Genomic DNA, 144179 nt, shown 5'->3' with positions numbered 1-144179 from the left:
ATACATGGAGGCGTCAATATGGCCTTATGTGAATATCTCTTCTATTCGAATTAATACTTTAAGCAGAAGGAAGTCTATTCTTTTACAGACTACTGTGCCTTTGACCTCATCCAAAGAAACGTATGATCTGCAAGTTGCAAGGACAGGGGCAGAGATACATACTCTTTTATCAACAAATTGCCCCGTGCATTTCGTAGAAATGTTAAGTCAAATTTTAAACATGTCTTATACCAGTGGCATCGTACATGTATTTAAGAAAAAAATTTCGGGACTGTTAACACCATTTGAAACAGTTCTGGGCATCTTCCCGAACTTTGTCCATTCTGTCTTTGGCGGCCTACCTTTAATTTTGGGACTCGTAGCAGGAATTTTATTTTTGTTCCTTCTGCTCCGATATGGCAAGCCAAGCCACAGACAAGACTCCAGCAACGATGGAAGAGACGATCCTAGCAATACGCTACCGAGACAAAATCACTAAGGTCCTCGGATTAGCCCGGCTAAGAGATCTGAGTACAACTTGGTTTCTTTCATTCAGACCAATCTGGCAGGATTGCATCTTACCTGTGCTTCGATGTCTGCTATGCGGAGAAGAATGCGTGTTGGATGTCTGTCTTACACTACCATCAGCAGTACCAATGGATATCAATACTTTGCTTTGTCCAGTAACGACTCATGCAACGTGTTGTCCCCAGCGGCTACCTATTCTGATGACGGCATTTGTTGAGACTTCACCATTACGAGTAGGTGGCGGTGAAGTACGAGAGGAAAGCAGCACCAAACAGGTACAACCTTCTGTGAGCATTGCTGATCCAAACATCGATGATAGCAATCACACTCACAACTGCACAGTTACAGCATTTTCAAACTTGGTCGAACTTTCACCTGATGTTGTAAACCAATTTTTTGCAAGCCTGTCTGATATGATGTTCTCCCCTGAACAACAAGAATAATTATAAAAAAAAAAAACAACGAGCACACAGCGTTCCCTGAACTCTGAATTCAGCCTTCAGTTCTGTTAAACAAAGCAACTGAAAACATTTGGAACTATTTCTTCCCCTGAAAGTGAAATTATTTTTCTTTCACATCAAAAATATTTACCATTTTTTCCGGCACATGGTACTCTGCTTAAAGTAGAACTATTCTTAGAGAACAGAGCTTCAATTTTTAGAGACAATAGAGACAATATTTTACCTCAGCCTCTAGCACATGTACAGTATCGTATAAATATGTGATGAAATGGTCTCGACCTTCTTTTCTGTATACAGAGCCATTTCATGTGTAATTTTCGCAATTCATTCAGCTGATATATATATGCATTTAACTGAATGATAACCCTGCTTGAAAAACGTACAGTACCAATACTAATTTTCGTGTATAAACCATACACCATTTCAAAAGCAATTTATGTATTTTGGGGTGGGTTGGAAAACACACATGCATCATATGTTTAATATTGCTTATTATTTGTTAGTAATGATGGACATTAATACGTGGAGTGGGTGTTGTATTTCTAGCTAGGACCCTAATTCGATATTCCCGATTCATGCCCTTATGTGGTTATAACAAATAATATCCTTATAAAGGCATAGGAATCATATCTATATTTGGTAATAGCCCATGCAGTCCAAAACACGGCAAGGCTACTACCATAGACTCCTAGAAAGCACAACGCGTTCTTTAAACAAACCAAGCCTCCAGTAGCCCGGGAGTTCCCCCTGCTTTTGTTTTGATTTGCACAAGAACTCCTGGAGTCCAGAAAGAACTGTTAGTTCTTAGTGACGTCTTATGTCCAACCTTACGTCAAACTCAGCACTTTTCAGGTATAAATATACCAACGTTGCCTTAAGCAAACACACGGGGGTTGGGAGCAGAGTGACGTTCTATTTGCCCGGGAGCCCAGCTGTTGCTAGAGCCAAAGGAAAATGCCCCTCCCTTCAACGCACTGAGAGAGACGCTGTCTTTTTCTCCATCCGAGAAAATCCAGCTCTGGTGTCCCCAAGTCACCCTCGCGGGTTGCTGGGAGATAGAGTCCTGAGAAGCGAGATACAATACCTCCTTCATTCTATAACCAAGGTACGGAGCTGATTAAAACCTTAGAGAGAATTCTTGATTCCGATTCCTGGCAAAAACCTACCTTAACTTAAAACTGCAACTTACTTACTCCTTCCCAGGTATTAGGCTTAGGTCAGGTACACCGGGGTAGGCGTATCTTAGAAGCACCAGTTGAGTTCGTTAGTCAATGTTTTTATGTATGTATATATTTTATCCATTTTAAAGTATCATATGGCTAAGAAACCATATCAATGCTTTTACAGTATTATTTCATAATACTACTTTTACTGTACGCACTTTACTTTATAATAAGTATTGCAATTGTGGCAATTCATTTCTCTTGCATGAGAAAGAAGACTGCTCAATAAAATAACACCTTTTATTGAAAACGCCCGTCTCTCTATTTCTTTGCACTCTGGTGAAATTAAGCATGCACGATTGACTGAGTGAAACAGTTGTCTATTGTTTTCACACGACTCTAGAGATATACTCTTTATTCTGAGGGAGCAAACTTGTCATGTTTATGCGGTTGTCAGAAACGAATCCCTTCTTGTCTAAATCGGGACAGTTAACCCTTTCCTGAACATTCGAGAAAGTTTCTAGTGACCTCTGAGCTAGCTGGCAAACACTAATTAAGTCTAACATAGTCAGTAGAGACCTAGATCACCTCAGTCCTACGTCTACACTGCTGTTTATGTTATGATAGAGAAGCATTTACCTGCACCAAGGCCGTACTAGGGGCCACGAATGCCGCCACCGCCCAAGAGTCATTCCCTGCTTTGCATCACGCCGCCGCCCCGGGACCACAACTCCCGGAAGCCTCAGCGGCGGCGCGCACCTCTGACCTCGTGCCAGCGCCCGGAGGCGCTTTAAATCGGCGCGAAGGTCGGCGGAGCTTGGGGGAGATAGAGAAGCATTTACCTGCACCAAGGCCATACTAGGGGCCACGAACGCCGCCAACGCCCAAGAGTCATTCCCTGCTTTGCATCGCGCAGCCGCCCCGGGATCACAACTTCCGAAACCCTCAGCGGCGGCGAGTACCTCTGACGTCGTGCCAGCGCCCAGAGGCTCTTTAAATCGGCGCTGAGGTCGGCGGAGCTTGGGGGAGCTGGAGAAGCATTTACCTGCACCAAGGCCATACTAGTGGCCACGAACGCCGCCACTGCCCAAGAGTCATTCCCTGCTTTGCATCGCGCCGCTGCCCGGGACCACAACTCCAGGAAGCCTCAGCGGCGGCGCGCACCTCTGACCTCGCGCCAGTGCCCGGAGGCGCTTTAAATCAGCGCTGAGGTCGGCAGAGCTTGGGGGAGATAGAGAAGCATTTACCTGCACCAAGGCCATACTAGGGGCCACGAACACCACCACCGCCCAAGAGTCATTCCCTGCTTTGCATCGCGCCGCCGCCCCGGGACCACAACTCCCGGAAGCCTCAGCGGCGGCGCGCACCTCTGACCTCGCGCCAGTGCCCGGAGGCGCTTTCAATGAGCGCTGAGATCCGCTCTGCGGGACCCGAGCGGGACGCTGGGAGAAGTCTGGGCCAAGGGTGGGCCCATTTAAGCCCGTTAAAGAAGGGAAAAGGACGGTACGGGCCACCCCTCTAACGCCTGCTCTAGGACAGTAAGGTCAGTGTCACTGGAAAAATCGTCTGTGATTAAATATATATATTGTTTGATCGAGTACCATCCAGTCCATAGCGGGGATGCCTACCTCCCCGGATCCAGGCCATAGTACCAGTAAACCAACGGGAGGGTCATTAATGGGTACCCTAGACAATTTCCTCATCAGGGTTTCATCTGCCCTTGCTAAGGATATAGAACTTACCGAGAAAAGGTTACCCTTGGACATAGACTTTAATAAAAGATCTTCCCTGGGACTTCTGGCAGGAGCCAGATCTCCGGTACATTTACAAACTGATTTACAGGGTACGCTTCCTCCGTCTGGAGTGGAGGCTCTTACCCTGTCGCCTCGGGCAGTAACCATCTTGAATATAAGTGACAATTCTTCTTCAAGAGAGATGGCTCCTGCAATTGAAACGGGTAGAGCCCCTTCACCTAATATTAAAACTCGATCAGCTGGCCAAGTAAAAGCAGGACCGGCCCAGCAGAAAGGAAGGGAACAAGCAAAAAGGAAGCGCCCTGGGCCCCAAACATCTGTAGGGGGCAAGAAAGCTAAGTCGGATGTTAACTCTGTTCCTACCAATGACCCAGAGTAAGGCCACCAATTAGCCCTATACAATCTCGATTGGTGGATAAAAACAGACATGGCAATCACCAGGACATTATAGGGGAGGAACTGCATCGGGACTTGGGCCCTTCTTTTTGGCAAAAATTGGAAGGCACTATCAATAAGATATGTCACCCATTACATGAGCGTTTGGAATCAATTGAAAATAGATTGGCATGTCTTGAACTTTCATTGGCAGCAGCACAGAAGCAAGCAGCAGCAAGGCACAGTGCCAACAGGGCAAAATCACCTGTAGCCCTAGGTCCAATTGGTCCCAGTAGTGATGCCGGGACAGGGCAGGGCAGTAGGCCTATTTTGACAACTGATAAGGCTCTTACTGCTAACTCACAATCTTCTGCTCTGATAGGGGTAGGAAATTCAGCACAGGCTAATGGGGTTCCCCAATCTACTCTGGTCCCGATAACTGCACCCTTGGTTCACAATCAACCAGGAGTTGGAGTGACATCTTTGAGCAAAGGGAGAAATCAGGGAGGTGGCACTAAGAGGGATGCCAGGCAGCAAAATGTAACTGCTTTACCCAGTGCTCATAGCGAGGTTCCCTTCTTTATATCGATCTTCCTCCCCAATCAGCCCCATTTGTGGTAGTCTTGGTAGGGGTTCCATCAGTTGTCCAGGGGAAAAGAGAATCATCATTAGACCTCAAGCATAAGTGTATTTTCTGGCTCAACAAGTATCGCCCATTACCAATATATATCCAAGCTGAAATCATGGGGGTTAGGAGAGTAAACTGGATAGACAGGGGATGTAAGACGGTGTCAGGAGACTGTATCATCATTAACATTAGAGACCAGAGATGCGTTAATTTCATTTGCAACTGGCCTCAAAACGATCAGTCGGATGGGATACAAGTGCTACCTTTAGCCTACTTTTATGGTCCCCCAATTTCGGTCTCCTTTGAGAGGGACATGTTTTCACAGGGGATTGTACCAAACTAATGCCCATTGGGGAACATAAGGTTATTCAACAGATTCCAGGCCCTGTCGGGGCTGGGGGATTGTGAATGTCAGTGCGAACCCCAAAGTACCATTCCGTGTAGTAGAGGGAGAGAGGCTCAATGGAAGAGGCAGTGATTCGGATTGGGCAAGAGATCACCCAGAGTAGAGGGAAAGTAGGGAAGGATGATGTGGGTCAGTGTAACACGAGTGATGGTAACACCGAGGTGCCCAAGGTAGATGGGTTATTGAAAAGACAGAATCACGTACATCAAGGTTTGGGGGTCTCCCTCAAAGGAGTGAACTGGCTGTACCATCTGACGGACCCTCATGTCGGACATCCCTGGTCTCATGGAATGTGGCGGGCTTGGGGTCAAGACTAAAATCACAGCCATGGATAGAATTCATTGACCGCTTTGACATTTGTTTGTTTCAAGAGGTTTGGGCGGTTGAACCAATGTTTAGAGTGGGTTTATTTGAATTACTTTGTTCCAGCTGTTAAAAAAGGTCTGGGCGTCCTATGGGGGGACTAGTGATATGGGTTAGGCAGTCCCTGAAATGTTATACACAGTTGCTCCCAGTTGTAAATAATGAGATTCTTGGAGTTAGGTTTAGATTCCATGCTAATTTAGAAATTGATATCTACAATGTCTATGCTAGGGGCCTTCAAGGTGGCAAGAAATCTGATGTTGTATCTGAGCTGGATATATTAGTTCAGGCTACCCCTCCTAACACCCTGACAATGATCGGTGGGGATTTTAATACCACTTTTGAACCCTTTGGGTTGGATGATGCGCACTTAACAGAGGATGAGGACGCTAGGTGGGGAATTCCTCAGCTTGGTACTAAACCCATAAGGAAGTGGACCGAGGCCGCAATTCAGTTAAAGTGCCTCTGTTTGGGAAACCAGCTGAGGGCGGCCAATGGGCGCACATTGTCTGACAAAATGGGAAAGGAAACTTTTGATAATGGTGTTAGGGCAAGCAACATTGACTATTTATTGGTCCCCCTTGGCTTGTGGTCAACCCTTCAGGATATGGAGGTGGTGACTCATATTGAAAGTGACCACAATCCCTTGACTGCATTGTTTAACCTGGGTTTACAGGAAGGGGTTGAGGCTTATAGGGGTCTCTCTACTCGAGCTTTAGTTTTGGCAAATGATGAGCGCCACCTTAAGTGGTGTCAAGTTGTTGAACATCAGGAAATTATTTGCAAAATTGAGGGAGATTTGGAAGGGGCACTAGAGGCTCTGGAGGAAGCTACCCGGAAGGGGGTCCCCTTCAATCTACTCTTAGAAGCTCATATCGGGTTTTTTACCAAACTTAAAACCTATTTTTGTAAACCGAGCTCAGGTAAAAGAAGAATTTTGACAAAGGAAGTGGAGAGCTGGTATGATGGTTTGTGCCGCCAAGCTAGGGGAGAGTTGGGACAAGCCCTAAAAACTAAAGACATCGGCACAATAAGGTTGGCCCGTGCGAATTATAGGCTCAAGCAACACATAGCCAAAAGGGACTGGGAAGAGGCCAAGTGGCAGGATCTCAAAGTGGCATGTAGTGCAAAGAACCCCAAACTCATTTGGGAAATGTTTAAATGGGACAGAGGAGGGAATCGTGAGAGCCCCCAAAACAATGTTGACCAAAACGCCTGGACTGCTTTTTTTAGGCCCCAATACGCTAGTCGGGCGACAGGGAACAATGTGGGAGCATTTGATCATACATTCTATAAGGAGGCTGTCTTCACTGTGGGTGATGTGGATAGGGCATTCGACCTTGTCACAGAGGGACGGGCTACCGGCATGGATTGTGTCCCCGCAGATCTATTTTTAAATAATAGAGGACGATGGCGGACCTATATTTTATATGTGACGAACGCCATAGCCCAAGGGATGGAAGTCCCTAAATCATGGAAAGGGGCTGAAATAGTGCTGGTCTATAAAAAAGGGGATAAGTCACTTGCAAGTAACTACAGGCCAATTAGTTTGATTGACTGTATGCAAAAAATCATGGGGCGGCTGGTTTTGGGCCGAATCCAGAACTGAATGGATAATGATAACATATTAAGTCACCTCCAGGCTGGTTTTCGCCCAAAAACAAGTACCATAGACCAGGTTTTACGCTTCATTATTTTATATTGGAGCACCGTGGTCTTGGGAAATGGCTCCCTGTACGCAGTCTTTGTAGATTTAAGGGCGGCTTTTGACTTGGTGCCACGCCACACATTGCGGGAAGTCCTAGCGGAGCAGGGGATGGCGCCAGAATTGCTGAGTTTGGTCGTCCGTCTGCATGAGGGTACGTTTGCTAGGGTCCGGTGGGGTTGCCGGGTAGAGGTTACAGAGCCATTCCCGGTGGAGCGGGGAGTGGGGCAAAGCTGCGTTATGGCGCCGACCTTGTTCTTGCTCTTTGTGAACGGGGTGGCGGATTACCTCTCCCTGGTCCCGACCGATGCCCCTGCAATGTCTGGTGAAACGGTCCCGATTCTCATGTTTGCAGACGACGCCCTCATCATTTCCAAAACACCTAGTGGGCTGTAGAATGCGTTGAAGCGTTTTGAAGATTTCTGCCTCAATAGGGGCCTAGAAATAAATACTGAAAGAACGAAATTCATGGTTCTTACTGCCCGCAAGACGCAGGGGTCTGCCAGACCATTCAGAGGGAAGATTTATATGAATGGGTCCCCACTGGAGCGGGTGGATGCATTCACCTACCTGGGGGTTACCCTCCAGAGTAATCTGGGATGGTCAAGCCAACTGGACATTGCAGTGCTTAAACATCGTCAGCAGGCAGGCACTCTTCTGAAAAAATTCTCCTCATCACTAACAAAGCCCATTAGCCCCTTAATGGAAGTTTACGGGTTGAAGGTGCTAAGTTCGGCCCTTTATGGAGCCGAACTTTGGGGATTTGAGGATTTAAGAAAGTTGACGCTGGCAGAAAACAAATTTTTGTGTAAAGCAACCAGTGTTCCCATAAGTACCCCGCTAATTCCACTAATGTGGGATCTCGGAAAAAAGGAGGTGCAAGATCAAGCATTCTTAAGGCCATTATTGTATTGGCGCCACCTGTGGACTACGGAAGAATTGCAGCATTACGCTTTGGGTCTGAGGGAGATAATGGTTAAGGATTCTTGCCATAAAATACATTGGCTGAGGGCCATCTTGTCTCCACTCCTTAAATTGGGTATGAGGGAGCTATGGGATGACCCGGAAAATGCCTTATTTCCCTCTAAAAAAGAAAATTAAAGAAAAGTATTGGGAGATGGTGATTACAGACATGAGGGTAAAGGGATTCTCCTCGCACTTAACAGAACGGTTCTTGGAAATTAAGGATCGACCAAAGCTGGAATTATACTGGGACATTATTGGGAAACAGTTGGACCGTAAGCTCTATTTCCAACTTAGAGTAGGTTCCCTCCCAGTAAAGTCTTTTACAGCTAAATGGGCAGGGGAAAACGGTAATGATAGATGCCCTAAGTGTGGGGAGGCGCAAGAGTCACTAAGCCATTTCCTATTCTTATGTCCTTTGTATACTGCCCCTAGATCGTTTTGGATCAAGCCTGTATGCAAACTATTAGGTATACAAAGACACAGGGAGGCTTTAAGAATTTTATGTACAGACCCGACACCCCTAATTGCTCTGGCTGTGGCCAAATTTTTTTAATGGGCTTGGGTAATTCGCAGAAAACATATAGCGGTAGGCATGTGACTTCTAAGCCGTCTATACCCATAAATATTGGGGGCTATTGATATGAGATTTTTGTTTAATACTCCTCTGGCCCCAAATGTACTTTATCAGATTGTTTTTAGGATTCATGAATTAATGTAAAATGATATTCAACATTAGTCTATTGTAGTTTAATATCTTTTTAATATTTATTGTATATGTTTTAATGGATTTTTTATTCAAAACTGTGATTTTATGTACACTTTTATGACCTAAATCGTCGAATAAATTTATAAATTGAAATTGTTATTCCAATGTGCAGAGCCTATTGGGAATATAGGAACTACACTACAGGATGGGGCTACCATTGTAGTCCCCACCCAGGGATGGGAGTTTGAGTTAATAGGGTTCATTTGGATATGTCTCTCTGCACTATTAACACAGATGATATGCATCTTGCAGGCCTCCGGGCAGAACTGTGCATGCACAAGTGGAGGGAGGACAAGGACTCCACAATAATGACTAATGCAAACTAAAAGGCATCTCCTAGATATTCAGTCTCGACCTGGAATGTGCGGGGTTGACTACTCCCATGAAGCGCCACAAGTTCCACAAATTCCAAAGCCCAGGGGGAGCATATTGCATATATACCAGGATATGCATTTAACACCCACAGAGCTTCAGAAAGTATTAAAGAGGTGGTCTGGACAGGTTGTGGACACCAACTATTCAGCGTACACCAGAGGGGTACTGATCCGGATCCCTCCAGCAGTCCCTCTACTAATATGTCATAGGGTTATCGACAAGGAAGGGTGCTATGTGGTGGAGGAGGGAACGCTAATAGGATAATCAATTGTATTGGCGATTTCTGTCCACCACTTGTAACCAGTTGCAGTGTCTTGAAGGCCTTCTCTCCACATTGGTGCAAAACTTGGCAGCCTGTATGTATGGGGTGGAGTCTTTAACTGTGTGCATGATAGTGGGCAATATGGATCGACACTCTCATGAACTGGGAACAACTCTTGGACATGTAGCGAAGGATGCATCTCGGCAAATTAGAATTCTCATACTTTTTCCCTGTACATCACCTGCACACTTGCATCAATCTACTACTGTGCAACAAGGCTGTCTCCTGCTGTTTCATAGACGCCGAATACCTGAGTCAGACCACAGCCTACTCCAAATGATACTACAATGGGGTAGATGCCATGAACAGATACCCACGTGGTGACTCAACACACGGACCCTGTTGGGCGCACCATCTTGGGAAACTATTTGGGATCACATTGGACAGTATTATTTCTGGTACAGCATCAAGCAGGGATTGGAATGCCTTTAAAATGGTGGTTCATGGGCTGTGCATCCAAAACTCCCATAGCATAAAACATGTGTGTGCTGAGGAGCTACTCAAGCCGAAGACTGGAAAGAATGGGGTTTGGACTGGGTTTAGTCAGTGAATCAAACTCTTATACTCCAAGCCCATCACCCAGGTCCGCATGGGGAAGGATATTGTTTCCCTTTAGGCCAGCGAAGATGGCAAGGGAGCCTGCTCTCCCCCTTGATATTTTCACTGGACATGGAGCAATCTGCAAGCCTGCCGTATGGTCCCGAAATGGGAGACACTGAGTAATGGTAACTGGGACTCCATCTCTCTGTATGCAGATCATGTGCTTCTCTAACTGCGTGATCTGCAGCAGTCCATTGCACATGTGAAGGAGATGATTGTGGGCGCCGGGAACATGGCAGGCTTGCAAAGTAACCCAACTAAAATGCGATGATTTCCTCTCAGGAGACGAACTAACACTGAGCAAGCGGGGGTGGCAGACATTGACCTATAGTGGACATATGTCATATTCAAGTTTTTCAGAATTCTAGAATATCACATGTAAAATGATTTCATTGAGGGAAACTTGGCAAAAGTGGTGATTCGCACCAAACAGTCAGCACAGTGCTAGAAGATTCTTCCCCTCTCCCCACTGGGCAGCGTGGTGACTGCAAAAATGTTGATACTACGCTGCTACTGTACCCCTTCTTGGCCCTATCACTGCTGCTCCCTATGGTTTTCTTTAGGGAATTGGACCACCAGATTTGATATGGGGATCTGAAAGAAACAGGTTAGTATTAGATTCCTTACCTTAGAATATCTCCAGGCTTCAGACAGGATCCGGGAACTTTTGCGTAGCAGTACCCTTGCGTGTCGGTAGGTGTCATCTGCGGCTCCGCAACCATCGTCGGCGTCGTTGGCACCGGGATGACGTTGTCGGAGTACTTAGACGCCGCCCTCGTGCGCTGACATCAGTTCTTTTTTCCGCGACAGTAAAGGCCGATCTGGAAAAAGTAGTACACATAGTCAATTTTTGACTAACTTTTTTGATCATTTTTGATCATCTTTCGAAGTCACTCGACTCGACGGTGTCGGTAGGGATGCCCGGGTTAAAACCCTGCGTCGATTGTAGCCGACTGATGTCGGTTACGGACCCCCATCGCCGGTGCTTTCACTGTCTGGGCCCGACCACGACGACAAGTCCTGCTCCGACTGCTGGGCCCTGACGTCCAAAGCTAGATGGGAGCGGTCCCGCAAGCGACTCGAGCTCCGGCAGACGACCCCGCGCCACTCGAGGTCCCGGTCCGGAAGGAGGTCGAGGGATCGGTCGCGGGGCCGGAGTCACCACAGTTACGGGAGTTGTCATTAGTCTTCGTGCTCTAAGTCCTCAGGTAAGAGGCACAAGAAGTCGAAGAGGTGACATGGCTCTTCTGACTCCCCCTGACGCTCGTGCGATGCGGTTGGGGTTTCGGGCGGCTCTGTGGCCTGCTCCATACCCGCCGTTCCCTGGGCAGAACGCGACGCCGGAGGAGATCGAGGCCTGACTCATGGCCATTTGGTTGCTCACTCCTCCGTCTGGTTCCGCGGCGCTTTTGGGCCAAGCGGCCTGACTGGGTCCCCAAGCGGGTCGGAAGCTACGGCCCTGGCGCCGTCGGGTGCTTCGGCCCTGGCGCTGTGGACGGCTTCGGTCCCTATGCTGCAGGGCCCCGTTGGATCCGGATCCGGATCCGGGTCGTCGCCGGTTGACCTTACGACATCGCTGACGCCGGCCCCCAGGGTGTCGCCTCCGGCGCCGTCCCAGGACGACGTCATCCCCAGTCCTACCCTCGATTCAGGTCCGGCGCCGTATTCGACGCCGCTAGGAGATTTTTCCTTCTACGACCCGGCCCCATCCTTTGTCCCTGAGTATCAGGAGATGGGTGGCGAGGAGGATTGGGAGGGGTCTGAGGACCCTCTGGCACATGAGTGCCAGTCTTCTCAGTACTGGGCAGGTGAGCTAGGGGAGGCCAGTGGTCTGGACACTTCGCCAGACACTGGTTTTGTCTCCCCTCCTACCGTGGCTACGGAGGAGGGGGCTGCCTGTAGTGTGGTGCTGACGTGGGCTGCCAAGGCCTTGGGCCTTGTGCTCCCCGTCGCGGCCGTGAGGACTAACCTCCTCACTGAGGTCCTTAAACCGCAGGCAAGCTCGGCTGAGCCTCTGATGCCGTTTAATGAGGCCTTGTCAGACGTTCTTCTGGGCACTTGGTCCAAGCCCGCTACAGGTCTGCCTGTAGATAGGAACTTGTCCAGGTGCCACCGTCCGGGTGACCCTTGCTTCCTGTCCACCCACCCCACCCCCGAGAGCCTGGTCATCCAGGCCTCTAACTCCCAGCCCGCATTCCCGACGGCTCCCCCCGATCGGGAATCCAAGAGGTACGAACAGTATGGTAAAAAGATGTTCTCCTGACTTAGTTTGGGGTTGCGGTCAGTCAACACCGCGTGCCTCTTGGGCCGTTACACCCACTCTCTGTGGGACACGGTAGCGGACGTGCTGCCACAATGTCTGGAGGGGGTCCGGACTAAACTCACCCAAGCCCTTGTGGAGGGTCAAGATGTGGCATTCTATCCGGTGTGGGCTGGATACCATGGACTCGCTGGGCAGAGCGATGGCAACGACGGTAGCGATTCGTCACCACGCCTGGCTGAGGTATGCCAACTTTTCGGCTGATGTCAAAAACACCCTTATGGACATGCCGTTTGATGGCCGTCGCCTCTTTGGCGACAAGGCAGACCATACGCTTGAGCGCTTTAAGGACTCCAGGGCTACGGCCAAGTCCTTGGGCCTCTCGGCCCGCGCCAGCAAACTGTTGCCTTTCGCTCCTTTCGTGGCCAAGGAAGGGGCGTTCCCACACGCCCTGCCAGCCACAGCCCGCAGACTAACATCCAGCACGGTGGCTGACGTGGTAACCGCCGTGGCGGCGGTCGGGGACAACGGCGAGGTCAGTCCACACCTACCCCTGCAGCATCCGCCTCAAAACCTCCTAGTCCGAGCTTTCAGGCCCATATGAAGCCAGTGGGGGGCAGGGTTCACCATCACCTCCTCCACTGGCACACTGGCACATCAGACAGGTGGGTGCTGGAAATCGTCCGAAGGGGCTACTCCCTCCCCTTCAAGGTGACCCCTCCAGCCATGCCACCGCAGTACCACCCCGTGTCGGGGAATCACTTGAGTCTTCTGCAAGACGAAGTTGTTCACCTCTTGGCCAAGGGGGCCATCAAGCGCGTTCCTGGGCCAGAAGTAGGGTGTGGATGTTACTCCCACTACTTTCTGGATCCCAAGAAGGGCAAAGGGGGCCTACGCCCTATCTTGGATCTGCGGAACGTCAACGGCTTACTCCGGAAGGAGAAGTTCAAGATGCTGACTTTGGCTCGGGTCTTAGCTGCCCTGGACCCGGGAGACTGGATGGTAGCGTTGGACTTGCAGGACGCCTATTTTCACATCCCCGTCCTGCCGGCCCACCGGCGTTACCTGCGGTTCACGGTAGGCCATGAGCACTTTCAGTTTAACGTGCTCCCCTTTGGCCTTACCAGCGCCCCACGGGTGTTCACAAAAGTGATGGTGATGGTTGCAGCTCATCTGGGCAGGTTAGGGGTTTCAGTCTTCACCTACCTTGACGACTGGTTGTTGAAGGCGGGCTCGCCCCAGATAGTCGTCAGCCACCTCCAGACTATGGCCGAACTCCTGCACCTGCTGGGGTTCTCCATCAATGTGCCGAAGTCACACCTGTGTCCCACTCAGAAGCTCCTCTTCATCGGAGCGGTACTAGACTCGGCGCAGTTTCTGGTTTATCCTCCCGAACAGCGGGTTTGGGATATTCAGGCTCTGATTCCGATCTTTCAGCCGTTATCCTGAGTCCCGGTCAGGTTGACGCTGCGGATTCTGGGGCTGATGGCCTCCTGCATCCTTCTGGTGCATCACGCCAGGTGGCGGGTGCGGGCTCTGCAGTGGGACCTGAAGTTTCAGTGGGCCCAGCATCAGGGCAACTTGTCCGACCATGTCTTGATCTCGGAGGGCACTGCAAGACAGTTGCAGTGGTGGCTCACGGACCGCGATTGGGTCAGCAGCAAATCCCTCTCCTTACCCCAACTGGAGCACGTAGTTGTGACGGACGCGTCCCTCCAGGGCTTAGGGGGCCACATGGGAGAGGCAGAGATCAGAGGCCTCTGGTCCCCGGCGGAGTCCCGGCTCCACATCAACCTTCGGGAGCTGCGGGCGATCCGGCTTGCACTGAAGACATTCCTCCCCTCTGTCTGGGGGAGTGTAGTGCAGGTGTTCACAGATAACACCAATGCCATGTGGTACTCCAACAAACAGGGCGGGGTGGGGTCGTGGACCCTATGCCAGGAGGCTCTGCGCCCCTGGCAGTGGCTGGAACATCAGGGCGTGACACTGGTTTTTCAACACCTGGCAGGTTCCCTGAATGCCAGGGCAGACGAACTCAGCCGTCGGTGCATGATGGATCACAAATGGCGTCTGAACTCAGATGTGGCACAAGGCCTCTTTCAGCAGTGGGGAGAGCCTTGGTTAGATCTATTCGCCACGGAAGGGAACGCGCAATGTCATCAGTTCTGCGTGTTGGAATTTCCAAGGCGGCACTCACTCGGAGACGCTTTTCGTCGCGAGTGGAGCTGCGGTCTGTTTTACGCGTTTCCGCCTATACCCCTTCTGCCCAGAGTGCTGAAGAAGATCAGACGCGACCGGACCCAAGTTATCCTTGTGGCTCCGGACTGGGCACGAAGATACTGGTATCCTGAGCTACTCAGCATGTCTGTCGATCCCCCGATTCGTCTGCCTCTTCAGGAGGACTGTCTGTCGCAGCAGCAGGGGACGGTCCCCCACCTGAACCTGTCCAGTCTCCACTTGTATGCGTGGAGATTGAGCGGCGGCAGTTGAGGCCATTTGACTTGCCTCCTGAAGTCTGTAATGTGATTCTGGCAGCAAAGCGTCCCTCCACGAAATTGGTATACGCCTGCAGGTGGACTACATTTGTGGCATGGTGCACAGCAAAGGCTGTGGATTCCCTTTCTGCCCCTCTTTCTGAGGTTTTCCTCTTTCTTCTCTCTCTTGCCCAGCAGGGCTCTGCTCTGGGCACTTTCAAGGGCTACCTCTCTGCTATTTCCGCCTTCTTAAGGCTCTCTGATCAGCCCCCTTTGTTAAAGTCCCCAGTTGTAAATAGGTTTTTGAAGGGCATCACTCATATGTTTCCTCCTGTTCCTTATGTGATGCCTCAGTGGGACTTGAACCTTGTTCTGACATATCTGATGTGCGCTCCTTTCGAGCCACTTCATAACTGTCCTCTTCGTCTCCTTACTCTGAAGACTGCATTCCTGGTTGCCATCACCTCTGCCAGGAGGGTGAGTGAGCTCCAGGCTCTTTCCTCTAAACCGGATGGACAGAAATGTCCATCCGGACAAAGTTGTGTTGCGGACGCGACCCTCTTTCCTGCCCAAAGTAGTCACAGCCTTCGACATCGGGCAGTCCATCACCTTGCCCACCTTCTTTCCGCCTCCGCATCCCTCGAAAGAGGAAGAGAGGCTCCACCGTCTGGACCCAAAACGTGCGCTCTCATTTTATTTGGATCGCACACGCCAGTTCCGGGTGGATGACCAACTCTTTGTTGGTTACGTGGTCGCTAAGAAAGGTCGGGCGGTGCTCAAGTGGACCATCTCTCGGTGGGTTGTGTTGTGCATCAGGGTATGCTACTCTTTGGCTAAAATGTAGCCTCCTGTTGGGCTGAGGGCCCATTCCACTCGGGCCACGGCGGCTACTACTGCCCTGGGTCGGGGAGTCCCCTTACAGAACATCTGTCAGGCAGCTACGTGGGCCTCGCTGCACACGTTTGCAAGACACTACTGCCTGGACAGCCAAGTCCGGAGAGATGGCTTTTTCGGCCGTTCCGCTCTCCAGTCCTTTCTGGTGTGATCATTGGTTTGCAGATCCACCACTGGGTTTGCTATTGCTGGGGTATCTATTCTAAGGTAAGGAATCTAATACTAACCTGTTTCTTACAGATGCACAAGTTACTTACCTTCAGTAACAATATATCTGTAAGAGACAGTAGTTAGGATTAGATTCCTTACCGCCTCACCCATATTCCCCGTTCTGTGAACCGATATCTAGGGTTAAGGTCATCCCCTTTCAGGGCCCTAGTTTCATGGCACCAGTGTTGTTTTTTTTCATGGCTCTGCGTTTCTGGCGCGGAAAAGCTATGTATAAGAACTGACATCAGCGCGCGAGGGCGGCGTCTAAGTACTCCGGCGACGTCATCCCGGCGCTGCCGACGGATGCGGAGCTGCAGACGACGCCTACCGATGCGCAAGGGTACTGCTACACAAAAGTTTACGGATCCAGTCTGACGCCTGGGGATATTCTAAGGTAAGTAATCTAATACCAACGACTGTTTCTTACAGATATATCATTACCGAAGGTAAGTAACTTGTGCAACAGGTAGGAAGTGTGTAGCACTACCTAAACTGTATTATCCACTGAACAAAGGCGGGTTGGGTGCACCAAGTTATGTGTTATATTACGCAGTAGCTCAATTGCAGTGGCCCATGAAGTGGCTAGTTGATGAACACGAACAAGGTGCAAGGGTTACATGGTTGCCTGATAATGGATTGTTAGATGAGACCGCACGCAGAGGACACCTCCATTAATAAAATGGCAAGGGAGGCGAAACGCTGTTAATAGGTATGGGCTCTTCGGGGCAACCCTCATACCATATTCTGAGCCTGCCGTTGTAGGCACTCCCAGACTTTCACGAAGTACCTCTATACCACAACTCAAAGCACTGGTTGGAATGCGGATTGACCACTTTAGGGGATATGTACATACACACTTTTGTCCTAGTTCCACGAGGTGACCAAGAACTATGGAATAGGCCTGGGACACTTCTTGATATATAATGCATTAACACATGCAATTAAGCAGACATAGCAGCTGAACTGCAACCCTCAGGCACCCAGGGGCTATTTCTAGAGCACAGGGAAGCAGAAAGGTGGTCACCCTGTTGTATAATGTGGTAGTGGGAGGTCAGACCACCGGGTACCCTGCTGCGAGGGATACAATTATAGGGCGGGAGCTGTCAGACAAACAGTGGGCGACTGCGCTGGGGCAAGTTAAGACGGTGTCAGACATCTGAGACTTAAGTACACAATTTTAATTACGTGTACCAGGTGTAACTCACCTGGCCCGAATTTGCCATATGTTTCCAGGTGCAGTGCCAAAATGTCCCAGATGTGACTTACAAGATGCAGACATTCAACACATGGTTTGGTGCTGTCCAGATATTGCACGCTACTGGGAGGCTGTAGTGGCAGCTCTGGCCAAACTCCCGAGTAAACCTCTTACGAGGGAAGCAGGGCTTATTAGGACTTCTGCAATGTAAAAAAAGGAACTAAATATGTAACAAATGTTATAACCTTGGGGTATACTATGCTAAGAAACAAATTGCAGTGGCGTGAAGTCACCAGGCTCCTCCACTGGTACGAAGATGGCTGGAAGATCTCTCCATAGATGAGGACAGTGGGGAGCGACGCCTGGGCTACAAGGCATGCTTAGTGACATGTTGGACACTTATCTGACGATGTTATCCAAAATGACTGATAAACCTGCTGGAAGCACTGGCATGCGATAGTCCCATTTTGTGGGACATTAAGTACACGTGATGTGAAAGAGCGGGATACAAAGGTCTACTCTGCACAGAGACCGCTCCCCCCGCCCCTTACTAACAGTGAGCACTGCCACACCCTACGATCACCCTGGGCGTAAGAAAGAGATGCATGCACGAGAAGGGTTACACATGCACAGGACACATCACAATCATACAGAGAGCAAAGGGCTTGTAAACTACTAATCTGCTATGCTGCAAAGGCAAAGCACAATCAGTAATCATGTGGCTAGGGGTTTCTCGTTCACGATTGTTATGTTATTCCATCGGGAAAAGGATGGACACGCTTATATGTTCTTGCCCTCTTCCTTGGATTCGTTACCTACTTTTCCTCCCAATTGATGCCAGCTAAATGTATGCAGATTGTGAGTGAATCTCCATACTTTGTACAAGCCAATGGCAACCACCTCGCATGATTATTTGAATGTTTGCTTACCTTAAAGGACTTCCAGCAATCGGATAAACGTAATGTTGCAATAATGTGTCCACCTTCATTCATCTGCTTTCTTGCCTGGCTTGTTGTAAGGACAATCGACCAAGAGATACTGGGGAAAAAGGAATACCTAATCAGCGGAATTTAGCATCTTAGATGGGGTGAGTAGATGGGTTGGTAAGGGTACCAATGCTTTCCTCTTGATATCGTCATGATAAGACAGAGTAAGGGATCATGTTTGAACCAAATATTAATCAAGTTCATGTGACATATTATAGGTCTCTTTTATGTTTGGGATATTTAATACGCTCAACTTGACGAAATGTTCCACACCAATTTCAAGAGTAGATCTTTATAGGCTACCATGTTCTTCACTACTGCACATCTTGCTATCCACAGGTAGTGGGCACTTTGGAAATGTATGATGGGCTCTATAAGACACTTTGCGAGGTTGCCTACTATAAGTATAAGTCTAATTTAGAGTTTTTCTGCTGCAGTAGGCAGGTAGACTATGAGACTTGAGAATCACCCCCTTTAAGCACAAAAAATACCTAGTGTTATTATTGGTCTATGTAACAGTAGTCAATGCATCAACCTTAGTAGGATAAAAGGCCATATTGTCCATGCCCGCATCAGAGCACCTGACACACAGATCACATACAGGTCAGCTGGAAGCAGTAAACCTGCTGAGCCATCTCACTGGCATTTCTTGGCGTGGCAGCCTTTAGGAACGAAGTGTGGTTGCCAATCCTTTTTTGGTCTGAAAAGCAGCAAACCTTATGGATCCTAGGGCCGCTACAATTCAAGATTCCCTGAAAGCGCTAGCAGGGTTCTACACTCCAAGATTCATGATTTTCTGATTCCTTGTGAAAAAGGTGTTATGTTTACAAAATGCTATTAATGAATATGTAGAAAGGCTAGTATTAGAATATGCACATTGCCAAGCTTTTTTTTATTAACATATCTAATAGAGACTTCTATCTGCGGATTCCTTACCTTTTAATTCCCCAGGCGTCAAGGCTGATCCGGAAACTTTTGCATGAGCAGTACACCTTTGCTCCATCGGGTGGCTCCGTTCGGCTCTGTGTGACGTCTGCGTCGTTAGTGTCACTTATGACATCATGGTCACCTATGTCGGTGCCACCCAGGTGTCAGTTCTTATCTTTCAGCGCAAGTTAAGCGCTGGTCCAGATTAGAGCTACCCCTGTCAAGTGATGTGTGTCGAGGTTTGAGGTTCTGAAAATTACGAACTCGTTCGTACTCAGCCTCCATTTTGTGATCACCGCCATTTTATGTTGCCCTCACTCAGGCAGCTCGGCGAACGCGTGTTTTTGTCGTTTCTGCCTTTGCGTGTCAGGTGGCTTCTCTGCTCATGTTTACTAGCGAGTGTCAGGGTCTGGCCGAGTACACTAATTCTTGTCTGAGCTGATTAATCCCCGTCCGGACTACATGTTGGTTCACACCATTGTTTCCTTTAGGTTATCTTATCTACTGTCCTTCGCTACATGTCTCCTGCATTCTCCTGTTTCACGATTGTCCTTCTACGACACACAGCTGTGTTTTATCTGCTTGTAAATCGAATAATGTGGATTCATTTTTAATTTTCTTAAGGGGTCGAGTGACCAACGGACAAGGAATTTGAGTTGCCTTAGTCTTAAAACATTGTTTCTAACGTTTGCCTATAGCTCATGCTCGTGTGTGATTGCCTTTTTGCATTGTGTCATAACATATATAAACCTGTGCACCACGGAGTTAAGTGGCAGTCTCTTTTGAACCTCGTTGCACTGACGACTTCTAAGACCACTGTACTAGCTGCAGCTAATAAATACCATCTTCTACGCCAGACGAAGAGTCTGTGTCTCTGTATTTGATAAGGCAGGTGAACTCCGGGGATTTAGGCGTACCCTGCGCCGCCGGGCCTTAAGGCTGCGGTTCTCCAAGTGGCGCCCAACGTGGGGCGACTTCAGCGGTAGCGGTTGAGCCCGAGGGTCGTGAGGAGCCCAGCAAGAAAACTCCGGAGGAAGCGCACCACCTGATCGACCCCTGTATGTCGGAAGCGGACCGAAGGTCTTTGACAGCACAGCTACTCCTCTCCAACGGCTGCTGATGACTGCTGCCCTGACTGTTGCCCTGCCTTGGACCCTTCTGATGATGCTTGGTAAAGCGAGATGATAGACGGACCTTCGCTGGTGTGTCGCTCCCACAGACCTTTGTTTTGTTTTGTTTTTGGTACATTCAGGTATTGCAATAGCTGAAGCCAAGGGGTGAGTACAATTGTACTGTTTCACTGATCTATACCCCTTGTTTTTTGTCATCAGTCTAGAGAAGTGACGATGCCTGGGCTGAGTAAGTTCAAGAGATTTTGTTGTTTAGGTTGTACGAGGGATTCCCAGTTAGAGGAATCGTGCCCGATCCCTCCAGTTGGAACTCCCACTTATGAGCTCTATTCGAAACATGGTATTGGTCCCATTACCTTTAACGAGACATGGGTCCGATATACGAAAAATAGTGGAATTTTAAGATGGCCCCAGAATGGTAGCTTTGATCCCACTGTATTAGACAATTTAGAAACGATTTTGTTTAAAAGAAAAGCCCGGCCGGCTATGTTCGACTCCTTTCGCCTTTGGCGTAAAGAAGCCAAACAGAAAGAAATTAAACAAGCGAAAAAGGATAAGAAAGCACATGACATGTCGATTTTTCAGGCTGCCCAACAGTTTAAAGATAATGAAGTAGATAGTGTAAAGGAGGTATCAGAGAGGCACATCGTATGGCGATAGATAGATGCTATCCGATGCTGCCTACTTCCTCTTCAGATAAAAATAAGGAATTAGAAGAAGATACTCTATTGACTTGTTTATTGAATTCTCCTCCGCCCTATGTCCAAAATGCTACCGCACCTCCGTTACCCCCTCCTGTTGCTCAGCAAGTGGTTGCTCAGTTGCCAATTCAGCCTCAGTACACAGTCTGTAATTCAGCCTCCACCTTCTTCTGCTCCTACTCTTCAGCCTGCTATGTTTCAGTCTCCGCTGCCTTCTACATCTGTCATGCCTCCTATTCTTTTGAAGGATTCTCCTACTTCGCAGAGGAGGATAGCGGATGCTGTTTCAAGTTTCTTTTCTCCTCTCATTGGGTCTTTTAATCTGTCTCCAGCTTTTTCTAGATGACAATCTCGTTGTCAGCCTCCTCTTACGGATGAGAAAGTAGTTTTGGGCTCTCTCGCTCGTAGATGGATTGAGCAGGGATTAGAATATAGTACCGCAGATATTATGAGTAACTTCTATCAATGGCCAGAACCTATGCAGAGATATGTTTTTAACGTTATGTGTCAAACCCTTATTAAAAGTTGGGAAGATATGTAGTCAGATACAGTTCCCTTGGAATTGCTGAAGTTGCAGGCTGACTTTAATAAAGGCATTATTGTAGGACACCGGGTTGAAGAGGCAGTGAATAACCTCATTGCATTTCGCACAATGTTTTTGTCCTTGTCTGTTTCCGAGACTAATCCCACCAATAAACAAGGTAATAAGAATTATCCGATGCGTGAGGTTCCTCCCGTATGGAGAGAAGTGGTGATCGGTCCACCTCCTGTCCCTGCTCATTTCCAGCGTATATGGGTTCATGAACCCTGGAAGAGTTCTGAAGTGTTGGCGTTTAAGAACACTCTTCCGGACCCCCGTAAAAATCCTGCTGGATATTATAAAGAATTGTCCCAAACAGTTGACGCTTTGGGCCATGGGTCCGAATGATGTGGGTCATCTTGCGATCCCGCCATATGTTGTTACAGTTAGAGAGAATGTTAGGATGCCACGTATTCCCCAATATCGTATTTCAAGTGATGGAGAAAGAGAACTATTGGCTATTGTTGATGACTTTATTCAGAAAGGTGTGGTTGAAGAAACGAGAGGCAATGTTTGCACCAGTCCTGTGCTTCCAATCCTTAAAAGAACGGATCCTTCACAGCCTCCTGTCTATCGATTTGTTTTCGACCTAAGGGAGGTCAATAAAATAGTGGTGCCACAGTTCCTTGTTGTTCCGGACATTACAGCTTTGCTAACAATGATTCCTGCTTCAGCAGTTTGGTTTTCTGTTATAGATCTAAAGAATGCTTTCTTTAGCATTCCTATTGCTGAAGAAAGTAGGGACATCTTTGGTTTCTCTTTAGGTGGCCGAAGTTTCCGCTTTAAGTGAGCTCCTCAAGGCTATTGTGAAAGTCCTTCTATTTACAGTAAAGCTCTTAAGTCCCAGCTTGATGCTTTTACTTTGCCTCCAGGTGCTACACTTATTCAGTATGTGGATAACTTACTGGTGGCTGCTGATACGGAAGATGTGTGTAAGAGTGCGACTGTTGCATTGTTGCGTCATTTGTCTGCTTTAAATCATAAGGTGTCGCCCTCTAAGCTGCAATGCGCCCGCCAAGAAGTGACCTATTTAGTTCACCTCTTGTCGAAGGAGGGAAGGCGATTGACCCCAGAACGTATTCATGCTATTTCACAGATGTCTGTACCTACCACACAGAGAGAAGTGTGTGCCTTTTTGGGTATCACTTCCTACTGTAGACAATGGATTCCCAATTTTTCTCTTTTGGCGAAACCATTGTTGGCACTAATGTTGAAAGATACGCCCTATCTGCTCCCTTGGACGGATGAATGTCAGAAAAGTTTTGTTGATTTACGTACTGCCTTGTGTTCTGCTCCGGTGTTGGGTACCCCAGATTATAGCAAGTCCTTTACACTGTACGTGCACGAGAGAGAAGGTTGCGCATTGTCAGTTCTGACAGCAATTTGGAGATAAGCAATGGCAATGTGCCTATTTCTCTGCGCCATTAGATCCAGTAGCTAAAGCTTTGCCCAGTTGTCTCAGAGCTACAGCAGCTGCTGCAATCTCTATTAGACAGTCTCCTGGATTAGTATTAGATAATACACTCATCATTATAGTTCCACATGCAGAGGATACCTTGTTGAACAGAACTAAAACGCAGCATCTCACGAGTGCTCGTTTGTCTGGTTACGAGCTGACACTTTTAGCGAGTCATGTACATATCAAAAGATTTAACACGTTAAATCCAGCTACGCTGTTGCCACTCCCAGATGAGAAAGATGATCAGGAGAAACATGATTGTTTTCTCCGAACAGAAGAAGAAACAAAGGGTAGGATTGATCTAAAGGACACTCGGCTCAAGGACCCGGATGGGATCCTTTGGGTGGACGGTTCTTGTTTTAAGCTTCCGAATGGAGAAACTACTACTGCCTATGCTGTCACTACCTTATGCACTATTGTTGAGACGGCACGTATTGGACATAATTCAGCCCAAGCAGCTGAATTAATAGCCTTGACTAGAGTGTGTGTGTTGTCAAAGGGAAAGAGAGTGAATGTGTACACGGATAGCCAGTACGCCTTTGGCAATGCACATAGTTTTGGTAAGTTGTGGAGAGAGAGAGGATTCTTCACCTCCCATGGGACGAAGATTCAGCATGGCCAGTTAGTGACTGATCTTCTCAAGTCCCTTACCTTACCTACACAAATAGCGATCATAAAGTGCAGTGCACATAAGAAAGTTACAGATGATGTGGGTTGTGGAAATGCGTTTGCAGATGAGGTAGCGAAAACAACAGCCAGAAACATCGCTAGCCGAATTTATTTGGCAGGCCCTGCAAATTGGGTTAGGGAAATTGGAATGTGTGAAGACACGGTTGAGAGTGTGAAAACGATACAGGGAGAGGCTACCGAAAAGGAATTGAGTACGTGGAAGGAAAGTACGGGAATGTTAGATCAGATGGGCTGTTGGACAGAGTTGTCGGAACATCAGCGATGGTTGTTACCGGACGCTTATGTGTTACCGGTCGTAACTATGGCTCATGGTACAGCTCATATTAGTGCAAAGGGCATATGTAAGCTTTTGGCCCAGGTATGGCAGAATGAAGGAATTCCGAAATGTGCAGAAAATGTAGTTAAACATTGCATTGTTTGTCTAATGCATAACCCAGGAAAGGGTACCCCAACTCCTGCAGGTCATTTTGCTCCCCCATCATATCCTTTTGAGGTGTTGCAGATTGATTACATTCATATGGATCGCTGCAACAACCTCAAGTATGTTCTGGTGGTGGTATGTGCCTTTTCCCGTTGGATAGAGGCCTACCCCTTGAAAGATAATACTGCTCTGTCGACTGCTAAAGTGCTAATTAAGGAATTCTTCCCTAGATTTGGTTTGCCGCGCATTGTCTGGAGTGACAATGGAAGTGAATTCGTAGGCCAGATTATGCAAAAAGTATGTTCTGGCCTTGGTATTAGACAGAAATTCCATGCAGCAAACCATCCACAGTCAGCAGGTTTGGTTGAGTGTTACAATGGTACACTCAAACTGAAGCTAGCCAAGATTCAAGCTAGCACTGGCCTTGCTTGGCCTGATGCTTTGCCTCTAGCTCTTTTGTCTACCAGAACTACTGTGCACTCTCGTATGGGACTTAGCCCCTATGAGGTGGTATTTGGACGCCCGGCTAATGTTTGGGGCGTCCCTCGTCCCAAAAGATATTGTGACATACCATATCCTTTGTTGATTAATTATTTGCACGATTTGACTACTAAATTGAGTATTATTCGCCAACAGGTGCAAAGTGTTTTGCCGGAGTCCTCCACAGACCCAGGTCATACGATTCAACCTGGAGACTGGGTCTGTGTGAAGAACTTCCAACGGACCAAGAATCTGGAGCCTCGCTGGTCTACGCCTACGCAAGTTTTGCTCGTCACTCGCACAGCTGTAAAAGTGGTTGGCAAGCGCAATTGGGTACACGGCGTGCACTGTAAAAAAGTGCCACTGCCGTTGCCCATTGACCAGTGGATTCGTAGTGGTGTGAGAGAATCGAACACTGCAGCAATTCCTTGTTTCATTCCTTTCAGTGACGCTCAAATCTATGGGACTCACTCTGAAAAAGCGGATGATGATATTCTTCAAGCTGCTGTGCCTTTGCATCGTCGGATAGACACCACAAATCCAGAAGCTCTATTCCAGGACCAGACCGTCCCGAGCAAAACACGTTACAATTTGAGACCAAGAACTAATAAAGAGAACTAATTTTTTGAACATTTTCTATTTAAAGACATTTCTTTTTTAACTCTTTTTGCTTCCTTGGATACAATTTTAGTTTTAGATGTGCCATCTGTCTCCGTCGCAGGGTCACGGTAGGAGTCTCAGACTGTAACCTGGTTTTTGATCCTTTAGTAAGTGGCTAGTGCCTCAGGATATACAGAAGCAAGTAGCTGAGTGATTAAGGAAGATTGCCGTGAGCAACATTTTTTTTTAGACAAAGATGGATGGCGGAACAACCATAGGTAGGGAAAATAGGAAGCAGGAAATGAGATTAAAATATTGTAAATCACTGTATAGTCGATTTGGCGTAACTTTGTGTGTTTTGATGGTTTTGTGTATTTTATTAGCTTGCACAGGATGGATCGTCCATGTTTTGCAAACAAGAAATGTTGCTAATTCTTCATCTTCCTTGCCTTCTCGTCTTTCTGTCTTTTCGCATAAAATGCATACTCTACCCCCTCATGAGCAGATAAGGAGAGCCGAGTATATGAACAATACGTTCATTCAATTATTGCACCAACATCAGTTGGCTATTAACATGACTGACTGTTGGGTGTGCGGTCTTATGCCACATAATGCGCAGAAAGGAATGCCATATCTGGTTCTTCCCTTCTCATATGAAGGTTCAGCTTGGGCTTATCTGACGATGTTCTCAGCCGCGTACCACAACAGACTTAGAAGCCCCGTAAGAACTTCTGGGAATGGACTAGATTTTAGTCATAGCTCTCTGATAAAAGGCATAGTGATAATGGCTAAAATCGTAGAGAAGAATAAGATTCCATTAGATGAGAAGAGAGCTTACGACGGATGGAATGTTACCCACTATGTCGCTATTCTTGGTGACAAAACTAAAAAGGGTGAGTCTTCCCCAGTATGGACTGTGCCCCATCAAGGTAATTTGTGTCTCCAAATCAATAGCAAGAAAACTGACATGCAGCAGAAATGTGTATACACATACTTCTTTTCGTCCCTTGATTTTCCTCTGTTGGTTCCGTCACAAGGAACGTATTTTGTCTGCAATGACCGAGCTCATACTTGGCTCCATTCCAATTTTTCTGGAACCTGTTGCAAAGCTTTCCTCCTTCCCCCTACATATACGGCTCTGTCAGACCATCACAGAGTTAGGCATAGCAGAGGTGTAATTGATGCCAAAGACACGGCAGAACAAGAGGAGGAGACTTTTTTTTAAAACCTTTATTTATGAAATGCACATTACACAGCGTCTGCCTACAACCCCTCAGGGCCGGCCGCTATGACATATTGAAAGAATAAAGAAGGACAGTACACTTTTAAGACGATCAGTGAGCACACATTATAGTGTGGAGCATAAAACCGTACTAAAAGGATTTTAAAGGTTTAATTTTATGATTTTGTCGAAGAAAAACAACAACACATAAATACATGGCATCCTACTGGCAAGGGTCATAAGAGGGGGGGGGGGGGAAAGGAGTAAATATAGAAAGGAACGACCTGGCAAGGGGGGGCGATCATGAAGGAAGAAAGGATACAGATGATATGGAAAACAGAAAACGGAACGCCAATCATGGGGAGGAGGGGACAGGGACCTCGTAGTCAAGTGGAGGGGAACAAATATCGCCACAGTATGAATTCCACTGTGCCCAAACCCTGGACCACTTCCTGGGACGACCCCGTGCCTCATACACCGTCTTTTCTCGAAACATACACCAGTCCATGTTATCTTTCCAGGCACTGAGCCGTGGTGGTCTGGCGGAGCCCCAGAGCTGAGCTATGTCCCTCTTGGCAACCATGTTGCCCAGGGTGACCCAGAACGTCTGAGCAGCAGTACAATCCGTAGGCTCCCACACATTGAGCAAGCAGCGCCGTGCCTCAGGAAGGAGGGGGACTCCAGTGACACGTCCCATCACATTGTGCACCCTGGACCAGAAGGCCGAGACAACCGGACATTCCCATAGAACATGGAGAAAAGTACCATCCATACCACACCCACACCTACACCGCCCATCCGTCACAAGCCCCATTCGCACCAGTCGCATACCAGTTACATACACACGGTGGAGGATCTTTAGCTGGACAAAACGAAGCCGAGACGGAATAGCCACCTCCTTAGGGGAAGAAACAGCCGACTGCCAGTCCTCATCGTCTAGTTCAAGCCCGTCCGCTGTCCAGGAAGCACGAAGTTTCCCCAGCTGGTCAGCCCTGTTGTTAATGAGCTTCTTATATATTAAGGAAATCGTATTATCGGGGACGTGGCCGTCTAGGATACGATCCTCCAGCGGGGAGGATTGTGGAATATCAGTCCCGGGGGGAAAGGCGGAGGACAAGGCGTGTCGAACCTGCATATACCGAAAAAACTCCCTATCATCAAGCTGGTATTCCAGTTTCAGGGCTTCAAAGGACTTCACAGTGCCCCTGGCCCAAAGATCATCCACCTTACTGATCCCAATCATGTCCCACCTGTCAAACCCTTTCGTCTGCCAAAGGTTGCCCAATCGATCAGAGTCGTACAATGGGGTCATACGCGTCAGCTTGCCACTCCAGCCCGTAGCCACAGTTGCATCCCTCCAGGCCCGCACCGCACACTTCGTAGGACCCGTAAGGAGACGGATTGGCGACTTCAAGTACAAAGCCCTATTAAAGTTGCCACCGGGCAGTAAAAATTTGTCCAGGGCAAAGGCAGGAGCGGGTTCCGATGAGTACGTTACGTGGTTAATGGCGCTCAGGTGCGAGGCCCAGTAGTAACGTCTGATATCTGGCAAAGCAATACCGCCATCGTACCAGGGAAGGGTGAGCTTAGACAGCGCAATACGGGCACGACCGTCCCAGATCAACTGTCGCTGTAAACTTTCGATCTCGCGAAAGTAGCGAGCAGGGACCGGGTCGAAGAAATTCTGCAACGCATAGGGAAATCGGGGGAGCGACATTTTAAAAAGCGCCGCTCGGCCCAACGGAGACAAGGGCAATTCACGCCATCGCCTCACATCTTGTTTAAGACGGCGGAGCGGAGCATACAGATTCCGTTCATAACGCACCGCAGAAACCGTAGAGACATAAATCCCCAAATACTTAAAACCGTCATCCGCCACCAATATTGTAAACGTACGAGGCAATGGCGGCAGAACCCCGGCTATAACATAAACACAGGATTTGGTCCAATTGATGACCAATCCGGAGTTCTTACCGAAGGATGTAAGAACGTCGAAGAGCACGTTCAAGGACTTTTGAGGGGAAGTGAAATAGAGGAGGATGTCGTCGGCATACAGTGAGACGCGATCCTCTAGATCTGGAGCCCACCGGATCCCTTTAATCGAGGGTTCCCACCGGAGCCACGCCGCAAGGGGTTCAAGTGCCAACGCAAACAGAAGTGGGGAAAGCGGACATCCCTGACGGGTGCCGCGTCCCAACGGGAAGGGGTCAGAACTTCTGCCATTTACCACGACCTGAGCCAGCGGTTGTTCATAAAGAAGCCTGACCCACGTAATAAAATTAGGGCCAAAGCCAAACTTGGAGAGGGCCGCCCAAAGATAAGGCCATTCAATGGTGTCAAAAGCCATCGTAGCGTCTAGGGAGGCCACCACCGCAGGCTCCGTGAGAGTTGCAGCTCTCGCGAGAACACCATGAAGCCTACGCAGATTAAGGGCCGTGTTCCTATGCGGTATGAAGCCGGATTGATCCGGATGGATTAGGTCACAAATCACCGTCAACAACCGATTGGCCAGAACCTTGGCTAGGATTTTAGGTTCTGCATTTAGCAGGGAAATGGGGCGGTAGGAGGTACAACGATCACGAGGCTTGCCATCCTTATATATGACCACTATAGTAGCTAGGCGCTGTTCAAGCGGAAGGACTCCTGCCTCGAACGCGCCTAGAAACATGTTGCGCAGATGGTCAGCCATCTTGTCTGGACGAAGTTTGTAAAGCTCGATGGGCAAACCATAGGGCCCCATCGCCTTGCCCGATCGCAGAGATCTGATAGCAAGGGCAATCTCATCCACCGTAAAGGGAGCCTCCAGAGCCAGGCCCTCCTCCTCCGAGACACAAGGAAGAGCTATATCACGCAACAGCAAACGGGAATCAGCCTCATCACGATCACTCACCGGGGTATAAACCTTCCGGAAATGATCAACAAAACAGTCAACAATCTCACCGGGGTCAGACACATATTCACCAGACTCGCGAACAATAACGGGCACAACGCGATTCGCTCTTTCAGCCTTATCCAGCCACGCCAGGAGTTTGCTAGCCTTGTCACCCACATCATACAGCCGGCCCAATTGATTCGCTCGCATCAACTTAGCAGCATCGGTAACACAAGCCCTGCAATCCGCCTGTTTCAGCTCCAAAGTGTGTAATAGCGCAGGCGTGTCATCCCCACCCAGCTCACTTTCAAGCGCTGTAATTTCAGTCTCGAGGGCCAGAATGGCCTCCCTCTTAGCCCTCCGTTCAGCAGCAATAAGAGACCGTGCGGATCCCCGAATGACCGTTTTAAAGGCCTCCCAGAGAACCGTAGGGGAGGTCACCGAACCCACATTTTCATCAAAGTAACAGTCAATAGCCTTCACCAAGTCTGAGCGGAGCCGGGGGTTCCGAAAGTGCCAGGGGGGAACAGGGGGAACTCTGTTACCAGAAAGACCACCCACAGAGATCTTAATCAGCAAGGGGGAATGGTCCGAGATACCCCGGGGGAGATGACAAACCTCCCGTACCAAGGATAGGGTAGAAGCCAGCATAAAGAAGTAGTCTATCCGAGAGAGGCTGCCATGCGCACCAGAGTGGAAGGTGTACTGCGTCTGGGTGGGGTGTAGCGAGCGCCAAACATCCACCACACCAAAAGTTTCAGACATATCATTGAGCCACATCTGGGATTGCGGCAGAACTCTAGGGGGCAGTCGATCACATTCACCAGAGATCACGGAGTTAAAGTCTCCGCCCATGATCAGCAGACCATCAGGGAGACCTAGAAGAGTCTTGCCAAGATCGGCGTACGTGGTAGCCTGCAGCCCCGGGGGAATATACACAACCACTAACACAATTGACTTTCCCTCCCATATCCCGGAGACAGCAGCGTATCGTCCCCGATCATCTAGGACAACATCATCGATCTCAAGGGCCAGGGAGGATTTAACCATTATACCCACTCCCCGGGACCCGGAGGTGAAACCAGCGTGGGCGGCCAATCGGTAGCCCCGACGGTCAAGAGCTTTACAGGCATTACCGATCAAGTGGGTTTCTTGGAGGAACACGACATCAGGGGCATGGCGTCTTATAAATTGTAACACAATGCCGCGTTTAATCCTGTCACCCAAACCGTTGACGTTCCAAGAAAGAACCTGCATCTCACCCCCCCCCATCCCAGGAAAAACGACCCAACCCAACCCCCTCCCATAACCACAGATCCAGAATACTTGCAATCAGTAATATACCATGAAGAACGAGAAATAACAGAAAACATAAAACACAACCAAGTCCCCACAAACCACCCCCCAACCAAGAACCCGTTACAACGCCCCCCACCCTGCACCCCTGCTGACTAGAAAGCCACCCCAAACTGCAGTGTGCCTGTTGCCCCATCTGATCTACACAAAGAACCCCCCGAGGAGGAAGGGAGAAACCACCCGTACCCGCACCACCACGGGCACAATCATAAAGCATACAATATAGGTTACTCTGTAAAGTTCACAGTCTCAAGTCGGACCACTGGGGGCCCACGTTAAACCTGGGCCGTCGCACCACCTTCCTCGCCGCCAGGGCCTCCACTCTCGGTGCCATCTTTCGGCAACGAGTCCAACTAGTCACTAGCACGATCAGGCTGATCGAAGAAATAGGCTCGTTCTCTGAACTTAATCCGCAAGCGAGCAGGAAACAGCATTGAGTACTTCAGTCCCAAATCCCTCAGACGACGCTTCACTCCAAGGAAACCAGAACGTTGTCGTTGCACTTGGGGAGTGAAATCAGGATAGATCGAGACAGAGTTATTATCGTACTTCAACGGGCCGTGTTTACGAGCGGCCTGCAGGATAGCGTCTCTGTCCCGAAAGTGAAACAGTCTAGCGATGATAGGCCTCGGAGGGCCCCCTGGCTTCACCTGACCACCTGGGAAGCGATAGGCACGCTCAACCGCAAAAAACTTGCTGAGACCTGCGGGAGCGAGTTTAGCGTCAATGAGTTCCTCGACCAGTAAATCGATCGAGGCGGCACCATTGTCTTCCGGTACTCCGACCAAGCGTATGTTGTTCCGCCTGGCCCTATTATCGTAGTCTTCCATGCGTTTGAGCAAAAGGTCGTGTGAGGAACGCAAATTCCCTATCTCAGATTGTGCCTCCGCCATGTCCGTCACCAAACTCGATGCCTTTAAGTCCAATGCCTTGACTCTCTCGTTCGTCTTGGCCAAATCGGCTCGAATAAGAGTAACATCCACCGCCACCGTGTCTATCTTGGACACGATGGCCTCATATTGTTGACTCATATCGGCCTTGAGGCCAGAAATGGCGGCCAATAGGTCCTGAAGGGACACTTCTGAGGAAGACGACATGTCAGTCTTTGGGTCCTCCAAACCACGACTGGCAGCGCCGGGGGAACCTCTCGGTTGGGTATAGCGCTCGATCATGTTGGACTGGATCGACCCCCCGCGAGTAGTGGTCTTCCTGCGTTTCTCCGCTTCAGGTTTCGTCGCCATGTTGTATTCAGCACCGGCCAGGGACAACCGGGTGCAGCGGGGTGGTGACGAGTCTCGAACCCCAAAAGTCTAGTTTCAGGAGAGAATGCCACGGGCCACCTTGCCGGCACCAGGAAAGAAAGCGTTCGCAGTGAGAGCAGCTGACCAGGATAAAGTGGCAGGTCCCAAGGAGTCAGAGACGAGAGGGCTGGAAACCAAAAGTGAAAGTGGCACACCACCGGTGGGGCAGATGCCAGGCAGCTGTTGTTGTTGCATTACAGCTCGGCCATACTAGGCAGCAGAGACCCCGGTCGCGTCGGGGGTTAGGCCAGAAAGTTGGAGACGATGTAGAAATGGTCCCCGAGGTCCGATCTCGACCAAAAAAGGATCGACGGTATCAGTGAGAGTAGCACTTCAAAAGCCCGTCGAAGTGACCAGGATATCTGCAGGATAGATCAAGAAGGGCGGCGCGGGTCTCAGGAGCTCTCTGCTCACGCGACCATCTTGGATGCCCGCGTAGCTCCTCCCTCGGAGGAGACTTTCTTAAAGGATTCCTTCCCTTTTGGGGCCCGATGATTAACAGCAGACATATTAGGCAACTGGTTCGAGTGGTTGAGACCACTATTAATGTTACTGCAGGTGCGATAGGTAATATTACAGCAGAGCTTCAGGCTGACCGTCTCATGACGTTGCAAAATCGAATTGCATTAGACGTGATCTTAGCAGACCGAGGAGGTGTCTGTAGATTGATCGGATCTAGTTGCTGCATTTATATTCCCGACGACGCTCCGGCAGTATACCAAGCCATTTCCAAATTGCACACAGTCTCCGAGTCGATTCATCAGGACGAAGGAGATTTGTCTTTTGTGGGATGGTTTTGGGGAATATTGTCAGCTTGGGGATGGAAGATTTTAATGTTCCTTGGAGCAATCTTAGCCGTTATATTCTCTTGTTGTGTATGTGTGCAATGTGGTCCTGCAGTTTGTGGCCTGTTGGCTACTTCATGTGTTCCACAATCTGCTACTCAGAAGACAGAGAATATTCGAATGAACATGCAGCAACAGCTTGAAGATCTTATGAACATCAGTGTCGACTCTGACTCAGATTAGCGTGAGTTGGTTTGTCTTTGCCTGAGTAATGGCAAAAGGAGGGTCTGAGGTTCTGAAAATTACAAACTCGTTCGTACTCAGCCTCCATTTTGTGATCGCCGCCATTTTATGTTGCCCTCACTCAGGCAGCTCGGCGAACGCGATGTTTTTGTCGTTTCTGCCTTTGCGTGTCAGGTGGCTTCTCTGCTCATGTTTACTAGCGAGTGTCAGGGTCTGGCCGAGTATACTAATTCTTGTCTGAGCTGATTAATCCCCGTCCGGACTACATGTTGGTTCACACCATTGCTTCCTTTAGGTTATCTTATCTACTGTCCTTCGCTACATGTCTCCTGCATTCTCCTGTCCTTCTGGACACACAGCTGTGTTTTCTCTGCTTGTAAATCGAATAATGTGGATTCATTTGTAATTTACTTAAGGGGTCGAGTGAAAAACGGGACCGGGAATTTAAATTGCCTTAGTCTTAAAACATTGTTTCTAACGTTTGCCTATAGCTCATGCCTTTTTGCATTGTGTCATAACATATATTAACCTGTGCGCCAAGGAGTTAAGTGGCAGTCTCTTTTGAACCTTGTTGCACTGACGACTTCTAAGACCACTGTACTAGCTGCAGTTAATAAATACCATCTTCTACGCCAGACGAAGAGTCTGTGTCTCTGTATTTGATAAGGCAGGTGAACTCCGGGGATTTAGGCGTACCCTGCGCCGCCGGGCCTTAAGGCTGCGGTTCTCCAGGTTGTCATTTAGACATACAGGGCTTAAACCGTGTGGCGCCTGTCACTGCGCCATGTCGGTAACTGATCCCCACCTTGAATGATTGTGGTGCCTTGAGTGCGACCACAACATGAAGTTATGCTAGGACTGACGGACCATGAAGCTCATGGTGGTCCAGCCAAGGACACGGGCCACTGAGACTCCACGGAGATCCCGTTCGAAGAAGAGGACGTTGCGGTATCTTTCCTGGAGCCCCAAGTCCTCTTCCTCCTAATCAATGTACTCTGCACACTCAAGGAGGAGGCACAAGAAGAAGTCCAAGCAGAATTTTTCTTCACTTCCTTTCTCACCCGTCGATGCGAGAGGTAAGGAGCACCGACACTCTAGGCAAGCTTTTGCGTAGTCGGAGCCACGTTCTACTTGTGCCTCTCCCCTGTTTCTAGGAGATGGAGCGACCCGCTCAAATAAATGAATTTTACGAGGCCATGCACCGCATATTTTAGCAGGCCGACCCTTTTGGTGAGCCTTTGGGCCCGCAGGGCGGAAGGAGCCCCATCGGGTTCAATGACATCCGCTCTGGCCCGATGCCGGTGGGGCCTCATGGATCCGATTCTGGGTCCATGCCGGTCGTGCCAATGTGAACTTCCCCGGCGTTGGACCTGAAGTCAGTGTCTCCCGCATTGCCTGCGCCAACCCCATCCTGATACCCAATGATTCAGTCAGATCAGCGTTGCCTGATGTCAACTCCGGGGCCTATAAAGCCTACAGGTTCTAAGTCATTGTCTGTGCGTTTTGAGGACATTTCAGGTTAGTGTCAGTTATGACATCGTGGCCACCTATGTAGGTGCTGCACAGATGTCAGTTCTTTTCTTTCAGCGCCAGTTAAGCGCTGGTCCGGATTAGAGCTACCTCTGTGAAGTGTTTTTTTTTTGTGTGTTGAGGTTGTCACTTAGACATACAGGGCTTAAACCGCGTGGCGCCTGTCACTGCGCCATGTTGGTAACCATACCCCACCTTGTATGATTGTGGTGCGACCACAACATGAAGTTGTGCAAGGACTGTCGGGCCATGAAGCTCATGGTGACCCAGCCGTAGACAGGGGCCCGCGAGACTCTACGGAGATCCCGTTCGAAGAAGAGGATGTTGCGGTATCGATCCAAGAGCCCCATGTCCTTTTCCTCCCAATCGAGGTCCTCTGCACACTCAGGGAAGAGGTACTAGAAGAAGTCGAAGCAGAATTTTTCTTCACTTCCTCTCTCACCCATCGATGCGAGAGGCAAGGAGCACCGACACTCTAGGCAAGCTTCTGCGTAGTCAGAGCCACGTTCTACTTGCGCCTCTTCCCTGTTTCTGGGAGAAGGAGCGACCCCGCTCAAATAAATGAGTTTTACGAGGCCATGCACCACATATTTGAGCAGGCTGACCCTTCTGGTGAGCCTTTGGGCACCGCAGGGCGGAAGGGGCCCCATCGGGTTCAATGACATCATCTCTGGCCCGGTGCCGGTGGGGCATCATAGATCCGATTCTGGGTCCATGCCGGTCGTGCCAATGTGACCTTCCCTGGCATAGGACCTGACGTCGGTGTCTCCCTCTTGGCCTGTGCCAGCCCCAGCCCCATTCTTATACCCAATGACTCGCCTGACGCTACCTCCGGGGCCTAGAAAGCCCACAGGTTCCAAGTCATTGTCTGTGCGTTTTGAGGACTTTTCAGGCATGGGTAAGGATTGGTAGGGGTGTATGGCCTTTTTAGAACAGCAACTGGACCTGCCTGTGGACAAATGGACTGGTATGAGGATCTTGAAGAAGCTAGTGGACTGGACACATCCCCCGGTACTGGTGTGTGCCTCTCCTCCGACTGTGGCTACGGAGGACAGAGCTACTTTTGTCATCATGGTAAAGAGGGCAGCAGAGGTCCTTGGACTGGACCTGCCCTCTGTGCACGTCAGAACTAATCTCTTGACCGAGGTACTTCAGCCTGAGACTTCCACCTCTGAACTCCTATTGCCCTTTAATGAAACACTAACAGATGTCCTTCTAGGCACGTGGTTTAAGCCTAGCACAGGGGCTCCTGTGAATAACACAATGCATGGCACCATCTCCCGGTGCTCGGTGACCCAAGTTTCCTCAGCCAACACCCCAACCCTACCTGAGAGCCTGGTGGTTCAGGCTTCGACGTCACATGGCGCAATCCCTTACACTCCTCTGGATAGGGAATCCAAGAGGCTGGACACGCTTGGGAAGCGAATGCTTTCTTCTACTAGAATGGCATTGTGGTTGGTGAGTATTTCATGCATATTGGGCCGTTTCTCCAAAACCATCTATGGGAGTTGGTTGCGCAGATGCTGCCACAGGTTCAAGTGGAGGCCCGGGCCGTACTCTCCCATGCAGTGAAGGATGGGAGAGATGCAGTAAAATTCCCCATCAAGTGTGGGTTAAATATGACTGACTCACTGGCCAGAGCGGTTTTGTTAACAGTGGCCTCACAGTGCCACACCTGGCTCAGAACATCTGTCTTCTTGGGTGATATGCAGGCCAATCTCATGGACATGACCTTTGGCAGAACTCATCTTTTTGGAGCACTTCAAGGATTCTCATGCTACGGCCAGATCTTTGGGCCTGTAGGTCACACCTCATGGGGAATTTAGCTTTTGCTCCTTTCGTGGTACTGGAAGGGGTTTTCAACCACGTCAGCCATATCCCAGCCACAGTCCTGCGCGGACTTCCCAAGTTGTGCGAGGACGTGGTTAATTTGACCTCAGAATGGTAGACAGAAGTTGTCTGCCACCCAGCCCTCGGCAGCTGCAACCTCCATTCACTCCTAGTTTGAGTCTGAAAGACCATTTCAGTCCAGTCGGTGGGAGAATACATCACCATCTCATCCGCTGGAGGTCCATTACATCGGACAGATGGGTCTTTCAGATCATTCAGGAAGACTATTCTCTGCCTTTTCTTTCTGTTCTTCTTCCTATTCTGCCAATTCAAGAACGGCTTATGGAGGATCATCTAGCATTACTCCAAGAGGAAGCTACAGCTCTCCTGGCCAAGGGAGCTATAACAAGAGTTCCCATTTTAGTAGTAGGCAGTGGTTGCTAATCCCGTTATTCGTTTCAGAAAAAGAAGAAAAGATTGCTGCCCATTTTAGACTTTTAAACCGCCAATCTCTTCATCAAAAAGGAGAAATTGAAGATGCTCACATTGGCACAGGTTTTCTCTGCCCTAGATTGAGAAGACCGTTTGGTAGCGCTGGACTTGCAGGATGCATATTTTCACATCCCCATCCTGCCAGGCCACAGATGTTACGGGCGGTTCAAAGTAGGCCATAAGCACTTTCATCTTGTTGTGCTACATTTTGGCTGTACCAATGCCCCTCAGGTGTTCACCAAGGTGATGGCAGTGGTAACAGCTCATATGCACAGGTTAGGGGTGTCAGTCTTCACCTACCTCGATGACTGGCTGTTGAAGGTGCCTTTGCCTTCTCCCACCTTCAAACTACAGCGATCCCCCTGCATTTCCTCAGAGCTGTTCTGGAAACAGTGCAGCTTCAGGTTTATCCTCTTGAGCAGCGAGTCCAGGACATTCAGGCTATGATACAAATGTTTCAGCCTCTCTTCTGGTTTTCAGTGAGTTTGACTGATGGCGTCCTGCATCCTGTTGGTAAATTAAGCCAGGTGGCGTATGCAGGCTCTGCAGTGGGACCTGAAGTTCCAGTGGGAGCAGCATATTAGGAATTGCTCTGATATGGTTCAGATCTTGTAAGGAATTGCAAAAGACCTACAGTGGTGGCTAACGAACCGGGATTAGGTCAAGTCAAGTCAAGTCAAGTCAAAAAGATTTGTATAGCGCGCTACATACCCATAGGGTCTCAAGGCGCTTGCGGAGGGGTGGGGAATTAATTGTCGAATATCCAAGTTTTAAGTTGCTTTCTGAATGCTAGGTGGTTCTGAGTAAGGCGAAGGTGAGTGGGAAGGAAGGTCCAAGTTTTAGCTGCCAGGTAGGAGAAGGATCTGCCTCCCATGGTGGTTTTGTTGATGCGGGGTACAGTGGCAAGAGCTTGGTTGGAGGAACGTAGCTGACGGGAGGGGGTGTAGAAGGACAGTCGTGTGTTGAGGCATTCGGGTCCAAGTTCGTAAAGTGCTTTGTGTGCGTGGGTTAGGAGGCGGAAAGTAATCCTCTTATTTATGGGGAGCCAGTGGAGGGTTTTCAGATGACCAGAGATGTGTTCTTTACGCGGGATGTCTAGTATGAGCCTGGCAGAGGCGTTCTGGATGCGTTGGAGTTTTTTCTGGAGTTTTGCGGTGGTACCGGCGTAGAGGGTGTTTCCGTAGTCCAGGCGACTAGTGACCAGTGCGTGGGTGACCGTTTTACGAGTTTCGGTGGGGATCCAGCGAAATGTTTTTTTGAGCATGCGAAGAATGTTGAAACAAGATGATGAAACGGCGTTGACTTGTCTGGTCATCGAGAGTGAGGAGTCCAGGATGATGCCCAGGTTTCGTGCATGGTCTGTCGAGATGGGTGCCTTTCCAAGGGCCTCTGGCCACCAAGAGTCATCCCAGGCGGAGGGGGAGGTGCCTAAGATGAGGACTTCTGTTTTGTCGGAGTTCAGTTTCAGACGGCTATGCTTCATCCACTCGGCTACTTCTTTCATTCCTTCGTGTAAGTTGGTTTTGGCGGTGTTAGGGTCTTTGGTGAGTGAGAGGATCAGTTGAGTGTCGTCAGCGTAGGAGATGATGTTGAGGTTGTGTTGGCGAGCGATGGTCGCAAGGGGGCTCATGTATACGTTGAAGAGGGTGGGGCTGAGAGAAGATCCTTGTGGCACGCCACAAATGACTTCAGTGGCCTCTGACTTGAATGGTGGGAGGCGGACTCTCTGCGTTCTTCCGGTGAGGAACGAAGTGATCCATTTCAGTGCTTTTCCTTGGACTCCGACGTTTCTGAGGCGCTGTAGAAGGGTGCTATGACAGACTGTGTCAAAGGCTGCGGAGAGGTCGAGGAGGATGAGGGCGACTGTGTCTCCGTTGTCCAGTAGAGATCGAATGTCGTCAGTTGCAGCGATGAGTGCGGTCTCAGTGCTGTGTTTGGCTCGGAAGCCGGACTGTGAAGAGTCGAGTGATTTGTTGTTTTCGAGGAAGGCGGCGAGTTGATTGTTGACAGCTTTCTCGATGACTTTGGCAGGGAATGGAAGGAGTGAGATAGGGCGGTAGTTTTTGAGTTCGGTGGGGTCAGCTGTGGGTTTCTTCAGGAGGGCGCTGAGTTCAGCATGTTTCCAGCTTTCCGGGAAGGTCGCGAAGTTGAGGGAGCAGTTGATGACGTCTCGGAGGTGTGGTGCTATAATGGAGTCTGCTTTGTTAAAGATGTGGTGAGGGCATGGGTCTGTGGGGGATCCTGAGTGGACAGAGTTCATCAGATGGATGGTGTCCTCAGTGGAGATAGGCTTCCAGTCGTTGAGGATGTTCAGGGGGGTTGGGGGTCCTGAAGGGAGTTGGGAGGGTTGGTCTTCGGGTCGGTTGTCGAAGCTGTTGTGGATGTCTGCAATTTTGTTGTGGAAGAATGAGGCTAGGGAGTCGCAGAGGGCTTGAGAGGGGGTGATGTCGTTGGAGTTGGCCGAGGGGTTGGTAAATTCCTTGACGATGTTGAATAATTCCTTGCTGTTGTGGGCGTTGTTATCTAGTCGGTCCTTGAAAGCGGCTTTTTTGGCGGTCCGGATCAGTTGGTGGTGTATGCGGGTGGCGTTTTTGAAGGCGTCCTTGGTGCTGGTGGTTGGGTCTTTTTTCCAGGCCTTTTCAAGGGAGCGGCAGAGTTTCTTGGATTTCTTAAGATCATCGTTGAACCAGGAGGCCTTCTTGCTGCCTAGTTTGATTTGTCGTTTTTTCAGTGGTGCTAATATGTCGGCGCTGTTGGATAACCATTGGGTGAGGTTGGTGGCTGCTTGGTCTGGGTTTGAAGAGTGGGCTGGGGGGTTTAGAAGAAGCGATGAGGAGATCTGGTCGATGGTGATTTTGTTCCAGTTTCTTTGCAGAGTGGGTTGGGGGTGGTTGTTGGAAGTGGGCCTGTTGTAGGTGAAGTGAACGCAGCTGTGGTCAGTCCAAAGGAGAGCTGTGGTGTGGCTGAAGGAGACATGTTTGCTGGAGGTGAAGATAGTCAAGTCAAGTCAAGTCAGAGAATTTATATAGCGCACTACATACCCAGAGGGTCTCAAGGCGCTTAAGGAGGGGTAGGGAATCACTTGTCAAATATCCACGTTTTAAGTTGCTTTCTGAATGCTAGGTGGTTCTGGGTAAGGCGAAGGTAGGTGGGAAGTGAGTTCCAGGTTTTAGCTGCCAGGTAGGAGAAGGATCTACCTCCCATGGTGGTCTTGTTGATGCAAGGTACATTGGCAAGGGCTTGGTTGGAAGATCGAAGCTGGCGGGAGGGGGCGTAGAAGGACAGTCGTGTGTTGAGGCATTCTGGTCCGATTTCGTAGAGTGCTTTGTGTGCGTGGGTAAGGAGCCGGAAAGTGATTCTCTTATTGACGGGAAGCCAGTGGAGGTTTTTCAGGTGACCAGAGATATGTTCTTTACTCGGGATGTCTAATATGAGCCTGGCTGAGGCGTTTTGGATTCGTTGGAGTTTTTTCTGGAGTTTAGCGGTAGTCCCGGCGTAGAGGGTGTTTCCATAGTCCAGTCGGCTCGTGACCAGAGCGTGGGTGACCGTTTTCCTAGTTTCGGTGGGGATCCAACGAAATGTTTTTTTGAGCATGCGAAGAATGTTGAAGCAGGATGAGGAGACAGCGTTGACTTGTCTGTTCATTGAAAGTGAGGAATCCAGGATGACGCCCAGGTTCCGTGCATGGTCTGTCGGGATGGGTGCTTTTCCAAGGGCTTCTGGCCACCAAGAGTCGTCCCATGCGGAGGGGGAGGTACCTAAGATGAGGACTTCTGTTTTATCTGAGTTCAGTTTCAGACGGCTGTGTTTCATCCATTCGGCTACTTCTTTCATTCCTTCGTGTAGGTTCGTTTTGGCGGTGCTAGGGTCATTGGTGAGTGATAGGATCAGATGAGTGTCATCCGCGTAGGAGATGATGTTGAGGTTGTGTTGGCGGGCGATGGCCGCGAGGGGGCTCATGTATACGTTGAAAAGGATGGGGCTGAGTGAGGATCCTTGTGGTACGCCGCAGATGACTTCAGTGGCCACTGACTTGAATGGTGGAAGGCGGACTCTCTGGGTTCTTCCGGTGAGGAACGAGGTGATCCATTCCAGAGCTTTTCCTTGGATTCCGATGTTTCTGAGGCGCTGTAGAAGGGTGCTATGGCAGACTGTGTCGAAGGCTGCTGAGAGGTCGAGGAGGATGAGGGCAACTGTGTCTCCATTGTCCAGTAGAGTTCTAATGTCGTCTGTTGCTGCGATTAGGGCGGTCTCAGTGCTGTGTTTTGCTCGGAAGCCGGACTGTGAGGAGTCGAGGGATTTGTTGGCTTCGAGGAAGGCGGCGAGCTGGTTGTTGACAGCTTTCTCGATGACTTTGGCCGGGAATGGAAGGAGCGAGATGGGGCGGTAATTTTTGAGTTCGGTGGGTTCTGCTGTGGGTTTCTTCAGAAGGGCGCTGAGTTCAGCGTGTTTCCAGCTTTCCGGGAAGGTGGCGGATTTGAAGGAGCAGTTGATGATGTCTCGGAGGTGCGGTGCTATGATGGAGTCTGCTTTGTTGAAGATGTGGTGAGGGCATGGGTCTGTAGGGGATCCTGAGTGGATGGAGTTCATCAGGCGGATGGTGTCCTCAGTGAAGATTGGGTTCCAGTCATTAAGGATGTTCGAGGGGGGTGGAGGTTCAGTAGATGGTTGGGTGGGTTGGTCTTCGGGTTGGTTGTCGAAGCTGTTGTGGATGTCTGCAATTTTGTTGTGGAAGAATGAGGCTAGGGAGTCGCAGAGTGCTTGAGAGGGGGTGATGTCGTTAGAGTTGGCCGAGGGATTGGTAAATTCCTTGACGATGTTGAAAAGTTCCTTGCTGTTGTGGGCGTTGTTATCTAGTCGTTCCTTGAAGGCAGTTTTCTTGGCTTTTCGGATCAGTTGGTGGTGTATGCGGGTGGCGTTTTTGAAGGCGTCCTTGGTGCTGGTGGTTGGGTCTTTTTTCCAGGCCTTCTCAAGGGAGCGGCAGAGTTTCTTGGATTTCTTAAGATCATCGTTGAACTATGATGCCTTCTTGCTGCCAAGTTTGCTTTGTCGTTTTTTCAGTGGTGCTAGGATGTCGGCGCTGTTGGAAAGCCAAAGGGTGAGGTTGGTGGCGGCTTGGTCGGGGTTTGAGGAGTGGGCTGGGGGGTTTAGAAGAAGTGATGAGGAGATCTGGTCGATGGTGATTTTGTTCCAGTTTCTTTGCAGAGTTGGTTGGGGTTGGTTGTTGGGTTTGGGCTTGTTGTAGGTAAAGTGAACGCAGCTGTGGTCAGTCCAGAGGAGAGCCGTAGTGTGGCTGAAGGAGACATGATTGCTGGAGGTGAAGATAGGGTCGAGAGTGTGACCTGCGATGTGGGTGGGGGAAGTGACCAGTTGTTTAAGTCCGAGGTTGGCGAGGTTGTCCAGAAGGGTGGTGGAGTTGCGGTCGTTGTTCTTTTCAAGGTGAAAGTTGAGGTCTCCCAGAAGGATGTAATCTTTGGAGGGGAGGGCGTGTGGGGTGATGAAGTCTGTGATGTCCTCACTAAATTGTGCGCGGGGTCCTGGTGGCCTGTAAAGGAGGGTGCCTCTGAGTGTGGTCTTGGGGTCGATGTGGATCTGGAAGTGAAGGTGTTCAGAGTTGGCGAGATTGATGTCAGAGCTGGTTGAGATGTGGATGGATTTCTTATGGACGATAGCGATTCCTCCTCCTGTGAGGCCGGTACGGTCCTTGCGTATGATCTTATAATCTTCTGGGATGGCAATGGTGATGTCTGGGGCGGAGGAGGCGTTCATCCATGTTTCTGTAAGGAAGGCGACGTTCGGAGAGATGGTGTCTAGTAGATTCCATAGGTCAATGGCGTGCCTGTGGACCGATCGGGTGTTGAGCAAGATGCATTGTAGGTGGTTGGGGTCGGGAATCTGAGGTGTGATCGTAGCGGAGATGTTGACGGTGCCGATGAATCTGCAGGAGTAGCATGAGAAAGGTCCATGGGTGTGTCCAGGAGCGGCTTGGACGCAGTTGGGGGGACGGCCGGGGTTAAGGGCTAGGAGGGTGGAGGCATCGTAGGTAATGCGGGAGGGCTGGGCAATGCGAGGGCCAGGGGGTCTGGCGCTGGGCGCGGGCTCGGCGCGGACGGGCGTAGACGGGCTTACCTTTGGCGCACCTTCGGCGCGACTGGGGCGCGGTCGCTGCGCGTGGACGCTGCGCGTTATGACATTGGTCATAAATGGATGGTGGAGGGGGCGGAGCGTGGGAGGGGCAGCAGGTGGGAGGCGGTGGCGGGAGGAGGGGCGGACCAGGGGAAAACAACAACAGAAAATGGAGGGTCAAAGGCTAGGGTCACAGCGTGTAATGAGAAAGAGCCTAAAGCGCACAAATAAGTATCAGTATAGCGGCAATCACCGTTATTTACTCAGCGAGGTTGCGCTTCAAATTAATAAATAAATTAATCGACAGTGCAGCGCGAGAAAATCAATGGAGCGACAGTGCAGCGCTGTAAATAAATAAATAGTTGCGTGCAGCGCTAGGCGAGCAGAGAGCTGCAGAGATGCAGGTCAGGAGAACAAAACGATACCAGCGTCTTGGGAAACAGGAGCGTGGAGGAGCAACCGGACTGAAGGAGGGTCCAGGCGGGTCGAGTGTGTGACCTGCGATGTGGGTGGAGGTGGTGACAAGTTGTTTAAGTCCGAGGTTGGCGAGGTTGTCCAAAAGGGTGGTGGTGTTGCGGTCGTTGTTCTTTTCAAGGTGAAAGTTGAGGTCTCCCACAAGGATGTAATCCTCGGAGGGGAGCGCGTGTGGAGTGATGAAGTCCGTGATGTCTTCACTAAACTGTGCTCGGGGTCCTGGTGGCCTGTACAGGAGGGTGCCTCTGAGAGTGGTTTTGGGGTCGATGTGGATCTGGAAGTGAAGGTGTTCAGAGTTGGCGAGATTGACGTCTGAGCTGGTTGAGATGCGGATGGATTTCTTATGGACGATAGCGATACCTCCTCCTGTGTGGCCGGTACGGTCCTTGCGTATGATCTTATAATCTTCCGGGATGGCAATGGTGATGTCTGGGGCTGAGGTGGCGTTCATCCATGTTTCTGTTAGGAAGGCGACGTCCGGAGAGATGGTGTCTAGTAGATTCCAGAGGTCAATGGCGTGCCTGTGGACCGATCGGGTGTTGAGCAGGATGCATTGTAGGTGGTTGGGGTCGGATATCTGTTGTGTGATCGTAGATGAGGAGTTGTTCCTGGTGCCGTAGAATTTGCAGGAGTTGCATGAGAAGGGTCCGTGGGTGTGTCCAGGAGCAGCTTGGACGCAGTTGGGGGAACGGCCGGGGTTAAGGGCTAGGAGGGTGGTGGCATCATAGGTAATGCGGGGAGGGAGGGTAATACGAGGACCAGGGGGTCTGGCGCTGGGCGCGGTCCAGGCGCGGACGGGCGTAGACGGGCTTACCTTTGGCGCACCTTCAGCGCGACCGGGGCGCGAACGCTGCGCATGAACGCTGCGCGAAAGAGCATCTGTCATATATGGATAGTGGAGGGGGAGGGGCGAGGGCGGCTCAGCTGGGAGGCGGGGCGGGCTTAAGAGGACGACAACAACAAACAAAATGGCAGCGGAGGGGTGATCAAAGCAGAGCGCCGGGGGATATCGCGCATTCAAAGTGAAAGTTACAGTGGAAATATGAAATGCAAGTAAAGCGAAGCGGCAACCAAGGCAGACTGCAGGCAATTAATTACGAGGCAGTTTAGCGTTAAAGCGCAGCACAACGATACCAGATGTCGCCAGAGACACTGGGGAGCGACCACTCAGCACAAAAGCGAAGAGGGAGTCACAGCGCTTCCAGGTATGGTAGCGCTGTATGTAGTCTGTGGGAGGGCGGCTCAGCTGGGAGGCGGGGCGGGCTTAAGAGGACGACAACAACAAACAAAATGGCAGCGGAGGGGTGATCAAAGCAGAGCGCCGGGGGATATCGCGCATTCAAAGTGAAAGTTACAGTGGAAATATGAAATGTAAGTAAAGCGAAGCGGCAACCAAGGCAGACTACAGGCAATTAATTACGAGGCAGTTTAGCGTTAAAGCGCAGCACAACGATACCAGATGTCGCCAGAGACACTGAGACAGAGGCAGACCCCTCTCCCTTCCCCAACCATATCTCATAATAGTGACATTTGCGTCACTACTGGAATGGGGTGGTCATCTGGGAGAAGTGGAGATCAAGGGACACTTGCCTCTGGCGAAGTCTGGGCTCCACATCAGCTTGCTGGAGCTTCAGGTGATCCGGCTAGCATTGAAAGCATTTCTTCCCTCTGTCAAGGGGAAGTTAGTGCAGGTGTTCACAGACAACACCACCGCCATGTGGTACTGCAACAAGCAGGGTGGAGTGGGGTCATGGACCCTTTGTCAAGAAGCCCTGCGTCTCTGGACATGGCTGGAACAGCAGGGCATAACCCTGGTGGTTCAACACCTGGCAGATTCTCTGAACACCAGGGCGGACAAATGTAGCCGTCGATGCCTAGTAGATCACGACTGACGTCTTCAGTCGGAGGTGGTGCAAGGTCTCTTTCAGCAGTGGTGAGAGCCTTGGTTAGATATATTCGCCTCCAAAGAAAACGCGCAATGTTAGCAGTTCTGCGCACTGGAGTTTCTAAGGCGGCTCCTAATGCTTTTCGTTGCAAGTGGAGATCAGGTCTCCTCTACGCCTTTCCACCCATACCACTTCTGCCCAGAGTTCTGAAGAAGATAATGAACAACCATGCCCAAGTCATTCTCGGGGCCCTGATTGGGCACAGAGAGGCTGGTATCTAGTGCTTCTTCAAATGAGCATTGATGCTCTGACCAGGCCTCCCCTTCAGGAGGATCTTTTGTCGCAGCAGCAGGGCAGGATCCTCTACCCGAACTTGTCAACTCTCAGCCTCCATGTGTGGTGATTGAGAGGGGACAGTTGGCATCTTTCAATCTTCCTCCCGAAGTTTGTAATGTTATTTTGGCGGCCAGGCGGCACTCCACTAAGTAGGTATACATCTGCCTTTGGCAATTTAAAAGCAAATATTGTACAGAAAGGTCCATCTTTCTTCTCTGTCCCTTTTTTGCAGCTGCCGGATCAACCCTCATTGTTCAAGTATTGTAACTAGTTTCTTGAAAGGGCTTGTACATATATTTTCACCTATGCCCTTTTTCATGCTGCACTGGTACCTTAATTTTACTCACATTTCTCATGTGTGGTCCCTTCAAGCCGTTACATAATTGTCCCCTCTGGCTGTTTACCATCAAGACAGCCTTTCTGTTGGTGATAACATCAGCCCAAAAGTTGAGTGAGTTGCAGGCTTTATCATGCAAGCCTCCCTACATGATGTCTTTTATGGATAAGGTGGTAATTCGCACCTGTGTTTCATTCTTACCAAAAGTGGTAACCCAATTCCATCTGGGTTAATCAATCACACTGCCCACCTTTTTTGCTCCCTCGCATCCCTCTAAGAAAGAGGAGAATCTCCACTATCTGGACCGCAAAAAAGCATTGTTGTTCTACTTTGACCGTACAAAAAGGTTCCTGGTGGATGACCAATAGCTCTTTTTGGGTTGCATGGGAGCTAAAAAAGGTTGGCCAGTGCAGAAACTGACCACTTCTTGCTGGGTTGTTGTCTGCATTAAGATCTGCTGCTCTCTGGCTAGGAAGCAGCCCCCTGAGAGCTTACAAGTTTATACTGCCAGGGAAAGGCTATAACCACGACGTTGGCTCGGGGTGTCTCGTCCTGGACATTTGTCAGGCTGCAACGTGGGTGTCTCTACACACGTTTGCCTAGCACTACTGCCTGGACAGTCTGGTCTGCAGTGACGGGCATTTCGCCTGTTTGGTCCTACCGGACTTTTATTTGTCCACATCCCACCACCAGGATGGTATGGCTTGGATACCTATTCAAATGTAAGGAATCTGCAGCTAAGAGTCTCTAACTGGTAAGCAAGATACTTAGTTTTGGAAATGCATTATATGGTGGAGACACCTGCTCTGACCTGGTGTAAAGTCAGACCACAGCCTGCACCACAAAAAGGAGGCCAGCCCAGAGCCACACATGAAGAACAAAAGATGCCATGGAGCCACTGAACATGCGACCCGGGCACCCAAGATGGCCACAACACCCCCAGCCACCACCCCACAACCCCCTGGAACACCACTGCCCCCGACCAACACTGAGGCAGCGCAGAAAAAGACAGCGACCCTCTCAAAATGCACCAAACTCACAAACCAAACACCAGAGAATGTCATTGCCCACTACAGGCTTAAAAGGGCAACCATCCTCCCCATCTTGACCACCATTGTACACAGGCTGACGGTACCAACTCAGAGGACAACCAACATCCACCTCAGACAAAGCTGCTGGCCGTGATGCACCTGTTGGCCACTGGTACCCGCCAAGAAACACGCGGACGAGTCAGAGGAGTCACACAGCCAGCACAATCCAAGTCCCTCACAATGGTCATGGATGACACCATCAGCCCACTATCTATACTTCCCACATACTGTGCAGAAACAGCCGGAGACCAAGCAAGGCATCTACGCCACAGCTGGCTTCCCGCACGTGTCAGGGGCAATTGACCGCACACGTCCCACTTGTGCCTCCTGGCAACACTGCGCACAATAAGCGCAACAGAAAGCGCACGGATCCCACCAATGTCCAGGCAATGTTGGACCACTGAGGAATTCCCACCATTGTCGCCGCCAACACCCCAGGCAGTGTGCATGAGCCCTACACCTTCCGACTGTCCATCATCAACCTGCGCTACCAGGATGCTACCCACGGAAATGCACTGCTCATTGGCCAATACCAAATGCACACACCACACACCTCTACTCCACAATCATGCAACTCACAACACAGGAAATGCACACATTACAAGCTCACACACAACATGCACACCCACCAGACACAACAAAACAACTTACTGTGGGAACCTGGGCCAGCCATGTACATTAGCCATCAATGGCTTGTCACCTCAGCCACACAATAGCAGGATGTGGGAAGAGGTGGGGACCAGACATTGTGAAGGAGGCATGTGACAGTTGAATATGAATGTACACAATGCCAAGTGTGGCATGGTTGTGCTAGACAGACTGCAGTATGCAGACCAAACACATATCCATGTTGACAGACCCCGCTGGTGTATGGAGTACAGTGGACGCAACCATGTTATCCCAGCCAGTGGGGGAGATCAAGGAAAAGTAGCTTGTTACGTTCCAACCGTAAGCATGAGCGGAGTGTGCTGGCCCGGCATATGCCAGGCCAGCGTAGGGGTGTGAATAAAATGCACGTAACTCTGGACGTGGTCCTCTTCTGGAATGCCAACGTCTCTGCCAGGGTGGCGCTTCTCACCCGCCACGAGGCTGACGCCGTGAGCGGAGTTGCCAGCGACCCTGTGCATCTGCTGCACCCCGGGACGCTGGTCCCCGAACCAGTCCTGCCCGCCCCTGCGCACCCAGGCATCAATGCCCACCTGCCGATACCGGTGTGTATCAAAGAGAGCCCACCACGTGCTGATGCAATCTCCAAGCCCGAGGGCCTCGACATTGGCAGCCTCCTCCAACCATCACGGCCTCTGTGAGCAAGGCTTGCAGTATCCCTTTCACGTTGACGTACTCTACCGGCAGACACAGCGGCCAGGAACGGAGTCTTGATTACACCATGGCAGAGTACATTCATAATGGATGAGTTCATGTCACTATACTCCCTTCGATGTGGTGACACCAAGTCTGTGCATAGCATCACAACCACACGTGCATGTGGGCCCACGCAGACTACTGCCCTCGGCCTACGCTGCGCATGAGTAGGTCACACATTTGGAACTGAGTCTTGATATCCTGATGGGCGAGTTTATATGTACATGGGACGTTTGATGTCACTATACTCCCTTCGATGTGGTGCCACCTGCCCTTAGTAGTACATCACAACCACAAGATTCTGTGGGCCCACGTGGACTACTGCTATGAGCCTAGGCTGTGCTTGAGTAGGTCACAGAATTGGAACTGAACATCAATAATGCAAAGGCAGAGTACATATCATTGCATGCAAGGAGAGGCGTAAGAGGATGATGCATTGCATCTTAGCGGAAAAAAGGATCATCGTTACGGATGTGATCGAACACTACCGACAACTGCTCTGGTGTCAGTAACTCTGTGCATTGCGAGCCTATGACACGTGGCTGTGGGCCACTTCTGACCACTGCCTTCGGCCTACACTACGGTCCAGTACGTCAAAGAGTCTTGATTTAACAATGGCGGGGTTCATATCAATGTACCGGCATCATAGCAGACTGCATTCCCTCTCAGCCCCTGTGCCACTAAGTCTGTTCCCCGACATTCATGGACACTCACTGTTCGTACACTGGTGGCGTCTGAGTCTGCATCCTCATGTAGCTGATACCAAATTGGTTCCGGCAATGAGGCTGTCGCTTTCCACTCCACCATTTGCTGCTTCCGGATAACATCAGACCTTCTGCATCATGCCCTGGAGGACACCTTCCATTGTCCCCCGCAACCCCCTGCAACATTCACCTTCGACATTGATGAGAATCCACCCAGCCCGCATGGCCCTGCCTCAGTGCACCACAAGTCACTGTCCCGTGGCAGGTTGCCTGTGCCGGCCGCTGTGCATCCGGGGCCACTAACTCTGTGCTGGCCAGGTCCAGGACCCCTTCTTCTGAGATATTGCATGGCCTCTGAGGCGATGGCCTTGGGGTCATCAACGCCATGTGTCTGTGGCCCTGCGCGGTCCGCTTCCTCCGGCTTCAACTGCGGCCCATCAGGGCTCACACATCAAGTCAAGTCCTGAGCGGCCCAGGCATGGCATCACCGCAGGAGGCACACACCACAACCAGGATCAACTCCAACTGACAGTGTCCAAATGGTCATAGTGGCAGACTGACAGAGTTGCTCGCACCTGTCGTGGATGCCATCTTCTGCCTGAATCCCTGCTCAGCACTTCAGGTGCCACTGACTCAATGCACCTCAACCCATGGACCTTTACTGATTGAGTTTTGTGCTGTGGAGAGGTTGCTCGACAATGTCACCTCAAGCACTGTGGGAGACCTGGGACGTTGATGAGGAAGATGATGCATGTCTAACACACCCCACTGCATCTGCATCAGGAATATCTCGAAGGGACACAATCCTGGACTTTTTCGTCACATGAGCACGCTCAGCTCTAGTGCCCTGACCTCAGTGCACTGCAACTCACAGACACTTCTGTTTAAATGTTAGGTGACCTCTGGACTTGCTCTGGCTCACTCCATGTTGCTCAGCAGTTGACTCTGTTAAGAAGGTGTTTTCAGTTTCCGTTGCACTGGTGTCCACTGTTCAAGTTGTTGCCAGCACCAAGCACTCTGTGCGGGCTGGCTTACACTCACCCCACTAACATCCAGCAGAGGCGTCACTGTACATGTGGCCCTGCCAATAAAGGGGGCTGGCGCACATGCCCGTAGCCAGTTGAACATAATATCTGCGTGTGTCCCTTTGGTCTTGTATGAATGAGTGCCCTGGGCCCAGCGACATTACATTGTGCTGTGGGCAGCGTGTGCAGATGTGGCACCGCAGGCAGCGGGTTGGAGCTTGGACATGTAGCTTTGTCATCACCCACTTAATTCGTAAGGAGAGTGGCCTGGGCTGTCGTACGCAGAGCCAAAATGGGTGTGTGACTGCTATTTGCGTGCCCCTGAGCGTAGTTCTGTTCTGTGAATGTGCATCTGCATGTGTCTCTATGGCATTGTGGGTCTCCTTTGTGGGGTGTAGGTGGTCCCTGAAGGATGATAGACACCAACGTATGTGATCTAGTTTGCCTTCCATGGGTTCGGACCCCACCCACACCTGTTTGGCCACCTCCTTTCGGCGTGCTGACACCTGGCATGGGGTGCCTTGCTTGGGTGGGTGAAGTGTTGTGATTCTGCTGTGCTTGCGGGTGCTTCCTGCTGTGTGGTCTGTTGCAGGGCCTGTGTTCTCCTCTAAGTAGCTTGGCTGCCCGGGTCCTGGTTGTGGGTTGCGTGGGATGTCCATGGGCTGTTGTAGAGCGTCGGTGTCAATAGTGTGGTGGTCCTCTCCGGCATCACAGATGTATTGTCTTCTGTGCTCTGCTGGAGGTGTGCGCCCCTCTGCAATGTGAAAGGGAGATGCAGGTTGACATTATGTTGACATGTATGTTGGTGCATTGTTCTTGTTTACATGCAGACTGTATGACAATGTACATTGTGACTGTTTGGGAGGTGCTGAATATTGCTGCGGGATAGTGTACATTTGGACTACATGACGGATGTGAGGTTGTATGTGTACATTTCCATTTCACAGTTTCCAGCTCTGTCAGATGTAGTAGGCCTGTTTTTGTGCATGTGCGGAGCCAGTTGTGTCCACTGTTCTGCAGTGCTGGCTTTGCGCATTGTACCACTTGTCAATGTGGGTGTGCTGTTCTTGCTATGTGTGTGTGCTGCAGTGTGCCACGAGATCACGGACATGATCCAGGGTAATTGTGGGTGTGCAGTCTGCTACACCTCATTGTACATGTGTGCCATTGTGCCTGTTCCCCCAGTCCCTGGTCGTTGCTCATCCTGTTGATGTTGTGTGAGGTCTATTCGAGCAGTGCCCATATTCCCGACTTCATGCACCGTCTCCACACTGATGACTGTGGCCTCCGTTTCCTCCAACTCCTACTGTGGCGCAGGACTCCCACCTTCTGTCACTGTTGCAGCCTTCGTGTTGGCAGCGGGTTTGTGCCTGGTTTAGGTTGTCACATCATGCTAGCGCCTCTTGGCATCCTCGATTGGCCTCTTCAGCACTCGAACTGCATTCCAGGTGGTCTAATTGTGGGTCAGTTGATGGTAGTGTTCTGTCACCTCTGTGACGCAGAACTGGTTTTGCTGCGGACTGCACCCCGTCTTCCTCTCCCTCTTCTCCTTGGCCATCCCCGTTGTTCCTTGCTGGTGGTCTGTGGGGGTTGTGGGGTTCTCGTTTGCCTCTGCGCTCAGTCAGGGTACATCCATCTTGCTATGCGCTTTGGATTGTTTCTGGTGTGTTGTTTCTGTAGTATTTATGGTGCATTTTTCCGCCAGTCACTGCTTTTTGTACCTCGATTGGCCTCATCGCAAGATTTTATGCATTTGCATTTCTCATTTTTGCGGTGTGGCGTTGATTTTATGCAGACCTCTGACGCTTTATCTGGAGACTATCGCATGGTACCGTCGTGTTTAGAATGCTTGTTTAATACGGCGTAATATTCCAGCGTTAGACTGCGATTTTGAAAGTTGTGTTAAGTTACTTTTGCGATGGTTATCATACGTTGTTGAGAATATGCCCCTTTGTGTTTTTATGACTCGCTGTCGTTGCAGTTTATACAAAGCCATGTAAAAGTTTGGTGTGCATCCATCATTTGAAAGGACACTCACACTAATCTTTTAAAAGGTTTCCCTTTTCCTAAACAAACTTGTAAAGTGGGAGTTTGTTTTGGGAAAGTACAATGTAACAGTCCCAACACAATGGGAGTATACTCCCATGGTGGTGGGAAAGAGGTGGAAAAGGTTTTTAATTTTTTTCTGTTTATACTGTTGTTGATTGACAGTGAGAAAAAGCCATCCAACTGCCCGCTTTAAATAGCGTTGTCAGATGATGGTTTGCAGTGAAAAAGTACATTTTCTCATTCTGCATAACCCTGGAAGTCCACCCGAATCAACATTGGGTGGGTGAACCAGGAGTTTGGCAGACATAGTACTCTATGGCCATTGGGACATTGTACTCTGTCCTCGAATCTCTAAGTCTGGCCCAATATCTGGGATTGCTGAATTATGGGTTAGGGGTGTATCTACCATATCTGAAGTCACAGAGACAAAAGTCAAATGCAGACCAGCATCCTGCAGATTTAGAACTGAAAACACAGACTGTTAGCAAGTTTGCTAACTTAGCATATATCCCAGCCAAAAAAAAATACAATGGCCTAAACATTTCCCAGGGCCCCCGCGTATCCTTATGGTTTAGAGCTACTACGATCCATGCAGAAGCAGAAAGTCACACCCATGTCAATATGTCAGGGCAATGCAGGGGGTGAGTGATGTGTGACTTGGGACGCATTTTTACTAGCTCTATCCAGCAAAACTGATGAGGCCAATTTGAACGGACAGGTTGCCCTACACTCTCCAGAGAACAAGCCTTGTAATGACTGATGGGCGCTGGAAGTAAAGGTGATGTGGGTGCAGCAGCACCCTCAAACTACCCATGCTTCAGTGCAGAAGGCGAATGAGCGATAAAGATGCCTTTACGTTTTTAACATGTCACATGTGCATTCAAAGACCAGGGTCAAATGTCACGGTATGTCTTTTGACCTGGAAATTGGTATTGACTTATTTTGCTATGGTTGCAAAGTTAGAGGATTTTGAACATTGATAATCTTGCTGGGATACTGAGAGTGGAAGGAAAAGCTATAGGATGGCAGTTTTTTTCTAAAACAACAATATGTAAATACCTGTAAACTGAATGTTACAAATATTTCAAAATATATCAGCAGTTAGGAAAGCACAAATGAAGCACATCTTTTTGTCATTCTAAACTGTGACGGAAACAAAGATTTTCATAAGTTCAAAACAAGTCATGACGTTTTACTTGGTGATATGAAAAGGATAGTTATTTGCTAAAACATGATTTCCACACATTATTGTTTGTGTGCTAAATAGTTTGATCAATAAAATTGCTTGTCAGTGTGAATTTTGTGGCTATTTCAATGGAAAATGTGCTGTCTGTAAATGACTGTGTGCTACCACACCATGCTTTAGTAAGATATTTGCAACAGTGGACTAAAAAATGCATCACTGGCTACATACCACACCTTTAACGCTCTCCTACTGAATGGACGTGGCTCAGTAGCTACTCTTGTTCTTTGTTAAACGCTTGGATTTTTCACAAACCCTTGGACTTCAGTGATGTAATCTTAATGGCAGCACCACCAGTCTAAAAATTGTTCCAGCACCCCTGAATAGCCGTCACCTCCATACTCGGGGTGCTTTGGCCAGGATTTACTAAAGGATACACATATTTTGAAGAGGTTGCAGAGAGCATTAGGAGGGTGTCTGTAGGAAATTGGGTTACTGCTTTAGGGGATCGAACCCCTACTGAAGCAGCAACCAAGGTTCTTGTCAGGTTAAACACAAGCAAACCCCAAATTAACATATGTTATCCCTCTGGTAGCTTGGTACAAAAGCAGCCAGGCTTAACTTGGAGGCAATGTGTAAAGAATGTAAGCAGCACTCCAACAGTAACAGTGTAAAAACACAACACAAGAAAAACCCCACCCCAATTTATAAAAATAGACAAATAATTTGACACCAAAACAATAAAAATCCAACTAGTAGCACTGGAGAAGACGCAAAAAAGCACCACCAGCGGTTATCTGATCATGGTAGACCGGGTCTAAGTTAAAAGGTCAGGCAACGCATGATAGAGCACAGGCTGGATTCAGGACTTTGTTCAGTCCGCTGAAAAATACCTTGTTGAGGTGCAAAGTCCTTCCGTCGAGCTGAGCGGGCGAGCACTCAGCAACAAGGAGTGCGCGATGCATGGTCTGGCATCCAGATGCCACAGGGGCTTGCGAGGACCTGCTCTGTGATGTGTTGAGGATGAGATGCATCACATTAGGCCGGAGTCTATGCCGGCTGTGTCATGCTGCTTTGAGGTGCATCAAAGAAGCCTATTATTTCCCTTTGACTTGAACTGGGGTCCAGTCGACTAACCCTTGGAGATTCCTTGGAGTCCTTGGTCCACACAGGCAGGTTGGCTTTAGCAGGGCAGCTCACAGCAGCTGAAATTTCCTGTTGCAGCTACAGCAGGCCTTGAGCGGCAAAGCAGTCCTTGGTCAGAAAGCAGGTCAGCAGGGCAGGCTTCATAGCTGGGCAGTCCTTTTTCCTGGCATAGTCCACAGGTCCAGAAGTGATCTGAAGAGCAGGGTCTGAGGGTCCACAGGTCACACCTGGTGCCCACTTTGAAGTGGGGGAAGCTTCTAGATTCCTCCCCCTACAGAGGGGTATGTAATGAAGACCAACTGCCAGCTACACCTAGCCATATGACCCAAGAAACAGACTGCAGGCACCAAGTGGTTGGGACAAGAAAATGCCAACTTTCTAAAAATGGCATCTTCGGAACTGTGACTTAAATCAGCGAGCGACCCAACTCGACTTCCCTACTTGCTTCCAATTGAAAGTTATTGTGGGAGGCCGACTTAGTATGTGGTGCACACTTATTCATGTGGCGCGCCTTGCACTAATCCAGGCAACCCTTATGGTGGTTTTAGTGGTGTTTGATAACCAAAGAAAGCTCTTAAAGTGGTATCTCTGGAAAGCAGCCTTCCGGCTTATCTTGAAGGAGTGTTAAGCAGCTTATTTTATCAATTTAATCTTTAGCGTAGATTAAATGGGAAGAAACCACACAGTGTTTAGAAAAAATAAGTCTATTTATTACAGCACAATATCCCTATCACATTTGTATATCTCCTTCCCGGAGATATCATCACAATACACAAAAATACTTCAAATGCAATCAGGTAAGTAGCACAAAATTCAGTGGCCTCCAGGGGGAGACCAAACCATATACTAAAAAAGTGAAATGCAAACTGCAAAGGAGATCAGGACTTGGACCAGAAGACCCAGAGGAGCCGGGGATACAAGGAACCACGGACACTTAGAACCAGCTGAGGTAAGTACCCAGGAATCCTACGGAGGCTGTGTGCAGAGTGGAAACACAGCCACGTGCCTAATGGAAGTCAATGGAGAAGTCGTGGTTGCAGTTTTAAGGAAGAAAGGCCCTTCCTGGAGGACCCTTAAGAAACCCTTTGGAAGACAGAAGGTTGGAGAGCCATCCCACCCATGGATGCCCTAGGAACCAGGTTACCTGCACCAGGGAAGTTGGGTGCATAGAAGTGAAGTGATGTCAGAACCCGCTGTAGACAGAAATGGGAGACTTTGAAGAAGAGGCCTCTAGAGAAGATGGCGAAAGAGTTAGTTTGGAATCCAAGTGTGAATTCTGGAAGTGAAGAACCTGCGAGCATTGGGGACAGATGCTGTGCCACTCGGAGGTGACTAGGAGGCAGGGAGACACAAAGCCCACCGATGTCGGGAGGTTCTGAAGAGTCGACAGTGACCTTGTCGCTGTGAGGACCAGGCGATGCTGAGGAAGACCAGGAGCCGTGCACAAGCTGTGACATGTCAGATGTCAGTGACGAGGTGGTCAGTGTCCAGCGGGACAACCAATAAGTCTTGGTAACAGCAACTGGCGTGGATGACTAAGAAGGAGCAACATAGGGACCAGCAAGATCCAAGGAACTCGCCAACAGCAGGAGAGTCAGAGCAGGCTGCAAGCAAGCAGAGGAGCCCACTGACGCAGTAAAAGACCCTCAGGAGGACCAACAGGCCGAGGTACAGGAGTCCCAGAGTACCTCGAGGAGTTCACCAAAGATGAAGACCCACGGTGCAGAGGATGTGGTGAAGACATTGATCTTGGAGAGAAGAGATGATGGAAGCTGGATCTTCTTGTAGCCCGATAATCTCTGGAGTGCAGAGCCAACAGGCCTTGGCAACTGCAAGTTGACAAGGGGCACAGGGATTTAAGAATCCCACATTTACATTCACATTTACATTCAGTACCAGTGGATCCAACGAGGAATATGGCCTCAAAATTGCAGAGGACAGGTCAGGCCTCAAGGAAGTTGCAGGACTATCACCTGTGTTGCTGAGCCTTGGGAAGTCGGTTGGAAGACCGGAGCAGCAGAGAGGTCAGCTTTTTTGCGGTGCCTGCAGATGCAGGTGAGTAACTCCTTTACTGCAAGGGATATTTCTTTGGGTGCTCTGGATGCCTACAGGTCTGTTGAAGAACCTGGCAGAAGCACGGATGCGATGATGAAGAAAACTTGAACAGCGAGCTTAGGAGCAGCAGGAGTCTTCCTTGGTATAGTCTCGGTTCCAATCGAAGTCTAACAAAGGCCAAGTGTCCAGGCGCTTGAGGAGCGACGTAGGTTGATGTTTGAGTCTTGCTCCACGATGAATCTAAGGACCCACCCACATGTAAGCCTTTAAGTACCTTAAGGAAAAAGTTGGAACAACTGGAAGCTTCCTCCCAGAAGATGGACTGGACAGAGGGGAGGATACTTTCATGTCCTCTGTCCAGTTTCACGCCAGAGCCGGAGTCAAGGGTTCCCTTAACTGCTTCAAACTTGAGTATGCAAGGAGGACACCAAATGTGGTCACACCTCCCTGTGACAGGAAACCTATTGTTCTACCTTCCCCTGCTCGAGCTCCGCTCAGCAGCAGGATGGCAAAATTGTGTCTGTGGTCAGCAGTAGCAATAGCTTGCTTGCAGATCCTGAAAGTCTGTTACCAGGAGTACAGAGGGGTCCCCTAAGGAGCCCCCCAGTACATGGGATCATATTTCCAACACTGGAATTGGTGTTGGGTTATGATTCCAGCATATTTGATACCAAACATAACCGGGTTCGGTGCAGCCACTATATAGTTAGACATCTCGTAATGATGGATGTCCACTCTATGTATTAAAATGACTGACCGCACTTACAAAGCCTGGAGAATCGACTCCAGGGTTTGTAGGGGTGTCCTGCTCAAGCAAGGAAAAGTGTGGCTCAATGGTTAGAGCGGCAGACCCTGATGCAGAGGTCTAGCCTTGGACCAGGGTTCAATTCCCCGCCTCGGCGGGTCTTGGGCTCAAAATTCCACGGACCTGATAATTCTCGCCTCAGTGCTAATCCCAATCATGGAGTCCCACTCTGCAACTCTGGGCAATAGCTTGCTTAATCTCCACAACGGCCCCCACAATGCTAAGGATGCTTGGCCTCCACCTTGGGGGTGCCCAGGAGTGGACGCCTCACAGGGAAAACCAGGATGGGTTACACAGCGGTATTCGTACAAGCGCCTTGAGACCCTTGCGGGTGAGCAGTGCGCTATGCAAGTATCAATTTACAATTTACAATTTTTTACCACGTATAGCCAAGCACCCTATCCTCAGGAGTGAGGAGCCTGCCATAGGGGTGACTTATAGGTTTAAAGTGCAGTGACCTCAGATATCAGGAAACTTATGTTGTGAGGGGTGCAAGCACCACCTCACACAGGCTGCAACGACAGGCCTGTAGTCACAGTTTAAGTGGACTCCCATGGGTGGCACAATACATACTGCAGACCATGGGAGACCCCTGGTGTACCTCTGCCCTAGGTACCATATACTAGGGACTTATAAAGGTACAGCAGTGTCCAATTGTGGAGGTACCAAAGTACTTACCATGTCAATTTAGGGGAGAAAGCACAGTTTCTGGGGTCCTGCTTAGCAGGATCCCAGCAGACTAGGTCAAAAATGCAGTGAAACCAAGCAAAAAGTGTTGTTAACCATGGTGTAGGGTCCCACCTTCCTACAGTTATCACTTATTAAATATAACAGGAGTGCCCAATGTTATCCTATGGGAGAGGTAGCCCTTGCAGTAGTAAAAAACACATTTAATAGTTTAACAGCTAGTACATATAAGGTCACCCTTCAAGGACCCAGGACTGGATTGGAACCACTTAACATGTATTTATTTATTTATTTATTGATAGCCTTTGTATGGCGCGACAGCTACCCTGAGGGTTTCCCGGCGCCTTGGATCTGTATTACTCAGAGACCGGAGGGTGGGCTCTGTTGATCAAACAACCATGTTTTAACTCCCTTCCGAAATTGAAGGTAGCAGGGTTCCAAACGTAGTTGGAGAGGGAGTGAATTCCACAACGCTGGGGCCAAATGGGCAAATGAGCGTCCGGCCATCCGCACCCGGTTGAATCTGGGAACAGCAAATTTGGCCTGGTTCATGGATCGAAGGTTACGGGAGGATAAATATTTCCTGGCAATCTTGCATAAGTATTCTGGTGCTTCCCCATAGCTAATCTTAAACATATAGCATAGTGCCTTAAATTTTACTCTGCTAGCGATCCTCAGCCAGTGTAACTTCTTAAGGTGTTCTGTCATGCTCGTGCGTCCTGGGAGATTGAGAAGCAGTCTCGCCGCAGCATTCTGAACAACTTGGGAGTCGGTTCAAGGTACTTTTAGTAACTCCTAAGTATAAGACATTTCCGTAATCTAATCTGGAGCCGACTAATGCCTGTAATACTGTTCTCTGTGCCCCATCTGGTAGTTGCCACATTATTTTCCTCAGCCATTTGAGGATGACAAAGCAGGTTGAGGCCATTTTGGCTGTATGGGCACACATAGATAACTTGCCATCAATTATCACCCCAAGGTTGCGCGTGGATTGAACCGCAACCGGGGATGCACCCATTTCTGCCGGCCAATGAGCCGGGCCCCAAAGATTCTTTTGATTGCCAAAAACGAGCAGCTCTGTTTTGTCCCCATTTAACTTTAGTTTCCTAGAGTGTAGCCAGTTAGCCATTCTCAAAAGCCCAGTTCGCAGGGGAGAAATTCCGGATTTATCCGTAGATGTTAGGGAGTACACTAATTGCGTGTCATCCGCATAGGAATAAATTGTGAGGCCCATTTCTTCTGCGATCCTGGCTAGCGGAGTGACATAAATATTAAAGAGTAACTGACTCAATATTGAGCCCTGGGGTACTCCATAAGGGGAGTTTAGGACATCTGATTTATTATTTTTTGAGAAGACCTGGAATGTCCGATGTGAGAGGAATTGTTCCACCCACTTCAGTGCTTTTCCTCTGACCCCTATATCCTCTAGGGACTGAATCAGGGTTGTGTGGGAGATGGTATCAAAGGCAGCACTCAAGTCTAAAAGAATGAGTGCCGCCGTACCTCCGTTGTCCATTTCTTGACGGATTGCCTCAGTGACCACTAATAGGGTCGATTCCGTGGAGTGGCCTTTCCTGAAGCCTGACTGAGAGTAGTGTAGTGTAGTAGCTTGTTGTCATTGACAAAGTCTACTGCTTATTCACATGCTTTTCCAAGATTTTTGAAAAGATCGGCAGTAAGGATATTGGGCGGTACTTTGAAAAAACCTCCGGATCGCCGTTAGCCTTTTTGAGCAGGGGTACCACCATGGCATGCTTCCAGTCCTCGGGTATGACTGCTTCATTCAAGGAGGTAATTAGCAGAGCTCTGATTACCTCCAGGATAGATAGATCTAGCTGTTTAAAGACATAAGCAGGCATAGGATCCTGGGGTGAACCTGATTTTATACTGTTCAGGGCTTCGCCAAAAGTATTGATGTCCAGCGGTTGCCATACCGTAATTTCATTCTTCGTGGGGTACTCCCTTTTATCACTATCGCTAGGGGTAGAGGAATTAGATGGAAAGTCGGTAACATCACCATCAGAGGTGAAATTTGCATGAATTGTTGATATTTTCTCATAAAAGAATTTGGGGATAGAATTGCATTGCATGGGTGATAAGATTGGGAGTTCTGGTTGAACTGCTGCCCCAGCTAAGTTCTTTAGAACTTTGAAGAGGGTGCCTGAATGATTTTGTGCTCCTAAGATGGTATTTTTGGTGAAATCTCCCTTAGCAATTTTACAGGACAGATGATACATATTGAGTGCTTGTTTGTATGTTTCTTTTTTAACAGATTCGTAGTCTCTTCTCCACTGTCTCTCTAATTTTTTACACTGACTTTTTTCTTCTCTTAGTTTGTCCGTAAACCATGGGACGGGGGGATTACATGATTTGTGTTTGCTTAAGGTCAGAGGTACAGTGGTTTGAATGGGGCTAAATAGCCAATTATTGATCATCTTATGATCACTAATTGTGATCTCCTCAAGATCAATAGCAATAGCGGGTCTAGATCTAATTAACTGTTCATCAAGATCCTTTATATGGAGTTTTTGCCAATTTCTGAACCATATCTCAGATTTGGTGAGAACTTTACTAGGGGGTACCCAGATGTTAAAATTTGTGAGAAAGTGATCAGACCACGGAATAGGTAATGCAGGCTCGCACTTTATACAATCAAAATTTGCAAAGATTGGGTCCAACAAATGACCAGCTATGTGTGTGGGGCAAGAGTTCCATAAGTGGATGTTGAGTGCCTCGACATCAGAAAGAAAGTTAAGAATCATAGTACAACTTCGATCTTCGAGGTGTAAATTAAGGTCTCCCAGGATGGCAAACATAGACGCTTCCCTCAGCAAAGGTGCGATGAATCCTGAAAGCATGGCAGGACTCACAGATTGCAGAATCCAGGTGCTGTTTCAGAGTTGTAGGAAGTCTTTGATGGCCCTGAAACTTTAGAACAGGAAGCAAGCACTTGGAGTCACTCTGAGCTCAGGTGAGATGAGTTCAGTCCTTTCCCTCAGTAAGGCAGCACAACAAAGCAGAAAAACAGATCTTCCAGAGCAGCAGTCAAGTACAGTGGTAATCCTTGTACCACAGCAGTCTTTACTTCTGGCACAGTTCTTCATAGGTCCAGTAGTGTACTGTTGTGGTAGGGTCAGAGGCCCAGTAGTATACCCAGTTGTGCCTTTTAAGTGGGGGTGACTTCAAAGCAGGCCCTTGAAGTGCAGAGGTATCCCTTTCTGCCCATAACAGGCTCTAGACTTTCATTAGGGGTAATCAGCCCTTAGTGTCAGCTCCCCCTCTCTTTTTCTGCCCAGGAAGAGCTATCTTAATGCAGATGAGTTCTCTGTCACACAAACCTTCCTTTGTCTGTGGTTGGCTAGAGGGATTGCACAGTGTGTAGCTGTCACCTTCCCCAGACATGTATTAGGGACTGGCTGCAAGGCACACAGAGCAGTAAGAGCAGATAAATATCTACTTTATAAAAGTGACATTTCTAAAATAGTGATGTTAAATCCAGCTTTGCCATTAAAGAGAATTTATCCTTACCCTTCCAAAGATATAAAACATGTTGCAGCTACTCCTTTCTGTTCAGGAATTACAGCTTAAATGTGTATTAAGGAGCCCCAATACGAACCTAAGAGAGGAGTAGGCCTCACAGTAGTACAATAATGCATTTAGCTGTTTGCCACTACCAGGAAGTGTGACACTTAAAAGCACTTGCCCTATATTTAACTTACATAGCAGCCTGCCCTTAGGGGTAATGTATGTGTAATAAAATGGGAGTTTAGGCTTGGCAAATGGTTTTAAATGATAAGTCGAAGTGGCAGTAAACTGTACGCACAGGTCTTGCAATGGCAGGCCTGAGACAGATTTAAAAGGCTACTTGTGTGGGTAGCACAATCAGTGCATTATGCCTACTAGTAGCATTTACGTTACAGGCCCTGGATATATGGTATACAACTTTACAGGGGACTTACAAGTCCGCTAAATATGTCAGTTTGGTAAACACTGATATCATCATGTTTAGGGTGGAAGCACTGGTCAGCAATGGTAAAGTGCTCGGAGTCCCAAAGCCAACAAAAATAATTCCACAAAATGAGGAGGAGGAAGGCACACAATTTGGAGTGACTCTTCAGAGGGGGCCATTTTGCAACTGTCTGCAAGAGTAGAGGACTACCGAGTGCTATGTGTGCCACTGTGTCGTTGGGCTACAGATATTCCTGCACAGATTCATGATGGCCTGGGACAGCCTGGCTGCTATACCTGACATTGGCAATGGTGGTGTGACCTGAGCAGCATGCCAAGCAAAAGAACGGTGGATTTAGGCCCAGATCTCTGTACTGGGGTGAATGTATGACATTGTTCTGCATTCTGTCCATCAACTGTGGTTTTTGCATTTGTCACCCCGAGTGGGATGGGTATGCTCAGACCTGAGTCCCATGCACTCCACACCACTGGATTCAAGCAAGCGGGCTGAAGACGGCTGGAATGCCAGAAACCGGTCCTCGGAAGCTTGTTTCCGGTCCAGGGAAGGCATGGCTTGGCAGTTCGGGCTGGACTGTTCCCATGAGGCACAGGGTCAGACTGATTTGCATATGACCATGTCTGAACTGGGGTGGTGTGTAGTGCAAAAAAACAATGGATTTAGGCCCAGATCTCTGTACTGGAGTGAATGTATGACATTGTTCTGTATTCTGTTCATCAACTGTGGTTTTTGCATTTGTCACCCCGAGTCGGATGGGTATGCTCAGACGTGAGTCCCATGCACTCCACACCTCTGGATTCTAGCAAGCCGGACTGAAGACGGCTGGAATGCCAGAAACCGGTCCTCGGAAGCTTATTTCCGGTCCAGGGAAGGCATGGCTTGGCAGTTCGGGCTGGACTGTTCCCATGAGGCACAGGGTCACACTGATTTGCATATGGCCATGTCTGAACTGGGGTGGTGTGTAGTGCAAAAAAAACTATGGATTTAGGCCCAGATCTCTGTACTGGGGTGAATGTATGACATTGTTCTGCATTCTGTCCATCAACTGTGGTTTTTGCATTTGTCACCCCGAGTGGGATGGGTATGCTCAGACGTGAGTCCCATGCACTCCACACCACTGGATTCAAGCAAGCCAGGCTGAAGACGGCTGGAATGCCACAAACCGGTCCTCAGAAGCTTGTTTCCGGTCCAGGGAAGGCATGGCTTGGCAGTTCGGGCTGGACTGCTCCCATGAGGCACAGGGTCAGACTGATTTGCATATGGCCATGTCTGAAATGAGGTGGTGTGTAGTGCAAAAAAACGATGGATATAGGCCCATATCTCTGTACTGAGTTGAATGTATGACATTGTTCTGCATTCTGTCCATCAACTGTGGTTTTTGCCTTTGTCACCCCGAGTGGGATGGGTATGCTCAGACGTGAGTCTCATGCACTCCACACCACTGGATTCAAGCGAGCGGGGCTGAAGACGGCTGGAATGCCAGAAACCGGTCCTCGGAAGCTTGTTTCCGGTCCAGGGAAGGCATGGCTTGGCAGTTCGGGCTGGACTGTTCCCATGAGGCACAGGGTCAGACTGATTGGCATATGGCCAAGTCTGAACTGGGGTGGTGTGTAGTGCAAAAAAACGATGGATTTAGGCCCAGATCTCTGTACTGGGGTGAATGCATGACATTGTTCTGCATTCTGTCCATCAACTGTGGTTTTTGCAAGCAATTTATTTTTTATTTTTTTTATTCGATTTATATAGCGCGTTATAACCCAGGGGTCTCTAAGCGCTTGTCCGGTAAGCACAGCATGAATCCTGAAAGGGCCCTTCCCAGGAGTTATAGCCCACCCCCGGCCTTCTGGAAAAGAACAGTTTTCAACTTCTTCCGGAAGGACAACAGATTAGGTTCCTTACGCAGATCCGCCGATAGATTATTCCAGACTGCTGGGAGGGTATTAGAGATAGCACGACCACCCACTGTCGCCAATCTGAAACGTGGTTGGGTAAGAAGGGTTGCTTCAGCAGATCTTAGCACCCTACCCGGTTTGTATGGAATCAGGCGGGTCTAATGTATCTTGGCGCCTTGCCATAGAGCGATTTATGTGCAATACATAACCCTTTGAAGAGCACCCTCTGCCTCACTGGGAGCCAATGCAGCTCGCGCATAAGTGGGGACACATGCGTGCTCCTGGGTTTCTTATGAATAAGCCTAGCGGCATCATTCATCACCAGCTGAAGTTTGTCCAAGAGTTTTTGGGGCAATCCTAAATAAAGCGAATTGCCGTAGTCCAACCTTGCTAATATCATTGCGGAGACCGCCCGTCTCAAGGTGGAATAGGACAATAGTGGCGCAATTTTTCTAAGTTGACGGAGCAGGCCAACACAAGTCCCTACCACCGTGGTGACTTGCTTCCGCAATCAAGTGCAGCATGAACTCAGCTTGTGTGCCAAGTAATCAAGTGTGGTGTGACATGAACTGCTGTGACAAGTAATCAAGAGCCACATGACTTGAGCTGCTGTGTCAAGAGTTTGATTGTTGCATGATAAGTGCTACTCTGCCAAGAGATAAAGTACTGCTGTGCCAAGAAGTACAAGACTGCAGTGTGACCTGGGCTGTGGACAGCCATCCCACCAATGAGGCACATCCATCAGCTCACCTGCTGCCAAGTACCTAACCAAGCCATAGCAGCAACCTTCCATACCTGTAGAGCCAATGTGGGTCTGCGACCTGTACAGCTGAGGCCATGGAGACTACATTCCTTCTAGAGAAGTATTTGACCAACTGAGCAACTGTAGCTGTGACCACAAGGAAGGCCTGACTGGGCTGACTACCTGTCTCTCAGCACCAGAAGCAGGAAAGCGATAAAGCCAGCAGGATGCAGCACCACCGCTAGCACTCAACCAGATGAGCAGCTTTACACCAGTTTGTGGGTAGGGAACTGTACAAACATTGATAGAAGGCATGCTATTAAGAGTGTTGGAGGTAAAACTGTGCCCAAGCTAATTCTTTCTATATCTTGCCCAAAGTAAGAGATCCATCCGAGTCACAAGAGAGAACCCGAGGCTGTAGCTAGGAAATGCACCACTGGACTATAATGACAGAACACTATATTGAATCCTGAATATATCTGTGTGTTGTATGTAGTCTTACTTTGTAATAAACATACCTTAATTGCTGAAAGTTGAGTACTGGTTTGGATAGTCCTTTATTATTCAGATGTTTGTATGTAGAGAGCTGAGCTGAGCCTTGCAACACCTCCCCGAGAAGACTGTGAATGCTTACCGTTGCTGCCACTGAGAATTAAGTAGTTGTATTGGCTCAGTTGGCAGAGACATAGTAGGGTGGACCACACAACACTAGAGGCAAACAACCTCAACCTCCACAGTTCAGGCCCAGTAGCCTCTGCTTTCCCATGGCTCCCCAAATGGGGCATGACATTCAGTCCCTGGAATTGTGTGGCAGCATATGAGCAAATTATGAAGCAAGATTATCTAAATTAATTGGCAAGTAAAGGTAAACTATGCAGCACATTCTCTGGCAGTATTATCTTGACTAAAACACAACATTTATTGTTGGAATCTGTGAATTTCATGAACTACGAAATTCACTGTTTGAAAAAAGCATATCTTCTCAAGTATTGAATCGTTCATAGATTCACATGCTTGTATCTTCCCCATTGTCATGGTGGGAGTCTCACGTTAACAGAATGACCATAGCAGGACCATAGAGAAAAACTGCATAGAAAATCCCATAGAGAATCACCTTATTTGGTAACCAGACCTCATTATTTTTTGGTTCAAAACTCTGCCAATCAGTAGCCAGCCTTGACATCACACTCCCCAGCAGAGCTATCCTACCTCAGATTTCCAACAGCCTTCGTGTGAGGAGTCTCCCTGAGCCTTGCTCAGTTCTGTTCCTGAGTGATCTTTTGACCTTTTCAACTGACAAGTTTCCTTCTGGATTCAAGGTACTGTGCTTCATCTTGTATCTTCCATGTCTGAAAGCTCTAAGAAGAGGCTTTTCAGGCTCTGCAGATCTTGTGGGAAAGCCAGACTTTATTCTGAGCATCCCCACAAAGACTGCTTATATTGTCTTCAACCCAAACATGTGGCTAAGGACTGCAAACACTGCAGGACCTTTTCAGCAAAAACTTTGAAGGATAGAGAGGCACGTCTTCTGTTTTGGCTTCAGAAGAAGAAGGCCACCTCAGATTCGGATTCAGAGGAGGAATCCACTAGCTAGTCTTCAAAAAAGAGGAAGTCTTCTGCTTCAGAGGAATCAGTGGATCCTAAAAAGCTACAAACTAAGGGAAAAGAAACATCTTCATCTTCTCTCCCTCAAACTTCTTTGAAGAAACCCTCAGTGTCAAGGGTATTGTCTTCAGCTCCGTCGATGAAAACTGTGGCGTCACCATCACTGGTTTCCGTGAAGACGTCGAAGGCAACATCGTCAACGACGACAATCTCGATGACAACAGCAGCATCAATGGCAGAGGCCAAGACTACACCGCCAACGAAAAGTTCGACGACGACTCAGTTGACGGGAAGAGCATCATCTTCGTCGAATAACCCAGCAACGACAGTTCCGTTGACGACAGCTCCGTCGACGACTTCGTCGACGACCATTCGAATCTCGACGACGGGAGGATCGTCAATGGGAGCTCCGTCGACAACGGCTTTTAAATCTTTTCAATTGTCAACGGGCTCGTCAACGGTCAGGAAATCCAACGATTATACGGCATGGACACAAATTTCTCCACTTCCTCCTTCAAATCTGCTAGATCTACAGGAATCAGATGATGAAGGATCTACAAGTGTGGCTTACAGCCCTTCTCAGCTGCAAATTAAGAGTCAGGAGACTGATGAGGAAGAGTGCCAGGAGGTTCAAGAGGTTTAATCCTTCAAAGATCGTCCAGAAGCAGAATCTAAAAGATATGAGTCATTTCAAGAATCATATGACTATGAGGAGGAAGAAGAACCGCATTCTGAGGAGAGGGAAGAATCCATCTCAATGCCTATCTCTCTGGTGACTGACTTACGTCACATGATCGACTATTATCGTCGTTTTCCCGAAGCTAATGCTCCTGCTGCAAATACATCAAACACTCCTACCCAAGTGCCGGTAGTTCAGCCTACACCTAAAGTGCAAAAATTGAGATCTCCTCCAATTGTCACAATACGGGATGATTTCGCAGAGAGTGATGGAGAAGGCCAGCCAGAAGAAGAAGACCTTCTTAAAGATACTCCAGGGGGTGTTGAATGGGATGAATATATATTGCCTACGACTCCATCTCCATCTCCTTCACCAGCGACAGGACATTGGAGGATTCCTTGATATTATGGAAAAAGCGGCAAAAAGGTTTGAACTCCCACTGTCGGTGCAGGAAACAGAATGTTTCCTATATGATTTCAAGGAGGACTTGAGGAAATCTGTAAGATCAATCCCAATCATCCAACATATCTGGGACGAAGGATTGAAGATCCTGAAAACACCAGCCTCTGTGACGGCTTCGGTACCCAGGATAGACATAAATATTGTGCGCCGGAATCTTCTCCTGCGTGTTTGATTGGACACCCACGTCCAGAAGATGTGATGCAGGCAGCTCAGAGACAATCAAAGAATCCTGTCTCGACATCTGTAGCCCCTCCTGATAAATAAGGAAGACGAATGGACGGCGCATGGAAGCGTTTTGCAGTAATGGCAGCGTCTTCCATTAAAGCTGCAAATGCTCTGGCTCCTATCAGTCGATATAACAGACATATGTGGTCCGATATAGCACCATTGTTGGTTCATCTACCGGATGATAAAAAGAAGAAGCAGCAGCTATTCTACAGGAAGGGGCTAAAGCGTCCTCCGAATCCATCGATATTGATATGGACATCTCTTCGGTGGCGTTTCGTCAAATGGCGAAGACGACATAGATGGCTGAAAGCCACTTCTTTTAGACCAGAGGTACAGGCTACAATCGTAGACAAGCCTCTCGATGGAGAGAATCTCTCCGGTAAACATATTGACGATGCTCTCCAAAGAATCAAGGCGGACACTGACACAGCGCAGGTGCTGGGGTCTCTTCAACAGGGCTGATTCCAGTCCTTTCGGAAGAGAGGGACTACAGGTCAATACAACCAGAGATCCTCGTACCAATCCAACAGGTACCAGCCTTACAGTCAGCAAGGATATCAACAATATTCCAGTAACCAGCAATATCGTTCCACAGGCTCCTCTTACCATCAGCAATCCAGGGGAAAGAACGCTGCGAGGGGAAAAGCGCAGCAATCTAATAGACAACAGTGAATTCTTCAAGGCGCCCGCCACTTGGTCAGACATCGACAACGACCATTACCTCTCTCTTTTTTCGCAACAATGGCTGTCGATAACAACTGACAGATGGGTACTGGATGTAATTCATCAAGGCCATACCCTGGAATTTTTACAGAAGCACCCAAATCAACCTCCTGTCTACAGAGAGCAGCAACATATATCAGCTCTCAAAGCAGAAGTATTATCTGTGATAGAAAAAGGGGCAATAGATTAAGTTCAGTTTCCTCGGCGAGGGAAAGGATTTTACTCTCATTTCTTTTTGATAAAGAAAAAGCAAACATCAAAATTGAGGCAAGTAATGGACCTGAGAGGTCTGAACCAATTCATCAAGAAAATTCCCTTTCGCATGCTATCCCTTCAAGGAATTCTCTTACTCTTAGGCAAATGAGATTTCATGGCATCCCTGGATCTCTTGGATGCTTATTTCCACATTTCAATTAATGTAAATCACAGGAAGTATCTGCTTTCCGTAGTGGAAGGTCGCCTATAACAATTCAAAGTGTTGCCCTTTGGCTCCAAGGGTCTTTACAAAATGTATGGCACCGGTAGCAGCTCACCTGAGACTACAGGGGCACCAAATGATCTCATATCTGGACGATTGGCTTATAAAATGATCTTACAAGGAAGTCCAGATCTCCCTGCAATGCTGCATGCATCTCTTTCATTGCCTGGGCTTACAAATCAACCTTGAAAAGTGGTCCCTGGTTCCATCACAGTCCCTTCAATTTCTAGGATCCATGCTTCGCACGGAGGAAGCAAAAGCCTATCCATCAAAGGGCGAACTCAAAAAATCTTAAACCTAGCATCAGTCGTGCAGTCAAAAAAGTACACTTCAGTGAGAGTGTACAAGTCATTGTTGGGGATGATGTAATCCTGTATCGCATTGCTTCCAAATTGCCGACTACACATGAGATCTTTACAGGAACTCCTAGACAAACAATGGATACAATCCCAGGGGCCCTTCGAAGATCGGATCATCATATCTCTACTATTCGAGCCTCAACGCCCCAGTTACGTAATGATGTCAGATGCCTCACTTCAAGGTTGGGGTGCAAATCTCCAGGACCTCGAAATACAAGGTCATTGGTCTGAACAAGAAGCTCAGCTGCATATCAACATGCTGGAGCTGAAAGCAGTGTTCCTGGATTTGCAAGCTTTTCTCCCCAGGATACACGATTCTACAGCAATGGTCAGAACAGACAGTACAACAACAATGTTCTACCTCTTAAAACAAGGAGGTACAAGATCAAAGCTTCTGTCGGCACAGACACAGGAGATTTGGAGATGGCTATTACTTCACAACATCTCTCTTCAAGTGCATCACATTCCAGGAATAAGCAACACAAGGGCGGATATGCTGAGCAGATCGGCCAGTGTTTCTCGTGAGTGGGAGCCAGCTCAAAATCAACTCCTAAGAGTGTTTCGTCGGTGGGACACACCAACGTTGGATTTGTTCGCAAACCAGAACAACTCAAAATGCAAACATTTTGCAAGCACGTTCCCGAAGGCGGGATCATGGGGCAATGCACTGTATCTGCATTGGACAGGAATGTTCGCATATGCATTTTCTCCATTCTCTCTGATATCAAGAGTACTTCGGAAAAGGAGATCAGAGCCATGCCACTTAATAATGATAGTCCCAGCTTGGCAGAGGCAAGCTAGGTTCTTGGAGCTTCTCAATCTATCAATAGCCCCCAGAATTCAGTTTCTGCTATCGCAGGATCTGATTTCGATGAACAATGGACAAATTCTCCACCCAAATTTGACATAGCTGAATTTATCAGCCTGGAACCTGACAAGCATGAATTCTGATCTTTAAACATCTCTCAGGAATGCCCGGATATACTTTCTCAATCTCTGGCAATTTCAACAAACAAGACATATAGAGCAAAATGGAAGAGATTTTGCCAGTGGTGTGCATCTCAGGCTCAACACCCTTTCACTGCCTCTCTGGAACAAATACTACCATATCTTTTGTAATTGTCCAAAGCAGGTCTTTCTCATGCGTCCTTAAAGGTACACTTGGCAGCAATTTCAAGATATAGAAGGGTTCCTAATCAACCATCGCTTTGGTCACAAAGAGTGATAAAAGAATTTCTCATAGGACTTTTTAGAGTGTTCCCTCCGATTCAACATCCTCTGGTCCCATGGCACCTTAATACGGTTCTATCACAGCTCATGAAACCACAGTTTGAGCCGGTGCATAAAGCGGACTTACCATTCATATCTTGTAAGACAGCATTGCTGTTGGCCCTCACGGCAGCTAGGAGGGTCAGCGAGATTCAAGCTTTCTCGATTGCAGAACCATTTCTCCAGTTTCAGCAAGACAAAGTAATACTAAGAATGAATCCAAGCTTCATTCCTAAGGTTCCTACAATTTTTCATCTCAATGAACCTGTAGTGTTGCCTACATTTTTTGGAAATCCTTCTACAGAAGAAGAGAGAGCCCTACACTCTCTGGACATTAAATGATCTTTGAAGCTCTGCATCAACAGAAAAAAATCAATTAGGAAAACAAAACAACTATTTGTAGCCTTTTCCGGGCCGAGGAAAGACCTAGCTTTATCCAGATCAAGTATCTCGAGATGGATAACATCGGCCATTATCAAGTGTCACGAGAAAGCTGGAAAACTCCTGTGCTCCAGAGTGCACGCTCATTCCACTAGAAAGATGGCGACTTCAGCAGCTCTAATCGCAGGAGTGTCACTTCCAGACATCTGCAGATCAGCAACATGGAAAAGCGTACACACCTTCACTAGACACTATTGTCTAGCTACTGCATGGAAGGAGGATGCAGCGGTTGGGCAAGCAGTTCTTTGACATTTATTTCAATAAGGTATTTTTCAAACTATATGTTTCTTTAGCAAAGTATATGAATATATATATATATATATATTTATTTATTTATTTATATGCTTATATAGCACAAGACTCGACCCCCGTAGGGGTATCTCCGCGCTTGGTTCACCATATGTGTCTAGAGCTTTAAGAGGTGTGAGAAAGGTTTATGCTGTCAGAAACAGATGTGTTTTTAATGTCTTCCTGAAGATTGAAAGATTTGGGTTTTGTCTCAAATTGAGGGGAAGTTTGTTCCATAGGGTGGGGCCTATGTATGAAAGTGCTCGGCCACCTTGCCTTGCTCTTTTGATAGATGGAATTTTTAACAAGGATTGGTTGCTGGAGCGCAGAGAGCACGCAGGTTTGAATTATGCACTGTATTAGTCCTCTTCTGTGAATACTGTATTTCACCTATATTGCTAGCAGGGTTTTTGTATTGATACTGGATATATATTGCAATGTGTAGGAGCAGAGCCCAAAGTTGTTAGGGTGCTATCCTGGAAATGCAAATGGGTATGTGTACTGCTCTGTACTCTGACACAAGCATGTGAATCTATGAAAGATTCAGTATTGGAGAAAAAAATAGTTACTTACCTGTACACTATGGTTCTCCAGTATTATCTTTCATAGATTCACATGCGCCCGCCTCCCCGTTTCTTAGCTAGAGCATTTTACCTCTGGATTTATCCTTGTCTCTCACTTGGGGCTGGAAATCTGAGGTAGGATAGCTCTGCTGGTGAGTGCGATGTCAGGGCTGGCTACTGATTGGCTGAGTTTTGGACCAAACAATAATGAGGTCTGGTTCCCAAATAAGGTGATTCGCTATGGGATTTTCTATGCAGTTTTTCTCTATGGTACTGCTATGGTCATTCTGTTACCGTGAGACTCCCACCATGACGACAGGGAAGATACAAGCATGTGAATCTATGAAAAATAATACTGGAGAACCATAGTGTACAGGTAAGTAACGAGTTTTTTTCAAGCTATAACTACTCCTAAAAAACATGAGATATAAAACAATACGTAACCGGTAATTTGTAAAATGGTCCTATATTGCCATCTTGGAATCTATCTATCTATCTATCTATCTATCTATCTATCTATCTATCTATCTATCTATCTATCTATCTATCTATCTATCTATCTATCTATCTATCTATCTATCTATCTATCTCTCTGTCTGTCTGTCTGTCTGTCTGTCCTATCTCCCTTTCTTCCTCCCACTCAGCCTCTAGAACGTATCTCGTTTTCTGTATGGACTCCTAAGCAGACTTCCATTACGGCTCCAAGATCTGTGCTAGACCCTCGTTCTTCAAGGCCAATTCTGACATTGCAGGTGTCGGTTGGGGATGCGATTTTTACTCCGGTGTGTGACCCCAAGCCCAATCCGTTCCAACCCCGACTGAGGTTGCACTCTGACTCCACTTCCGTGCACCCTGTACAGCCTGAGTCAAACAATATACTCCCCCTACTGTTGAGTCGCCTTCAGAGGCTCCATTGTCTTTTTGGTTCCAATTCTGACCAGAGTTTGCCGCCACTCAGAGATGACAATGGTGATGATGGGGATGATTTACTCCCACATTATGATGAGAACAGTTTATGTGTGGATTTACAGGAGGCCATTAGGATTAATATTTCCCCTGAGTCAGGGTTAATTTCCCCCTTTTGCTGCCAATGGAAGAGATTGCTTCCTTTGCTATGGTAATCTGAGGTGCTGCTAAGGACCTGGATCTACACCTGCATTCTATTGAAGGTCAGAGAAACGTTCTTACAGAAGTCCTGGAACCTGGGCCTGCTTCCCCTGAGCCATTGCATCCATTCAATGAAGCTCTAACTGACACTCTGATGGGAACTCAGTCTAAGTCTTGCTCCTGCCCACCAATGAATATGTATGTAGCCAGATGGCACATACTGCATCTGGGAACCCTGGTTTTCTTATTCAGCATCGTACTCCTGAGAGTTTGATGAGCCAAGCTTCCACCATTAATGTGTACCCTAATACGTTTCCTACAACCCCCACTCCCCTGGGAAAGGGAATCAAAAAAAATTGAGGTACTCGGAGCCAGATATTCTCTTTGGCTAACTTAGACTTGAGGTCGGTCACCACAGTGTGCAAGCCACTCTTGTTTGCCCTTAGCGGTACACACTTACCCTATGGCAGGCAAGATCTAACATATTCTCCCAGGAGACAAACCAACAGATGGGTCCTATATATCGTTCAGCAGGACCATACCTTTCTGTTCCTTTCTAACCCAACACAGGTTCCTCCCACTTCTGAGCAGCTCTGAGGAGCACCTATCCGTCTTACTGCAAGAGGTTCCAGCTGTACTGTCCAAAGGGGCCATCAGGAAACAGGGAGAGGTTATTACTTCTGCTATTTCCTTGTGCCAAAGAAGGATGGAGGCCTTTGTCCTAGTTCAGATCTTTGATCTCTGAATGAATTCTTGTGTAAAGACAAGTTATAAATGCTCGCACTTGCCCTGGTTCTCTCAGACCTGGATCTGGTCAAGTACAGGCTGCTCGACTGCAACCTGACCAGCGGGAAACCCCTCTCCCTTCCCCACCCAGAGCTGACAGTAGTGATGAATGCAACTCTGCCGGGATGAAGAGGTCATCTGGGAGAGGTAGAGAATAAAGGACTCTGGCATTCGGTGGAAACCTGGCCAATATCAATATCTTGGAGTTGCGAGCCACACATCTAGGATTGAAAGTATTTCTACCATTTATCAAGGGGAGGCTTGTACAGGTTCTCATGGACAACACTACTGCCATGTAATTGTAAGTGCATTAATATAGTGCTTACCACCCCAGATGAGCCGTCAAAGCGCTTTTCAATGAGTAGTACGCTACTCTGGAACCCAAAAAGGATTAGTGGTGAATTAGTATAGGGAAATATGAAATTAATTTGAGGGTGGACATGTGAGTCTGTTAGTTGCATTGGAAAGGGTAGTGGAGGCATAGAAGAGGGAAGGGTCTAGAAAGAGTTTATTTTGAGATCCTAGCAGCAGGAGAGGGTTTGGAATGAGTAGAAGTGGAAGGAAGAGTCAAAGGGAAGGATTTTGAAAGGCTTGTCTGGGAGATCGATTAGTGAAAGAGGTTTGGGATGATTGAAGGGACGGGTAAAGTAGGGAAGATTCTAGAAAGGGTTATTTTGGGGATCATAGTAAGGGAAGAGTCTAGAAAGGGTTATATTGGGGATCATAGTTGTAATTGTAAAACATTTATAAAGCGCATGGTTACCAGAGGCATCCCAGCGCTGGAGGCCATGTTCATGCACAAGTGTCAATTTTTGGAAACAGAAAGGTTTTTATGCATTTCTGAAAGACCAGATGGTTGGTTTCACATCGAATGTCAAAGGGGAGGGAGTTCCATAGCCTTGCTGAGTTATATGAAAAAAGGTGACCCCCTGTGTGTGTTTTCTTAATTCTAGGTACAGCTGCCATCTGTTTATTGCCTGATCGCAGGACTCTCTTAGGAAGGAGGAAATAAGGGAGCGTATAATGGTGGGCCAGAACCCAACTGTACCTTATGTAAAATGCAGAGGGCCTTAAACTGAACTATCTGCTGAATAGGCAGTCAGTAAGGGCAGCCAAGGCAGCCCCTGTTGACTGTCGGCTGGGAATATTCAGGAGTTGTCGTGCTGCACAGTTCTGAACAATTTGTAGTTTCTTAACAGTGGAGCATGGTGCTCCTAAGTATAGGGCATTGGCGTAGTCAAGCCTGGAAAGAAAAAGGGACTGGATCCCCACTTTCCTTGTCGAGAAGGGGAGAAGAGGAATGATTTTCCATGTCATCCTCATCAACCCAAAGCAGCTACCGGCAACTTTCCTTACTTGCTCACCAAAATCAAGTTTACGATCCAACCAAACCCCCAGACTCTTGATATATTCTTTGGGGGATGGGTGAGAACCAAAGCAACTTGGCCAGAATAGACTTATATTGGATACAGAAGGTTTACCCAGAAACATCAGCTCTGTTTTAGATCCGTTCAGCTTAAAACATGAGCCCTCCAGCCAGAGGGTGGTGATAGAGGATATATTGAGATAGGTATAGGGTGAGAAATAGGGTAGTGCATTGGAGAGAAAGTAGATTGAGGTCTAGCACGAGTCACAGAGTTTAGGCAGAGGATATATTTAGAGGGGTATGGGGTGAGATACAGGGTAGGGCATTGGAGATGCTGAATTGGGGGAAAAGTAAGAAATATAAAGATACATAAGTACATGGAAGGTTTGTATGGATAAGTAAGGTAATATATATAGATTTAAGTTGTAATAAACAAACTCAGACTTTCATGTATTGCTGTACTTTAAGCAAATTAATTTATATGTATATATTGTTCCCCTAATAGTGAAGTAATTGTTGATAGTCATTATAAAAATGTATTTATTTATACAATGACCGATACACATATTAAACATAGAAAAATATAACCATAAATAATATGTACATTTGTTAAGCAGAACTAATGAAAATCTACATATTTATAAACCAGATTATTATACACATTCATACAAAGGAATACACATATCTACGTGCACATAGATAGCCCAAATAACTGCTTATATACACAGGGATAGGCTATATATTTACGTTTGAGTATGGTGGCTCTGTGGGGTAGAGCCAACTCTTGAGTAGTCTTCTGAAGATAAGGTTGTTATTCATGGATCTTATATTTGTGGGTAAAGAGTTCCATAGTTTGACTGCTTGAACAGATAAGAATGTGCCACCTATGTTTTGTATGTTGGGATTTTGAGGCAAGGTGCCAATCTAGAGCTGAGGTTCCTTTTTTAAATGCATTTGGTGATATTGTTCCTGATGAAGACTGGCCCTGTTTCATGTATCATTTTGTGAGTGATGCAAAACAAATTTAATGTGGATCTTCTGGCAGTCTGTAACCAATGTAGGGCCTTCAAGGTAGCGGGAAATTTGACTTGTGGGTTTATATGTAAGAGTAGTCTGGAAGCAGAGTTTTGAATCCATTGTAGTCTTTTCATAGTTGTTACAGATAATCTGTGGTAAAGGTTATCAACATAATCAAGTTTTAACAGAACAAGAGAGCTTGTAGCCTGGACCTTGTGTAGAAATTCCAGGTGGGGGAAAATGTGTCACAGAGTTTTGATAGTAACTAAGCTGGACGGTGCTAGTTTGTCCACTTGGGCATTCATTAATAGCTTGGAATCCATGGTAATTCCGAGGTTTCTTATTTCCTTAGATACTTTAGGCAGTGATCCTAGATCATAAGGCCAGGCGGCGAATGGGTCATAATTTTAACAATATCCAAATGTGAGTACTTCTGTTTTGGAGGCATTCAATTTGAGATGGCTCCATGTCATCACTGATCAACGGCTATGAGGCAACTGAAAGTGTCTGAGTTTCCAATGTCTTTGGGTTTTCCAGTTTAAAGAGTATTTATGTATCATCTGCATAGTTATAGCATGTAAGGTCAAATTGATTGATCAGTGCCGGTAATGACTTCATTTAGATGTTGAAAAGCATGGGTAAGATGATAGAGTCTTGAGGGAACCCTGCTGTTGTAAAGTACGGTTTGAATGAGAAAGAGAGAGTATGGATGACATTAGTTCTGTTGCGAAGGTAGGATTTGATCCAGTTAGGAGAAGTTCCCTCTATGCCAGCTTCGTAGAGTCTTTGTATTAGAGTGCCATGGTCAACCGTTTCAAAGGCGGCTGAGAGGGTACACAGACAAAATATCAAGTTTTAAATTTCGATATACAATTATATCGAAGTTTAAATATCGATGGGACAAAATATCGAAGGTAAGTAATATCGACAGTCTTAATATCGATATTAGTATGATATCAGTAATATCGAAGTTTTAAATATCGATGTCAACAATATCGATATAAATAACTTTGATGTTACTAATATCAATTTTTAAATACATTTAGTGTATATTATATTGTATTTATTATGTTTTATTATTTATTTTTAATGTAATTTAATTAAATATTGTCTTTTACTACTGTAGCGGGTTGTGGGTTTATAGGGGAATAGGGTGGGAAGTAATTTAATTATGTTAAATTAATTATTAATTAGTAGGAATTATTAATTAATTAATTGAGAATTAATTTTTAATTAATTTTAATTAATTGATTCATTGATAAATATGTTCTGTAGCGGGTTATGGGTTTATAGGGGAATAGGGTGGGAAGTAATTTAATAATAATTAATTAATTAATATATGTGTGTAAATATTTTAATTAATAATTAATTGGTAATTAATTTATATTAATTAGTTAATTAATTAATATAATTTTGTACATATTTTTAATTATTAATTAGTTGGTAATTAATTAATATTAATTAGTTAATTACATTAATTAGAGTAATTTTTTTATATATAATTTTTTGTTATTCTTAATCAATTAATTGGGAAAAATAATATTAATTATTAAATTAAATTAATTACAGCTAATGTGCTAATATATTTACTTTATTGTTATTGTTAATTAATAATTAATTGGTAATTAAATAATAGTATTTAATTTTGGGTAAAGGAGTATTTTTAGGGTTCAGGGTCAGTTTTCAGTTTTTGGGTAAAGGGGTATTTTTAGGGTTCAGGGTCAGTTTTCAGTTTTTGGGTAAAGGGGTATTTTTAGGGTTCAGGGTCAGTTTTCAGTTTTTGGGTAAAGGGGTAATTTTAGGGTTCAGGGTCAGTTTTCAGTTTTTGGGTAAAGGGGTATTTTTAGGGTTCAGGGTCAGTTTTCAGTTTTTGGGTAAAGGGGTATTTTTAGGGTTCAGGGTCAGTTTTCAGTTTTTGGGTAAAGGGGTATTTTTAGGGTTCAGGGTCAGTTTTCAGTTTTTGAGTAAAGGGGTATTTTTAGGGTTCAGGGTCAGTTTTCAGTTCTTGGGTAAAGGGGTATTTTTAGGGTTCAGGGTCAGTTTTGGGTTTTTGGGGTACAGGGATATTTTTAGGGTTCAGGGTCAGTTTTGGGTTTTTGGGGTACAGGGATATTTTTAGGGTTCAGGGTCAGTTTTGGGTTTTTGGGGTACAGGCGTACAGGGTAAAAATTAAAAAAAATTACTTTAAATCAATTAAATGAAATTAAAAAAAAGAAAATTACATTAAGTTATTAAGTGTTTTATTTATTTTAAATGTATATGTATTAGTTTTAATTTTGTTTTAATATTTTTATTTAATATTTGTAAAATTATATGTATTTTATAATTATTTTTACATTATTATTAATACATTTAAAAAAACGATATTTTTAATTTCGATATTTTTGTACTACGATATTATTTTTTCGATATTTTTGTACTTACCTTTATGAAGATATGACTCCGATATTTTTGATGTCGATATTTTTGTGCCGATATTTTTGTAGTTCGATATTCTGTCTGTCGATATTATGTCAGACATTCGGCTGAGAGGTCAAAGAGAATTAGTGCACCAACCCCATTCCGGTCAACTGTGTTTTTTAGGTCATCCCAGTTGGCAATAAGTGCAAATTCTTTGCATCTTCCTGGGAGCAAGACTGTTTGAAAGTCTGAAAGTATGGAATTATCTGCAATGAATTGTGACATCTGGGTGAATGCTGCTCATTCTATCAGTTTGTCCAGGAAAGGTAAATTTGTAATCGGTCTGTAATTGTCGGGGTTACGCCATTCTATGTTTGCTTTCTTTAGTAATGGCATATTTGTGCCTTTTTTAGGTCTTCTGGAAACATTCCTGTATTAAAGGAATTGTTGATGATTCTTCTTACTGGTGTGGCAGCAGAGGTAGTTAGAAGAATTTTCTTGACGGTTTGTGGTGGATACGGGACAGAAGAGCTGCCAGCAGGCCTGCTTGCTTCAGTCAGGTCCATAAATTCATTGTGTGATATTTGGTGGAGAGAATGCAGCAGCTGGGTTTGCCTACTCGTGAAGGAATATTTCGGAAAAGGGTTGGTGCTGGTGGGTTTTCTTTGTTTTAACTGAGCATGGAATCATGGATCCAGCATTTTTCCAACATCTTTGACTCAAGTAATCTAACAGTTTCCCATGTAGAAGGCTGGCCCATCTTAGCCTTAGACATTACTATTGGAGAAACCATGGCTAGTATAAGAACCAGTAAAGGAGGTAAGGCCCAGGGACCGGATGGCGTTCCCATAGACGTGTATAAGACTGCACCAGAGATTTGGGGTCCATTGCTTACCAAAATCTTCAATGCAGCCATCTGTTGTAAAATACCGTCTACTTGGGAAGAGTCAATAATCATCCCCATTTATAAGAAAGGCGACCGGGGGGATGCAAAAAATTACCGACCTATATCCTTACTGGACTCATCTGTTAAAATCATGAGTAGGGTCCTCCTAGTAAGACTAGAGGAGTGGGCAGAAACCAACGAGATCCTAAGTAACTGTCAGTTTGGTTTTAGAAAAGGCCGCGGCACCATTGAACAGTGCCTGAACTTAGAGCTACTGGTAGGGAAATATACCCAGGCAAAAAAAGGGTCGCTTTATTTATGCTTCGCTGACCTAAGTAGCGCTTTTGATTTGGTAGATCACGCTATATTATGGGTCAAATTATTAGAAATGGGAGCACCTGAAGGCATTATATATTTCCTAGCCCGCCTGTATGAAAAGCTCCGCACCAGTGTCCGTTATGGACCCGAAGGGGAATGTACGACCAAGTTTGGGATTGGAAGAGGTATTAGACAGGGGTGCGTTTTAGCACCCCTGCTCTTTACTCTCTTTATTAATGAGGTTGAATCTGCCCTGCAGGCAGTCACTGCGGATGCCCCTAGAGTCAATAATCTTAATATACCTGTACTACTCTATGCGGATGACGCAGTGTTACTGTCTAGGACACCCTTGGGTCTCCAACGTCTGATGGATTGTTTTGTATCTTTCATCAATAATAGGAAACTGGTGATCAATAAGTCTAAAACATATGTAATGGAGTGCAGGCCGGGAAAAGCAAAAACGAAAGGTAAAACTCACTATTTAATTGATGGTGAACCGGTTAAAAAAGTTGAACATTTTTGTTATTTGGGAATTACCTTTTCTAATAATGGGAGCTGGGCCACTGAACATAAAGTAGTCAGAACTAAGATGATTAGGAGTGCCAATGGGGTCTTCTTGTTTGCCAAGAAGCTGGGGAATAGACGTATTAAAGACATGTTAAAAATTTACCAAGCCAGATGTCTTTCTGCGGCCCTTTATGGGGCCGGTGTCTGGGGTATGTCATCTTCTAAGAGCCTTCAGGTAGAGGAGAATCTCTTCCTGAAAAAGCTCTTGTGTTTACCCAAGTCTACCTCCAACTCCTTGGTTCATAAGGAAACAGGGATTCAAGCCCTAAGTGATCTGATTATGTTAAGGCCCCTATTACTGTGGCGCTCTATCTGGCTTAGCGATGGTACCTCATTGAATAGAGCAATTATCGAGGACTGTCTTTCATTGGACCAGCACGTAAAGATCCCTTGGATCAAATATATTATTGAATGTTCACAAAAATTATTCGGGATCAATGTGCTGAAGGACCCTTACAGTCACTCGGACATCCCTAAATCTAATGTGAAAACAATCTTTCTGAATTACTGTAATGCAAGGCATGTTCTAGAGGATTTTAAGTTAACCACATGTGTACTGTACAATAGCATGAATGAATTTACTGGTTTTAGCCCATATTTGTCACAGGTAACAAGAGTTTCGCACCAGTTTGTACTAACCAGAATGAGGATGGGTATTGTACATTATCTGGTTGCGTGCCCTAACATTAAAATGCGCCCTATTGGCCCATGTGAATGTGATAATAAAACAGAACAAAGCACTAAGCACTTTTTATTAGCATGCGAATTGTATAGGGAGTTACGGAAATTCTACTTGAAGCCTTTGTTGACAGATTTGGAGTGAGAAATACCACAGATGCTATGAGACTGCTTTTTAATCTGAATCACCCGGACATTTGCTTTTAATTGTATATTTTTAATAATGTGTTTTCTTTAATGAAATATGTATGAATTGTCTGTATTTGTAACCATATGTGCTTTTATGGACATGTTTTTTAAATGTTCCGAATAAAGCTTTATGAAATGAACTAGGAGTTCAATGTGTCTGCTTTGGTTGTGTAATGATTTTCCAGTTTGTCTGTGATGAGCTCCTTCTACGTAATTTGGTTTACTAAATCTGGTGAGAATTTGATAGAATTCTTTGTTTGCACATTTAGCATTTTGAATTCTGTGGGTATGGTATCTTTTTCCTTTAGCTTTTTTGATTGATGACTCGCATAATCTGTTAAGTTTCTGAAGGTGAAGTTTGTCTTGATTGGTGTTGGTTTTGGACCAGGTGCATTGCAGTTTTCTAATTTGCTGTTTAATCTCTTTTAGCTCTGTATTTCTCCAAGGTGCTTGTTTTCTTTTGTGTTGTTCTGAGTGGTATTAGGATATTAAAATATTTCTGTAGCCATTCATATAGTTCTTGTGCGGAATGTATTGTGAATAGATCTGTATTAGAAGTTAGTTGTGTTTCTAAATGTTCAAAATTGAGGTTGGTCCATGGTCAATGGATGTATGCATGAGCAGTTCTCTTTTAGGTGTATTGCTTTGTGTTGTTTTATGTTGGAAAGAAAGCAAATGGTGGTCTGACTAAAGTAACTGTTTGAAAGTTAACTATTTCTGGATTTGCAAGATTGACATCTAGGATGTGTCCAGCGATGTGTGTGGGTTTGAGAACAATCTGATGCAGGTTCAGTGCGTCTAGGCGGGCGATGAATATTTTTGGTTGGGGAATATTTTGTCAAACCAAATGTTTAGGTCACCGAGAATGCAAATGTTGGAGTGTAATGTTATCATGTTTGAAGCTGTGTCTAGAAATGTGTCTGGGAATGTTGCATTGCTACGTGGAGGTCTGTAAAGGAGAAGGAAGTTACAGGAGGAAGATGGTGTAAGGTTGCATCTGGTGAAGAGGGCTACAGAAACTTGTATGGAGACATCGTCCGCTTTAGTGATATTTAATGTTTGCTTGAACACAGCAGATAGGCCACATCCTCTTTTGCCTTTATGATTTTGTGTCATAGTTTGGTAACCTATAGTAACTGCTTCATGCAACACTGGACCAAGTCATCTCCCAACCATGATTAATTTATGAAGAGTATGTCAGTGAGAAGGTCCTAGATGTGATGCTGTATTTTTATAGTTATCAAGCATTTATTAGTAGGCAGTTTAGAGAATGCCTTTTGATGATGGTATGACTTTGTTTTGTAGAAGAGGGAGCAGTGATTTGTGGATTTGTAGCTGGTGTGCTGATATTAGCTGTATGGGTATAGCAATAGTGTAGTTGTTCTGTATCGTATTCCTCGTCCAGCAGGCTAAGTGCTACTGCAACACGCAATGCAGAGGGGGGTCCTGGATCCTGAAAACTATGATGTCTGTAAGTCACAATGGCTACCATACCATGCTGTAGTAATATATTTGGGTCAGTGTGCTCCAAAATGCACCACCAGCTACATACTACACCCATAATAATATGTTGCTGAATATATTTGCTGCTGACAGTAATACCCCAACTCTGAAAATCGTTCCAGCACAACTGTATTAAGTAGGCCTTTTTTGATGTGACAATAAATTAAAGAATTAAAGTATTCAGCAGAGGTCTGGCATGTCAGATTTTGTGCACCTCCATTCAAGGGAAAAATGTTAAGAAGTGGCAAAAAGATCTGTTTTCTTCAATAGGAAATTTTGCTCGCACCCACAGGAAAAAAACTGCAGAATTGTTTTACACCAATCTTCACACGAAAGTAGAAATTCGCTCAGCATGCTTTGTTAGGTTTGGAGTACATTCATTCAGTATTTTGGGAGAAGTTAACATGAAAAAGCAGTGCTTGGTGGTCTTGAAAGGGTTTGCAGTTTTATATATCTGGCTTGTTTTAGTCAGCAGAGTTCGTGGACTGGGTTCGAGAATAATCTTTGGAATAAAATTAAAAATATAAAAGCGTCCTATTGGTTAAGGGGACTTTCAGCTTTCATTGACCAGGTTGGGTCCCAAAATATGAACCCAAGGTTGCCTACCTGACAATGAATGGCTGGCTACAAGAGAAAATAAATGACTCTTGCTGCTGCCATTATAAGACACTGTCACACAAAAAGTAAAGGCAACATAAGAGGGCACGGTAAGCAGACATTAACTCTCTGGTCATTGCCATGGGACCCTGAACGTTCCATATTTACCAAAAAGAGAGAGCGGGGGGACCAAGGAGCTAATTCAGGTCCAGTGTCCGCGCTCCTTATACTCATAATTAAATCAACAGGAGGACAAAGTTCCTATGCCAGGGTGCAAAAAGTCACCCATACATGAGGGTGCAAAAAGTCACCCATGTAGTGCAAAAACAAAAAAAAGAAAAGAGGAAAAGAAATCCTAGGTGTCAAAGTCCCAAACATGAGAGGGAATCTCATTCTACATCCTCTGCTGCCCTCACACACCCTGAGGAGTGTCATGCTTCATCATCGGGCGTTTGCTCCTCGTCGGGCCGGCGCTGCAATTCCTTACGGGTCCCCCGAAGGGTCACTTTATCGGAGATCTTTTAGAGGATTGCCGGATGGTGCATGTGGGTGTGTGGGGAGTGGGTCAAAAGAAGAGAACAGAGGGTAAAAAAAGTGCGTGCAAGTGTGATAATAAAGGGTAAACATGCAGCAATATGATTTTGTAGTATACCCTTGGCAGTCCTAAGAACTGCTAAAAATTGTTGTGATTGCCCCAAGAAAAGGCCAAATTTGCCTAGGTGTCAATAGTCAAGGCCAACATGTTTGGTGCCTATGTCGCGCTGAGATCGTTAGCGCTTCGTCAGGACCATAAAAATAAAACAGTGAAGTGCATGTAAAATACTAAGAATACATTAAAAATATCCTCTCAACATAACCAGGGCGGGGCAGAACCTGTATACCCTCATTGTGGTTACAGCTACTTTTTCTCACCGAAACCTGGCTCCAGGACTCGGATGCCGCTATTCTTAATCTTACCTTTCCTCCGGAATATACGGTCTTCACACTGAATCGTGCCACGAGAGGAGGTGGCATTGCTATGGCGGTAAAATCGTGCTTCCCCGCGGAATGGAAAGCCCTTGGGTTGCCAGCCTGTGAGAGCGCTCTCTTTAAAGTGTCCTTTAGTCATCACTTCACGCTGAGTGGCATTCTTATCTATCGCCCTCCAGGCAATGACACAGCCTTCAAGACTGCCCTTGCTGATATGGTTAGTTCTTTAGCACCTACTTGTGCGAACTTCAACATTACTGGCGACCTTAACATTCACTTTGATCGCGTATCATCCATAGCCATAGACACTTTGCTTGCAGATCTTGAAGCACTGCAACTTGTCCAACTTGTTACGCTTCCCACTCATACTGGGGGACACATCCTTGATCCCTTCTTCTCCACTTTGGAGAGGATGAAGGTGTCCAACCCGATCCCGGTTGGCTGGACCGACCACCTACTGGTGGAAGTCTTCTGTCCCATTGATAATTCGCCATTCAAACCTGTGGATAGGCTGATCCTTAAAAGACACTGGCAGAAGCTCAAACTTGAGGAGTTTTATAAGATACTGGAGCAGAAACCCTTAAGCTCTTCTTTGGATGTGGAGCAAGGATACGACCTGTTCTGCAAATGGATTTCGGATGCCCTTGATTCCCTTATACCTATGCGCTGGTCAAAATGTCATTCCAAGGTACCCAGCCAGTGGTATAATGACTCTCTTGCCGAGCTTAAAAAAATCTGCCGGAAAGCTGAGAGGGAATGGAGGAAGTCTTATGAACTCAGTCTGAAATCCTCTTATTTTGCCAAATTGAAGACCTACCACAGGGCAATCTGCAGAACTCGGGCCGCATTCTATGCCCAGGAATTCCAAACTAGCACCAACCCCTCTAAATTAATTTTCAAGGTCCTTAAAGACCTTTTGAATAAAAGAGCCACTTCGGCAGAAATCTGCACCGACTCTCATTGTGAGAGTCTAGCCTCCTTCTTTTTGGAGAAAGTGCAGGCTATCTACCGAGGATTTGACCTATCTCTGCCTGATCCTGAGCCAGCTGGCCCAAATCTCTCGGGCTATGAGACTCTGACCTCCTTGCCTGACTTGTCTATGGAGGCCTTTGAAAAACTGAGCCTCAGGATTAAATCAGGCTCCCCTCTGGATCCGCTGAAGCCAGCTCAAATTAAGCTGCTCTCCCCCTTGTGTTGGGTCCCGATTCTTACCTTGATCAACCTGTCGTTGTCTACAGGAATGGTCCCCTCCGCATGGAAGCGGGCGGTAGTCACCCCAGTTTTAAAGAAGGCAAATGCAGACCCGCTCTTGCCTGAGAACTATCGCCCCATATCTCTTCTTCCCTGGACGGCCAAAGTCACCGAGGCTCATGTCAATTCCATCTTGACTGACCATCTTGCTCATAACCATATATTAGATCCGAGTCAGAATGGCTTTCGACCGGGACACAGCACCGAGACCGCTTTGCTCTACATGACCGAGCATCTGCGTCTGGTGCTCGACTCTGGGCGGACGGCGGCGCTCTTTTTATTAGACCTGAGCGCCGCATTCGATACGGTGTCCCACCGTATTCTGATTCAGCGCCTAGAGGAAGCTGGAGTAGCAGGGACTGCTCTTCAGTGGTTCCGCTCGTTCCTTACTGATCGTTTCTTTAAGGTGGCTATACCACCCTGCCAGTCCACCTTTCATCCATTGAACCTGGGGGTCCCACAGGGCTCCTCGTTAAGCCCAACTTTGTTCAACCTCTACGTGAAACCGCTAGCTGCGATCGTCAAACAGTGGGGTTTGACGATGACCTCATATGCAGATGACACGCAGCTGGCGGTGACACTGAGTGGAGACCCTGAAGTGTATGCCCCCAGATTCCGAGCAGGACTTGTGGCAGTGGCAAATTGGTTAAAAACCAATTGTTTACAACTAAATGCCAAAAAAAAACGAAGTTATGGTTTTGGGGAAACATGCGGAGCTTTGGGGAGATCAGTGGTGGCCTCCAGAATTGGGCGTCACCCCCGTCCCTACTTCTGAAGTAAAGAACTTAGGGGTATGGTTGGATCCGGCTCTTACCTTTATGGGTCACACGAAGAAGGTTGCTGCCACCTGCTACGGAATCCTGCGAGGATTAAGGCCAATCCTCAAATTTTTTGACCCCCCCACCCGGCAGCTCGTGGTCCAAGCCTCAGTCCTGTCTCGGCTGGACTACGGTAGCGCACTGATGCTGGGGGTAAACCAGGCTGAGGCATCTAGGCTACAAAGGGAACAGAATGCTGCGGCGCTGGCCATTGTTGGTCTTCCTAGGCATTGCTCGGTCTCCAGCACTATTTATGCCCTTCATTGGCTGCCGGTTAGGCAAAGATTTAAGTTTAAAGCGCTCTGTTTGGCCTTTAAAATTTTGAAGCTCTCCTCGCCGCCTGCATTGGCTAACTTGCTCACCCCCTATGTTCCTTCGAGGTCTTTGAGATCGGAGGCCCTTCATCTCGCGGTCTGCCCCCGGTTTAAACTCAGCAGGATGGGTGGCCGATCTTACCGAGTGCTTGCCGCTGGGTTATGGAATTCTCTCCCGGTGCACATTCGAGCTCTGAACAATCTGTCCGTCTTCAGACGTGCTATTAAAACTTTCCTGTTTGCTGTACTTGCTTAGCCGTCTGTTTCCTTCCTTTTGCATGTTATGTTTTGGTACTTGTTCAAGCGCCAGGACGCCCCTTTGCTGGGGCAGCTGCGCGCAGTATAAATAATATTAACATAACATAACATAACATAGCTGCTAGATGGAGACCGTACCTGAATGATACCCGTTGATTATGAGTAAGATGCCTCACCTCACCTGGCAACAGCTCGGACGGGAGGCACTGCTCTGTACGTCAGTACCCCGGGCTTTCAAAAGCTGCGACCGGAGTTCCCCCAAAAAGTGAGAATTTTTTTTTAATTGTCCTTAAATTAAATTTAAAAAAATTGAATTGCAGACTCAAAACACCTAAGGTGGTGCGGACTATGAGCACCATCTTAGGTGTATCTGGTTTACAGCCTAGTTGTTGGGGCCACGCACTGGCAGTGCCATTTGGGGTGTATCAAGTTCATGGCCCTGAAAAATACGCATTAGGGATTAGGGGAGGGGCATTTAAAATTAAGCTTTGTGTATAATGTATACTTTGTTTTAAATATATATTCAAAAAGTACTCCCAGTCCTGGCTTGGTTCTACATTCTAAAATTAGGAGATCATTCATACCCAACTTAAAATTCCCTGAGCTGCCAAGTTGCCAATTTGCTTGTGTGTGACATTCCCATACTTTCAGAGCACCTACATTTGACATTTCCATGTTATAAGTGTGAGCCTTTGAAATTTTCTAACAAACTTAAGCAAGTGCTTATGCAATGCTGTTTAATTTGTTACCCCTGGTATTGCCAAATAATTGTCTAAGTATTCTAAAAATAAAAAAATGCTTCAATATAACGCACACAATTTGAGGGCGGCTTTACCAACACATACACATGGCTCTCTTCTTCTCCTGTATCTAGATTCTTTTTTTCTTCTCCTCCTGTTTCTAGTCCTCTGGATCTTTTTTCCTCCCTCATTTCCTCATTTCTCCACTTTCTCTGCACCTTCTTCTTTTTTTTATTTCTACCTCTTTCTACTCCTCTTTTGACAACTCTTTCTTTCTTCTTTGTCTGGGATACCTTACTCCTTATTTGTCCAGTGTCTCTCTTTTCTAACATTTCTTTCTGTCCTTTCCAAATCTCTTTATTCTCCATCTTCTCAGTTTTTCTTCTTTTCACTATCCCCTTTGCAATTTTTTCCTCTTTCTCCAATGTTTTGATCCACCTCGTTCCTCTAGTACACCTAAGTTTGCTTTTACTTCACCTCCCTTTCAGTGTCTCTCTTCCCCATTCACCTCTAGTGCCACTCTCATTCCTCCCATATCCTCATTATTTTTTTTCTTCCAATTTTTATTGTTTTCTTAAATACAAATCTTCCACGCCATTGAGAGCAGAGCATACACTTGCAGGTAGCCTGAGACACTGCAAGTAGAGCAATGCTGGGAACAGAGTAAAAATGCATGAAATAGCGATACTTGACAACAGTCATAGCTTCAGCAGTTGTTAATCTACTTACCAGAGGCGCAACTAGAGGCAAATATGGGGGGGGGTCTGATTCTTCCAGCAATATGCAGAGTGGAGATGCAGGGGCTCTAAGAAGGGGTGAAAACACAACAAAGCCTCGTTAGCAAGTAAATGGTCTTTTAAAGACCTGTGAAGTACTCGCGTGCGGCTATGCGTGTGCCCGGGAAGCTTTCTCAGCCCGGGCTGCCACACACGATGTGGGGGCTGAAGCCCTTTGAGCCCAATGGGCGTAGCGTGCCTGATCCTTACCCATCCCACCCTCCTGACTGGCATCCAGTATTTAGTAGAAAACAGTGGTGCAACAATCACCTCTCTCCCCTCTTGCAGTGGCATATACTTGCTGCTCTATCGTGGCTCAGACATCTATGCCCCTCCTCCACTCACTACGCACAAGGGGCCATATTATCAAGAAAGGGCGATACATTATCGCCGCTTTTATCGGCAGGAAACTGCAGTTAAAGCGGCGATAATGGGCTTGATAATATGCCCTTGTGAATTCCCATAGAAGCCCAGGTTCTGGTTTAACCTGGGCTTCTATGGGAATTCACAAGGGCACAAGGGCGGGAGAGAGATCAAGCACAGGCAAAGGAGGTTATCGTGAGCAGGAGGGTGATCCTCAAGCAGGGGTCCACCCACTAGACACTAGGGAGTAGTGTATTAGGGGGGAAGTGCCCCCCTTGCAGTAGGCTAGTGATTCCCCTTATATTGACCAAAAAACTCTCTGTATTCCCCCCCCCCCTAGGGGCAGATAGGGGTTATTTACCCCTAATTTGCACCACAAGAGGGAAGGGGAAGCAGAAAGCCCACTAGATGCCAAGGATTGCTTTTTTGAGTGGGGAGTGCTTCCCCCAGCAATGGGCTATTGCTCCCCATATCCCTCTTTCAACAAAACGTTATCAGCCCCTGGGGGCAGAAGGGAGGGTTTACCTGCATTCTGCTCCCCTGGTGGGGGGTATCAGACAACCCACTAGACACTAGTGATTATTTTGTTTTGCGGAGGAAATGCCTCCTGATGGCAATGAGCTAGTGCTCCTCACTCCTCAGAACAAAAAATCTTTATACCCCCTTGGGTGCAGTTAGGAGGTATTTACATCCATTCTGCCCCACAAGGAGGGCAGAAAGCCCATTAGACATGTGCTCCACCCTCCCGGCACAAACACTTTTTAGTGTTTTACCTCTAATCTGGCTCAAGGGGGCTAGACACCCCAAAGGGCACCAGCACCAGAGATTCTTTTTTTGAGGGGGGATCTAATTCTTTAGTATTGGTCTAGTGCTTCTCCCTTCCCAAGGCACTAAATGCCTTTTGCCTCCCCCCGCACCAAGGTTGCATTAGGGGGTCTTTACCTCCAATCTGTCCCTTTGGAGCGAGTAGAAATCTGGAGGAGTGTGGCTCAATGGTTAGCGCTGCAGACCCTGATGCCTAGTTCTGGCCCGGGATCAGGGTTCAATTCCCGCCTCGGTGGGTCTTGTGCTCAATTTCCTCGGACCTGACAATTCTCGCCTCGGTGCCTATTCTAATCATGGGCCCCACGCTGCAACTCTGGGCTATAGCTTGCTTAACCTCCACACCGGCCCCAACAGCGCTAGGATGCCTGGCTTCACCCTGGGGGTGCCCAGGAGTGGACACTTCCCAGGGAAAGCTAGGAAGGGTTCCACAGCGGTATGAGTAATAGCGCCAGGAAACCGCTTGGTGACAGTGCGCTCTACAAATACCTTGACATTTACATTTACACTAGACTCCAGGGATTTTTTCGTTAAAAAAAAGGGTGAGCTGCCCGCTCAGTATCGGGCTAAGCCCCCTCACCAACCTATACCCAGTCTTTTTTGCCCCCAGAGGCAGAATTTATGTTTTCCCACTTGGCCCCATGGCGTGGGAAGGTGGGAAGCTCAGTGAATCCAAACAATATTTTTTACGAAATAATGGAGTAGGGTCTGGCTCATGCTGACTTCAAACCCCACCTGTATCCCCACCAGACTCGGGCCTGATTTAGAGTTCAGCAGACCGATTACATGATGGATATCCTGTCTGCTGCTTTGCAAGTGCATTATATCCGATAGCACTTGTAATGTGGCAGACAGAATATATATCACATTTGTGACTGCTTTACATATCTGCTGGACTCTAAATCAGGCCCTCAGCCTTTTGCTTCCCTGGGAACTAATGCATTCTGTGTCAGGTCCAGAGGTGAGGATTATGCATACTCTCTTCGCTTTAATCAAGTAGCAGCCATTTTAACAAGATAAAGCAGAAAACTACTATTCCCATGAGACCTTGGGAACAACACCACAGTTCAAACAGATCATAAACCAATAAAAAAGAGTCCAAGCAACAGCCAATGAGGGATCCCAGTTGTTGCAGTATCGTCCTTCACTTATGCCCCAACTTCCTCTTTCTTTGCGGCTAAAAGCCATGTTAAGCGCTTTCTCTTGACCTCGGTGCTTCCTGGGTGTATTGGTAATACTGTGTTGCATTCAAGTTATTATTATTATTGCTGTCATTGCGGCTGTATTGTTCATTTGGTATTTTGCTCATTTGTCTTTTTCTCAATGCGCTGTGAGACTGGTCTGCGCTCCCTTCACTGCTGTGTGTGATGCGGCTCCCCATTGCGTACCTCTGCCCACTAGGTTGTGCCGGCCCTCGTCGCTCCCTATGATGTGCGAGTCTCATTCCCTCAGCTAAACAGGCATGAGATCGCACGTCACAGTCTGGAGCCTTTCGTACCTGGAGTGTGGTGGCCTGGATAGTTAGGGTCTGTAGCCAGTTGCAGACCTGTTGATCAAACATCTACACTCGTTAAGGGTGTGTATCTTCTTCACGTTTCAACGTGTGACGCCTTTCGGGGTGTGTCTGTATTTCCCGATTGGCTTTTTCAGTTAATTTTCAGCCCGATCGGCCTTCCCAGGACATTATTAGCCTGTGTGGGTTTATTTTCTCAGACTGTTCAGGCTGTCTGTTGGGACACCTTCTCTCAGACGTTTTCTCCCACTATATAATTTCTGGCACCAAAGGAGGGGAATCTTCATGTTCAGACCCACTGCAGTGAGGCTTTGCACACCCTAAATTGTTGTCTGTCTCCCAGCCCTATCCCTACAGCGTTTGCACTGCACAGCTCTGATTACATTTCATCTGTTACTGCAGGAGGCTTTTTTTACTCATAATGTAGGTTTTTGATGAGACACAAGGTAATGGGGACCCTCTTGACTACCTGCCCTTTGATAATCCCTTCCATGAGGTGGTAGACGACTCTATCTACCGGGCAGTGGCTGAGGCTATGGCTCACATGGAGCAACGCCTCTCTCAGCACATAGCAATCGCATGCGCAAAGATGGCAAACTCAGCTCTCAGTCTAATAAACCCCTGGGCCCTACCTCTGCCCCTGATGAGATCTGGGCTAAGCGCTCCGGGAAGAAGGATTGGACCACAACACTTTTGAATGCCTAAATCATGCCTTTTTGAATCAGGACTCTGCTCCTCTGGCCCCAAGTAAAACCCCTGGTCCCAGTTTTGAATCCCCTTCCCTTATTTCCCCAGATCCAGACGACCCTCAGGGGGATAGTGACGATGACCAAGGGCCATCACGCTAAACCCAGCCTCCTGGACCTAGATGACATCATTCATCCCAGCTCTGCAGAATGGGCCCCCACAGAAAGGTTGTCTGCCTATGTGGCAGCAAGAATTCATAAGCCTCTTGAGAAAGAAGCTCGCAGCCACCTTAAAGCTGAGCGCCCTCGCTCATCTTTACAGGGGAAGGTTTCCTTCACCCCGAACTGGGCCCTACTATGGCCACTTTTGTGGCGAAATTTATGAGACATCCTAAAAAAGGTATCAACAGGTCCTGGCGAGCTTGCAAGAACAAACTCCTTGACACCCTAGGTCCATTGACAAAGATATTCGGCATGGCAGAGGATGCGAAGTCTTCTGGCTCAGTATTTCCCCTGAAGTCCCATCTGGCTGGGCAAAGTGTGCCATTATATTTCTTGGCAATGGCAATTGTGCTTTGTCTGGAGAGCGCCGGCGCTCATTCCTTATCAAGGTAAATCCCAAATTGGGAGATCTGGTGGTTTCGGAGGCCGATGCTGTTGCCCAAGGGGGTCTCTATGAGAGCCCTTTATAAAGGAGCTGGGCAAATTTGTGAACACATTTACATCATTAGATAATGCCCAATCTTTCCATCAAGTGGGTCTTTCACCATCGGGTTTTCCACAGGGCCGATTAAAACAAGGGCCACTCATCTGTCCGTTCAGTCTCTCAATACCCCCAGGGTCAAGGCTCCAGATGCAATGCCTAATAGGATAAGTCCTGTTATGCCACATTCTACCTGACCATAGGCCATCACTTCAGAGGCAAGAGATTCAACACGACTTCCTGTTCCTGTGACTGTTATTCCTTCTTCCTCTCTTAGGGTTGAGGGATCAATTGGCGGGTTTCGCACACACATGATGTTCTATCACCTCAGGCGCATGGGCCCCACAAACCATTCAGGAGTTTCACATAGAGTTCTTCGGATCCCCTATCAAGAAGTTCCCCCAAGACCCATTCAATTCTCTGTGAACAAATCTGCTTTGATAGACATGGAGATCTCTTCCCTTCTACACAAAGGTGCCATGTGCCCTTCAGTGCCTCATCTGTCCGTTCAGTCTCTCAATACCCCCAGGGTCAAGGCTCCAGATGCAATGCCTAATAGGATAACTCCTGTTATGCCACATTCTACCTGACCAGAGGCCATCACTTCAGAGGCAGAGGCAAGAGATTCAACACAACTTCCTGTTCCTGTGGCTGTTATTCCTTCTTCCTCTCTTAGGGTTTGGGGATCGATTGGCGGGTTTTGCACACACAGGAGTTTCACATAGAGTTCTTCGGCTCCCCTATCAAGAAGTTCCCCCAAGACTCATTCAATTCTCTGTCAACAAATCTGCATTGATAGACGTGGAGATCTCTTCCCTCCGACACAAAGGTGCCATATGCCCTTCAGTGCCTCACCCGTGATGTTTCATCTGCAATATCTTTCTGGTCAACAAAGCAGATGGCAGACAAAGACCGGTTATCAACCTTTGCAAGTTCAAGGAATGGCTTTTATACTGCCATTTCAAGATGGAGGGCATCCACCTATTTTGCGACCTCCTTAGGCCCTCTGACTGGATGGTAAGGTTGGACCTCAAAGATGCCTCTCTGGTGATCCTGATTTTCCCTCCTTACCGGAGATTTCTCCAAGGGATCTTTCCGGGGCCTATGCATTACCGGGCACTTCAGAGACTAAAAGCCGCCCATCTGAGGAAGGGCCTTACGTATTTGCAGCAGGTAGTCCTCCCCCGGATGCAAAAAATTTAATTGGTTGCGGCTCGCCCACATGGATGCTTGGAATGGCAGGGCCATTTTCGGCTCTTCCCCAGACCTAGTCATAGAGTCCCATGCCAGCAGATCTGGGTAGAGAGCTTGCTGTGGGCATTTCTCTACAGGAGGCCTGTGGTCCACTAAGGAGCAGTCTCTACACATCAACTGTTTGGAACTTTTGGCAGGTTCCTTCGCTGTCTGATGTTGGACCTGAGACAAGATCCAATACTGTGTTCTCCTGAAGATGGCCATTAGCTCAGCTGTTCATTATATCAACCATCTGGGGGGTACATGCTTTAAGGCATTGTCTGATCTAGTGACCAGTGTCTGGCAATACTGCCTAGATCTCCAGATCTCAGTCACAGTCGAATACTTGCCAGGGAGGAACAACCAGGTGGCAGACTAGCACTCCTGCAATTTTCGGGATGCCAGCCTTTGGAAACTTCACCCGGAGGTCTTTGCATCACTCCAGCGCCGAAGTTTGCCAAGGATGCATTCCTCCAGGATTTGAGCAAGGAACAGGCATATGCGTTCCCACCATTTGCGATGATCCTATGGGTGTATGCGTAGGTCAGACTCCAGGAAGCGGAACTGGTATTGGACATTCCGATTTGGGGATCTAAAGTGTGGTTTCCGGTTCTGCCTAAACTTTGCAATCTTGCTTCCCCTGTTTCCATCCCTGCTTCTCAATCCGGAACGGATGCCTCATCAGATGGTTCTGGATGGGTTCCTTTTTCTGATGGCATGGCGGATTACAGGGGCAGAAGGTCCGTCATGGACCTTTTGTGAGAAGCTGAAGATCTCATCTCCAGAGCTTGAGCGTAGAGCATGGTCTAATGTTACAAGTCGGCCTGGATAAGATAGTCCAGTTGGTGTCTGTGACAGGGTTTTGATCCCGTGGTCGCAGATGTAGTTCAGGTGCTCAATTTTCTGGCTTCGTTAGCATTAAAGGGGTTGGCCTATCATTCCATCAATACCTTTAGGTCTGCCATTTCCGCTGGTCACATCTCAATAGATTGCTCTCCTATTGGGGAACATCAATTTGTATGTCGCCTTCTCAGAGGGGATAGGTTATCTCTTTTCCCGTAACCAAGGTACTCTGCTCTTTAGGATGTAAATCTGATGCTCAATGTTTTTCTATCCTGGCAACCGAATAGGTTTTTGTCACGAAAGGAGCTTTCCGCAAGGTTAGTAATGCTTTTGTGCTTGATTTCCTGTAGAAGGGTGTCTGATGAATGGGCCCTGAATGTTATAGGCAGAACGTTCCCTCCTTTGGGTGTCTCCTTCATGGTCAGCAGGGAGACCGAATGCCATACCAGGGTGATTTCTTACCCGGCCTTCCCCGATACTCTGAAGCTGTGTGTTGTACAATGCCTTATGGCGTATTAGGAGATCTTGGAAGTGTTCTGTCCACCAGGGGAAAGGCAACTTCTGCTTGCCCTCAGAAAACAGCATAAGGCTGTTTCCTCCCCTATTATAGCCCATTGGGTAAGGTTGGTAATGCAGGAAGCTGTGGAAAGTGAATATTTTTCGTTACTTATGTCCCATTATACATCCTCTCTTTCACGTCCCGGGCTCATCGTAATGGTAACTAGAAAACTCGGACACATAAACATAAGATTGCATGTGGTACATTTCTTCCTCTGGCTGCAACCACACATTCTTATGGTCAAGCCGATTCCGAGAAACCGGCTCCTGTTTGCCAAGACACGACACCAGACATCCTGTCACTACCGTTTTTTTCTTATCTAAGGAACCAGCCTAGGGTTATTTCCCAACACGCCGTTTCTGCCGTGACTTCCGTATGAGTGCAACACAGTCACGCCGCTTTTGCCATGACGTCCTTATGATTACAACATAGTAACTGAAATTTGCCCGTGGGAAGCCTTTTCCTTTTTCTTCTTGTGACGAGAAATGTATAAAATGTTGTACTTGTAATGATTAAGACAGAGACTATTCCCGAGCCTCCTTAGGTGACGTAGCTCTCCCTTAACTCGAGTTACTGAATAAAGATTCCTGAATTCTGATCGCCACGGACTCTGCTCTTCATGCTTGACCTTTTTGATATTATAGAAATTCTGATTAAGGTAAATTACTAAAATATTTACCACAGTAATTTGGTGCCCGAACAGGAACTTCCCTTCCTCCCACGCGCCGGTGATGCGGACCCAAACCTGTCTCTCCAGACACTGACGGACTTCAAAGTGCACACTGCAGGGTGTTCCTGCATGAACTTCTCAGTGACAAGGAGAGGTAGTGCCATGGCCTGACCATCTACACGAGGCGGTGAGGACGACAGCGGAAGTCTCGAAATTGCAGAGTCCGAGGTCTTCAGAACCCAGACAAGTCCCTGATCAAGAGCGCGGCGCTACATGTCCAGTGACCGGGTCTTCAAGTTTTCTGTACCTCGATGAGTACTGCTGGGGATGTATCAAGATGGGTTCTGATTCTCAGGACACGGTTAAGACGGGTTCTATGTTTCTAGAAAACGGTATGTGTGTACTCTGATACGCAGGGTATATCGAGTTATCAAGAGTAAATTTATTATATGCTCATGCAATGCCTTTACTCTCTAAATTGTGTAAACTGGGTACCCGGAAGGGGTTACTAGAACAACCTGTACCAGTCCCCCCGAAGGATACCCCTGGTTACTTCATGTATACGAAATATGGAATTGGTGCCATCCTGTACTTGGATCTTTGGGAAGGTTACACCAAAGATTTTGAAAATACGATTAGATGGCCAAAGAGTGGCACATGGGACTTAAATTGTATCATGGCAGTTGAAAAGAAATGTTGGGAAAAGAAAGCAAGACCCTCGATGTTAGAGAGCGTTGAAATATGGCGAAAGGAAGCACATCGAAGGGAACAGAAAGAGCAAGGAAAAGTGGAGAAAGCAAAGAGAATGTTGGAAGAAAGTAAGATGAGAAAGTTACAGGATCAGAATGATGATATTGATTTTGAGCAAAAGAAAAGGGAGGTCTCGGCCTCCGTGACGAGTAAATATACCGTCCTCTCTCAAAAGACAGGGTCCGATGGTAATCCAGACCCTAACGCGCCCACAGCACTCCCACTTCCTAAGGTTCCTTCCGTGCCCGAAGACTTCATTACCACCTATTTCATGGAACCACCCCCTGCTTATATTAATCAAATAACGGCCAGACGAGTAATTACCCAGACGGAACCCATCCCTGACACCTCGGGTAGTGTTCTCCCAATGTTGGAGTGTGGGTATGACCCGACTCCAGAGGAAGGTCCACTAGCAGATGTTTCCCATCGCCTACGGGAAGCTCTAGAAGGCATACGGGAGGTACCAGACATCACAAGCTGTTTGAATAAAATTTACGAAGCTCTCTGAACAGGGGAAAATTTAGAAATCCTACAAGGGGCTATTAAAAATAGACCCATCGCTCATAAAAGATGTCTCTCATGATTCATGATTACCTGTTTCATCCGTATGGTCTTGAGTACTGGGAAAAAGGTCCCCGACGACCTACTTCAGCTAGACCAAGCAGTGGTAGCGGGAAGTTATAATAAAATAAAAGAAATAGATCTTTTTATCCCTCTCTTTAACAGTAAGGTTTCTGACTCACACCAGAGGAATGCCCCTATCCAGGAAAACTAGAATGAGGGTACAGATGAAGACAGGGAAGAAGTACCTGCTTTTCAAGGAGCAGTACGTTCCCGTCTCCCTCGTTCCCAAGGTAGCAGACAACTCAGGAGTAAGACTGAAAAAATGTTAGCTTCCTCAGATAGATTATTCCAACAAACACAAAAAGCCCTGGCTGATTGGATGGATGACGAACCTCCACTCACCACACAGGAAGAAGAACTCGCTCGATCAAGCACCCATTGGGTATCCCAATATTCTATATATGGCCCTGATATAGTAGCTCAAATGTTTTTATCGCTCCCTATGACATCTCAAAGGCTGGCCAGCATATATATATGGTTCAACACCTCATTACATTGTATGAGGGCACTGGCTACCCACCCAAAGTGTTACATCCTCTCTTACGAGATTGTCTAGAGGGGAGATGGGTGGCAAGGGGGCAAGATTTCCTCAACATTTTCCTGGATCAGAGACGACGCTATGTCCAATACCTTTCTGATGTTTATGACTCAAATACCCCACAGTACGACCAAGGTCAATTTCCCCTCCGTGGAGTACATCCCGTTGTAGACTCCGCAGGAAAGTTACAACAAACATTTGTCTATACTCCCTTAATAAAACCAGAGATATTAGAGATGAAGAGAATGGTCCCTTCTCATGAAAAAGATCCTACGGGATTCCATAGGGAACTCAAGGATATCCTTCAAGTGGGCTCCTTTACTTATAAGGAGCTCAATATTCTCCTCAAAGTCCTGCTGCCTCAAGGAACATACGACAAACTAAAGGAACGGATTGGGGGGTTGAAAGGAAAAAGGTAGGATGGGCAGCCTTGGAGGCAGAAGAAACTACTCGTGATCCTGGACAGGGCCTGGGACCTTTGGTTCTGGAACTCCCCCGCCTTCTCCCAAAAATACTATCCCAGTTGTTGGCCACTAAAAAGGAAGATTGGGATGCTATTTCTGCGTGCAAACAAAAACCAGATGAGGACATAGGGGAGTATTATACAAGATTGGAGAAATGTTTCCTTATCAATAGTGGTCTCTTCTCAGGTGGAGACGCCTATAGTCGATTGTTTGCCTCAAAATTTGTAGAGAATGCTTTACCTATAATTAAAAATAGGGTACTAAAGGTTGAAAGCACTTGGCAAGCTAGTTCCCATTCACAAGCACTCCAGATGCTCCAGTACCATCAAAACAGTATTAGGGACGAACAAGAACAAGAGAAAAGAAGGGCAAAGGATACCAAAATGAAGGTATTGGTAGTACAAACCAATACAATTCCTCAGATCCATAAGCAACATCCAGTACCACAAGAAAGGGCCACCTGTAATTATTGCAAAAAACCTGGCCACTTCGTGCGCGACTGTCCAGTCTTACAACACAATATCGCTACTGGAAAGACACAACCTCGCACCTATACCACTCGTCCTTCTGCTCCAACCTCAACTGAAGCTAAAATAGCCACACAACTCTATCAATATCCAGTATCATCCTATCCAGAATTCCCCACGATTTTATGAGACAGCTGGGAGGAAAATGATAGTCGGCGTTCCCGGTCGACCAAAAGGGTCCCTATGTACATGCTAAGCTCTTAGGTAAGGAAACTAAATTTCTGATCGACACCGGGGCCAGTAGGACGACAGTACAACACAACGAAGTTCCCAAGGTACCCCTCTCTGGCTCGAATAGTATTTCCTTGGGCTTTTCAGGTACACCAGTCATCAACAAAGTTTCTGAACCAGTGTCACTCCAGGTTGGCCTTCTTACAGCTTCCACCGATTTGGTACTCACTAAGTCCTGTCCCGAAAATTTACTTGGCATCCAGACATTAAAGGAACTGGGTGCTGTGATATGCTGCTCCCCGGAAGGGGTCCGACTATTCCTCTGAGACTTCAAAGGTCACTACACCACATGAGAATTAGATGTCAGATTGAGGGATATTCCTGCTACATTATGGGCCACTGACCCGACTGACGTAGGATTCATGGATATTACACCACACATAGTCACGTTAAAAGAAGGAGTTGTCCTACCTCGTGTCCGCCAATACAAGCTACCTCCAGATGCGGAACAAGCCCTTATTCAGATTATCAATGACTTGATACAAAAAGGAGTGGTCAGAGAGGTACCTTCCAATATATGTAATTCACCAGTTCTACCAGTACGCAAGAAAACAGATGACGGCGCACCACCAGTTTACAGACTTGTGGTTGATTTACGTGAGCTTAATAAATGTGTGGTACCACAATACCCTGTGGTTTCAGAAATTAGTACTCTGCTGACAGCTATAGATCCTGATGCAACACATTTCACTGTCATTGATCTTAAGAACGCTTTCTTCAGTATACCCATTCATCCAGACAGTCAGCACCTATTTGGATTCTCACTACAAGGTTGTAGTTTCTGTTTCACAAGAGCTCCTCAAGGGTATGCAGAAAGTCCCAGAATCTACAGCCAAGCACTTAAAAGACAGTCGGACGACATTGTTCTGCCCTCCGCTACAACATTGATACAATATGTTGATGACTTACTGATCACCGCACGTTCCGAACAGGAATGCGAACAAGCATCACGAATTGTCCTAATGTTTCTTGCACAACATGGCCACAAAGTATCACCCTCTAAATTACAATTGTGTTTATAGCAGGTGGCATACTTAAGACACCTGCTGTCAAAGGAGGGTAGGGCACTCACACCTGAAAGAATCCAACTCATTTTTACATTCTTGTCCCTAACACACAGAAAGGAGTCTGTGCCTTTATTGGTCTTACTTCCTATTGTAGGCAGTGGATTCCCCAGTTTGCCTATTTGGCCAAACCCCTGATACAATTAACAACCTCCGATTTTGCCACCTATTCTCTATTGCCATGGACACCTGATCATACCTTTGCTTTTGATACTCTTAAACAAGCATTATGTTCTGCACCTGTCCTAGCTACACCAGATTATGCAAAACCTTTTGTCCTCTTCGTCACAGAACGGGAAGGTACAGCCTTATCAGTGCTCACACAGGACATCCTCTTGAAGTCCAGGTCCCACATGCAGTAGAATTACTTTTGAATAGGACACAGACACAACATTTGACCATAGCTCGTCTCACAGGTTATGAAGTCACATTATTCCAACCCCACATTATCATCAAACGATGCAATATCCTCAACCCAGCTACACTGCTACCCACGGTTCCAGTAGACAACCAAACCCACGACTGCTTAGAGATAGTCGAACTAGTCACGAAACCCCGGTCTGATCTTGTAGATGTACCCTTAAATGCACCAGAACACACAATGTTCGTAGATGGTTCCTGTATGCGCCTCCAAACAGGCAAACTCTCAGCAGCTTATGCTGTCACTACAGAAAATACAGTCCTCCTGGCAGCCAAAATACTCGTACATTCAGCCCAAGCAGCAGAACTCATAGCTCTTACACAAGAATGCGAGTGGTCAATAGGAAAACGGGTTAACATCTACACCGATTCGCAATATGCGTTTGGGGTAGTCCACAATTTTGGAATTCTGTGGAAGGAGAGAGGTTTTCTGACCTCCCATGGAACTAAGATACAGCATGGGGATCTCATTCTTCAGCTACTAGATTCAATACACAGGCCTGCAGAAGTAGCCATATTGAAATGCAAAGCACACACAAAAATCATGGACTCTATTACCAGAGGTAATGCTCTGGCGGACACCACAGCTAAACACGCTGCTCAGACAGGAAGACTGAATACTGAAATTACCATTAAGACTGTTTATCCAGTTATCGATCCTACCAAAGATGTAATAGACATCCAAAATCAAGCTACAGAGACCGAAAAGAGAAAATGGGAAGAAGAGGGAGGTTCCCACACAGATCAAGGCTAGATAACAAAGGATAAATCCAAATGGTTTCTCCCTGACATAATGGTTCCTGTAATCATAGAAACTGCCCATGGTCCCACGCACCTCGGAGAAAAAGGGATGTTGGATAGTCTAAGCATGGTATGGCATAATAAACACCTGTGCTCAGCGGACAAACAAAAGATACGCACCTGTATGATTTGCTGTCAGTTCAATCCAGGGGAAAGTGTCTCGGTTGAACAAGGAGGGTTCGACCCCCCAAACTACCCTTTTGAAGTCCTCCAAATGGACTACATACAAATGGAAAGATGTCGGGGACATAAGTATGTCCGCGTAGTAGTCTGTACTTTAACCCGATGGACTGAAGCATACCCTGTTCCAGACTATGGTGCCCAGACAACAGCTAAACAATTAGTGAGGGAATTTTTCCCTCGATACGGGTTGCCAAGAGTCATATACTCTGACAATGGACAACCGTTCTCCTCCAAAACTAATGGAGGCTGTCTCTTTACTGTTAGGATACACCTGGAGATTCCACTGTGTTCGACACCCCCAGGCAGCAGGCCTAGTCGAACGGCATAATCAGACTCTGAAGACCAAACTAGCTAAAATATGTGCTGACAAACAAAAAGACTGGGTTACAGCTCTTCCGGTTGCTCTCTTCTACATGCGAACAGTGGCACTTTCCCGGACTGGTCTGTCCCCCTTCGAAGTCACATATGGGAGACCACCGAATATCTGGGGCATCCCATCCCCTAGAAAGTTAACTGATATTGATTCTAATGTTTTGACGGATTACCTAGCTTCCTTGATGTCTGCACTACGTTCTTGTCGTACACAGGTGGCTGCAGCCTTTCCAGACAAAACCACGCCCGAGGAACATGCCATCCAACCTGGGGACTGGATCCTTGTGAGGAATTTTGACCACGCCAGTCCCCTGGAAAGAAGCTGGACGTCTCCCAAGTTGGTGCTACTCACGACGAGAACTGCGGTCAAGGTGGAAGGAAGAAAAGGATGGCTCCACGCTAGCCACTGCAAGAGATTCTTTGGACCAACACCTACTGACACTGTCACTGGTTCAGAGAATATAGACACTGAGAAAACAGACTCTATTTCACCCCTTCCTGAACTTTCCCCTCAAGAGGAATACAGATCGCGGCTGCGATCCCATCTGAAACAAGCTAGAGACATTGCATCTGACCTCAACTGCCGGCAGCTAACTAAGTCCAAGACGTAGTTTTGGTGAAGCGGTTGTTGGGAAGTGTCCGGTCACGAATGCATAATTGACTCAGACTAGCAGCCAAACATGAAGAATATGTTTAAATGTGTAAAATTATTGCACAACAGAGTTTGAATCTTTTTATTTATGATGATTTTTATTTTTTGTGTCACGGCTTGCCTAGGTTGGTTCCTTCATCTAGCTTTCCCACCATCTTCCCCTGCGATTTGGAACAACACAGCTTTTTCATTCTCATATAGATCTCCCTCCACATCTCGAAAATAGAAGAAAAGAATTTATCAATAACACGTTTATCTCCACACTCCACCAACATCAAATGGTTATTAACAAAACCAACTGCTGGGTCTGTGGTTTAATGCCACATTATGTAAATGGGGGGATGCCTTTTCTCCCTCTCCCTTTTGGCTATGCTGGATCTACCTATGCATTTTCTATGATATTCTCCGTTTCTGTTAGAAATATTCCTGAGACCAAGACCGCTAGCACATGGAACAAAATAAAAACAAAGACAGTACGAGCCGTTGAAAAGATGGTGAACTTCACCATGACATGGGGCGGGCAGATAATAATGAAAATACCAGTTATTCCCTCTTTAACAACACTACCTCCTTTAGGGAAACGTTTTCGGTCCAAAAGGGACAGACAGAACAGGGAGGATGGGCAGTGCCCCATAAGGGCCTATTCTATGTAAGACGAAAGGGCAAGGGTCAGAAAATGGGAGAAAGTGAGTGTAATAAGACATACACACTACCTGATCTCAATTTCCCAACGATGGTCACTGCCCCTAACACCTATTTCATCTGTGAACCCCACGCACGTACTTGGTCACCCCAAGGCTGGTCTGGGAAATGCTACATTGCATTTCTCCTTCCCCCTACTTACACAGCCCCAGCAGATTACCATCTGATTGACCCTCTGACCGTAATTAAAAGACGGCGAAGGGGGGTCATAGATGCCGAAGATACAGCGGGACAAGAGGCTGGCGATTTTTTTAAAGGTCTCGTCCCTTTCTGTGTACCCATGATCAATAGCCGTCACATAAGGCAACTGACTCGTATAGTCCAAGCAGCCATAAACGAAACGGCTGGTGCATTAAGCAATATCACAGCTGAGATGGCTGCCGACAGACTCATGATGTTACGAAACCGCATGGCTCTAGACATAATATTGGCCGACCGTGGTGGCGTATGTAAATTGATCGGGTCCAGCTAAATTGATCGGGTCCGCCTTCACGTACTTTCCAGTAAAATAGATAAAGACACTGATGCCTGGTCCCTGACGGGATGGCTCTGGGGCCTTCTGTCCACGTGGGGATGGAAGGCACTTACCATCATAGGCCTTGCCCTAGCTATTCTCTTCACCTGTTGCCTTTGTATTCAGTGTGGCCCAGCACTCTGTAGTTTTTGTATCACTACCTGTATTCCCAGACCCCAAACTAGAAAGAAAGAGAAGGAAAGGATCATGTTACAGGAACAAGTGGACAACCTAATGAACATAGAGGTAGATTAAGGAAGACAATTTTAAAAGTGTATATTATGGGACAAGGAGGGAATGTGGAAAGTGAATATTTTTCGTTACTTATGTCCCATTATACACCCTCTCTTTCACGTCCCGGTCTCATCGTAATGGTAACTAGAAAACTCGGACACATAAACATAAGATTGTACGCGGTACATTTCTTCCTCTGGCTGCAACTACACATTCTTATGGTCAAGCCGATTCTGAGAAACCGGCTCCTGTTTGCCAAGACACGACTCCAGACATCCTGTCACAACATTTTTTTTTTCATATCTAAGGAACCAGCCTAGGGTTATTTCCCAACACGCCATTCCTGCCATGACTTCCGTATGAGTGCAACACAGTCACGCCGCTTTTGCCATGAATTCCGTATGATTACAACACAGTAACTGAAATTTTCCAGAGGGAAGCCTCTTCCTTTTTCTTCTTGTGACGTTAAATATATAAAATGTTGTACTTGTAATGATTAAGACAGACACTATTCCCGAGCCTCCTTAGGTGACGGAGCTCTCCCTTAACTCGAGTTACTGAATAAAGATTCCTGAATTCTGATCGCCACAGACTCTGCTCTTCATTCTTGACCTTTTTGATATTATAGAAATTCTGATCAAGGTAAATTACTAAAATATTTACCACAAAGCTGACATTGATCTGAGGATATTTGGGGATGTTGTTCCCAAGGCCTCATGGGAATAGAAGTTTTATGCTTTATCTTGTTAAAATGGCAGTTACTTGATTAAAGCAAAGAGTAGGCATAATCCTCGCCTCCAAATGCTCACTAGAATTACAACTCTCCGTTGCGATAGCTGGGACATTGTTCACTCCCATCCCTATGGCAGGAAAAAGGAAATTTAGATTTTACATATGTGCCAGCATAAATAGATTAAATTCCAAAATTGTCATACTTTCCATGGGGAATGACTTCACTTTTTGGGCTCAGGTAGTGTTCCTCGCATGAATCCCTCAAAGTTTTCTTATCTACAGTACCCTTAAACCTTGACTAAAATGGGGCATTTTTCTTGTATTTCTGTGACATAAACCTCTGAAAGGCACAACTATTAACACATTTCCAGCATTCCCTTCTTAGCCCAATGAAAACGTTACCCCACTTGTGTGGGTGGTCCTAGTACCCACAACACTAAAGCCCCGAAATACAATGTTGAGAAGTCAGTAATATGGGTAGCTGTGGTATTTGGCGCCGGGCTCTGCAACCTCTCAGGCAGACCTACCAAACCCAGACATTTCTAAAAACTGGACACCCAGAGGAGTCCAGGATGGTGTACCTGCTGTGGACCTCATGACAATTTCTTACCCACAATGCTCTGGAAACCTCAAACTTTACCTAAAATTATGCATTTTCCTTTCATTTTTGGGATGTAAACATCCGGAATCCAGAGCGATCCAAAAAATTCCTGCTACCCAGCTTTCTCTCCACATGTCCCAATAAAAATGCTACCCCATTTGTGTGCCTGGGCCTAATGCATTCAACAGGATAGAAGTACCCTGGCGAGGATCCCTGGGTGACCACATGGTCCAAATAGCCCAGCTACTCCCATTGTCAAATCACGTAATTTTTGTTGATGTCTCTACATTGTGTTTTGGGCCCTTTCCTGTTGCGGGCGCTAGGCCCATCCACAGAAGTGAGGTACAATTTTGATATGGAGATGTGGGGAAGCATTTGGTGGTAAGAAATGTGTGGCTCCGATCAGATTTCAGAAGTTTCCCTCACAGAAATGTGAGGAAAATGTGTGTTTTCATCCAAAGTTTGAAATTTATAAGGGCATCTGTGTAAGAAAACGTGATGGGATCTGTGCAAAGCACCCCAACCTGGACTCCCCTAGAGGTCTAGTTTTCAGAATGCCTGGGTATGGTAGGTTACTCTGGATGGCCGTAGAACTCAGGCCGAAATACCACACCTACATCCATTGCAAAATCAGGTAATCTTTAGATTGGAAATGTTGATATCCCTCCCACACCAAAACACCAGGTCAGAACAGCGGACACACTGGGCATGGGGATAGAGACTCTCTGGAGGATGAAGGGGATGGGTAGCCCAGATATGGATGGTGGTGGATGACATCCAGTATATGGTGGGAAAGGAGGTAGAATGTGGAAAGGCAGTTACAGGGCTATCCTTATAAATTTGACTGCATTGCCTGAAAAAAGACTTCATTATTAACACAACCAATGTGTTTGTAAATGAGAGATGCTAGTGGCTGGATTCAAAAAAGGAAGCACAGGTTTAAAGCCTAATGTTCTTGTCGTAGAGTCCCCTAGCTGTTACAGTATCAGCCTTGATATGTTTCTTTACTGTATCTATGTGTGGCTGAACTCAGCGCATGGTGACACCAGTGCTTGCTACAGACAGTTGTACTGTGGCAAAATCCCAGGGTAACCAGCCTGCTATTTGGATTATTTTCTTATATTTTTATGTTAGCCTGGAAAGCATGCAACACTCACCACCCTATGTCCCTTTTGCAGAAAACAAGCACATCCCTACCTATACTCACCTTCACTCCACTCTTTCAGGGAAGCTCAGAACATTCTGAATTTAACATTATTACAAAAGTTCAGCTACTTTGACTTGCGATAAAGTGTCACTCAAGTGTCACACACAAGGAAATGCAATGTCACACATACGCACAGTCCAGACATTGAAATGTCACACGTAAGCAACTTGGAACCATGGCAGCGATGCGTAGGGGGGGCCCTCTATGTATTTTGCCGGGGGTCCCCTCAACTTTTGTTACACCACTGGTGAGAGTAGCACAAGTCACATAACCCTAGACCTCCGTGGGTGTCTAGTTGTCAGAAATGTGCAGATATGGGTGGTTTGCCCAGCTGCCCGCTAAGCCAGGGCCATCAATTTGAAAAAAAGGATTCTTATTCAGTTGAAAAAGTTGGTGTCCATGTTTCATTTTGTGACCTTTCCTGTCGCAGGCACGAGGCCAGTCCACACAAGTGAGGTACCATTTTTACAAGGATTATTAGGGGAATGTTGGGAAGTAGGAAATTAATGTTTCCCTGCAGACTCCAGAATTTGCCATCACAGGAAAGGAAAATGTGTGTTTTTAGGCACAGTTTGATGTTTGCAAAGCCTTGTTAGAACTGCACAAATCACAGCACCCTGGACACTCATGAGGATCTAGTTATCAGAAATGTCTGGGTATGGTTGATTTTCCTGGGTGCCGGTTGAGATAGGGCCCGAAATCTACACTACCCACATTGTGAAAAAGCATTGATTATGCTGGTTAAAATACAATGCATTCAGGTTGTGTTTTGGGGGTATTGGTGTTACAGGTGTTAGGCCCCGCCACACAAGTACAATACCATTTTTATCAGGAGACGTGTGGAAACACAGAATGGAAGAACATTTGTTATTGCATTAAATGGATTTCTCTGAATTTTTGCTTTTCAGCTGGGAGCCAGTGCAAGAAAAGAAAATATTTAGCAAAATGCCCTCTGAATCACATGCTGATATGGAGAATTACAAATAACCACTGCTCCTAAACCCAGTATCTGATGTATATTTCAGAAACCAATAGGTTTCCTTCATTCCCATTTTTCACTCTATATTCTACCATACGACTTGCTCTATACTCTGTCCAAAATGAAAAACCATTGTAACGTGCAGCTCAGTTGTGGGCTCCACCAGAAGGGTATTGCTTTTGTAAATTGGACATTGTGATCAAGAAGTTACAGATGAAAATGTTGTCATAAATGGCAGTTTTCTTCTACTCATTTTCAATATTTTTTTATTTCAACAGAAAAACGTTAGGGGTCCACACAAATGACTCATTGCAGAATTCAGATTTTTGTCTATCTTTCAGAAATGTATAGCTTTTCGGGATGACCCATTGATTTAATACCTGTTTTCACCACAAACTGAAAGCAGGTTGAAAGTACAAAAATGTGGAAAAATGGGCTATCGCTTTGAAAAATGTCAAAGCATTGGTAAATAAATTAGTTTTTTTAAATTCAAGTCTGCTTGGTTCTGCCAGCTGCAAATTTTGTGATTTTAGCACAGCAAACCCTTTGGCGGTGCTATTTTTAGGAAAGAAAAGAAGACACATTAGTAAATTGAGAAAACACAGTGTTTGTCGCAGTGAGGTACCCCATGTGTAGTTCTGCAATATGCACAGACAGAACAGTCATCCGATTCTTTGTGTATTGACTTTCAAAAATAATAAAAACTACTTTGACAACAAAAAAAGCAGGAACATTCTTGCACAGCACTTTTTCCAATTATTCCCAGAAAACACAAAATGTAGCTATATTTTGTATATTTTCTCTGTACCCTCAAAAAGAATGCACAAACCCTCAGTATCTTCAAGTGACCCAAAAAGTCAGAAAATGGTTCTGTACTGGGGTAGAAAAGCCTCAGAAATAATGGGGTTAATATATGTAGAACCCAGTTGCAAAATGCCACCATCTCTGAAGAAACCGTTCAGCATTGTCCAAGATAGAACGCCTGAAGCATGCTGCTTATGTGAGGCCGTTTTACTATTTTGGGTGGGTGCCCTTAGCTGTGTGCAGCCATCTGCTTCCTTTCTAACTTGGAGCACCAACACACTTCAGTGATTGCATCCTGGGTGGTTGTATGAAAGAAAAATGAACTGAGCGCGCCCTCATGCCCTATTTTTTTTAATCCTAAATGTAGTAAAGCCAAAAACATTGGTAAGAGACATAGGCCCTCATCATGGAAGAGACACCCACTTTATAAAAATAGTACAACTGCGGAGGCGTACAGAAAAATAACGAAGAAATGCTTACAAGAGCCCGCTGAGGCTTCTGAATTCCTCATAAGCTGCTGTGGTAGTAGGAAATTGATCTGCACTGAGTCCACACTGTACTAAAACTCTTTTGAGGGACTGTCTACTAAAGCAGCGAACGCCCACAAAGGTCCCTTACAGGGAACACTTTCTCACAATGCTAAGTCTTCCAGGAGGTAGAGGTTAGTGTCCAGGAAGGGGAGAGCACCCACAGCATCGAACCTCTGGGTCCTACAAATGTTGAGCTGGTAGTATTGCGGTTTTGGTGGTTGAGGGAATAAAGCTGCTTAGCCTGCTATTGCTAAAAGACTAGAGGTTATGTGCTGATTGGAAAGATTAGAGGAGAAAGATGGGAGCTTAAATGCTTTTGGATGCGGAGGATAATTAAGAGGTAATGAAAAATGCAGGATGTTGGTCTTGTTGTGCCACTTTATAGAAGAAAATGTGGTAAAGGGAGAGAATTAGTGGACGTTTTAAGTCACATGGTGGCTCTGTGTGTCACACAATATTGACTTTGATCTCACAGTCACTTGGTGAGGAGCTGATATCACACTCTGTGCACATAACAATTTGTTTTGAGCCTCTTTGCAGCCAAGGTCCAAAACGAGGTGTGAAACCTTCCCAGGACATTGAAAGCAGTCTCAGATGTTTTCTTTGGGGTGTATGAGCGGAGATGCAGTGAGCTAAAGTGTTTCTTCTGTGAATCAGCATAGCTAGGGCTACCTTCAATCAGCTAATGAAGATATGGAGCTCCAAAGACCTAACGTTGCAAACTAACATCAGACTTTTTAACACCAATGTAAAATCTGTCCTGCATGGAGGAGAAACTTGGCAGGCAACAGTGACGGCCTCCAACACAGTTAGACCTTCATAAACATTTGTCTGAGGTAAATCCTTCAAATCTGCTGGCCAAATCCATCATCAACAACGACCTGTGGCAGAAGACTTTCCAACTTCCTGCTCATGTAGAAATCATGAAAAGACACTTGATAGGTCACACCCTTCACATTCATCAACACCAGACTATGGAAAATCCCCCAAATCTGCTGTCAAAACACCATCAGAAAGAACAAAAAATCTGTTTGGTGCCCCGTGCATCTCTGTGTCTAAAGAGCAAAAAGGAGCGAGACAGCCCGCCCTTCACCCGACCTCAAAGGAATGTGGCCTGCAGTGCCAAAATATGACATGGAAGCAAGAAACCTCCCCCTGACACTCTTCGGACGCCACTCCTCCCTTCAGCTATCTCCCGGGACATTTCTCGTACCTAACCCATAGAATGTCTGGCCTAATCTGTTCCTTCTCTCAAGAGCTCACACACCCCCCTAATGAGCCTAGAAGCCAGCTGAGCTGAGAAAGCCAGCCCCTCCTCCGGAGAGGTCAGAATTTATACACCAAATTTTGGCAGACTACACAAAATGTTTCAACTTCAGGAAAACCTGTACGTGATTGGTCAGTCATGATGGCATGAGTTCGCACTACCCTGACTTATTCTAAAAAAAACTGACTTTTCCAGTTTTAACAAAAGAAGCATACATGAATAACTACATTTTATAGGTTTGCAACAATTGCTAGGGAAAATGTTTCTATAGTTCCTTCCTTCCTTTCACAGTGCAGTCAGATTGATACTTTTAACTAACTGGTACATTGGCACAATCACAAGAATGTACAGTTCAAGATGTCCTTGACTCCTTCCGCAGTTTGAGTCAATCTGCCACAGTCTGCGCATGCTCTCTTCTCTTTCAAAGCAAGCCATAGCCTTGCTGGTTTCACAGGCAGCCATTTAATGGTAGGCCCCAAAATAAAACAAACACAAAGATAATATTAATTTCATGTAAATCAACCCATTATGTTTCCCAACTCTATACTAATACCCCTTATAAATGTTTACCTAGCCTAGCTACTAGTGTAAAGCAGCTTTTCTATTATTTATGACAACATGCAAAATAAATGTGCAATGTGCAACAAAGAAAAAGAGGTGTTATTAACTGAAAATATTTATCAAAATATGCAACAAGTCAAAGTCTCTTAAGACAGAAATAGTGGATTTAGGGATGAGCTGGGAAGAGAGAAACATATTCTATTAATCTTCAAAGCTAAAAAGGCCCCTTTTCTCTACATTGCAAAAACACATGTTAATTCAGTTTAAATGCAGTCTGTCTGAAGCACAAAAATAAAACAATGCCTGACTGCAGATGAAATCTGCCCCATCAATCCACCTTTCTGATAATTCAAATCATAATAAAATGATTTATAATTCATCAAACATATTTAATTTCAAAAGTGAATTTTTTTTTTAATTGCAAAAGCTGAGCATATAACAATTTTACTTCTATTTCTAAGGCAAACACAAGTCTATCTGTAATCAGATCATATATAGCCAAGCTCAATTGTTTTAGTGCAGAGTTTTGTAAGTAGCTTCTTGGAACAGTTAGTCTTCTTTAAAATAAGTAACTAAAATAATAAAAAAAAAGAATTCAACAGGACAGTTTCAGCATTTCTTTGCTCTTTGTCATCAGCTTTCCATCAGAATGGCTCATACAGTGTGGCATTCTCTACCTTTTCAATGCAAATTAGACTACTTAGGTGCTGAGAAACTCGGACAGAGCACCATCAATCTCTTGCACTTTTTCAACCAATGCCTTTCACTCTTATTTTCACTTTGATCAGATTCAGATGTTTCACCACAGCATCTCTCAGATCAAAGCTGTTGCACCATCCATTATGCAGATCTTGTGTAGCAGCTGCAATCTGGTGAGAAACTGCACACTGTACATCAACCAGACCTACACAGCAATGGCTAGTGTTCACATCATTGTTTTCCACAAGTGCATTTGCATATGCATTTTCAAGCCACTTTGGTATTGCTGAAACACAGTCTTTTGCAAAAGGTAACTCAGTGCTGCCATTGTGTTGCTTTATTATGCTTGACACTTCAGGCAGAGAACTACAATCCATTCCTTGTCCAAACTGTTGTTCTGCACTCATTATCTTTGAGACAACATTATGATCTGATTTCAGAGAAACTGGCAATCTATACCTGGGCATCAGTCTTTGCAATAACACTTTTACCACTTTGCATTTGTCACTTTTCCCAAAAACAGTTCTGATACAACCCTGTTGTGCTGCTTCAAATACATTTTCTTGAGCCTCCTCTTTTAATTCATCTGTGAAGATTCCATAGAATGTATATGCTAACAGAACACAAATTTGTGCAACTGAATTAGCATTTCTCTCTCCCATGACAACAGTGACTCCGATTTGAGCAGATATGCTGCATGTTATGGTAAGGTATCAAGGTACAAGGGAACCCGTAATGGTGGCCAAGGACCACGGGTAGTACTACTTATTTTTATTTAACAAAGGTCCTAGGCTTTAGTAATACTTGGAGGAATAATTTTCACAGGCTTGAAATAAGGACTGTGTGTTTTTATTCTTCAGTGTCCAGCCGGACATAGAAGTGTTTATTTTGAATATAAATTAACGTTATACACAGAATAAGGTGAGACAAGTCACACATTGATAACTGGGCACAAGCCTGTACCAAGTCAAAGAAGGACAATACATGGGGGAAAAAATTGGAAAGGAAAGAAATAACAGGCAAAAGAGGAGAACAGGGTGGCTTAAAGTACAATAGAAACTTTAAATAAGCTCAAACCCACAGTAACTGCCATGGAAAATACAAATCATAGAAAGAGCAGTACTGCACAAACAGTCGACGAACGTTTCGATCCCTATCTCCAAAAATATAGTGGGATCATCTTCAGGACTATAATGAAGAGCTTTGCCTGATTGGTCGAGTGAGCCGTGACGCAAGAAACGCGTTCCGGTTTCAACAGACGGTGCACCGTAGGCAAGACGTGGCTGTCACGCATCAGTTGGCGTTCAAGTTCCAAATAGTCGATGCGGATTATATTAATTCCGTGTTAGCCTAGCAAAATTGCGTAGGCATCTGGAAGGATTATTGGCACAAACACTTGGTCGGTCTAATTTGACCATTAAAGCCTAGCGTTTATAGAGTAGGCTTGATCGGCGGGTACTGATAAGGAACCATAGTTGATCCTCAATAAAGGTGAGCCTTAAGAAAATACTTATGGTCTGAGCAGGGCGCTAGTTAGCGTGGACCTTTTCTGTGCGAGCCGCAAGGTGCTCGTAGAGGGGCCGAAATTGGATCCCGTCTGGAGGCGCGATGTTATGGTAAGGGCAATCAATTTCGAATTTTGGGCTGGGGTAATTACTAAAAGCCATGAAGCTTTGACAACATAATGTATAAGGAGCACGGCATGTGCTGCTTTTAATGTGTCACCTTTCAAACATGGGCCATCTACAAAATGGACATTGTTGGGCTGACTCAGACGTTCATCTTTAAAGTCTGAATTTGGCTTTATGCATATTTTCATGATATTTAGACACTCATATTCAGTTTCATCACAATCCAATTCATTTGCTGACATTTTTGTGAAGTTAGGGTCAAAGGTCATTGGGCAATACATCACAGACCTTTGAACACAGTCCTCTTTTTGTATAGGCAATGAGAGAGTGCAGCCCTCTCTCTCACTGCAAATTGGTGTATTTTCTTTCAAATAAACTTTCATTCCTAGTGCTGGGGCACAACATTCTTTCTCTTTCAACTCTAGGAATGCTTTTGTGCAATTGTTGTCCAATGGAAGCGGATCAGACACACTCTCATGTGTCAGCCTCAGTAAAGGCTTAGCCACTAGGGAAAGGTTCAGTAACCACTCTCTACAGCAGCCGTCCATTCCCAAAAATTTCCTGACTTCTTTCTGAATTTGAGGTGGTTGTTTCTTGGAAATTATTTCCACCTTCTCTGGTGACACCTTTCTATCTCCCTTTCCAATTTTGTGTCCCAGGTATTCATCTTCTTTTTGACAGTACTCCTGACTATTCTCATGCAATGGCACTGTTACATGGACTTTGCAAAAATCAATAAAAGTAAGCCATTCTTCAGCACATGGAATGTGAAAAAATATATTGGCTGGATTCGGTACCACAGGACAACATGGAAAAAATATGCTTTTAATCTCCTGCACTATTCTGTTCTTTTCATTTATTTTCTGTGAGCCTGTGATCAGAAAGTTACACAAACTTCCAATCAATTCCATCAAAAATCCTTTTATTGGTAACATTTCTGCAACTGATGGTGTTCCTGAATACATGTCATTTAGTTCTAATTTTAATAAGACATGTTCTGCACATTTTATTAATCTGGCATCCTTCTCTGTGAACTCTCTTATTTCTGTGTTTATTATTTTTTCAAAATCAGAAGGTAATTTTTCAATTGTCTTTTCTGAAAATAATGCTACAGCTGTTTCTTGTTGGGCCATTTTAAAATGTACATCCTCATCAGGAAAATTAACATTATCTGATATACAGTATTCTGTGCTGTTTAATTTGCAAAATAATTGTTTTCCTGCTTGGCCTGAGTCACAGACAACAGTTTTGTCATTTTCCTCAAATGGGCCTAATTTTGGTGCAAATGTTTCTAAAACTGGGTTTATAATTTCTTTGTTTAAACCCCCTGCATTTAAATATGGACTTTCCACTACTTCACAATGGACTTGGTAAATTCAGAATTGTGAGGGTTAAAACTCTCATTTTCAAACACAGCAACCTGTTGAACTGGGTTCTGATTTTGTCTCTGAAAATAATTCACATTTGCTCCGGACATCTTATTTAAATTAATTTTAGCATTTTCCATATTTTGTGGGATCTTTGCTTGAAACATTCCTGCCATAGGTACCTGTTTCTGAACTGATCTTTGCATTTGCTTAGCTGGTATATTTTGCATCTGCATTTCTCCATGTTTTTGTGCATCATGTTTAAATTTATTTTCCTTCTTCCAATGCTCAAATCTGCTATAAAGATGGCAAAAGGACATATTTTCCAGCAGTACAACATCCATACCTGAATTTGCACTAACCAAACCAACTTTACTTCCATCCTGTGTTCTGTAAATCTGTACCCAATCAACATCTTTTGCTGACACTCTGCCCTTCAGGAAAATAATCACTGCTATGTTTTTCTCCATAACCACAGAAAATAATAGTGCATTTGTGCAAACCCTTTTCACTGTCTCCTCACCTGGCCTTTGCAAAACTTTAGATTCAAACCACAATTCAGTCTGCATGACAGTGTAAAAGAACATTTCCAAATTAATGCACAGCTCTTTTAAAATCTCAACAAATCCATCAACATTTGGGTACCACAGCATAATTCTGTCTCTCAATTGTGGGATTATGTTCAGAAATGCTGCAAGTTCACTTTTATTCTGTGGCATAGGAACATGCAATCCTCCCACTATTTCTCTCAATGAGTAAGCAAAGCACTTCTGCTTATTATTTTTCTCAACTAAATCTGGTGGCTTCTTTTCCTTATCCAGTTTCCTTGCTAGGTCTGGTGGTTTCTTTTTCTTCTCATGTTTTCTTGCCCATTTGTCTCCTAATTTCTCAAACCCATTGCATTAAAAAATATATTTTATTTCTGCAATGTGCAATTGCCTTCCTGAAGAACACATTTTCTCATTTGCTTCATCATCCATATGTACCCTAAAACTTTTCTGAGATGGAAAACTTCCTGAAACATCAATTTCATAATTTTTAGCCAAATCTGTCAGGCCATTATGTGTAGTTAATGCACATGCAGCTGTTTCCTTATTCAGGGAAATTAATTCTTTTTCCTGACATTGGTTCACATTTTCATTATTTAAACAGCATGGACTGTTATTTTCTCCATGTTCACCTGTTCCATTTAAAACACTAAGCTGTCTCTCTTTTTCAGGGCCTGTGTTAATATGTTCTCCCATGTTTTCTATCTTTTTAATCACTGCTGCTTCCTCAAAGCAGGTTTGAGAAATCCCATTTTCAAATATATTTATTTTATCCTGAGCTGTAGATGTTGTAAAGGCCATTTTTTCCTTCACCTTTCAGTGCTTGAGGTAATGTCTGTTCCATAATCTGTGTATTCTGAGTTTCTGAAATAAACCCTGCCATAATCACTCCTTCTGCAGCTCTTTGAACCTTTTCAGTAGGGACCATATTAATTGGGACAGTCATAATTTTTCTATGCATTATCTGTGCATCTGCAGTTAGCAATTCTTGGACTGAATCAGGCACATCTGAAGCAGTAACACCTGGAGGTATCACTGTCAGTGCTGAATCAACAAATGGGTCAATCTGAAATGTTTGCACAGTTTTCTTAATCTGTGTTTTTCTCTGCTCAACAGAAGCAGTAGCCACTGTAGTGCTTACTAGTACAATATTTTCAGTATTTTTAATGGGAACCACATAAAGTGGTGGACACTCTGTTAACAATTCATCCATTATTTTATCCCCTGAATCATTATTTATTTGAAGCTCTTTATCATCATTAATTCTCTTCTCCTGTATTTGGTGCTTTACCTTTTTATCCTCACTTGCTTTCTCTCTTGCTGCTTTTTCCCACAGGCTTAAGGCCTCAAATTGTGCAGCTTTAGATGGTGTCTTTATTTCACATAAGACTTCCCTTAATTTGTCAATAATTTGCAATTCAAAAGTACCATCTTTTGGAAACCTCAAAGCACCCTCTTTATCAGTAATCTTGCACCATTGGTGAACCCACATACATGTATTTTGTCCCAAATTGGTAGACATAAAATGCACAGGTGTTCCTTCAGGAGCATCACCAATAAAAAATGAATTTTTCACTTTACCTCCTAACAGCTTCTTTAAACCTTCAAACATTTTCATTTTTGCAATAGTTCAATGCAATTTCTTTCTTCCAGAGCTGTCAGTCTCAATTTTAGTCAGTTTTACTCCTACTACTGACCCTCCACAAAATCTTACTGCAATATTTCTCTTAGTCAATAACTCTGTTAGTAACAGCATAAATACATTCACTGCGAGTAACACATTCCGCTTACCCTTTACAAAGTAAGACCTTCCGTTTACTCTTCAAACACTACAGGTAAATCCCTTCCGCTTACCTTTCACTCAAGCTCAGAAGAACCTGGTACTCCTTTGGACGTATCCTTCAGGATATATCTTAGGCCAAAGTTTCACCAGCGAACCCTTTTGCTGTCAATCAAGCTCACACAGAAAATAGTCCCGAATTTAACACTGCCAGCCCTACCTAGCTTCTCAGTGTTATTCCAACAGACGAGTAACCTCAGTGCAGTGTGGCTTCCATTTACCACCCGCTATTCCTTCCCGGGATTCCACAGGTGTGCATACCTGCGTGTTCCAAACAACATAGAACAAGACACTAACTTAACATGAAGAGTTAAAACATGTAATCAATAACCAAAAATGATGTCCTATGAAATTACCAATATAATCAATAACACCATCAATTCAAAATAAGCAAAATGTCACCAACAGTAAAAAAAACTTAATATTTTCAACACTTCAAAAATACATCCTAGCATATTAACAACATTTCACAACCCTATTGATACTCACACCACTTCTTGCATCACCTTCCAGGACTTCTTTGCCAGTCTTCAGGTTCTGAGCATTGGAATCAGGAATCAGGACTTGGACATTTATCTAACTTGGGCAATTATTTTGCTTCCCTCTTAAGGTCAATTATTTATTAGTTGAGTAGTTGATGGTGAAATCAATAATCATTAATCACCAAACTAATCAATAATGACCATCCTCTGATTACCAAAAACTGATGGAGCGGTAATTTCTTCCGGTAGTTTCTCAATGCAAAACCTTCATGCTACCTTTAATTTACCGCTCAAAAGGTGTTGGGCCCTTCACACCATGTATTACCTTCAGGAGACTTTTAATAATCATGAACAGTCATAAATGCAATTATTATTTTAAGCCAATAAAGAGAGTTGTTGAGTATTTAAAGGGTTTTATTTTCTAGTCAAAAGTTAATTTTTCTAAGACCCTTTATTCATTAGTAAAATATCAGTCAGGTTACAGAATTTGGAAAACAGGAAAAATAGCATTAATACAGAACACATTACAGTCTGCATATAAACATTACATATGGAAAGAAAATGTGGCACAAAATGTCATTCAAAATTCTTAAAGAGTTTCTAAGAAAAATAGTCTTGCAAGGCTAATCAAAAATCAAATAGTTTGCAAAAATCTCCCATTAAGAGAAATAAATGCATAAGTCAAATACCTCTTTTCAGACCTAATTAATTAGTCAAAGCATAAACTTATAGTTTAGCATCTAAATCTAAAAAGCCTTTCTATCTGTTTGGTACCCTGTGCATCTCTGTGTCTAAAGAGCAAAAAGGAGCGAGACAGCCCGCCCTTCACCAGACCTCAAAGGAATGTGGCCTGCAGTGCCAAAATATGACGTGGAAGCAAGAAACCTCCCCCTGACACTCCTCGGATGCCACTCCTCCCTTCAGCAATCTCCCGGGACGTTTCTCGTACCTAACCCATAGAATGTCTGGCCTAATCTGTTCCTTCTCTCAAGAGCTCACACACCCCCCTAATGAGCCTAGAAGCCAGCTGAGCTGAGAAAGCCAGCCCCTCCTCCGGAGAGGTCAGAATTTATACACAAATTTTGGCAGACTACACAAAATGTTTCAACTTCAGGAAAACCTGTACGTGATTGGTCAGTCATGATGGCATGAGTTCGCACTACCCTGACTTATTCTAAAAAAACCTGACTTTTCCAGTTTTAACAAAAGAAGCATACATGAATAACTACATTTTATAAGTTTGCAACAATTGCTAGGGAAAATGTTTCTATAGTTCCTTCCTTCCTTTCACAGTGCAGTCAGATGGATACTTTTAACTAACTGGTACATTGGCACAATCACAAGAATGTACAGTTCAAGATGTCCTTGACTCCTTCCGCAGTTTGAGTCAAGCTGCCACAGTCTGCGCATGCTCTCTTCAAACACAAAGATAATAATAATTTCATGTAAATCAACCCATTATGTTTCCCAACTCTATACTAATACCCCTTATAAATGTTTACCTTGCCAAGCTACTAGTGTAAAGCAGATTTTCTATTATTTATGACAACATGCAAAATAAATGTGCAATGTGCAACAAAGAAAAAGAGGTGTTATTAACTGAAAATATTTATCAAAATATGCAACAAGTCAAAGTCTCTTAAGACAGAAATAGTGGAATTAGGGATGAGCTAGGAAGAGAGAAACATATTCTATTAATCGTCAAAGCTAAAAAGGCCACTTTTCTCTACATTGCAAAAACACATGTTAATTCAATTTAAATGCAGTCTGTCTGAAGCACAAAAATAAAACAATGCCTGACTGCAGATGAAATCTGCTCCATCAACCACAGCCTCTCGCTCCTGAAAGTAGGAACAGGAAGCACCCAGGCTCCTGATTCCCCTAGCCAATCACAGCTCTGCAATGCAGCGCTGTGCAATCACAGCACTGCAATGCAGTGCTGTGATTCGTCTGAGCACAGTGGATCGGCGCTCAGGCAGGGGATGGGAGCCCGGGCATGCTCTGCGCCCAGGCTGTCATTGAGCACCTAGGAGTGAGAAAACCACTCCTTCCCTGCCCTGCTCTGGCAGTCCAGCCCACCCTGCACCAGGAAAAGAAAACTAAAATGATAATAAAGCTAGTTATTATAATTTTTGTGTTCTTTAACTACTGCTCACAGAGCAGTGGGGTGATGCTTCTCTGTTCGCTTTCAATGGGTGAGTTGTACTTCTTACTCAGACTGACAGTCACAAAGTTGTACTGTATGATATATTTCAACAGTTTAAAATGCCTTGAATATTGTGTCGAATTTGATTTTTCACATACGTTAACAGCAATTCTTGAATAGGGCTAATATTAATTGTAAAATTAGCATCCCAAGGTACCCCCACAAAAAGGATGCTGGAAGGTAGCAGGACCAGAACCTAGCTGCACACAGCGAGATGAGTGAGACGTAAAGAGCCTGATTAGCAGATCTAAGGTTATGTTTGGAAGTTTACCAGACTAAAATGTCAGCAAGGTAGTCATGATACAGTGAATTGTTTGAACTGTATACTAGTATCTGTCCTGTGAATGTAGCCTTAAAATTAACATGCAAAACATGTCCTGCCATTTTCCTAGTATCCCCCATTCCTTTTTTGAAATAATGCAGTTGCTCTCAGCAACCCAAACTTTGTTTCTTGTACTGCTGTGGCATTTGGGGTCAATCGATACTCCGGAAGTAAGGAGTATATGACCCAATCTAGTGACTGTAAGTTAGCATGAGCGAAGCAAATCACTTTGTTCATTTCTTGGATGAATCGCTCCACCTGAACTTTGGCCTGCTGCCAGCTGGTGTTATCTTTTTTTGTGCTATATTCCTGGGCTTGAGGTACTAAAATAGTTCTTGGCCAGAAAACAGGGGTCTGTTATCTTTTCAAAGGTCATGTATAAGGCCATGTGTGGCCATTATTTTTTCTAGCTTGTATAGCATCTTGCTGGTTGCCATGGTGAACACTATTTCTAAGTCCGGGCAGTGGTAGCCGGTAATTCAAGCAGGCGGGGGCAGGCCACTCATGCACACACATACATTCATTCATCTACATGCACGCTCACTCACGCCCCCATGCATTCACAACCATGCAGTTGTTAATTGCCTTCGAGGAAAAATATGAGAACACTAAGAGAAACTTCAGTAACTGCCGTTCAGAAACCGCAGGTTGTATGTCTGACCACTGCATGAAATTAAATACAGAGAAATCTGAGATATTGATTTTGGTGGTGCACAGGTATTTGGGACATAACCTTGTGGCCCCAACCATTAGGCACTACGCCTGAGCCCAAACGTGATGTTAAAAAATATTGGATTCCTGGTAGATTACACGTTAAGTATGCAGGATCAAGTCCAAATATTGTTTGGTAGATGTTTTGTCATGGTTAAACTACCGAGGAGACCTTTTTTGGATTCTCTTGAATTGGAGAAAAACCATCACTCAGGCCATACTGACCAGTAGTTTGGACTATGGAAACGAACTTTATGTTGGCATGGCCAACCATTTATTTTCCCGTTTGCAAGTCATTCATATTGCAGCTGCCAAATTGGTTTGTAAGAGGAACAAGTATAGTTCTGCTTCAATCTGCCTGAGAGAGCTTCATTTGTTGCCTATGAGACAACATACCAAGTTCAAACTACTATGCTATGCGCATGGAGCCCTTTACAAACTTGGACCTAGAATCCTGCAATACAAACTGGAATTCTATGTCCCCATGCAAGACATTAGGTCATGCAATCATGCCTTAGCTAAAACTTTACGTATAAAAAAAGCTAGAGCTGGGGGCTGCTCTTTTTCCTATTTGGCGGCTACTCACTGGAACAAACTCCTGTTGGAGCTTCGCCTCATTGATGAACACATGAAGTTCAGAAAGAGGATGAAAACATGTTTTTTTTTGTGCGTAAGCACTATTGCTCCACGGGCTAAGGTTCAATTCCCGTTGGTTTATGTCTCATGACACAAAATTCCTCCTAAACAGATTTTCATCTATCCTAGCACTGTGATATCCCTTGGGACGAGTGTTGTGCTCTATAAATACAAATACAAAATACAAAAAATACAAATGCCCCAACCATTCAAGCACACAACACTCATTTTCAGCATGCACTCACAAATGCACATACATTGATACATACACATACACACCAAACATTACAAAACTCTTACCTTCAGCGACATTTCTATGAATTAGCCCACAAAAGGTTTGAGGGGGGGGTTGGGACTGCCACCTTCTCTCACTGGCTGACCTTGAACTTAGTCAGCCAATGAGACGTGGCAGTCCTACCTTGTCACAGAGTGGGATAGGGTTAGGGAGAGTTGTTGACCCCAGCCCACTCTGTGACAAGGTGTTAGTGATAGACACTTACCCTGGACACTTCAGGGCTTAAAGTGCCCAGGTCCGAGGCTATCAGTGAGGCTCCCCCTCATTGTGAGGGGGAGGTCCTCCAAGTGCTTTAGCAGGCTATAGAGGTCATGCCCACGGGAGATGTGACATCTTCAGCATAGCAAAATTCAAGTCACGCAGCCAGCCATTTAGCACATTTCTAGTTCTTGGCGGCCTGACCTGAAAATAAAGAGTGCCTATCAGGATAACCTTTGCTCAGCCTGAAAGACACTCTTCATGTTGGCCAAAGGTTGAGGGATGTAGCCCTCCACCCTTAAGAATGGTCCACTGCTGCCTGCAGGTACTTTGAATAATAGTCAATGACAATCGTCATGAGCTGACCGTCGGGCAGGCTACCAAATTCAAAGCTTGCATAGACCCGTGGCTATTTTGGCCCCTTGTCAGTGATGACCATTTCATCTAATTGTGGAAACCACACCTTGGCCCTTAAGCAAGACTTTGTTTTGACATTCCCTTGGTGCCTAATATGGGCCAGTTCAATCACCTGGGTTCCCCGGCTGCTCAGAATGACCAGTCTGAGGCCCCAGAGAAGTCATCCATCCCGATCCACTGCCAGATTTTGCCTCATGTTGTGTAAGGAGGCAAGCATTTTATGATACTATGTACTATGTAGTCCAATGAGACCAGTGTGTCTTCAAAGACACACTGGTCCTTTAGAGCCTACTAAGTCTGTCTGTCCATGAGGTTAATGGACACTCCTCCGTCAATAATATCTGTGATGTGTCCTGCCTACTGCAAAAATGGTGGACCATGCTCTCTATTGTGTCATCGTTTTTGTCACCTTCTTCCAGGGACTCAGTGACTACATTGATGGCTGGTGAGGTAGGTGGTCTGCCGTTGTGAGCTGACCGACACACTTTGGCAAAATGAATTACTTTTCCACATGCCACACACGACTTTTCTTTTGCAGGGCAGTCCAACTGTTGGTGAGCAGGGCCTCCACAATATCCCCATGGCTGCCACACAGCCTGTCATGCTTTCTTTAGCTTGCCTGGTAGGTGTACGTTATCTGGTCACAGACACTCATCATTGGGTTTTGTTATGTGGCCTCCTTATATGAAGCGGGCTCCCTTTGTTTTGGCAATGTGATTCTTGGATAATTTGCTCTTGTATTTCTTTGGCCTCATTTGTGAATGTGCGCATGCTGGCTAACTCCTCGAATCTTGTGTGAAATGTGTCAAGAGACTCTTCTGGCCCTTGGTGTGCCCAGCAAAAGATGAATCTCTCATAGTCTGGTTTCACCACGGGCTAAACATGGGTGTTGAGTGATGCCAACATGGATGCTTAAATAAGTGGCAGCCCTGCCTCTGAAAGTGTGAGGGATAGCTTGTATAAGTTAACCCCTGTTGCACGTTGTGGTCACTGCACTCTTTTTGTTTACTGCGATCCTGATTGTTTCCCTGTCCGGTGCCCTCTGGTGGTGATAGTGAGTACCCCTGCAACTCATTCTGTGCTGCTGTGTGGTAGTGACCAACTTGCTAATCAGTGCCTGCCTGCCGGAGTGTGGCATGCTGCTGCTGCTCTCTGTGTCGGGTGTCTGCAGGATTCCAGGTCAGGCCACTATCCCAATACTGTGGCACTTGAGTGCTGTGTGGACGTTGTCGCAGTGGCTAGCAAGTTGTGTGGACTAGGAACCTCCTGGTTCTTGACGGACTCTGCACAGCAGTACGTAATATGCAGGGAGGTGATAGGGTGTGTTTAACAGAAAATATGATGTAATGCGCAGTGTTCGAGTGTATGCTGAAGAATAAAGTACTGGTCAACTGCCGCTCCTGTGTGGCGTAATACATCTGCATGCTCCTCGGCTGGGAAAGATGCTACACAGCGCAATCGTGTTAGGGACATGCTATGAGATGCATCCCATTCTCATTTCCATTTCTGGGGTTGATGATTCAATCCCACAGAACGGTGCAAGCAATAAATACTCGCACAAAGTTACTGTAGCCAGGGCACAAGTCCTAAAAAAAGAAGTGGGGGGACGCTGTCACCGGAAGTGACGTCACAACAGGAGTGACGTCACAAAAGGTGTGTTGCACCATCAGACTCATTGCCTCCCCTCGCTCACCCCTTAGATGCGATTGCATCAGAGAAGTCAGCGCGTGAGAAGCGTGCTGAGTGAGCTCCGATCTCGCCCCAGAGAGGCCAAAGAGTAAAGTCCACCTTTTGGGAAGGGGGGACGGCGACCACCAGGTAAAAACCCAGTAAAATAAGTGGGGGGACGCCGTCCACCTGCGTGGTACCCCTACTCGAGCCCTGACTGTAACCCTCGCTAATGATTCCCCGAACTTTCCAGCTCCTTTAATTCCTTTCCCAACGAAACATCCGGGCTGTACCATTGGCCCGCTAATTCTCAGGGTACTTTTGGACTACCCCTGTACTCATGGGCGTCCGCAGGGGAGGGCAAGGGGGGGCACTTGCCCCCCCTTGGAACACCGATCCTTCACTATTGACAGGTCCCACAGTGGTGTTTGTCTGCATGTCCGTCCATTTTAAAAGCGTGAGAAAGGTCTTGCCTTGTATTGACGGTCCTGCTTGATGAGCGGGAAAACTGCTGCTGATGGGCAAGAGAGAAGGTCCGGGCCTGGCTACTCCCACAGCTTGAAGCAGAGGAGCACCTAGAGTTAAATTTCGGGGGTGGGGTGGGGGGGGAGGGAGGTGGCGGGGGTTCACATTTTTCAAGCTAAGGAAGAGTGGAGCTGCAGCCAGAGGCCCTAGGAAGGGGTGAAAACCATCAAAGCCTTATTAACACCGGCATCGAATTACACAATTCGCCCAGAGAGGCAATGGGTGTGTCTGCCTGTTTTTTGCGAGATCAATTGGAAAGTCCTTCTGTGCACTCGTGATTTATTCGTACTCAAGCTATATTCCCTTCTTTTGTTGGTGCTACTACATCCTGGTACCTAGTCTTTAGGTGCCCTTTCGTATACCATATCGTGTGTGGTGCAAACACTTCTGTTCCGATGGATGTGTGCACTTTTCAGTGAACATTAAAGTTTCATCAATTTCTTTTCCATGGTAATAATCAGTTTTAACTCTTTTTCAGTTGTCAACAAAATATTTTAATTCATATTTTGGTATCCATTGTTAACTGTTGTTATACGTTTTTTAATATATCCATTATTTCTAAACTAAAATAATGGTTATATTAAAAAAGGTATAACAACAGTTAACAATGGAAACCAAAATATGAATTAAAATTTTTTGTTGACAATTGAAAAAGAGTTAAAACTGAACAGAAGTGTCTGCACCACACACCATATGCCTGTTTTTTGCACCATTAGCACTAGTATTACAGAAGGGTCTGCAGATGAGATGGATTAAAGAGTTTATGCCTTGAGCTCCAAAGGGGCAGTCCCTCATGTTCATTGCAGTATCGAGTGCAGCCCCTGGACCAGTGTCTGGACTCCCTGTCGCCTGCCATGATTCACGAATGGAAAGCTGTCCCGCAGGGACAACTTTTCTTTTCTGAATCATGTACCAACTGCAGCTCAGTGTTGGTATCAGATCAACGGTTTGCGACTGCCATTGCGTTTGAAAACCATTGATATATGTCATTGTAAATTGCAATTTGAAGATAGCACCCTTTCCACTGCCCCCCCAAATTCCAATATGGAGTAAGATGCAGAACCCCTTTTGTCAATCATGAAGGTTATACACAACTCTAAAAAGGGGTTTTGCAGTAGCAACCACTGTGATGCTACAAATTGTAAGCTTTATGACCACAACATCCTTTTGTATTTGAGGGCCCTAGTTATTTAGATAAAGCTGGATGTGCAGTGAAAGGAATGACGTTACAAATGAGTAGTGCCTTTAATGCTCTGGAAATGCTAGGATCTCCAATCTACCTCTCTACCTCTCTCTCTCTACCTCTCTCTCTCTACCTCTACCTCTACCTCTCTACCTCTACCTCTCTCTCTCTACCTCTCTACCTCTACCTCTCCCTCTCTACCTCTCCCTCTCTATGTTCTCTCACTCTCTACCTCTCTCTCTCTCTACCTCTCTACCTCTACCTCTCTACCTCTACCTCTCTCTCTACCTCTCTCTACCTCTCTCTCTACCTCTCTCTCTACCTCTCTCTCTCTACCTCTCTCCCTCTACCTCTCTCTATCCCTCTCTCTCCCCCTCTCTCTCTCCCTCTCCCTCTATCTCTATACCTCTCTCTCTACCTTTACACCTCTACCTCTCTCTATACCTCTCTCTCTCCCTACCTCTACCTCTTTCTACCTACCTCTACCTCTCTACCTCTCTCTCTACCTCTCTCTCTCTACCTCTCTCTACCTCTGTTTCTCTACCTCTCTACACCTCTCTCTCTCTACCTCTCTCTACCTCTCTACACCTGTCCACCTCTCAACCAGTTGAATTCCGGGAAGCCCAACCATCAGTATTTCAAATCTGCGCATGAAACGTGGGTAGGATGAGCCGTGCAGCTCAGAAAGGGATGTTCTTTTTACATAATTTGTATTTAATAGAATTGGGAAGCAGGAGAGCAGTCTCACAGTTGAGATAGGGATTAACATACACTGGTGACAGCTTTTGAATTGGCTTTAAAACCATTCAAAGATGGCTGCAGCATCTACGTGGGATGTGGTGGACTAAGTGGCAGCCGGAGCCATATAGCACTGCTTGTCATTTTAAAAAAAACAGCATTGACATAACCAATAGGTCTCCCCTTTGGGACCTTATACGTGTTTAGTTGTCTAGGACAATATCCTTGGTGCAACAACATCAAGTGTTGCATGGCTCAACACTTATAAGGTCCCAAAGGCGAGACCTATTGGCAATGCCAATGCTTGTTTGCTTTTTCCTCTGTTTCATTGTGGTTGCCAGGTAATCTGCTGTGAAGCCTCACATGATTTTCCTCCCACCCCATGGGTTTCTTTGTTTATTTAAGCTCTTTGTCTTATAAGATTTTTTTATTTGTTTATTTAATACTTGTGCTCAATCATGTCGGAGGATGGTGATGAAGTAAAAATGTTGCCCCCCCCCTGTAAAAATTTCTGCGGACGCCCATGCCTGTACTAATAGTGTGACCTGTTCAAAGCACATTTACACTGCAGACCATTACCCCTCATTCAGCTGGTCAATATGTTGACCTTAGGATATGAAAGGTGATGTACGAGCCAAACTTTCCCCTTGCATTTTCTGTCTCCACTCATAGTGGGAAAAGTTGAAGTGCTCCCTCCATCTTTGGGGAGTGAGGGGTGGGGTGAGACTTCGCCACAATGTAAAAGCAATGTTCTCAACTCCTCATAACTATATGTAAAAAGTATTATTTTATTTTTTTGCTGAGAACTTAAAAAACTAAGAATAAATTAACAGTGGCTGACATTTATCAGAAAGAACAGACTCCAACAATGGGTGCGTTTTCTTCGCCATCTTGAACCGTTAGTTATTTCGTGCTAGCCTATTATTCGCAGAATCTACCTATACCGGCCGTCAGGCCTCAGAGCTTCTCACAACAGAGGCATTGTGTCTAACGAAATAATTACAGTAGCTCTTCCGGGCTGTAGGAGCATTGTGACAATGCCGCACGTAATTTAAATTACTGCATTATTACATTGGCATGCCGAAAATAGGTGTTCCCAGCACCTTTCCTTGCAAATTTATTCGATTTAAAAGGCCAATTAGTTTTCATTTTTATTAAGTTGTGCTTATAGCCTGATTGCTGTCAAAGTTTCCATTAACCTTGCAGGTCCACTTATCTGTACAAATCATTCACAGGTGCTCATCCTGCTGGCATCCTGACACCAATATTCAACTGTGCTTGGCTTCCCTGCCCCAACTCCCCTTTAGACCAAACTTAACGAATTCTTTAAAATCAAATAAATGACAGTGGATTCAATCAGGGTCCTTTTCCCTAAGACTCTGATATTAAGGGAATGTCCACAGCCCAGTCCAATGGGCTGACAGTGAATAGGGGAGAAACTGTGTGGTTGAATGGACAAAGTATATAGTGAGAGGTTTTTGGCCTTGTAATAACAAGCCTTGACAAAACCCATAGGTCTGGCCTATGTGTGAGTCATTGGCTTTGCCAATGTCTTTTAGTCATGTTGTACAGCAGAGTGACTGCTGTTCAGCATAGCTAAAGGTTGGTGGTGTAGCTTAGCGCAGAGCCTCGTAGAGTGGAATGGCGTAGAGTAGCATGCAGTGAAGTTGTGTAGAGTGGAGTGACGTAGGGCAGAGTGGCAGCATAGAGTAGACTGGAGTGGCGCGGCATACAGCAGAATGGCATAGAGTGGAGTAGCATGGAGTGGAATAGCATAGAGTAGAGTAGCTTATAGTAGAGTGGGGAAGAGTGGCATTGTATTGAATGGAGTGCCGTAGACTGGAGTGGAGTGGCATAGATCGGAGTGGTGTGGAGTGATGTAGAATGGCAATGTGTGGAATGGAGTGGCGTATAGTAGAATAGGGTGGAGTAGAGTGGCATGGAGTAGCACAGAGTGGAGTGACATGTTGTGGAGTAGAGTGGAGTGGAGTAGAGTGGAGTGATGTAGATTAGAGTGGTATAGAGTAAAGTGGCAAAGAGCAGGATGGAGTGGCGTAGAGAGTCATACAGTTGCGGGGAATGGCTTGGAGTAGAGTGGCTTAGAGAAGCGTGTCAAAGAGTGTGGTGGAGTGGACTAGAGTGGTGTGAAATAAAGTGGTGTGGAGGAGAGTGGAATGGCATAGAGCAGAGTGGAGTGGTGTAGAGTAGAATGGTGTAGAGCGAAGTGGAGTGGCATAAAATGGAAGGGCTTAGTGTGCCATAGAGTGGCATTGTGTGGAGTGAAGCGGAGTGGTATATAGTTGAGTACAGTGGCATAGAGTAGGGTGGTGTAGAGTGGCATGGAGTGGTGTAGAGAAGAGTGCAGTCGCATAGTGTTGTGTAGAGTGGAGTAGCGTAGAGTAGAGTGGGGTAGAGTAGTACAGTTGTGGGTGTAAGTAACAAAGGCATCAAAAGAGATGGCAAATAGGGTGAACGCAACATAAAAAGAAGCCATATGCATGTGTCAAAAGTAGGAAAGCACATTGTGCTTCCAAGAATAATATTGAAACCATTATAAAATAAAAAAAACTGAAATGTGCATTGCAAAAAGATGAGGAAGAACACCTGCTTAGTCCATAGTCCAGGGATGACAAGAAAGGAAGGGAAGCCTGTGAGAGCTAAGCACTCGAAAGATAGCAAATGAGAGTAACATGATAGTTACGAAAACAACTACTGGTATGCTGTGGGAGGGTTGTAAGCCGACTGAATTGTAAACCATATGTTTTGCATCACAGAGCATGTGCTGTGTAAGCGAGACCTAATAACCAGTTTTGAAAAGTAATCAATTTCAATTTCAAAAAGCTTTATTCGACAGATAGTCATAAAAGCAACACACAATACATCACTATACATTACACTATAAATAATACATGACCATACACATACTAAAAAATTATTAAATTCGTTAGATATGTTGTTTTATAATGCAAGTCTTATTCTTAAAAGCGATCATTCTACGACTGATTAAAAATGGTTAAAACAGTATTTTTTAAAACAACAAGTAATTTACTAGCTAACAATCTGTGGCTGAAAAAGTGCGAGTGCGTATAATTCATGCCCATTAAAAAAAATTCGCAATTGCTACCGCTATACAGGGTGAGCAGTCAGACTCTAGTATTTTTAAGGCTTCTATATGCTTTCGAGTGCCCAAGTTTGAGCAAATGGGTTTTAGCCATTTGTGACGGGGGGCACCATAGAGGGGACATGCAAAAAATAAATGTGCTATGGTCTCTACCTTATTTGTACAATTTTGACATTTGTAATCTCTTGATAATATCCATTTAGAGGTAAAAGCTTTTACAGAAAGCGTCCAGGCTCTAAATTGAAAATACAATTTACGGACTTGTGGGCTTTCTATGATATCCCAATATGCCTCACAATGGGGACTTGATTTATAATCTAGAAAACGGCCGGTTAGGTTGGTGCTAATACTACCTCTATGAACTTTCTCCCAGACCATTTCCCAGTATTTGTCTTTCAGTTGCTTTTTTGATGGAAAAGTTGACAAGTCAGGTTCTTCCAATAGCTGGATAAGTTCCAGATCTTTTAGCAGTGATCTTAATTCCTTGAGCCACTGGATTACATGGAAGCAATCTGCCTTGATTACATCCCTCAATGCTATAGCATAATGAGCCAATTCTGGGGTGGTACAAAAATGTCTCCAGTACAATAGTGGCCTCAATCTCGCTATTTCAACCACATTTTTCCTGCCTAGATCGAATAGCAGCGGAACTGTAGGGGTGCTTTGTGGAACGCCAACCAAACCACGTAAAAATTTTCTCTCTGATATTGCTAGTTGGCTTAGATTTGAAAATCCCCAGAGCTCTGATCCATACAAAGTAGCACTTAATACTTTTGTTTGATAAATCTCCAAAGCAGGTGTAATAGGCTTTGTGAGGGAAGATTTGTGTTTGGAGGATAGGGCTCCAGCCAGAAGGTGAAATTTCAAAGTGGCCATGTCTGCGTGAAATTTCCAACCCATATTGCTCTGCAGTAAGATACCCAAATAGGTGAAGGCCTCCACTTCCTCTAGGCGAATATTATTTAAGATAATTTTACCTTTGAATCTTTTCCGCTAGTTCAGGGACATGAACTTAGTTTTTGAGGTGTTAATCTCAAGTCCACGCGATTCACAAAATACCCCAAATGCATTGACAGCCTTCTGCAACCCACTTGGAGTTCGCGAGATGATCAGCGTATCATCCGCGAACAGGAGGACAGGTACCCGAATCCCCGCTAGAACAGGCGCGTCTGTAGGAGAGCTACATAGGTGGTCCACTATACCATTAATGTATAGTGAAAATAATTTAGGGGCCAAGACGCATCCCTGGCGAACACCTCGCTTGACAGGGAATACGTCAGTGACCTCACCCTGTGCTCCCCATCTAATTCTAGCGAAGTTGTTCTCGTGCAGCCGGACGACAAGGGTCAACAGCTCGGGGGACATCCCTAGATCAGCCAGGACCTTCCGCAACTTGGGGCGGGGGACTAAATCAAAAGCTGATTTCAGATCAACAAAACCTGCATAAAGTGCCCCTTTCATTAAAACAACGTTCCTCCAATAAAGTGCAATAAAATAAAAGACTTGATCTACAGAGCTAGTACTGGGGCGAAAACCGGCTTGGAATGGGGGTAAGACATTATATTCCTCTACCCATGTTTGTATTTTATTTTGAACTAGTCGACCAATACGTTTTTGGGCTGAGTCTATAAGACTAATCGGTCTGTAGTTACTTGCGAGGGATTTATCACCCTTCTTATAAACCAGTATTATTTCAGCTCCTTTCCACGAGGATGGAATCGGAGCACCCATTGCCACTGCATTAGCTAGAAGTAAAAAGTACTGACACCAAGACAGCCTATCACTTAAAAAGACGTTGGCGGGAATGCCGTCCATACCCAGGGCTATACCATTTGCTACACAATCTAATGCTGTACTCACATCCATTAGAGTAAAGAACTGCGATTGATAATCGATTGTGGGTGGTAGTGGGGGTTCTGCCTCCATTTGGCTACAGGCATACTGTGGTTTAAAGAATTCCACCCACTCTGATTTAGCAACATTATTTTGCGGGGGTTCTGCTACACCTCCCCTATCCCATTTTATAATATCCCAAAAACGCTTGGAATCTTTTGCAGTACATGCTAATTTCAAATCCCGCCTTCTATCCTCATCCCACTGTCTTTTGGCAGCTCTCTCTGCACGCTATATAAGTCCCTTGCCTCTCTTACTTTACAGGGGTTCTTAGACCTAAGGTCCATGCTCAAGTTTTGACGGGCTATTTTACATGCATCATTATACCATCTGGCCATATGCAACCTTTTCCATCCCTTTACCAGATTAGTGGTTTTACTGAAAAAGGTTTTGAGTCTAGAAAAAAGGTTTATGTGTGCCTCTAGCATTATTTGGGGGAAATCCAGGCTACAGGTTTGTGGGATCAAGAGGGCTAATTCACTGACCACCTCAGTTTTGAGTGCCTCTAATTTCTCAGCATTCTCAATGAATTTACCCCATTTAATATGGCGCATATTATTTGTGGAGACTATGTCTAATGTCTCCGTCCCCCCCTTGGGGTATCATCTCTAACCCTCTTGTGTGGTTGAAATATTGAACAAAGGAGATTGTGGTCGCTCTCCAGCCTAGGTTTAACAACCATGTCTACCAAGTAGTGCCATGCTCTCATATCCACTAACAAGTAATCTATTTGGCTACTATGTCTTCCATTATCGAGGGTGGGTGATCTTTGACGATCGGAAAGAGTTCTTCCGTTGGCTGCTCTAAGCCCTCTCCCCAAGCACATAGCCTTTAACTGTATTGCTGCAGCTGTCCATCTCTTAACTGTGGGTCCTTCCAGTTGAGGGATTCCCCATCTGCTATCCTCATCTGCAGTGAGGATATGATCTTCTTGACCAAGTGGTTCGAAAAGGTGTATTAAAATCACCTCCCACTATAGAAATTAATTGCTCTGGGAGGGCTTCGAGCTGGGAATCAAGAGCATCTATTATTTCAGATTTTTGTCCTCCTGCATGCCCCCTAGCATAAACATTAGAGAGGGCCACCCTAAAACCATTTGGCCAATCCAGTATAAGTGTCATGATATCATGCAATGGGGTTATAATTTGATGCACTTTACATCTCATGTTCTGGCGCACCCAAATAATAAGCCCACCAACTGGCCGACCTTTTAATAGCGGGACATAGAAGTTAAGAAACCCCAAGCGGAAGACAGGAATAGTTGACCATGTTTCCTGAAAAAGGTTGATGTCATGGTTGCCAATTAACCTGCCCCATTCGGGAGAAGATGTCTTGTTTCCAGTTCCCGCTATGTTCCATGTGAGCAAGGACAACCTTTCCTTGTTTTGAGGCATGATAGTTGGATTTAGAGAACACTCTTTTCCTAAGATGCCACCCTCTTTCTCAATTAATAGCTCTAAGGTCCTTGGGCAAATGAACTCCGATATGTCACTATCTGTGATACGAAAATCACTCTCCCTGGTAGGAATCAAACTTATGAATGGCTGGCGATTACTAACATAGATCGACCCAATGTTCACTTCTGGTTGTACCGTACATTTTGACAAAGGTTGCAGCTCTTTACACTTGGCTACCTTACCCTGATCCCATGGATCGTACAATCTACTATGCAATGTTTTTTCTCCCTGATAATAGGTATGATCCCCATACAGTAAAGCACATTCCTCCAGATCCGTCAAAACCCCATACCGATTTTCTAGACAAATACCACCCATCATTGGTGGCTTAGCTCTTCCATGCCTCCTAGCTGGATGGAAGCGACTTAACCTTGGTCTACTTAAGTTCCTTGCCCACCAACTCCTATCATAAAAGAACTCTAACGTTAATGGGATGACTGTTGAGTTCCTTTGTTGTGGAGGAAGTAGGTTAGCAAACACATCAATCAGAACCTGTGGGCTCGAAAAAGTCCCCGCTATGCAATCCCCCCTAAATTTTTTCCTGTGATCACCAAGCCATGGTACCCGTATAGCCATTAAGATTTCCCCTGCCAAAGGCTGTTTGCCCCTGGGGGATATCCTCATGTTGTTAGTCAACCAATGTAGGGCTTTGTCATTTAGAGAGGCTGTGGTTTCCACTTGGCCGCGTCCTAAGTGGGGAGCGTTAGCCAGGACAAGTACTAAAGGTGGAGCATAATTGATTAATTGAAATAACTCTCTCTCATAGGGGGGGTCAGCATGTGGATCTGTGGTTGCACCTGCGCCAGTGGCTACAGTGGTGGCGTCCATAGGCTCTTTATCCTGGGTTAGTGGTTCTCTAGTATTTTTTACAGCAGTTGTAATCACCAGGTCTTGGTTTCTAGATACTATCCCCTCTACAGCTGAATTGCCTTGCAATGGAGGGGGTGGATCTAACTGCTCCCTTATGGTGGCTGGCTAGCTATCCTTTACCTGATGTGCTACTAATCCTGCTATAGGGACGTTGGGCTGTGCTATCAAACCTCCTCTTTGCTCTAGGGCAATCGTCCTATCTTCGATGATCCACAGCCTGGACATAATAAGGGGTTAGAGTAAGATCTAGTTTTTCTTTAAGTTTTGCCCATATGGTGTTAGACAGATCCTCTAGTGAAGGCTGAAGAGTGGGGGGTGGGAGTTTAGATATTTTTGATCTTACTTTGCATGCCTCGTCCCCTTCTGTTTTGCCTTTCCGGGCGGTACCAACCCACCAGCCCTAGTACATCGTCTCACGACAGGTGTAGGTGGCATGGAAATACAAGAGGAAACATCTTCTATCAGACCAACAGGAGAGACATTTAGGGACTGAGCATGACTACTTTTTGAAACAGATGGTGAGTCGACTGAATCTAGTAAATCCCGGAGTATGCCTGGGGATTCAGTCTGGGTTACAGGAGTGTCATGTATCATGGCAGAAATAGTGCGACCTGGCTCCAATGAAAGCCTTCTTTCTGTTCTTTCAATTTCCTCACTCAGCAGGCTAGAAATTTTTACCAGGTAAGAGTCCAGGGTCGCTCCTCCCCCACCATTAGATTTACAACCATCAGTTCTCTTTTTCCCCAATTGGTTCAGTAGATAGCACAGTTTGTACCAGTACCTTGGTATGGAGTAGATGTTAATAGGGTGGCCCGACCCGACACCCTTCGGCCCCGGACGGCCACAGACGGTCCCGCCCTTGTCCCGGGCTTCTCCCGCCGCTGCCTGCGTGCGTCCCCCGTCGCGGACATTGTCAGGAGTTTAGTAGTAGTAGAAGGAGGGGCTAACTCGCCTCAGGTGCTCCTGGCTCACCAATTAGCGCTGGGCTGCTGGGAGTGGTAGTCCATGTTTTCCCAGTTACACGGAGTGTGGCGATGAACAAGCTGCCCTTTCTCCCCGTTGTGATCCTCACAGATTCGCCCTCAGACCGCGGGCAACCAGGCTCCTCTACGCAGGCAGGACAACCAAGGCGCCGGCAAGGAAGCTCCTTGCAGCGGCACCCGCACCAGCGGGTGCGGCAACTGTAAAGTACTGCGAGGCTAACTCGCCTCAGGTGCTCCTGGCTCACCAATTAGCGCTGGGCTGCTGGGAGTGGTAGTCCGTATTTTCCCAGGTACACGGAGTGTGGCGATGAACAAGCTGCCCTTTCTCCCCGTTGTGACCCTCACAGATTCGCCCTCAGACCGTGGGCAACACAGGCTCCTCTACGCGGGCAGGACAACCAAGGCGCCGGCAAGGAAGCTCCATGCAGCGGCACCCGCTCCAGCGGGTGCGGCAAGCTGTAAAGTACTGTGAGGCTAACTCGCCTCAGGTTCTCCTGTCTCACCAATTAGCGCTGGGCTGCTGGGAGTGGTAGTCCGTGTTTTCCCAGGTACACGGAGTGTGGCGATGAACAAGCTGCCCTTTCTCCCCGTTGTGACCCTCACAGATTCGCCCTCAGACCGTGGGCAACACAGGCTCCTCTACGCGGGCAGGACAACCAAGGCGCCGGCAAGGAAGCTCCATGCAGCGGCACCCGCTCCAGCGGGTGCGGCAAGTTGTAAAGTACTGTGAGGCTAACTCGCCTCAGGTACTCCTGGCTCACCAATTAGCGCTGGGCTGATGGGAGTGGTAGTCCGTGTTTTTCCAGGTACACGGAGTGTGGCGATGAAGAAGCTGCCCTTTCTCCCCGTTGTGACCCTCACAGATTCGCCCTCAGACCGCGGGCAACACAGGCTCCTCTACGCGGGCAGGACAACCAAGGCGCCGGCAAGGAAGCTCCACGCATGATAAACAAGACCATTGCATCCCAGGGTTACAAAGCAGTAAATTTATCGGCTTAACTTGGCAGAAACTCAGTGAATAGGAGTGAAGTGGTTGCAAATGTCAGGCATAGGTGTGCGCGCGATATCGACTTTCGATTGCATATCACTGTCAAACAAAAAAAAATCACTGCATTTTTGAGTAAATGTGAAACTTTCCTTGTTTGAGGATGATGCTGTCATGTTTATTTGAAGAGAATAGATTACGCTTAAAATGCCTCTGCTATTTTTTGCAAAAGATAATATCTCATCATAAACCAAACCAAGATAAATTACAGGACCATTAGATCAGCAGTCCCCCCCCCCCTTTAAAAAAAAAAATATTCGATGTTGGCAAACTGCTTTGAAAGTAAACATTAGTGGGACCGCAATGTGGACAATTCTAGAACATCAGTAATACAAGATTCTAGGATTGCCATATTCCTAAAGTCATTTGGCTGTCACCCAATTGACCATGTGCACCACATGTGCCAACCAAGGTCCACTTTCAGCTGTTTTATATAGGGGCAGACAAACAGGGACTATTATCTTGTGCACGGTCAGAGGTAGTAGAAAATAACTTCTTTAGACAACTAGGGGTATATTTTTTAACAAATCATGCAGCAAGTCACCTTGCTTCAATGCGCTGCGTGATATGGAAAAGGGAGGAATGTGCCATACTTAAAGTTTTAAGGCGCATTCCTTTCTTTTTCCTGCACTGACGCACAATCTGCTGCCTAGCGACAACGCTGGCACTCTTGCACTATGGTGCAACGGTACCTGTGTGGTAAGCAGGATTGTTTTTGTGCAAAAAAATCCTAAAATGAATTTTTCTAATGCACCACATGTAGAAAGAGGAAACACAGTGGAGAAATAAAGATATTTTTTCTCGTTGTGCTTTTGGTGGGGAGGAGTGAAATTCTGATGAATTCCCAGGCCTACCACTCTTGGTAAATGTGGGAATTTGTCAGCATACATGGGTGGATGTAAATGTAAATGTAGTGTCTTTTGTAAAGCGCACAGCTGCCCCAACGGGGCGTCCCGGCGCTGTATAACGCTGTAGAACCCTTCCTGGCTCTCCCTGTGAGATGCCCCTCCTGGGCACCCCCAAGGTGAAGCCGGGCATCCCAGTGTTGTGGGGGCCGTTGTGGAGATTAAGCAAGCTATTGCCCAGAGTTGCAGAGTGGGAGCCATGATTAGAGTAGGCGTCGAGGCGAGAATTATCGAGTCCGCAGACATTGAGCCCGAGACCCTGCCGCGTCGGGACTTGAACTCTGGTCCCGGGCCCGATCTCTGCTTCAGAGTCTGCCGCTCTAATCAGTGAGCCACACTTCTCACCCACACTCCATGTGTGTAACACCCTCACCACGCAGTGTTACGCAAGGTAGCGACTTGCGCTGCCTTGCGTTACACTAGATTTACCAAGCCATGCTGGGCCATGCAAAGTGGCCTTGGCTGGCTTGATAAATCTCATTGTAGGTTATGCACTACCCTGAGTCATCTTGCAAGGCGAAGGGCAATACAAAACCTATAATAAATATGCCCCCTAATGCGTCTGGGTCCTGTAGTATCTTACATTACAGCATTATGACCTGCTGTAAACTGAGGCTCACTTTGGTCCAGCTCAGGTGCATTAGCGCAAAAAGAGAATTTGTAATGGGTGTCAAGGCTAGATGGGCATTTGCTTGTAAGCTGCAGGAAATATGTTAGCAGTACTTTTGACTGTGTTGGATTACCTGAACTGCAAGCTAACCCCGAAACGAGTAATACTGAAAGATTTTAGAGTATAGGTCAAAGTACTGAAACCATGCAGAGGAACATTTTAACTCAGAAGATGTATCAAGCCTTGTTATATGCAACTATCTGAAAAACAAGAATTAGAGCGTGATTTAAAGTGTCCTGTCTATTTTATTACAAGTACTTTATACTTCGGCACTTACAATAAAATGGGTAGGAAAAGGAGATAACAAACAGCAAGAAAGCATTTAACCTTCACAGTACAGAATAACTTGAAAGGCAGACACGGGAGAAAGTGGAAAGGTATCAAATAGGTTCAGAAGAAGAATATAGGGGTAAAGGGTGGGAAGCAGTCAACAGATGGAGAAATTGTCTTTCATATCTGTTGAAAAGGAAACAAAGTGATAAACTTATGTGTGATGGATGAAATTTCAGGAGAAAAACATTGTATTTGCCCTACTTTACTGTCCTTTGGATCATAGTATACAAAAGAGGGAACCATATGCATTGGTTTAGGTGGATACAAGTTTGGCAACAAACGGTATGTTGTTAAGAACTGTATCTGCACTCGCTCTTTCTAAATCAATATCAGGGCCAGTGGCAGCAGGTGACTTTCGCAAGTGGTGGGGTGTTAAAGTTGGTGATGAGTGTGACATATGTAGTGTGAGAAACATGCAAGCTACATTGCCATAATTTGCGGTCATAGATGTTCTCGCCGTAGACATTTCGGAAAATAGATGGCCAAGTGGGCTATTTAAAGAAAAAATCTTAAAGAATCACCTGGTTTACAAATGGTAATGGATATAAGGCAAATCTTAAAGTATCCCTTGGAAATATTTATGAACTTGAAAGCCTGAGCCTATGTCTTGTGGCAGTAAATATTTTCAGTGTGCCTATTGTCTCAATCAGGAAGAGGTTCTCTTAATCTAATGATAATGCTCAGCGTGTGTGATGCACATCTTTCAGACTCTCACATAAAACTGCACCTTCTGGTCATTGAAGATGTCTGATTTCATTGAAGTCAATCTGATGCACATCAACATTCATGTCCAAATTCAAACACCAAGCATCTTCATCTGTCAGGGATATGACAAAAAGACACACTGCAAAATGAATAGAAGTAAATTAAATTGTGCACATTGGCTGCCAGTGCGTGAATCTAAATTATATTTCAACATACCTTGTGAACACATGTACTCAATGTGCCAGACTGTGCACATGGAGAGAACTTCTCTTTGGGGGTGTGCTGCATTAAACGCTATTAGAAAAATGGTTGCAGGTAGCAAAGCAAAATGTAAACGACTTGAATAAAGAAAATATGATTGCCTTACCGTTACATCAAATAAATACTCATTACACCAGACTATTATATTAAACAATGCACCATAAATTGTATCATCAAACGGAAACTGTTCTAATTTAATGCACTGAAGTAGTCCCTTCCACAGCTAAGCCAAATCAAGGAATTAAGAATTCACTATGAAATTATTTATAGCACCTGCTAAAAAAATGAGTGGCCAATAACAAAATGTTTTGAACTGCATTCAATCACAAACCAATATGTGATTAGTCCAAGTATGCACTGAGCAAAGAACCATTGAGGAACCAAGAGCTATTGCTAAGGAAATTGCACTTTTAGTTCATATTGTGTGATTCTATGAATAAACCAATGGAAAAGCCTGCGCTACAATAGTTCTTTCAGTCCATTGCTTTCATTTCATTATCAGTACATTCTGGGAGTTAGCCAACTCTGCTTAACCCCTTCACTGCGGCGGCTATTCCACTGCAGTGCTAAGGGGGCGGGACGGAAGAGCGGCGGGCGCATGCTGGTGACGGAACCGCTCCGTCACCAGCGTCGGTTGCACTGTGCTTGTGACGGAGCGGTTCCGTCATGGCCCCGCCCGCTCAATAGAACGCTCAGCGCAGGCGCGGAATTCGCGCCGCGCATGAGCGGCGGGCGGGCGATGACCGAACCACTCCGTCATCAGCACAGCGCAACCGCAGCTGATGACGGAGCGGTTCCGTCATCAGCATACAAGAGGTTAAAAGGAAACAGTTGGGTAAACAAACCTGCTCAGATTGCTTTGTAAAACGAAAGCCTAGACTACCAAGAGTGATCTGTGGCCCTTGTGTGTAATAATAAAAGACTTACGCTTCTCGAATAGGTGACTGGCTGACAAAGTAAAATGAAAAACATGGGTGGTCTAGGCAACTATTGGTGTGAGCATGGGTGCATTCAGGGTGTAGCCACATTATAATGTTTGGAAGTGAGAGAGTTTGTGATTTTTTTTTTTTTTTTTTTTACATATTCTAGTATGAATACATGGAGATGCTTAGAATACATATCACGAACACTAACCCTAAACTAGACAAAATTAAATTAACAAGGCAGGGGCTGCCCCACCTGCATCTATCTGCTTAGAACATTTCTCCATGCATAAAGTCACATTTTTGTTTTAATTATTATTTTTTTTACATTGTATTAAAGCTCTCTGTAGTTTGTTGTGAAGAACACAAGTTATGTATGATTTTCCGGGTTAAATTGACTGCTAAATATTTGCCGAAGCTTGCAAGTCGCAGACTTGTACCAGCACAATAATGTGTTAGTTTCTGCCCATAAGTTGCACAGTAAACTGTGTTTAAAGCAGAGCCCACTGTACTAGTGTGTGAGGGAGTGGCAGCCCTCTCTAGGCCAACGGGTCGAATCGGATTTGGGTTTGCCGAATCCGATTTGGAACCCTTTTTTGCCAACCAAATCTTACACAGTTCCCAATGACCGATTAGGATGCTCGTAAACCGGTAGGGCTGTCAGCATCTGTTCTGAAAGGCATTTGGATATGTCGAGTGTTTTGGAGCCAAATTGTACAGCTCTATGGACTCAATTTCCGAGCGAGCGATTACGATTACCGGTTTGGACAGCCGTTCTGATTCAGTTTCTCCGGAATTAATCGGCTGCTGGAATCTGTCATCAGGGGCTCGTAGCAGGAGCCGTTTCACCCGGGGCCCTCCGTATCGGGCACATGGGGGTACCCAAGGGACCCCGCTTTCCAACCATGCACAGGGTGCATGGTTTTTCCCAGCCACCCCTTCAATGGGAGCCTGTGTTCTCCTTTAGGAACACAGGCCCCCATTGAAGTCAAAGGAAGTCTGACTGAATCCTGTCCGGAAGCATCTGAATACCTCTAAATCGCTCGTTCAGACTCACCCTATCCAAGTCATCTGGAAAGCATTTCAGGACCGATTCAGTAGGAAGGCTTTCCAGACGACATCATAATCGGCCCCCATGTGTTTATGTTGTTTGGAAATACGCAGCTTCAGTATTCAGTCATACTCATTCACAGAGGTGCCACAAATTATGTCATGAAGTGTGACATGCGGTGCCTCTTCTTGGTTGTGTCTCAATAGCACACTGTCTTTTTAAAGGTTTTCATTTAATACAGACACGTCAGTGTCAATTGCAATGTAGCCACTTTATAGAGGTACGGGGTGTGGGGTCATGGGGGGTCATGGGGGAAGAGGAGTTTTCGTTGAGTACTCTAGAAAGAAACAATCGTAACGACGGCATCTTCTTTTAAATATTATAGAGCCCACGCTTCAAAAATACACCCGTTCCTCTCTGCCTAGCTGTAAGGAAATGCATGCAAGGCTGTGGAAATTAAGCGCCATGACTCCCTCCCAGCCAATCCAAGCACTGCTCTTTGCTGTGTATAATCATAAATAGCATAAGAGGAGTACCAGGATTGGCTGGGGCATGAGAACACAGCGCTCCATCCGAGACTGCTGGGACTACTGCTTTGCTTCCCCAGCTCTCTGGCAGTGTGAACTGTAGACGCCTGAATGGCTCATTTCAGGCTGGTCGAAGCAAAATACTGCCCAATTTGGCATGTGTAATTCACTTAGACAGTCTCAACATTTTGTCCCAACTAACCATGACAACTGCTTTCAGGAGACAGCTCTGTTGAGGCTCGACCCCCATTAGGAAATAATGAATGAAGCTGGCATGGGGGAAAGTATTTTAATCTGTATTTTTCATTTAAAAGCCAGGAATGTAGCGACATGCAGTGAGGAATCGTACCTGATCAGGGCCAGTGAATAAAGTGGTTGTGCAGCTGTGTTGCTTTCTGAATAAATATGAATATGAACTCCATTTGTGTGAAAGCTGCTTTGTCCCAATCCGAGACTATAAGGGACCATATTTGCAACAGTTAATCCAAGTATCCCAAATTACAGTTGTACACACATAAGAGCTGCCTGTTTGTGACTGCATGCCACGTGTACTCATAAATTCTCTGGAAGTATAAGATTGAATATCACTTTGAACAACTGGATGGACGATTTGTGGGGAACAGCCACGGCCGTGGAGGGAGTTCCAGTGGGGGCAGAAAGGTGGGGCGGGCGAGGGGCAGGGTAGGGGCTGCTAAAAACCAGAATATGGATAATTGGAGGTAAATTAACAATTTAATTAATAAAATGAATTTCGTAGCGGGCACTCCATCGCATTTTGCGATGCAGGGCGCGCTACGAAATTACTTCACCCTCATCTCACCACATTTTTTTGAGTGAGAGGTGCATTAAAAAGATCTTGTACGTTTAGCATGTAAACATTTTTTGTACATAAGCCCACCCGGGAATTGAACGGTCCTTATCCAGTTTGAGGCAGTCTGTGATGCTGTCTCTATTCAGGCAGCCTCAGTAGTGGCCCACATGCTGACTTTATTAGATAGTGTTGGATTTGGCCCTTTTTGCAGGTTAATTCCAGAACCTTTTGCCTTCCTCCTGTATTTTTTCTGACCTGTTGTTGGTTGTTTTATGACTCTGGGCACTTTAGCACTGCTGATCAGTGCTAAAGTGCATATGCTCTCCCTGTAAATTGCTGTTGTGGATTAGTGATTCCATGATTGGCATATTTGATTTACTAGTCAGTCCCTAGTACAGTGCACTGTTTGTGCCCAAGGCCTGTAAATAAAATGCTACTAGTGCGTCTGCTTTGCAACAAAGAAGGTAACCCGCACTTCTAATGGTTTAACACCATTCTGTTTACGGTGAACAGATAAACAAAACTTAATATGTTTATCAAGGCGATTATTTGCGCCGTTTTTATTTTTCAAATTTTGTAAAAAAATTGTATGTGTGTACAGAGAAATCACACTGCCATTTACATAATAACCAACCAAATTTAGCTACACAAATCATAAATTTACAAACATAAACAATATGAAAAACAGTGCGTGAAAAGTTTTATATATACAACAAAGTGAACATATATCATGAACGTGGGGAGGGAAAGATGTCAAATTATTTTTTCAAAAACATCAACAAACGCAATTAAGCAAACGTTTTCAAACCATAAAGCAATTATTGCCCAAGGAGCAGCCTTTCAATGAATCTGCATGAAAAACAAAATAACCTCTCGGAAACAATGTTTGTAAGGTTATAGATTCCCAAGTGTTCTAGCGTATTTCCAAACTTAGGACGTAATCCCGTTCGCCTACGCGTTTCGAGTTTGCAGGGTATCTTCACAAACTCTCTTCAGGGCCAAATGAATTCTTTCCCCTGTTTCTCAACCTATTAGTGAAAACACAAATAGTAGCGGACACTCATTATAATTTGCTCTCCTAAGCCCACTCGTACCCTCTCCTATGTACAACTTGAAATTAGGGAAACATACCTCAGGGGACGTGAGGTAAAATCTGTATGTCCGGAGTGTAACGACAGGATTTTTCGAGTCTGTGCGTTTTCTAAAAAGACACAAGTGGTTGTGTCAGAAATTGTGCTACTGATGATTATTAGCCAGCTCATTATGACCGTAGAAGCAACCAAACAATTCCTACCTGGATACGTAATTCGGGAGGAATCAAGTGGATTCTTCAATTCTGTGGTCAGTGTTTGGCGTTAGTTCGATTCGCAACCTTTTTGCCGAGGGGGGGTCCTGCAGCGGACCGTCTGCAGCACTGATTGTGTTACCCATATAAGCAGCCTGGAAATGTAACTCAAATCTTCCATTGCAGAGCCCATGTGCAGTCTGGTACTGCCATGTTGACTTGACAAGTGCACCCACTTGTCAGACCCTAACCGTCCCTTTTCTTACATGTTAGTCACCCCTAAGGTAGACCCAAGGTACCCCTGTGGGAAGGGTGGAGTGTATGTGAAAGGTGGACATGCACTGGTGTGTGTGGCATGTCCCGATAGAGAAATACTGCCAATTTCATTTTTTTTTACTATTGCAAGGCTTCCTGTTCCCATAGGATAGAATGCAGAGTTTGCTTATAAAATCTTATAAGCATAATTACCCCTGGGAACAAGGTAGGAGAATAACATTTAGTATGCCTGAACGCAAAGTGTTAAAATGCATCTTTTTACATATCTCATTGGATCGTTATAGAAGTGGGATTACCCTGGGATGTTCTGCTGCTGCTAATAATTTCAGCTGCCTCTATTTTTTCCTCAAACATCGTTGGTTATATTCTTAACCATTTCCAAAATGACTCGTGATTTTACCTTGGCCTTAAGAAATCCCTGGTCTGATTGACCACGAGGGGTGAAACATGTGTCGGCTGTTGCGCTCTCAACACAACACAGGACAATCGTTGTTTTTTATATAAAGGAACTATCCTATTGAATGAACTCATCTACTTTTTGGAAGGAGGAACAAATACTCAAATCCCTACTATACACTTAGCCATCCGGTGTGGCTCTGCTAGTATGTGTATTGACTGTCTGGCTTTGGGGTGGGAGGGGCTGGGGATGTGCATTCTCTCAGACGGCCACCGGGGGGGTGGGGGGGGGTTGATGTGTGTCCTGCCGTTCCTGAATGAGTCAGGGCTGGGCTGAATAGACCTGGGCTTCATTCAGAGTAAGGGGAGGAGTTCTCACTAGTACCTGAGTAAGCCCAGTCTGCATTTAGAGTGGTGGAAGAAGATTTCCCTTGCACCTGAATAGGCCCTGTCTGCCTTTGACAATGTTGTCTCCACCTCCTGTCAGGAAGCTGCACCAGAGAGGACGGAGCTGGTTTTGA

The sequence above is a fragment of the Lissotriton vulgaris genome, chromosome 2_1 (assembly GCF_964263255.1).
Source record: "Lissotriton vulgaris chromosome 2_1, aLisVul1.2, whole genome shotgun sequence".
Taxonomy (NCBI): domain Eukaryota; kingdom Metazoa; phylum Chordata; class Amphibia; order Caudata; family Salamandridae; genus Lissotriton; species Lissotriton vulgaris.
This window is presented reverse-complemented; position numbering follows the sequence as displayed.